General features: G+C 39.6%; 1 protein-coding gene across 1 annotated transcript; it reads left to right on the top strand.

The window, feature by feature from the left end:
- Nucleotides 1-138,101: 138,101 nt before the first annotated feature.
- Nucleotides 138,102-139,769, top strand: LOC107767771 (UPF0496 protein 1). Its single transcript, XM_016586865.2, has one exon. The coding sequence runs from the start codon at nt 138,259-138,261 to the stop codon at nt 139,459-139,461; it is 1,203 nt and encodes a 400-aa protein (XP_016442351.1). The 5' UTR covers nt 138,102-138,258; the 3' UTR covers nt 139,462-139,769.
- Nucleotides 139,770-144,179: the final 4,410 nt, after the last annotated feature.

Raw genomic sequence — 144,179 nt, 5'->3', positions numbered from 1 at the left:
GCAAACCATCCCAACAATCTGTGCGTTGTCATGTACCTATAGAGGATTATGTGTGACACTTGGGATATTACTGCCTTGGACCACAATTATTTCTTCTTGAATCATTCTTTCTATTTCCCTTTTCAAAGCACGAAAATCTTCAACACTGTGCCCCTAGGCATTGGAATGGTATTCACACCTTTTAGCAAGGTCAAACTTCTCGCACATGGGTCTATTTAATTTAGAGGAATAGGTGTAATTATGTCGCAATACTTTAATCTCTCACACAAGCTTGCATAGGACTCTCCTATTGGTGTAAAATTATCTTTTAGCCTTTGTTCCCTTCTACACCCTTGTCTTGAATGTGGGTTATATGGCACTTGAAAATTTTATGGAGGCTGGTGAAGCTTTTGTTGTGCTCGTGCTTGTCTTTTGGAGTTATCTACTGGTTGGACAGATGGCCGGACATTGTTCGGAGGATAATACTGGGGTGGATTATGTGGAGTTTGGGGATGTTCATAGGGTCGGTATTGAGGCAAAAAGCATTTAGCAGGAATGCCCACTGGATCCTGTCGTCGGTGGGGCTTAACAACATCTTTTCTATCCATAGGAAGATTGTCCCGAGCAACTTGTTCGTTCCATTTGAAGCTAAATTCCCTAAAACTTTCCTTGGGTTTCTTTTCTATCTTAGATAGGGAGGAGCTGTCTGGGAGAATGTCTATATTGTATTAAAAGTGTCGCACAAAATCTTGAGCCATGTAATCCCATGTGTGCCACTTACCGACATCTTGATGAGTATGCCATTCCAAAGCTGCCCCAGTCAGGCTCTCACTGAATTATGCCATCAGCAACTCATCTTTCCTGCCAACACTTCTCATTTCACTGCAATAACCCCTCAGGTGGGCTACTGGATCTCCCCGCCCATCATACAAATTAAACTTTGGCATCTTAAACCCTTTTAGCTTTCTGGATATCTCATCTTGCTCCACTATCTCAGTAGGCTTTACAGTCTCACCGGGAGGCTCAAAATGAGGAGCGTAAGAGTATGGACCTGAGACCTTGAAAATTGGTTCTAGAGCATTATGTTCGGCATTGGGATTTTGAACATAGTCTCTCTAGAGGATCGAGGAAAGGTAGCAGGTGCATGAGCTGCAAAAACATGAGTGGTCAAAGGAGCAGGATGTGAGGTGGTTTTGTCGAGTGGAGTGTGAAAAGGTTGTGGGGAGATATCAGCAGCAGCAGGAATCTGGATTTGTGAAAGTGGAGGAATGGTGAAAAGGCTTTCAGGGTAGCTAGTGGGAAATAATGGTGGAGGATGCCCACTAATCCAGGCTTGCTATATTTTGTCCATCTATCCTTTCAACCTTAAGACCTCTTCTTTCAACTCAGTTTCTGACGCAACCATCTCCTAAGACGGATCAGTAACACCCGTGTTCAACTCTTTGCCAGCCATGACTACCTTGCTCTTTGACCTTGTGTTGTATGGATGAGTTACCTTAAGAACCACAAACCAACAACCCTTCTGCTCAATGAAGTTAACAAACAGGAACAAAATGGGGTCATCCTGTTATCATTAAGGCATTTAACAGCTAAAAATATCACATTGCGTGCAATGCACCTTGCAACAATTAACGGTTCTAGAATGACTTCGAGGGTCACCAAGACACTTGGCATCATCCCAATTTGTTCCCTTCAATCTTCTCTTTTTGTTTCTTTGCTAGCACTTGCTTGCTCATTTTTCTTCCTTTTTTTCTAATTATCATTCTTTTCTTTCCTCTCATTTCTCACATCCCATAATTTCATCTTTTTTTTTTCTTTTTTTTCCTTTTAATAAAAAAATGATTCGATTAAAACCTATGAAGGTTGCCTACGTATCTTGACGCTGCATGAATCAAATCTTTGTGTAGTTCGGGAAGATCGAGAATAAAGTAAACAAACTAACATTCTCATTTTCTTTTTTTTATCTTAATGACTATTCTGATGAGAAAAGAAAAATAAAAGAAGCAAATATTTTTTTTTGGATTTTCTTAATGTTCTATAACCTATTCTAAACTCGATCTTAAACGAGCATATAATATATATATATATATATATATATATATATATATATATATTTTTTTTGAAATAGATATTCTATGAGAAATTATTAAGCAAAAAAAAACCCAAAAAGAGAAAAATATTTTTTGATTATTCTTTCTTTTTTAAGGAAGGAAATCTAAAGAATAAACGAAAGAAAAATATTTTGAATTTTCACTTGATATCCTTTAGAAATATTTCGAAACAAGCAATGAAAAAGGTAAAAAAAAATTTGGATTTAAGTTTTTGATTACCCAAGAGAGAAACTCTAAAGATAAACAAAAGACAAAGTATGTTTTTTCTTCTTATGTACAATATCCTAAAGCTCTAGTGAATATATATATATATATATATATATATATATATATATATATATATATATATATATATATATATATATATATGTATATGTATTTTTGAAATTAATATATTAAAGAAATTTTCTAAAGATGTATTAAAATTTTCTTTTTTTTTAAAAATTTTTAGTCTTAATATACTAAAGGAAACATAAAAGAAATTTTTATTTTGAGTTATAGATTTTAATTTCCTAAAGAAACCACCTTAAAAGATTTTTTTTCTATAATTAGTATTCTAAAGAAAACTTCTAACGAAAATATAAAAACACAAAATCTCTTTTTTGGATTTTTAATTTATAACACATTTTTTTCAAATACAAAATAGGAAGTACAATAATAAAAGACTCGACATTACTGTACAAAACTAGAAGGTAAAAAACAACATAAAAAAGAAAAATAGACTCGAAAAAAAATATCCTTAAGCAAACTCCTGAATGAGCGATCCTGACTGGATTGCCCTGTGGCGTCTGTCAGGATCAAACTTCGGTAAGTAGACCCACACCTGTGTGAGAAAATTAATATTAAACCTAGAACGCTATGTGAGACAATAATGCTTCCTATTGGACATATACAAGACATGATTGGGGCTATTTTTGCAAAATGGCTCATGTGGCCAAAAGGTGGCTAGAAGTGAAAAATTTGGCTAAGACACCGCAAAGCCGAGAACCTAAGATTCACTAGGAAGACTGGACCCTATGTGGGTTGCCTACGTATCACGCCCCAAAAAACGAGAATCAGGTATGCGTAGTTCGGGCAGATTGGATACGGGCGAGAATTAAAACACAACTAATTTAGAGAAAATATTTTTTTTTGAAAAATAATGAAACATGTAAACTATTTTAGGATTTTCTTTTTTCCCTTTTTTGATTTTTTTTGAAAAATGATAGGAAAGTGCAAAATCTTTTTGGATTTTTTATTTTAATTTTTTTTAGACTTTTCTTGAAAATTGTCAAAGAAAATTATAACTGGGCCCTACTTGCTTTATGTTTTATACTTCACCCTCTTTTTTCATTTATCCTCAACCCTCATTGGTCTTCCAAATAACCCCTTTTACCCTTGAAGATTGCAACATGTAGCACATAGAATGCATCTGGATGGTCTTTTATTTTTTTGGGTACACCTGTCCTAGACGGACCCAACCCCTGTGTTGAGTCCCCAAAGTCAACTGCACATGATGCAAACAAACGTTCCTACTATGGATCCGACATTAAGCAAAGTTATTCTAGGTTTAAAACCAGGGTGTATTTGTTCTAGACATGGCTTACCCGAGCTGACAGTCCGAGCCGGGGGGGGGAGGGGGGGGGAGAAGGGGAGGGCAGCGTACCTGGAATACAGAAGCTTCACCGGCTTTGCAACTTGTCCGAACCTCGTTCTAAAATTGGAATATGACTCTAACAAAAGAGAAGTCACACGGAGTATACACTTCCCAGATGATTTAGAAGACTCAGAGAGAGGAGGGTTTCATAACAATTTATATACAGTCCAAACAATATAAAAGCGTAAAAAGAGGCAATTAGCACATTAGGCTCAAACACATAAAAATCAGATAGTAAATAAAAGCCAAAGATAACAATTATTCTAAGCTCGAATTCTGAAACCCTGAACAAGAGGCTCTGGGTTCTTTTCCCCAGCAGAGTTGCCACAGCCGTTACACCTCCTTTTTCACACCTCCGGAAGGGTATAACGGAGTTTTTCAAATTTAAGTGACAATCGAAACGGGATTATTTTATTTAAAATACAGAATCGCCACTTGGAATAATTAATGGTGTCCCAAGTCACCGGTTTAAATCCCAAATCGAGGAAATATTGACTCTGTTTTATGGTCCGCAAACACAAAAATCGGGGTAAGGAATTCTATTAACCCGGGAGAAGGTGTTAGGCATTTCCGGGTTCCGTGGTTCTAGCACGGTCACTCAACTATTAACAATTGGCCTAATTATACGATTAATTACACATTTTAAACTTACGTGCATTTTTAACTTTCTAGATGATTTGTAATCTTTTTAGGTAAATTCATGATTGTTTTTTGAGGACACATCGTAAACCACACTACATGAAATGCACCCGCAATTCACGACACGTTTATTTTATTTAACATTATTGGAAATTGGAGTCGGGTCACATGAAATGTACACCCGAGATTTATAACATGTTTATTTTTATTATTATTATTCAAAATTATGGCAGGCACATATGAATTGCACACCCGAGCCCCTTTAATCTAATTTGACGTAGTTCAGTTGATGAATATAAACCCAATTTCTATACTGTGACAAAATCATGTTCAGCTATAACCAATTCAAGCAAACATACGAGCAGATAACTAAATGATAAATTCAAAACTATTAAATACAACTACACAAACAACGGGATCGTATCACCAAAACGAACATTTAACATTATGCCTTAATAAAACAGATAGAGGATGATAGAATTGGACCACAATATAGCCGAAAAATTGGTTATTTCAATGTTTAACACTCAACAATGTGGCGAACCACAGACGGAACCCGAATTAGCACCGGAAACTCAACCAAACACGGATTCAAACCCACACGTTAATCATTGTTCAGGCTAGAATCGAGCAACCGAAATAGTCTTTCAACTTTCCCAGTTCTCACATTTTGAAATTGGAGTTTATTTCAATCTCAAATACCAAATAATTCAAACCGACTCCATCTTTGAAATCGAAATCAACAGAAAAGACTAAAGTGTTTTTGGATTTTTGATTAAGAAATCTAATAGAACTGATTTTTATATCTAAATTAGGATACTAAATCGGAAAGAACAAATCAGAATCGAAACAAAACTATTCCCCTCGATTTCGTTCACTCTCTGTCACCTCTGTTTTTTTCTTTGTTGTTTTTCAGCTCTTTTCATGTTCTCTCCTTACTATGTGTGAGCGGATGTGAGTCGTTTATGGCATCTTCCGGCGGGCTGTTGTGAACGAGAAGAAGCAGAAGCAAAGATGGCTGAAGGGTGGTCGGCTGTCCGGCGTGAGGGGCGGTCTGTTGCTGGTTTTAGGAGTGATGGGTTTTTGGTTGTGAAGATGGAAGAAGAGAGCAGGGGTTGTTGGTGGCTTGAAGGTGGCTGAGGTTGCTGTTTTGGGTGTGTTGGTTGAAGATCAACCGAAGGTTGAAGATGAAGGGCAGGCCATTTTTTAGGTCTCTCTGTTCAAACGCTGAAGAAGAAGATGCAACACTAGGGGGGGTCGAAGAAGACGATCATCAGGGGGGGTCGAAAAAGACGATCATCAGGGGGGCTCTGATGTGTTCAGCCGCTGCAGCTTTTTGTCCCTAGGTCTATTTTTATGTATTTTTTTAGTCTTAGGTCTAGGGGTCTATTTGTGCTTAGGGATTTTTAGGGTTAAAAAAGAAAGATCTCATAGATCTAATGTATTTTTGGGATTTAAAATTGAAATTGGGTTGGGTCCATGTCTTATTGGGAATTAATTTTGGGCTAAGAAGACTAAAATATAAAAAAGTAAAACTTACTCATATTTAATTAGAACACACTACTAAAATAAAACTAGATATTAAAAGTGAAACTATTGTTTTGTAATTTTAAGATTATATAAAGATAAAAATAATGTACTATTTTTGTATTTTTTTTTATTTTATGAAAGGTACATAAAATAAAATATTTTTTTGTAATTTTCATTTTTGTGACGAAATAAAGTAAAATAGTCAAAATTAGTTGAAATAACGATATTAGACCTAAACTAATTATTTACATGCTAAAATATAAAAAATCTTGGTAAGGGTAAAAAATCACATGTCTTCACCTTAGTTAGGTGATTTGGAGGGGCCTAGTTCAAGGACCCCGAATTGACAAGGGATGGCCCCAACTAACCTTTCCAGTGCTGTGGTCGTGATTGATTCTCCTCAGGAAACGACCCTATCTTTTAAAGGAGTGCAGGATGCCCCGTGCGAAGAATCTCCTGGTGGGAGGATGCCTGCCAAAGCTAGAGATGTGCCCGAAAGGCCCCCAACCGGCTCCGAGGGAGTTCTTAAGGTCGATGTTTCCCTCATCTTTGGTAAAATGAGCAGGCTTTGCGAGCAGGTAATCTTCGCTTTCCCAGTCTGTTGCTCAGGTATCGGTCTCTATTACAAGCTGGTGGCTGCATTATCTAGGATCAAGGTAGAAGCCGAGATGCTTATATCCTTGCATGAAGAACATGTCGTTGTGACAAGTGCCCAAGATGGAGGGGCGCCCAAAGGGAACGAGCCGAGGTTCACGCGGGAAGTGGATATACATGTGGGTGATATCATTTCGCCTGCTAAGTTTGAGATAATGGAGACCTTGGAGAAAGGAGATGCTGCCTTGCTTGCTTTTGGGGGGGGAGGGCGCCGAGCAGTGGCTCAGGAGGTGACAAAAGAGAAGGCGGAGCCCCCGGAGGGGGGGAGGCCGTCGAAGAGAGGTCGCCGAAGGACCCGTAGTCTTCGGGATGCAATCTTTGGTGGAGACACTGGAGACCTCCCTTTCGATGGTAGATTAAGATTCTGTTTGGTTCTCTCTTTGTAAGCATTTTTTAGTCTTGTAAATATCCCCCTAGAGGTTATAAGGAGGGTTTTTATTTTTTGTTCCTCCCTTCCTTTTTGCTTTTCGGAAATGCTATGCGATGTTCTTTGACTTTCGAACCATGGTCCTGCCTTTGGGTTAGACCCCCGGGCTTCACTATCATCGATACTTGTGACAGTGACTCATACATAATAAGTCGATTTCTTCTTAGAGTAAGCTGGCATTTGAGCTCTTGCATTTTTGCTTTAAGAAGTTTTTTTTGGGTCGAGCTCAGTCTTCGAGTCAGATCTCGACTTGAGTTCGTCTGACCCTCAAGTTTTTAGGATTTCGAGCTAGCCCTTGGGCTTTTGCACGTTAGGTTGGAGCGACCTTATGTGCGGGTGGCCCTAGGGCTCATCAGTCTGACGACAATGGCTCTTACGCTTTGACCTTAGGCATATGCAGTTAACTATTTTGGGTTTAGTCTCCGAGTCGGGTTTCAACTCGAGCTCAATTGACCCTCAAGTTTTCGAATTTGCGTGGGCTGGCGACAGTGCCTCTTATTCCTTGGGTCGAAGCAACCTTTTATGTGTGCAGCCCTATGGCACATTAGGCTGGCGACAATTGCTCATACGCTTTGCCCTTAGGCATGTACAGTTAACTATTTTGGGTCCAGCCTCCGAATCGGGTTACGACTCGAGCTCATTTTGAACCTCAAGTTCTCAGATTTAAAGCTGGGGACTGTGGCTCTTGCGCTTTAGGTCGATGAAACCTTTTGTGTGTATGGCCCTGGGGCTTATTAGGCTGGCAACAATGGCTCTTACGTGCTTGGTCGATGCGACCATATATGTAGGCTTTATTTTCCTCTCATTAAGGACTTTTGAAGTAAATTTTGCTTGACTCGTCATCGGTTCGGTAAGAACCTCGATTTCGAGTAACTTGCGGCAATGTTCGAGCACCTTGGGAGGTTTGGCTTGGAGGTTGAGTAGCTCAAAGCTTGTGATTCGGAGCTGACGTGGTCGAACCTATTTTTCCTATGCCAAGGGTAGCCTATTTAACCGATTCTTTCCGAAGTAGATTCAGAGTAATTGAAGCCTGTGTGGGCTGGCGACAATGGCTCTTACGCCTTGTAGCAATGGTCGGGCATCCAGGAGTCGCGTTAGTTTAGCTGGTACAACAGTGTGATCGGAGTCACTGTGTTTGGCCGGAGCCTTTGAGTCCCGAGTGAAGTAGTTTCGGCATTTATATCGAGGATATGCCTTTTTAGGGGTCTTACAAGTTCGATATATAGCTGAAACTTTGGGACTGGGTCTATGCCTTTAGTGAGGTCTTACAAGTTTTACATGCCGTTGAGGTCTTATAGCTTTACACGTCGTTGAGGTCTTATAGTTTTGCATGTCGTTGAGGTCTTACAGTTTTTCATGTCGTTGAGGTCTTATAGTTTTACATGTCATTGAGGTCTTATAGTTTTACATGCTTTTGAGGTCTTATAGTTTTTCATGCCGCTTAGGTCTTTCAATTTTTCATGCCATTGAGTTCTATAGTTTTCATGCTGTTGAGGTCTTACGAGACCGAATTTGCACGCTCAAGGTCTTATGGCCTCGGGTTTTTATAAGTCAACGGAGGTGGCGCTTGACGGCAGTCCCCGAGTCATCAAGGGTTTCTTGACTCGGGAGCCGTTATTTGCAAACTTTATATTACCTTATTGAGGGCTTGTGATTTTGGAGATCGCAACCCTGGGGTCGTGCGATTTTGGAGATATCGGCGCCAGTCCCGAGTGTTCGGGGCGCTTTTGGCCTTGGAGATGTTTCTTGATTTTCATGTTGCCTCGTTGAGAGCTTATGAGTTTGGTGTTCCGACCCTGAGGTCGTGCGAATATCAAATTGTTGACGCTAGTCTCTGAGTATTCGGTACATCTTTGATAGAGGAATCGTTTTAGCGAAAATGCTAAGTTTCCTTTGGAGCATGAGATGCTTTCACAAAAGGCGTTCTTTGATTGCTTGACACAAGTATACATAGTTTCGTTGTAGGGGGACTGACTATATAGGCACGGTTCGTTCGACCGTTTGGCCCGATAAATCATTTTACCAATGGGACCATGGGGGGACGTCCTCCAGTATTCGGGGATGATTGCAAAAAGAAGCCTAGAATACTTGTTAAATCTCCCTTAGGCAGCATGCAAATGTTGCCTCGTTAAAATCCTTGCCGGTAAAACCCTTTTCAGGACAAAAGGTTGGTCGAAGGAAAAGAGTGCAACGGATGCTCGAGGATGTTCTCGAAATTTTCCACCAGATGCCGTAGAAATAATATCGTTTTAGCATAGATATGTTCTAGTTTCTTGGAAGTTGTTCGCCCTCCATGGTGTGGAGCTTGTAAGACCTTTTGCCGACTATTCCGAGGATGTGGTACGGTCCTTCCCAATTTTGGCCTAGCTTTCCTTCATTAGGGTTTCGGGTGTTGAGGGTGACTTTCCTTAGAACCAAGTCTCCAATTCCAAAATATCGGAGGTTTGTTCTCTTGTTATAATATCTTTCTATCCTTTGCTTTTGGGCGGCCATTCGGACCAGCGAGGCTTCCCGCCTTTCATCTAGCAATTCGAGGGCCGTTGTCATGCCATCGTTGTTCGAGCTCTCAGTGGCGTGTTGGAATCTGGCACTTGGGTCCTCGACCTCCACTGGTATCAAAGCCTCGGCATCGTATACTAGAGAGAAAGGTGTTTCCCCTGTGCTCAATTTTGAAGTTGTTCGGTGCGCAATATTTCTCCCCACTTTCCCTTGGCGCTCTCCAGTTTCTTCTTTAAGTTTTGGATGTTTGTTTTGTTTGTGGACTCGGCCTGGCCGTTCCCACATGGGTAGTAGGGCGTCGATAGGATCCGATTGATTTTGTGATCCTCAAGAAATTGGGTTACCTTACTCCCGATGAACTGTTTCCCGTTATCACACTCTATCTCAGAAGGAATCCTGAATCGGCACATGATGTGGTCCCGGTTGAAGCTGATGACTTCTTTTTTCCCTTATTTTTCCGAAGGCTTGCGCTTCCACCCATTTGGAGAAATAGTAAGTCATGAATAAAATAAATCTAGCCTTACCTGGAGTCGTTGGCAGGGGTTCGACGATGTCCATCCACCACTTCATGAACAACCATGGTGATAAGACCGAGTTCAGCCATTCACCAGCTTAGTGAATCATCGGGGCAAATCTCTGGCATTTTTCACACTTTCGGACGAATTCTTTGGTGTCCTTTTCCATGTTGTCTCAATAGTACCCTGCTCTGATTACTTTTTGGACCAAGGTATTGGCTCCGGAACGATTTTTGCAGATGCCCTTGTGAATTTCCCGGTGTACATAATCTATATCCCCCGGCCCCAAACATACGGCTAGGGGGCCATCAAAAGTTCTTCTATATAAAGTCTTATTTTCATCGAGAGAGAATCATGATGCTTTGGTTCGCAGGGCCCTCGATTCATTTAAGTCCTCGGGCAATTTTCCTTCTTTCAAATAATCAATGTATTTATTTCTCCAGTCCCGTGTGAATTGTATTTTGCTTCGATGGTCTCGGTTTCCATGCTTTTGGCCAGTTCTAAACCTGCAATAATAGCCTCATACTTGGACTCATTGTTAGTCAATTTTGCAGTTTTTATGGATTGCCTGATCACACCGCCCGTAGGTGGCTTTAGGACTATACCTAGTCCAGAACCTCTCACATTCGTGGAATAATCAGTGAACAGGGTCCATACCCCGGAAGACATGCCTGATTTTAGTAAAAGCTCCTTCACTACCTTAGGCACGAGGGAGGGCAAGAAATCGGCAACAAAGTCCGCCAAAATTTGGGACTTGATGGTTGTCCGAGGTTGATACTAGATATCATACCCCCCGAGCTCGATGGACCATTTGTCCAATCGACCCGATAGTTTAGGTTTGTGCAATATGCTTCGGAAGGGGTATGTCGTTAGAACACAAATGTGATGGCATTGGAAATAGGGTTTCAATTTTTGCGATGCACTTATTTACACGAGATCCAATTTTTCGAGATGAGGATACCTAGTTTCAGCATCCCCTAGGGTCCGGCTTACGTAATAAATAGTGAATTGCACACCTTGCTCTTCTCGAACTAGCACGGCGCTTACAACTATCTTGGATATGTCCAGGTATAGATATAGTGATTCATCTGCCTTTGGCGTGTGGAGCAGAGGAGGGCTAGTCAGATATCGCTTCAGCTCTTCTAATGCGCGTTGGCAGTCTGGAGTCCATTCGAAGTTGTTCTTTCGTTTGAGTAAGGAGAAGACATGATGCCTCATGTCGGATGACCTAGATATGAATCTGCCCAGGGCTTCTATCCGACCTGTTAGCCGTTGCACGGCCTTTACATTGTTTACCACCGTGATTTCTTCGATGTCCTTGATTTTATCGGGGTTAATCTTGATCCCCCTGTTTGATACCATGAAGCCTAGGAATTTGCCCGAACCTACTCTAAAGGCACATTTCTCGGGATTGAGCTTCATGTTGCAACTTCTAAGGATGTCGAATGTTTCTTGCAAATGAGTTAAATGGTCCTCTGCGCGCAAGGAATTAACTAGCATGTAGTCAATATTAACTTCCATGGACTTGCCTATTTGGCTCTCAAACATTTTTTTAACTAAATGCTGGTATGTAGCCCCTACATTTTTTAGACCGAAAGGCATTACATTGTAACAGTAGGTACCATACTTTGTGATGGACGAGGTCTTCTCCCTGTCTTCGGGGTTCATCTGAATTTGATTGTACCCCGAATAGGCATCGAGAAAGGTCAGGGTCTCGTGGCCGTTCGTAGTATCGATCAGACAATCGATGTTAGGCAACGGGAACGAATCCTAGGGACACGCCTTATTTAAGTCTTTATAGTCCACGTAGATCCTTAACTTATTTGCCTTTTTGGGTACCACTACTACCTTGGCCAACCACTCGCGGTACATCACCTCCCTAATGGACCCTATTTTAAGGAGTTTCATTACCTCATCCTTGATGAATGCGTGTTTTATCTCAGATTGGGGTCTTCTTTTTTGCTTCACCGGTTTAAACTAGGGTTCACGCTCAATCGGTGGGAGGTTATTTCCGGCGGGATACCTGTCATGTCTAACTGGGACCATACGAAATAGTCGATATTATCGATAAGAAATTGAATAACATTTTTCCTGAGTTCGGGGGTTAATCCCGTTCCCAGATATATCTTACGATCGGGGAGGTTCTCGATCAAGACAACTTGCTCCAGATCATTGACTATCGATTTCGTTGCATCCGACTTTTCGGGGGCAACGAAGGTTGGAGGAGTGAGGAAATCTTCTTCGTTATCCTCGGGGGTCTATATGTTCCCAGACTCGTCCGAGCTCGGGAGTACGGGGGTCGACTCCCCCTGGTAAAGAGCGAACAATTCTTTCAATGCACGTTGTTCTCCATATATGGTCGTTATGTCGTCCTTTGTCAAAAATTTAATCATCTAGTGCAGGGTTGACGGTACTGCCCTCATGCTGTGTATCCACGGCCGGCCAAGTAATGCATTATACCTTATGTCTCCATTTATGACTTGAAACTTTGTGTTCTGAACCGTGCCGGATGTGTCGACTAGGAGGGTGATTTCTCCTTTTGTTACTTCGTCGGTCATGTTGAAGTTGTGGAGGACCCGGGAAGCGGGTATGATCTAGTCGAATAACCCGAGATGATCCACTAAACCTGACCTAATCACTTTAGCCGAGTTGCCTGGATCCACGAGCACATGTTTAACTCGAACGCTATTTAGAAGAAAAGATATTACCAGCGCGTCATTGTGTGGTTTTGTCAAGGTCTCGAGATCTTGGTCACTGAACGCGAGGGTCTCTTTGTCCACGCGGTCTCGGATTTTCCCTTCTGTGACGGCGGATATTTTTGTTCGCTTGATCATGGGCCCTTGGGGAATGTTAGCCCCTCCAATAATCATATGAACGACGTGCTGAGGGGTCTCTTTTTGTGCCCAGGCTGGAACAGCCACAGTACTTTCTCCCCGGTCTCCCAGGTACTTGTTTTCACCTCTGTCTGATGAGTTAGGCATTTCAACCTGAAATTTGAAGATTTTGGACAAGGACGAGTGTGAAAGACAACTTGCGTTGTGTGATGAAACTAGCAAGAAAATAAACACTATTATTTCTAACCCCACGTGGCGCAAAACCGTTTATCGTGAAAATGGTAATAACAATTAAATTTGTTGATGGGACTCTAAAAATACGTGATCTATTTTATTCTAGTTTGTTAAGTAGTTGATGCTAAGTATATGAGATTTAGAAGCGAAATAGAATTAAAAAGAGAGCTACAATCAAACCGATAGGTCAGTTATTCGGGGCCTCAAGCTTGTCGATCCAGAGCCTCGAAGTCAATTCTGGGGCTCGAACTCGAGCTATCGTGGGTGAGCGGATTGGGGATCACAATTATGAGATGATTAAACAGAGATCATTATGGCCAATGATAATCAATAAATGATGAACGAATAAGGAGATAATAAATGAGAGCGATAATATCAAGAGAGTATATGAGAGAGCATATAGAGTGTTTTTCTATATTTTTTATGGAGAAGCTTAAGCAATAGAATTTTCAAGAATGGTAGGAGTGCCCCTTACATAGGAAGGGGATTTTAACATAGTACAAAATGCATTAACTACTCTGATACGGAGATGGGACAGCTAAATACGATGTCCTGACGCCCTACATTGGGTTTAGAATAGCCCGCTAGTCTCTGTTAGTCTTAGCCAAGTATCTTAGGAACTTCTTTCTTCTCTAATATAGCCGTTGGTATGTACTTCCCCGAGATCGGTCCCAGACGACCCTTGGTAGTAAGCCCCGACATTGGTCTCGAACCTCGAGAAGCACGTTCGCGGGGCACCATAATGACGAGAAAATTGGTCACCCTCGATTTTACCATACAAAATATCTACTAGCGTAAACAATATACAACATGCTATACATATGTCGCAATTGAATATTTAAGTCACATTTTTTGACCTGAAACAAGTTTAATTCACTTCTAATCTTGCTCACATTTTGTATATAGCCTCGTCTAGGCGTTTTCAACAAATTTCAATCACACCTACTCCTTCAATCAAAAAAAAAAAGAAGAAAAATAAAGTTGAACTTTATTTTTTCCTATTTTCTCTCTTAGTTTGTGCTTTTGATTTTCACTTATGTGTGATAAACCTAACCTTTTCAACCCACTAATTTTTGCGCACCATTGACATATCACGACCCAAACTGACGGGCCATGATGAGTGCCCGAGTCCTACCTGTCGAACACCCTTAAGCATGAGCCTAAGACATGTTTATGAATAACATCTGCTGAATTATAAGAATAACATACATGAGGGGAAACTATCCAAAAGACATATATACATACACGTGCGGAATACGTTGGGCGGGCGGGCGGCAAAGTTGCTATAGACAACTGTATATTCAAAACTGCAAGCTGACAGGGCCACATACTACCCAACTATACATGACTGTCTATTGACCTGTAACAGAATATACAACTGTACAAGGACGGGACTGGGCCCCGTCATACCCATATATGTATATAAACATATCGTACCAAAATTCAAAGCAGCTCCGATAAAGCCAGTTAGAAGAATACCAGCCTCATGAGAAGTCAGTATAGAAGGGGGATTGTTAGCTTGTTTACCTACACCTGTGGGTATGAACAGGCCCTGGGAAATAGAGCATCAGTACCAATAATGTGCTGAGTATGTAAGGCATGAAAATTAGTACATAAAAGACATAGATAAAACATGAAATAAAGAATTCCGCATGTAAGTCTAAATAGCTTTGTAAATCCTGAAACATTCATAATGTCATGCACATGCGTATAAATGTCGTGTCATGTATAGGTATAGGTGTTCATAACATCATCAAGCCTCTGAGGCAACCCATCATATCATCTCGGCCACTACGGGCCAAATCATCAACGTATACCAGCTGATCAGGTGGTGGTGCGTATACAACGCCGTAACCTTTTTCCATATCCCATATACATATAATATACATATATATGCGTATATAACGCCATCTGGTCATGGGTTAATGTAAATGAATGCAATGCATGAGAAGTACGTCAATAAAATCTTTTGGAGTGTCATAAGACCATTATGCCTCTGATTAATTTCATGAAGTAAACTTTATCAAATTACATATTTTTTAAGACCCATAAACAGATGATAGAATAATAAGACATATGGGGAATCAAGAACATCGACACCTCTAATGCTTCTATGAATAGAGTCATTCATGGAGGTTGTGCATTTGCTCTTTTCGCTTGTATAGTATAGATCATGCCGAAAGGAAATAAGGGATAGCCTTAACATACCTGAGCCGGTTCTTTGGATAATCTTTCTAACACACGACAATTGTGATAAAACTCATGACAGCAAGATCGAAGTAGGAAAATACGTATGTTATTCATAGGAAATATTACCGGGCTTCTTTAGAATTGCAAAAAAATATCACGCTACTAAGATGCTTAATGAATTTTTTCTTGAATTATTGAATTCGTGCTAAACCAAAGTGTTACGTTACTAGGTTGCCTAACGTTTTGATATAAGCACCTCTCTTTGAATTAGAGAGGTCTTATGCTTTAAATGGTGTGGGCCCCACATTCTAGGTGACTAAGCCCATAATCTACTTAAATGATGCACCTTTCATTCATAATTCAACAGTCATAACTTTGGGATGGTTGCCTGTCACCTGAGGATTATCCAAAGCCTTAATTAAGCATCCACTAATCCTTAATTAACTAGGTAATCTCCAATTACCCAACAGTTAACAAATTACCCATATAATTAAGAATTATTTAAACTTACTTAAAATACTACTTACTTTGAGATACCTTATACACCTTACTATCATGGTCATGTAGTACCTTGTATGGCACTAGTCCATAAATATAGGGTATTATGGCTCAGATCATCTTATATCTCAAATTGACAACCTTCAATGAAACTCATTTTATTTGATTCGTTTGCCTTTTAACTTTCCTGGCACTTACTTATAGCCTATTATGAATGGCATAAATTCTTATAACCTCAATGTAATGTCATCCCCGAGTCTACATTGATTAACTGAAGATGAAACTTTAATGTACGAAAACGCGAGACGTAACATCCTCCCCCCTTAGAAAAATTCATCCTCGGATGTTTAACTCCCCGGGATCTAAATAAACTTTGGCAGAGTTGCCTTTGTAATAGTACTACTGTCTGCCCTTGTTTGTATAAATCTCAAAAATTCAGCGCTACATAGGACCACAATCATCAATAACGATAATGGCCTCACACGAACAATGATAATAACTAACATAAGAATCCATACACGTACCTTAAGGCTATGATGTCTCAGTCGAATCCTTCTCTAGAAGAGGAAATAAGTGAGGATACCTAGACTTCATGTCTTCTTTGACTGTGCAAGTCATTTTTTTCACATTATTGTTTCTCCAAAGTACTTTCAGCGAAGCTACGTCTTTAGTCCTCAATCTCTAAACCTATTTGTCTAATATAGAAATGGGAGTTTCCACATAGGACATCTGCTTTGGGACCTGAATATCGTAAACTGACACGACCCTAGAAGGATCTCTGATACATTTATGAATCATAGACACATGAAAGACTAGATGTATAGACTCCAAGTCAGAAGGAATGTCTAACTCATATGCTACTTGGCCTACCTTGTGTATGATCTTATATGGTCAAATGTACCGATGGATAAGTTTTCCTTTGTTACCAAACCTAATAATGCCTTTCATCGGTGATAACTTTAGGATACCCAATCGTCAACCTGAAACTCTAAGTCTCATCATCGATTATCCGCATAAGACTTAAGATGGCTTAGAGCTACTAATAGCCTTTCCTGTATAAGCTTAATCTTCTCGATTGACGGTTGTACCAATTCTGGTCCTACTAACTTAGTGTCCCCAACATCGAACCATCCTATAGGCGACCTACACTTATGTCCATAAAATGCTTTGTATGGAGCCATCTGAATACTGGAATGACAACTATTATTATACGTGAACTCAATATGCGGTAGATGATCATCCCAACTACCCTTAAAGTCTATCACACAAGCTCATAATATATCCTCATGTGTCTGAATAGTACACTCAGCCTGTCCATCTATTTGGGGATGAAATGATGTACTAAGGCCTATCTAAGTCCCCTATCCTTTTTGGAAGGACCTCCAGAAATTAGCTGCAAACTGAGCTCCTCTATCCGAGATAATAGATACAGGGTGTTGGTACCCAATTTTTCCTTATATATTTTTTATATGCATAAATACCTTTGAAATAGCATATATATGCATATATAAGCATGCGCAAGATTTTTATAAGTTTTCCGTAATTTTAAGGATTTAAATTGATTTATTTCCTCCCTTTTTATTCATAAAATCCCAAAAATTATTTTCCAAATTATTGTTATGATGATTTATTCATTTAATTTCTATACATATACCAAAATATGATTAATATATATTTTTATGCATTTTTATAATTGCATTTGGTGTTTTTAAGCTAAATTGCATATAATTGCAATGTTAGCCCATTTAATGTATAATTACATTTTATATGTGTAAAATTGGTCCCTATATTTTTAAAATTATAATTAAATATTTTAAATCATTTTTGTATAGAAAATTATTTTTCAAAATTTTTTTATTACTTATTATAAATTAAATAGTGAAAAGTGACTATTTAAATTATAGCAGGATTTGGCATTTCAATTGCAGCCCAAATTGGACCCAACCTCAACCCAATTTCTTATTAAAATACCCAACCCAAACCTATATACACTTACCCAAACCCGGAACCCATCTATCCGATCAAATCCTGGCCGTTGATCTCCCAAATCATCGGTCCATACCCATTATTTCCTTTTTTAATCCCAATACCCCCTAACCATAGTTATTCTTTACAGTCTGTCGCCTTTGAATCCTCTCACCTCCTCTCTTCTCTCGACCTAACCCCAAGTTTTCAATGGCTCCTCCATTTCCTTGCTCATCCTCTCTGAGGCCTTCAAAGGCCCTGGGCCATGCCGACTTGTATCTAGGGTTGCTGTTTTGGATGTTCATGGCTTCTCCAGTGTGATTTTCGGCAAAGTCACACTATATTTGTTAAGATCTTTGAAGTTTTAAGTAGGTTCTTCCATCTCTATTTAGGTTTCTTTTGAAACCCTAATTTTCGTTTGTATCTTTTAGATCTGGGTCATTTTTTAATGATTCGAGTCTGTTCCTTCTATGTTTTACACTGTTCTCGAACCTCTTTTGAAAAATCATCGACTTCAAGTTGTTTTTACTTTCTTTAAAGTCAATGTTTCTTAGAGTTTCTTCTACACTTGTTTAAACTGACTTGTTTTATGTTTAGACCTCTATCCTTTGCATATCTCGACTGATTCTGTGTTTTTGCTCCTTTTTCAACTCGTCTTTGTTGAAAACCCAAGTTCTTGGTCTTAACCCTGGGTTCTGATTCTGTATTTGATGATTTGTTCGTTTAATCTATATGCTTACTTGTTTCTCATGAATCCCTGAGTTTTCTATGATTTTACCCTATTATTCTCATTGGGGTTTCTATTTTTTTTCCTTCTTCCGCCTATACTATGTCTATTATGTTAAACTCCTCTAATCAGTACTATGTTCCATGCGAATCCCTGATCTTGTGTGATTTTTACCCTACTGTGCCTTTAGGGTTTCTAATTTTTGCCTATTGTATTTTTATTCCGTTTGTTCATAAATATTTATGGTAATTCCCCCTTTAAATCAGTACTATTGTCCATCCGAATCCTTGATTCCCTGTGATTGATATCCTTTTAATCTCTTGTAATATTATCTACTGATTTTTAGCCTCTAAGTTATTTTCCTTGCCTTATTTTAAGGTAGACTATGTTGTCAACCGACTCTTATGTTATTTCCTTAATTGGGATATTATGTACTTAGCCTTAATTACATGTTCTATACTTGCACTATGCTTAAACTATTTCCTTGTGTGTTATATTCCAGTCTTATATGATCTCTTTCCTTATTTGTCTTCACCGTTCGAAATTAACTCCCTTAATTAAGGGAGTACTTCTACTAATTTTATACTAATTGATACCTAGTTCCATAATTACTGTTTGATTTTGATTCTTACCTTATTATTATACCTAGTTTCAAACTGTATATGCTCTCTCATTAACACACACAGACATGAACTCTTGGTTCAATTGCTCTCTCTCTCTCTCGATCTCTCTCTCTTTTGTGCTACTTGCTACTGCTCTAAGTTAGCCGGCTGCAAGCCAAGGCTAACCATTTGTGTTCTCTTGTTCTTTCATTCTGCTCACTATCCTTTTTACTGGTATATCCTAGTTTCAATTCAAGTTCCAACAAAAATATGATTCTCTTATTGTTTCAGTTCATCTTGTTTATAGTTTGCTGCTATTTGTGGTTTTGTTGTGAAACATGTAGTTGAGGGTTACATAATTAGCATGTTATCATGTCTTCCCCTCCCTTGAGATCAGTATATTTCCCCTTCTATTTGTTTCTGAGCATGTCTACACCAATCATCTCTTGTTATATGTTTACTACCATGAATTCCCCAAATCCCTATCCCCCTGCATGTGAGTTTGTTCTTTATGTCTAATTTTGTGACTATATCTAGTTAGCTACTTCTGGACATGACTATAATAATTCTTAGGTCTTTGCTTAATTTTTTGTCCTATGTATTCCCAAACCCCTTTATCCCTGCTTGTGACTACCAAACCTGTCTTGATGTTGTGACTCCTGGCTGTGTATGAACCTATCTTAAAGTGTTTGGACTTTGTTAACTACTCCAATCTCTTCTTCTTTTTTTCAAATAGTCTCTGTTGCTTTACTATGTTACTTTCAAAAAGTCTTTTGTTTTAATACAGTTTTTATTAAAACCTTCCAACTTGTGTGAATCACTTTCGATGTACTCTTAGTCAATAAGTTCTGCCCCCTCCAGTATGTGTACTGCCTTGGGATCCTCTTGAGAACCCTCTGAACATTGGCATACTGAGGCTAGTCATTCCACACTGCACTTGTTCAATTCTTGGTTATCAAGTCTATGTGTAAGCAGCACCTGGGATCCTTGAGATCCTAAGGGAACTTTGATGCACCTAGACTATGTCATTGTCTACGGAATTGAGGCATATGAGGTCATTAGAGGCTTTGGGGAATCTGGGCCAAATTGAAGGCTCCCTATAGAATAACTTCTTGATTTTTTATTTACTTGTGTAATTCATTCATTGGCCTGTAATAACTTGTAAACAGATATTGGGGTATTTAGTGAAAAGGGTGGGTAGATACATGCTTTATGGGGTAATACGGGTAGAAATCATGCTCCTAGGATCTTAATTTTAAATCTATTTGCTCTACTAAGTAGAAATCATGTTTATAAGGTTCTACATATTGTCACGTCTAGAAACCATACCTATAGGATTCGGATAACTTCGCAATAAGAATCATGCTTTTATGTCTAAAAAAGTCAGATTAACTTAGCCATGCCTATAGGACTTAATTCGGATTCTGGTGCAACAAGTGTTATGTATGTTTCCATGCCTGCAAATCGTTAAAATCAGTATTACACTTAGATATCATGCCTATAAGGAATCATATTTGAAATTCTGCATTTCAATCTAATTTAATCTAAATAAGTCAACTTGATCACACCTAGTTCTTCTGAATTGGTTTTATTAAGTATTAAGTATTTCCTGAAACAAGTTCTTTCAAACTGCCTCAATCTCATTATATATTATGCCTATAGGTATTAAAGGAGTCCGTTTCAAAACCTGCTTTATTTCTGATCCTAACAGGCTTTAAAAATCCATAGGCAATTGCTAGGGTTATAACTTCTGAGTCTAAAAGAGGTTATTTGTCTTCTGCATATTCACCTACATATCCTACTTTGGGATATTGTCTAATAAAATACCTTATTTGTGCTTGAGTCGTGCTGCTTATGTGTTTGTTTTAGGAGGAAACTCTAAGCCTTTAATTGCTCCCTTTATGTGTTGGAAGTCGTAAGTGTTTTTGATTGTCGCCTTAGAATTTTCGCCTTTTAAAACCTTAGGGGTACGTCTAGAACCCACTTAAGTAGAGGTCCGAACTCCCTCTAGGACCATTAAGAAGGGACATGTAGCAGCACGCAATAGAAATCGTTGGCCAAATACTCGCTTTGCATGACCAATAAGGGGATGGTAAGGGTAGATATGGGATATGATGACTACGTGCTAATGTCACGTGTAGCCCCTAATTGATGAGTGTTTACCGGACATGGTGTGGGGTGATCCTATAGGATAACCAACCTAGGACCCCTCTTCTCTGATACCAATTTTGTGTGTAGTCTGATGTTGTAAAAAGCGGAATTAACTTGATATATTCGTGGTTGGTCATTAATCTGAATATAAGTCTAGTTCATATAAATCTAAGATATATATTTCTTCTGATAAAATTAGTTCTGTATATCCTTGTTCCATTATGCTAATTATTTCAAAAGAAATTAAAATATCATAAATTTTTCTCCTAATGTCGTTATTAAGTTGGTTCAAGGTATATAACATGAGTATTTTGTAATCATTATTGTTATCTAGTAAATAAGTGGAGTTGTTCATAAGATATTATTATTTTTCCTTATTATTCTTATCATGTGTTTACTAAACATATTCCCTTTAGCCTCTTTGTTTATCATAGAGTTCATCATGTTTTAATAAGTTATACTGAACAATCTTTTCTGGTCACTACCATGTTTTTCTTGCTTCAATCATTTTCCCTAACAGCGCCTCAACTTTGTCTACTCCCCTAAACGGCTTCCATGCCTACCGGTTTCGACCTTAGGATGGCATAGTCTGGGCTTAACTACTCTCAGCATTATTAGACATGGCAAACTTTCTCAAGATGTTCTTTATAACAGTACTATAACATGATAAACAGTTATGATATTCAAGAGATTATTAGGAATATAAAAGTTTAGTTAGACATGACTGTGAATAAACTTACCTGATCTTGTAACTCGTTTGAATGTTCCATAGTTGTTTAAGAGACTTGTAAATAACTCAGATATTTCTTATAAGAGAGAGAAGATAAGAGAGAGAAGGTGAGGGTGTGTCCTCTCTTCCTCGGATTTACAAACTATATATAGAAAATTTAAACGACTCTTACTGTTTACAAATGGCTTTTCATGAACGACCTTTACTGTTCATGAATATGACTCGTACTATTTACTTTACGACTTTTTTACATGACTCTTACTATTCACAAACGACTCTTACTGTTTACAAATGACTTTTCATGAACGACCTTTACTGTTCATGAATATTACTCGTACTATTTACTTTATGACTTTACATTATTTGTTTTCAATAATAGCTATTTTCCTCATTTGTCTTCTTGCTGATATCTTCATTCCAGTTCTTCATTCCAGTTGTACTTCTGGTACATGGTTATCTTCTCCGTTGCATTTTGAACATATATGATCTGGGTATTTGTGTCCTACTAATTTGCAGTATCTTGTCAATAATTCATTGGAAATAAATCCTTTCTTTAGTGCTCTTGTAGTTGGTTGTATCTCTGGTTTTAGTAATGATAAAATCCATTTTTGGACTTTATCCATATCTCCTTGTCGTAGTTGTCTTGAATTTGCATATATCATTAGTTGGTCTCTTGAGTAGTAGCTCCAGATAGCATTTTCTTGTAAATAATTGTTGGCTAGCTCTTGGATAATAGTTGCTATCTCAATTATTCTTTTGTTGGCATAAAAACCTGGTATCTCGATTTTCGGTATTTCTGGTTCTTGTTCTATTTCTTCTGGTATTATCATATCTCGTGTCAATCCTATTTTTACAACTTGTATAATAGGTTTTATTTCATCGTATAGTATCTCAGCTGGTGCTGTATAGAATTTTATAAAAAATAAGTTTCCTTTTGTAATTCTTTTGAATGTAATAAATGCTTTATATAGATCTGGTATTCCACTTATCTCTTCCCCATCATAGGTATATATCGTGCTAAGTAATCCGTAATTGTAACATGTTTTTACTAAATTGGCTCTAGTTTTTGGCTATGCAATAAGCCTATTATATCCTTGGAGTTTTTGGGTTATATAGTCCTGTGTTGGATCTGTTGTAGTAGTTGCTTTGGGGTTCAGGTTTAGGAATGTTTGAATTTTGTATATATTCTCAATATAGGTCTGAGTAATATGATTGTATATTTTTTTATTTTGGTGTAGGCTGTTGGCATACGTTGAGGTTTGTGGTGTCATAACTATTGTTTCTTTTGGCCTTTTCGGAGTAATTGGTTTATCAAATATGTTGTTTAAATTGACATTGGTATGTGGCTTCTTGTTAACTTGTTTACTTGTACCTGCAGCTGTATATAAACAAACTGTGTTATGGGTTTCCCAACGTCTCCTTCTAACTCTGGAAGTTTTGAGTCTTCCGATTGACTTAGCTCCGCAACTTTATAGTCATGCTGCTGACTTGGCTGGCTTTTCTCTAGCTGTTGTAATCTTTTTCCCATACCATCCATCTGTAAAGGTAGCGTAGTAAGGATTGCAAATATATCTTTTGATTCTTGGCTTTCATCTGTTTGGGTACCTTTGTCTTGATAGGTAGTCTGCAATAACATTTTTGTCAGTCCTTATTACTTCAATTGTAAATGTAAAATTCTGTATATTTAATACAAGTCCTCTTATTTCCTTCGTAGTTACTGAATCTTGTACTTTTCCTGTTATCCACCATTTTACTTGTGTATTATCTGTTCTCACAATAAACTTGTTATATACGATGTATGGCTCAAATGCTAACAAACATTTATATAATCCAAATAGTTCTTTCCTATCTATCTCCCATTTTAATTGTGGTTCCGTGTATGATCCTGAATAATATCTACAATGTTGTTCAATCTTTTCATTATCATATTTATATTTTAGAACTCCTCCGTAGCTGTGATCACTAGAATCAGTTTCTACTATGTATGTGAACTGTCTTTTTTCATCTGGAAAATATAGTTTTGGTAATTATTTACACATATTTTTGATCTTCTTTATATGTATTTTATCTTTTTCGTCAAAATGGTATTCTACATCCTTTTTTAATTATCTCTGTAATGGTTTTAAGTTTTATGCTAATTTAGGGATATATTCTCTTACTTGGTTAACCAATCCTAAAAATGATTGTAACTTCTTTTTTGTATCAAGTGTTTCGTTTAAGTTAATTATTTTTTGTACTATATGAGTTTGCATTTTTATTCCATTTTTATCTATTTGTATACCTAAGAATTCTATTTGATTTTTCATTACTTCTGCTTTCTTTTTACTTAAACTAATTCCTCATATTTCTACAATGTGTATGAATTTTTCTAGTAGTTTTATATGTTCGTTCTCTGTTCTAGAATATAACAGTATATCATCTATATATATTATACAATTTTCTAATTGGTTAAAGTAGTTATCCATAAAATGTTGGTATCTACCTGGTGCATTTTTATATCCAAATGGTAATACGTTCCATTCGTAAAATCCTTGTGGTATTGTGAATGCTGTTAACTTTTTAGATTCGTCTTCTAGTTTTAAATGGTAAAATCCTGATTTATAGTCAAATTTACTAAAATAGTTATATCCTTGTATTTGTCTGATTTTTAGTATTTTATTTGGTATCGGATAATTATATATTTTTGTTTTTGCATTTAAATTTCTATAATCTACAACCATACGACTTTTCCCTCGTTTTTGTTCGCTATGCTTATTTACTATAAATGTTGGGCTAGTGTATTTATTATTACTTTCCTGTATGTACTTATTGTCTAATAATTCCTGTATGTGTATTTTAAATTCTGTTAGATCATTAAAATTGTATTTCAAAGGTTTTTTGTGTTATTATACTATTTTCATCTATTAGTTCAATTTTTATTTTTGTTTTATGTTATTCCCAACCTTGTAGTGAATTATCCTTATATAGTAATTCTAATTTATCTTGGAGTAGTTTTATCTTATTTATTGAGAAAATGATTATTTCTATATTATGGTTGCTTTGTGTCATATTTTCTAATTTCTGGGTAATTTTTTCACTTCCCTTAATCCAGGGTGTTATTTTTCTCAATTTATTATTTACTCTTTTTGCTCCTCTTCTTTGCTTACACGGAGTAGTAAACCACCAATGTTTTTTTGTTATAATGTGTGGGTATAACTTATCTAAAAATGGCATTCCCAATAATATATCCTTATTTGTGAATTCATAACTATATATCTCTTTTATGGTTAATATTTTATCCCATATTTGTATTTTAGATTCCTTGCTTTGTATGTTATCATACTTCCCTCATTGTTAAATCCTGTTACTACAATGGGGGTTTTTAGCTTTTCCCATTTACTTTCTGGTAGACAATTATGCCTACACATGATAGCTTCTGCTCCTGTATTCATCATAGGTGTATAATATCTATTATAATATCCTTCTATTATTATTTTGGCAAGTATATATATTTTTGGCATTATATTAAGGTTCTTTTTATTATTATTTTCTTATTTTCATAACTTATTGTTAATTGCCTATCTTCTAACTTGTATGGTTTGACTTTTTCTAACCATTTTATTCCTAGTGTAATGTTTTTATCTCCTTGATATATTTTAAAATTTATTAATATTGGTATTCCTCCAATAATTAATTCCTTTTCAGTTGTTTCTTCATTTTTTCTTAATGCCTTTGGTAGTTCTGAATTTTGCTGTTCTATTGTCACTATCTCTTGTTCTGGTATCAGTTCTCTTATAACATAATTCTCTTCTTGTCCTGTATTTATTAATATTAAATATTTTCTTTGGTCCATTATTCCTGTAATATAATAATGATGTGGGTTTATTTCTTCTATTTTTTGTTCTATTCATTTTTGTGGAGTTATGTAATCTATTCTTCTTGATGTACTTATTCTTGATGATGTCTCTGGTATTTCATTACTTGTTCGTTTTGACGTGCTTAATCTTTCATTTACTATTTCTAAATCTTCTTCTATATCCATTTCCTTATAACTATAATCATTGTTGTCTATAACTGATACTATTCTTTCGAATGAATTTTCTATTTTTATTTTATTTATTTTATTTTTAGCTGTTATCTTATGTTTTGTCGTTAAAACATATAGATTTTTACATCTTGCTGTGAATATCTTACTTCCTGGTGCTAGTTCTATTCCAGACATTTTCCAGTATAGCACTAATGATTTATCTATATTTTTATCATCTATTGCCACTGAATAGTTGGCACTTATTATGAATTTGAATTTTTGGTATATTAAGTTACCTCTTACTGCACTTATTATACTCTTTTCTATAGGTTGTACAATTCTATCGTCTGCCAAGTATATTTCTATAGGGGTATCTATTCCTTCTCTAAAACATGCTTTTATTAGTATCTTTGTTCCTCCTAAGTGTACGTATTTTATTGGATTTTTTGCTTTTATATCTTGTATTTATTTATTTAATAGTTTTTTATTTAAAATTGGTATTCTTGCTTTACCTTTAATGTATTTACAGTCTATTATATGTTCTCTTTGGCTTACTACATAATATTCTTCTTTTTGTCTTTTAAACCAATTCTTTATTGTTGGTACTTCTAATATTTTGTCTATGCTTAGATCCAATTCTTTTCCTTTTATTTGTTCAAATATAGTGGTGTCAAATATTATTTTCTGTTCTAAAGATTGTTCATCTTGGTGTTCTTCTTGTTGTATAATTTGTATATCTTTTTCAGTCATAATTATCTTCGTCTGATTCTTCTATTTCATTATTATTTATATCCTTTTCATTTTCTGAGAACTCGTTTTCTGATATCTCATATATTTTGTCTTCACTGCCTAATTCATAATCTATATACTCTATTTGTGTATATTTATCATTGTCTATCATTATTTCGGTAATTTATTTTTTCTTTGGGTTTTTTGGTAATCTGCAGTCTTTAGCTAAGTGTCCTAGCTTTCCACAATTGTAACAAGTACATTCGGTTAGTTTTTTCTTTTTTCTATATGGTTTTTTATGTTTGTAATTTTTTACATAATATCTTCCTCTTGGTTTCTTATACTTATATTTTGATTTATATCTTTTTCTCTTTCCTTCTTTTTTGTAATATTTATCTGTGCAGCCAAATTGGGGTGCGATTCTATTTTTGCAGCATGCCAAATTTTTTACTAATATTTTATCCATTTTGATATTTTCTTTATATTTTTCACATAACTCTATGAACCAGTTTTGTAGAAATTTTATTCGAGCTCCTAGAGTATCTGCTAGTTCTGCTTCATTCCAATTTTTTATTATTTTTGAGCTAAACGGTTCTGGTAATTTGGTAAAATATAATTTTCTTATTTCCTTACTTTCATCCGGACTATATGTTCCTTTATAATAATAGTTTCTAAATGCACAAGTATATTCGTCTATATAACACATATTACATATTGCTAATTTTGTCATTAAGTTTCTATTTGTAGTCTTTTCTTTATTTTGTTCTTCTACTTCTGTTGTCATACTACTAAATTCATTTCTTATTGCTATTTCATATTTATTCAATATATCTGTAACTGTTGTTGCAGCTGTACCATCAAGTTTTTTATTACTTCTTAATGTCTCTAAGCTTTCACTTGTTAAATTTTGGAACCATAGTTTTACCGTTCCTATAAGTGTTCTTTCTATATATCCTGGTGTTTCAGCTATTACTATTTTATTATCTATTAGTTATTTTGAGATATACCCTATCCATAATTGGATTGTTTTATTTATATCTGCTACACAATCTAGATCTAAAAAATTACATTGTTCAGTTATCTGTCTTGGTGTCCATTTCCTATTTAGCCTTTTATCCCATAATTTTTTGTTTCTATCATATGAATCATAACTTACTCTGTAATAGGTTGGGTTTAGTTGTCTTGGATTTTTTACTCCTGATGTGCTTGGTTTATCCTCGGCCATATCTCCTGTGTTTATTTCTGGATTTGTTTTTATCTTTTCTGTTTTTTCTATAAGTTCTGTGTACGTTTCACTTGTTTCTGAATAGTTTTCTCCTAGATCTTTGTCGTTATCACTTTGGTCATTTATCTCGTTTATGCTTATATTTGGTGGATTATCCTGTACCTCTTCTAACTGTAATTTAAATTTCTCTATCTCATTTGTCAGTCTTAGCTCTTGTTCTTCTTCTTTACGTTTTTCTTTTTCTTTTAGTTTATTAGTATATAGCTGTTTTAGCATTTCTAATTCTTTTTCTAATTCTGTTATTTTAGTGTTTTTTACTTCCTCTATCTGTTGTATTTTTTCTTTAGCTTGCTGTTGTATTTCTTTAATTTCTCGTTTTCTATCTATTTCTTCATTTTCTTTTGTTATTCTAACCATTGCGGTTAAACTATCCTCTAGTTTTACAGTTTCTTTTTCTAACATTAAGTTCAGGTTATTTCCTATTTTCTTGTATCTTCTTCCTAAGTTGGAAAATATTATTGTTATTTTTAATCCTTCTGGATTTTCATATGTTTTCTCTTCTAGTGCGAACTCTTCTTTATTCATCTTTTATTTTTAAGATAGCAAATATATTTATATTCTGTTTTAGATATTATATCTATTAATGCAGATAGTCTAACTTTGTTTATTTTCGTAATACTTAGGTATTCATATTCTAGGTATAGTTTCTTTAAATTCTTCCTAAAATAGAAAATCCATTCGAAAGAATAGTATCAGTTATAGACAACAATGATTATAGTTATAAGGAAATGGATATAGAAGAAGATTTAGAAATAGTAAAAGAAAGATTAAGCACGTCAAAACGAACAAGTAATGAAATACCAGAGACATCATCAAGAATAAGTACATCAAGAAGTAATAGATTACATAACTCCACAAAAATTAATAGAACAAAAAATAGAAGAAATAAACCCACATCATTATTATATAACAGGAATAATGGACCAAAGAAAATATTTAATATTAATAAATACAGGACAAGAAGAGAATTATGTTATAAGAGAACTGATACCAGAACAAGAGATAGTGACAATAGAACAGCAAAATTCAGAACTACATTTTACTTACTATATTGAGAGAGTTGAGTCAGTATCAGCAGGTAAGCATATCCTCAGATTATCTTTGACTCCCAGTCAGTTTCAATTATTATATTATCAGTTCAGTTCTAACCTTCAGTTATTATGTTGCCTTATGCACTTGGTACATTATTTCGTACTGATGTCCCTTTTGTCGGGGACGCTGCATTTCATGCCTGCAGGTCCTCATTGATAGTTGGATAGACCCTCCCAGCATACAGAGTCAAATAGTAGCTTGGTTGGTAAGTTCCACTTCCTTGGAGTTACCAGGTCTACACCTTGGAGTCCATTTTATATATACAGGTTTGATGGGTAGGTCTAGGCCCTATCCCAACAATGGTACAGTTCAGTTATCTCTAGAGGCTTGTAGACGAGTTTTGTATATTTTGTATATCATTAGGTGTTCATGGCGGCTTCATCATCCTGCATAGTTATATATATCAGCTTTTGGGTATGTTTACCCCATAGATGAGAGAGGCGTTATTTTCAGACAATTCGGAATATGACCTCATCGGCCTAAGTTGAGGGTTACCCCTCTAGATTTCATAGTTACGAAGTGGTACGCTCGGGCCAAGTATGGCACCAGGTGCTATCCACGCCTCTTTATGTTTGGGGCATGACACAATTGACCTAAAATTTTGCACACAAGTCAAAAATGACACCACATACCTACTCCAACTACCGGAACCCCATTCCGAGCTTAATAACCACAAATTCAACACTCGGTCAAACTTTCAAATTTTTAACTTTTGCCATTTCAAGTCTAGTTTTACTATGGACCTCCAAATCACAATTTCGACATGCTCCTAAGTCCAAAATCATCCAACGGATCTAGCGGAACCATCAAAACTCTATTTCGGAGTCGTTCACCCATAAGTCAACATCTGGTCAATATTTTCAACTTAAACTTCTAGCCTTGGGACTAAGTGTCTTAATTCATTTTGAAACCTCTCCGGACCTGAACCAACTACCCCGGCAAGTCACATAACAAATGTAAAGCATAAAATAAGTAGTAAATAGGGGAAAAGGGCTACAACTATCGAAATAACCAGCTAGGTCGTTGCATCGCATGCCTTGGAGTCACCCTCTATCTACTTTTATATTTTCCTTCTTCTAGTAGCATAGTTGTATAGGGATTACTATGATACCGTTCTAGAGCTTGTGAATCGATATCACCAGATTTTGAGGATATTATATATGTTGAGCAATGAAGTTTATTTTATATAGATGTTAGGATAATTAAGAGTTTATTTGTTATTTCAGTTATATATAGCCTCGTCTAGATGTTTTCAAGAAACTTCAATCACACCTACTCGTTCAATCCAAAAAAAGAGAAGAAAAACAAAGTTGAACTTTATTTATTCCTATTTTCTCTCTTAGTTTGTGCTTTTGATTTTCTCTTAGGTGTTATCAACCTTACCTTTTCAACCCACTAATTTTTGCGCACCGTTGACATATCACGACCCAAACCGACGGGCCATGATGAGTGCCCGAGTACTTCCTGTTGAACACCCTTAAGCATGAGTCTAAGATATATTTATGAATAATATCTACTGAATTACGAGAATAACATACATGAGGGAAAATTATCCAAATGTCATATATACATACACGTGCGGAATACATAGGGCGGGTGGCAAGGCTGCTAGAGACAACTATAAATTCAAAACTGGAAGCCGACAAGGCCACATACTACCCAACTATACATACTGACTATAGACCTCTAACAGAATATATAGCTATACAACGACGGGACTGGTCCCCGTCATACCTATATATGTATACAAACATACTGTACCAAAATTCGAAGCAGCTTCAGATCAAAGGGAGCACACCAACTCTCGTTGATCAAGGATCCTTAGATGGGGGATTGTCAGCTTGCCAACCTGCACCTGCGGACATGAACAGGCCCCGAGAAATAGGCCGTTAGTACAAATAATGTACAGAGAATATAAGGCATGAAAATTAGTACATAAAAGTCATATATAAAACATGGAATAAAGAATTCCGCATGTAAGTCTAAATAGCCCTGAAACATTTATAATGTCATGCATGTGCGTATAAATGGCGTGTCATGCATAGGTATAGGTGTTCATACCATCATCAATCCTCTAAGGGCATCCCATCATATCATCTCGGCTACTATGGGCAAAATCATCAACGTATACCAGCTGATCAGGTGGTGGTACGTATATAACACCGTAACCTTTTCCCATATCCCATATACATATATTTACATATATACATGTGAAAATAGATACATATATATATATATATATATATATATATATATATATATATATACATATATATATATATATATGCGTATATAACGATATTTGGTCATGGGACAATGTAAATGAATGTAATGCATGAGAATTACGTGAATAAAATCTTTCGGAGTGTCATAAGACCATTATGCCTCTGATTAATATCATGATGTACACTTTATCAACTTACGTACTTTCTGAGACCCAGAAATATACGATAGAATAATAAGACATATGGGGAATCAAGAACATCGACACCTCTAATACTACTATGAATAGAGTCATTATGAAAGTTATGCATTTGCTCGTTTCGTTTGTATCGTATAGATCATGCCAAAAGGAAATAAGGTATAGCCTTAACGTACCTGAGCCGGTTCTCTAGACAATCCTTCTAACACATGACAATTGCAATAAAACTCGTGATGGCAAGATCGGAGTAGGGAAAATCCATATGATATTCTTAAGAAAGATTATACCAGGCTTCTTTAGAATTGCAAAAAAAATTCACGTTGCTATGATGCTTAAGGAATTTTTTCTTGAATTCTTGGATTCTTGCTGAAGTAAAGTGTTACGTTACTAGGTTGCCTAACTTTTTTATATAAGTACCTCTCTTTGAATTAGAGAGGTCTTATGTTTTAAATGGTGTGGGTCCCCCATGCTAGGTGACTAAGCCCCATAATCTATTTAAATGATCCACCTTTCATTCATAATTTAAGAGTCATAACTATGGGATGGGGGGATGCCATGTTAAGGCTTATCCAGAGCCTTAATTAAGCATCCACTAATTCCTAATTAACTAGGTAATCTCCAATTACCCAACAATTAACCAATTAGTTATATAATTAAGAATAATCTTAACTTACTTAAAATACTACTCACTTTTAACATACCTTATACACCTTACTATCATGGTCATGTAGTACCTTGTATGGCACCAGTCCATAAATAGCGGGTATTATGGCTCAGATCGTATTATATCTCAAATTGACAACCTTCAACGAAACTCATTTTCTTTGATTCGTTTACCCTTTAACTTTTATGGAACTTATCGCCTATTATGAATAGTATAAATGCTTATAACCTCAAGATAATCTCATCTCCGAGTCTACGTTGATTAACTGAAGACGAAACTTTAACGTACGAAAATGCGAGATGTAACATCCTTACCCCCTTAGAAACATTCATCCTCGAATGTTTAACTCCCCGGGATCCAAATAAACTTTGGCAGAGCTGCCTTTGTAATAGTACTACTGTCAGTCCTTTCTATAGAAAACTCAATAATTCAGTGCTACATAGGACCACAATCATCAATAATGACAATGGCCTCACAAGAACAATGATAATAACTAACACAAGAATTCATATACATATCTTAAGGCTATGATGTCTCAGTCGGATCCTTCTTTGGAAGAGGAAATAAGTGAGGATACCTAGACTTCATGTCTTCTTCGGTTTCCCACTTCATTTCTTCCACATTATTGTTTCTCCAAAGTACTTTCACCGAAGCTACATCTTTAGTCCTCAATCTCTGAACCTATCCGTCTAATATAGCAATGGGAATTACCTCATATGATAGCTGCTTTGTAACAAAAATATCGTCAACTGACACGACCCTAGAAGGATCTTTGATATATTTACGAATCATAGACACATGAAAGACTGGATGTACAGACTCCAAGTAAGAAGGCAAATCTATCTCATATGTTACTTGGCCTACCTTGCGTATGATCTTATATGGTCAAATGTACTGAGGGCTAAGGTTTCCATTGTTACCAAACCTCATAACGCCTTTCTTGTATAAGCTTAATCTTCTGGATTGACTGTTGTACCAATTCTGGTCCTACTAACTTAGTTCCCCAACATCAAACCATCCTATAGCTGACCTACACTTCCGTCCATAAAAAGCTTCATATGGAGCCATCTGAATACTAGAATGATAGTTATTATTATACGCGAACTCAATAACTGGTAGATGATCATCCCAGCTACCCTTAAAGTCTATCACACAAGCTCGTAACATATCCTCAAGTGTCTTAATAGTACACTCAGCCTGTCCATCTGTTTGGGGATGAAATGATGTACTAAGACCTACCTGAGTCCCAAATCCTTTTTAGAAGGACCTCCAGAAATTAGCTGTAAACAGAGCTCCTCTATCCGAGTTAATAGATATAGGGACACCATGAATTCATAGTATCTCCTTAATGTAAGTCCTTGCATAATCCTCTGCGGAATATGTTGTCCTAACAGTCAGAAAATAGGCTGATTTTTTAAGTCTATCAACAATCACCAATAAAGAATCGAACTTACGCTGAGTACGAGGTAAGCCTACGATGGAATCCATATTGATTACTTTCCACTTCCAAGTCGGAATCTCTATAGTCTGCAATAATCCACAATGTTTTTGTTGTTCAATCTTAACCTGCTGGCTGTTAGGGCTCTAAGAAACAAACTCTGCTATATCCTTTTTCATTCTATCCCACCAATATATTTCCCTGATATCCTAATACATCTTTGTTGCACCTGGATAGATAGTATAACGAGAATAGTGAGTTTCTCCTATAATTTGTCGGCGCAGCCCTGCAACATTAGGGACACATAATTGCCATCGATATTTGAGGGCCCCAACTCCTGCAATTTCAAATTGTGTCTTTTCCTTCAGAGGGGTTGTATCTCTATAATTAACTAACACAAGATCCTCGTACTGGCGTTCCTTCACTTTAGTTACTAAAGAGGATGTCGTATCCTGAATACTAATTCCAATATCACCTGAGTCCAGTATCCAAACTCCAAGACTAGCTAGCTGATGAATGGCATGAGCTATCCCACTCTTTTCTCATTGCAAATATGACATGCTACCCATAGACCTGGGGCTGAGGGCGTCGGCTACTACGTTCGCCTTCCCCGGATGGTATAAAATATCAACGTCATTGTCTTTAAGTAGCTCCAACCATCTTTGTTGGCATAAATTCAATTCATTTTGCTTGAAGATATACTGAAGGCTCTTATGATCTGTATAGATATCAACATGAATACCATACAAGTAGTGCCTCCACATCTTTAGTGCATGAATCACCGCGGCTAACTCTAAATTGTGGATTGGGTAATTCTTCTCATGCTTTCTTAGTTGTCTACAAGCATAAGCTACAACCTTACCATGGTGCATCAGTAGAAAACCCAATGTAATGCCTGAAGCATCACAATAGATAGCATAACCATCAGTTCCCTCTATAAGTGTTAGAACTAGTACTGAAGTTAATTTGTCCTTCAGTGCTTGGAAACTCCATTCGCACGCATCAGTCCACTGAATGTTAGCTCCCTTATAAATCAACTTTGTCAATGGTGCTGAAAGAGAAGAAAATTCCTCTACAAAACTCCTATAATAACCTATTAAACCAAGAAAGCTACAAATCTCTGTCGATGTCATGGGTCTAGGCCAAGTCTATACTGCAACAATCTTTTATGTGTCAACTCGGATACACTCACCCAAAATAATATGCCCAAGGAAAGCTACAGAGTTCAACCAAAATTCACACTTAGAGAATTTTGCATACAACTTCCCTTTTTGTAAAACTCTTAGCATAGTACGCAAATTATCTACATGCTCAGCCTCTGAACGAGAATACACCAATATATCGTCAATAAATACAATTACGAACAGATCTAAAAACGGTATGTACACACGGTTCATCAAGTCCATGAATACTCTTGGGGAATTGGTCAGACCGAACAACATAATACGAAACTCAAAGTGCTCGTATCTGGTCATGAATGATATCTTAAGAATATCCTTCTCCTTAACCCTTACATGATGGTTCCCGGACCTCAAGTCTATCTTTGAGAAACACTTGGAACCTTGCAACTGATCAAATAAATCATCAATCCTCAGGAGCGGGTACTTATTCTTGATCGTCACCTTATTCAACTATCTATAATCAATAGACATCCGTAATGAACCATCTTTCTTCCTCAAAAATAATATAGGTGTTGCCTACGGTGATGTACTAGATCTGATAAAGCCTTTTTCAAGCAAGTTATTTAGTTGTTCCTTCAACTCTGCGATGGCCATTCTATAGGGAGGAATAGATATTGGTTAAGTATCTGGTAGTAGGTCAATAGAAAACTCAATTTTTCGCTCTTGCGGAAGACTTAGAAGCTCATCGGGAAACTCAGTAACCATAGGTATGTACTGAACTAAGTGATAAATATATCCCATTCTAATCATCTTCCTTGCCTAGAGAAAGGAAATAAATCTACCTCTCGGCGATGTCGTATTACCTTTCCACTCCAATATGGGCCCCCTTAGAAATTGGAATCGGACCATCTTCGATCTACAATCAATGTTGGCATGACAAGAAGCCAACCAATCCATACCCATTATAACATCAAATTCTACCATATCTAACTCGATTAGGTCAGCGAATGTAGATCGACTATGAACTACTATTATACCATATCTATATACCTGCCTAGCTATCATTGGGTCCCCAATAGATGCAGATACCTCAAAAAGTTTAACCAACTCAGGTTTATTCCAAACTTACTAGCAACAAACGGAGTAACATATGATAAGGTGGAACCTGCGACAATCAATGTATATAAATCATATGAGAAGACTGATAATATACTTGTAACAACATCAATTGATGACTCCGGATCATGTCATCCTACTAACGCATAAATGCGGTTCTGAGGACAGCTTGAGCTAGATGCTCCGCCTCTGCCTCTACCACGACCGATTGATGCTTGTGAACCTTGCCTAGGGGGGCATACTGATGATGATGAACCAGCTATAGCTCCTGCTGGCTGAGCTATACGTGCATCACCTCTCATCGGACAATCCTTTAGAGCGTGGCCTGGATAACCACAAGTATAACAAACACCAAACCACATACGGCATTGCTTGGCATGCTGCTAACCATATTGAGCACATCATGGCAAGAGTGACTTATTTGACTTGACTCGCCCTTATATTGAGAACTTGAGGCCCTGCAATTCTGACCAAGCCCTGAATATATGGAACATTTAAATCTTTTACCGAAAAACTGAGAGGGTGTGTTAGCCGATGGTTAGGCTGGATACCTCGGGTAATGTTGCCTCTGACCACCATAAAACTCACCTGAAGGACCTGAAGACCTCGCCCTCTTATTCTGGGCCACGTCATGCTCATGATATGACCTCTGCTTCTACTTACGCTCCTCTACACCCTTACCATATGCCGGAATACAAGAAATATCCATATCTGGCTGAAGTGAAACTGACATGAAATCGTTATACAAGTATGGCTCTAACCCCATCACGAACCGGTGAAACCAATCCTCCATATTAGATATAATAGTGGGAGCATACCTAGCCAACGAGTCAAATTGAAAATTGTACTCCCAAACACTCATGTTACCATGCGAAGGGTCAAGAACCTATTAACTTTGGCCCGTCTAAGCTCTAATGGAAGATAATGATGAAGGAAAGCTTCCGTAAACTCCTACCATACTGCTAGAGGGGCATCATCACCTCTGCACAATTCCCAAGACTCGTACCAATTAACTGCAACGTCTTGGGTTTTATAGGAAGCTAGATCAACTGACTCTGTTGTTGTGGCCTTTATTATCCATAAGGTCCTCTGCATTCTATCAATAAATACCTGAGGGTTCTCGTTTGGATCTGCTCCAGTGAATATCGGAGGGTCCAAATTAATGAAATCACGAACCCTCGCACTAGCAAGCCTATCTGCATGGCCAATACCTACCTCAAAACATCGAGCCTGTGTGGCTTCTAATCGAGTTAATATCCGAATAACATCTCTCATATCCTGACCCAATGTGTCTGGTTGAGGAGTTGGAAGTATAGGGGTCGGCGTTGTAGTTGGTTCCCCTCTGCGCTCTTCTAGAGAGGATGGGGTATGTTAAGTCTGAGATGGAACCTAACTATGAGACTCTCCCTGTGCCCTATTAAGTCGTGGCGCTCGACTAGTAGTCTCACCAGACACAAACTTGCCCTTCTGGGCGATTGTAGTTTTCGGAGGCATCGCTGAAAACATAACATATCGTTAGTAACATGAATTCTTAAATCATACTATCTAAGATGAGAAGAAAGGATAACAAATTATATGTCATGTAGCCTCATGTCTATAAGTGTGGTGCACAACATACCCATAAATAAGACTCTACTAGACACGATCTGTAAACAACCCTAGGACAGAGTTGCTCTGATACCACTATTGTTACGGCCCAAACCGATGGGCCATGACAAGTGCTCGAGTCCTACCCGTTGAACACCCTTAAGCATGCATGTAAGATATGTTTATGAATAACATCTACTGAATTATAAGCATAACATGCCTGAGGAAAAACTGTCCAATAGACATATATACATACACGTGCGAAATACGTAGGACGAGCCAACAAGGCTGCTATAGACACCTATATATCCAAAACTGGAAGCCGAGAAGGCCACATACTACCCAACTATACATGTTTGTCTATAGAACTCTAACAGATTATACAACTATACAAGGATGGGACTAGGCTCCGTCAGACTCATATATGTGTACAAACATATCATACCAAAATCCGAAGCAGTTCCAGATCAAATGGAGCACACCAACTCACGCTGATCATGGATCATAATAAATGGGACCGTCATCTTGTCTACCTACACCTGCGAGCATGAAACATAGGCCCTGAGAAATAGGGCATCAGTACGAATGATATACTGAGTATGTAAGGCATGAAAATCAGTACATAAAAGACATAGATGAAACATGGAATAAAGAATTCCGCATGTAAGTCTAAATAAATTTATAAATCCTGAAAAATTTATAATGTCTTGCACTTGAGTATAAATGTTGTGTCATGCATAGGTATAGGTATTCATAACATCATCAAGCCTTTGAGGGTATCTCATCATATCATCTCGGCCACTGTGGGCAAAATTATCAACATATACCAGCTGATTAGGTGGTGGTGCATATATAACGTTGTAACATTTTCCCATATCCCATATACATATATATATATATATATATATATATATATATATATATATATATATATATATATATGTGTGTGTGTGTGTGTGTGTGTGTGTGTGTGTGTGTGTGTGTGTGTGTGTGTGTGTGTGTGTGTGGTATGTGAATAAAAATTTTCGGAGTGTCATAAGACCATTATGCCTCTAATTAATATCATGAAGTAATCTTTATCAGCTTACATATTTTCTGAGACCTATTAACAGTTAATAGAATAATAAGACATATGGGGAATCAAGAACATAGGTACCTCTAATACATCTATGAATAGAGTCATTTATGAAAGTTGTGAATTTGCTCGTTTTGTTTGTATCGTATAGAACATGCCAAAAAGGAAAGAAGGGATAGCCTTAACATACCAGAGTCGGTTCTCTGGACAATCCTTCTAACATATGACAATTGCGACAAAACTCGTGACGGAAAGATCGGAGTAGGAAAAAATCAGTATGATATTCTTGAAAAAGATTATACCGGGCTTCTTTAGAATTATAAAAAAAATCACGTTGGTAAGATGCTTAAGTAATTTTTGCTTGAATTCTTGCTGAAGCAAAGTGTTATGTTACTAGGTTGCCTATCATTTTGATATAAGCATGTAATGACCTGGCTAGTCGTTTCATGAGTTTCAGCCTCGTTCTCCCCATTTCTACTTCCTTATGTGTTTTTCAGCTACATTTCAACGTATCATGTTTGTTGGTTTGGTTTTGGAGTAGTTTTGGAGTGATATGAGACACTTAGTCTCTTAAGTTGGCCATTTAGTTTGAAAAGTCAACCAGAAGTTGACTTGTGGATAAATGATCTCGGAATTTGGTTTTTATGGTTCGGATAGCTTTGTTAGGTAATTTGGGGCTTAGGAGCATGTTCGAAATGTAATTTGGAGGCCAGTGGTAGATTTAGGCTTGAAGTGGCGAAGTTGGAATTTTAGAGTTTCTGGTTGGTAGTGGAAACTTTGATATTGGGTTCGGAATGGAATTCTGAAAATTGTAGTAGGTCCGCTATGTCATTTGTGATGTGTGTGCAATATTTCAGGTCATTCAGACGAGGTTGCATAGGTTTTTGGATCGATTGCGGAATTCGGAAGTTTGGAAATTCTTAGGCTTGAATCTGAGGGTGATTTGGTGTTTCGATGTTGTGTTGAGTGTTCCGATGGTTGGTATGAGTTTGAATGATCATATGTGACTTGTTCATATTTTTGGTTGAGGTCCCGGGGCCCTCGGGATGAATTTGGAAGGTTGTCAGAAAGTTTGGAATTGAAGTTGAGCAGTTTTAGCTATTGTGTTCTATCATAACTGCACCTGCGGATTGGGAACCGCAGGTGCGAGCCGCAGAAGCGACATGGTCGCAGGAGCAGGAAGCAAGACCACATCTACGAGTCGCAGGTGCGAGACTTGGGTCACAGGTGCGGTGTCTGAGGATTTTTAATGAATACCGCAGATGTGGTTAAGATGACCACAGGTGCGGTCCGCAAGTGCAATATTTTATCCACAGGTGCGGAAATCGATGGGAAGAAAGCATATAAGTTCCATTTAGCCCATTCCACCTTTTTTGATGTCGGGATTGAACCTTTTGGAGGGTTTTGAAGAGGAAATCAAGGAGATTCTTGTTGAGGTAAGATTTTTTAACTTAATACTTGTATCTATTGTGAATTTCAGTGGATTAAACATGGAATTTATTAGATTAATGGTGAAAAATTGGGAAATTAGGGCTTGAAAGTGGAGAGGTAAAATTGGGGATTTGAGCGGCCATTTGAGGTCCGATTTTGATGTTCTTGGTATGTATGGACATGTGGGAGTGTAAGGATTCTATTGATGTGATTTTTATCATATTTCGAGATGTGGGCTGGGGGGTCGTGTTTGAACAATTTCGGGATTTTTGATGTAATTTGATTATTTTCGTGTAGGCTTTGTTCACTTAGCATATATTGATGTTGTGATTCTGATTTTGGATAGATTCGGGGCGAGTGGAGGCCGAGTCGAGAGGCAAGGGCATCGCGGAGTTAGATTTTATCCGGTTTGAGGTAAGTAACGATTGTAAATCTAGACTTGAGAGTATTAAACCTCGAAATTTCGTATTGTTTTGATAAATGAGGTGACACACATGCTAGGTGACGGGCGTGTGGGCGTGCACCCATGGGGATTGTGTCACGACCCCAGTTCACCCTCTGTGAACTATCGTGATGGCACCTTGTCTCTACGACTAGGTAAGACTAACAAATTGCGGAGCGAGAAATAATAAAATAAAACTAGCCAACAACTACAGAAATAACATAATGAAGCGTTTAAGATGCCGCTCGGCATATACAATACAACTCTCAAAACTGAAACTAAAATTCCCAAAACCCGTAATCTCATAAAATCACAAGCTATTGAATAACTACACGTGTCTAAACAAAATTAAATACATATGGGCTAATACTATAAGAGAGAATGGAAAGGGAATCCTCGATCTGCGGACGTGGCAGATATACTTCCAAGTCTCTGGAGAATTGCCTCACCTCAAGGGTAGTAGGGCTGAGTCGAAGTACCTGGACCTGCACATGAAAATTATGCGCAGAAAGGGCATGAGTACACCACAATGGTACTCAATAAGTTCCAAGTCTAACCTCATCGAGTAGTGACGAGGAAAGTCAGGGCCCTACTGATTATAGCAAAAAATGAGGTAAAACAGTATAGAATACGACAATATAATTAAATGATAACAGTATAAAGTATCACAATGTAATAAGAATTGTTGTTACCCAATTTTTCCTCATACATTTTTAATACATATATATACTTTCGAAATAGCGCACATGCAGTTATAACCGTGCATAAGTATTTTTATAATTTTTCTATAATTTTAAAAGCTCCAAATCAATTTATTTCTCCTATTTTTATTATATAGATATCCAATAATTATCCTTCAAATTACTTTTATGATTATTTAGCCATCCAAATTCAATATTTATGCCAACATAGTGTTTAAATATTTTTTGTGCATTTTTCGTAATTATATTTATATTTTTAAGCTAAATTGCACATCTTTGCAATAATAGCCCTTAATAATGTATAATTACATTATTTATGCATAAAATGGACTTTCATATTTTCAAAATATTAAATAAATATTTTAAATTATTTTAGTACACAAAATATTTTTGGTACTCATTTATTATTTTTATAAATCATTTAGTTATTAAAAGTGGCTATTTAAAATTTGGCCTATTTTTATTTCAATTTTGGTCCTAATTCAACCCAATATCCAACCCAATTTTATATCCAAAATATACCCAGTCCAATACCCATCTGCCCTAACCCAATACCCGAGCAAATCCTGGTCGTTGATCATTGTGATCAACGGTCCAGATTGACCCTTGCCTAAAATAAACCAAACCCCCCCCCCCCAAAGCCGTTTATTCCCACCGTCTGCCGCACTGAAATCCCTCTCCTCTCTCAAATTCTCTCAAACCTAACTCTAATCTACCCACATCGCCTGTTGTCCACTGCCTTTTATGGTGTTCCTCACCACCCCCCAAGCCTCTAGTAGCCTCTCTTGTACTGGTATCATCATCTTCAAGGTCCTCAAGTGACCAGGATTATATGCTTGCATCTATGGCCATTTATCGCCTGTTTCAGGCTATCTTGGTTTGATTCCGAGTGAGATATTCCTATATCTATGGGTTTCTAGGTTTGATTCTTTATCTTTGTGATTGTTCTTCTCGAAACCCTATTTTCTTTCTTCTGAACTTCTTAGATCTGTGTAGATCTGAGATGGTTTAGACCTATTTCATATGAGTTTTAAAAAAAGACTTCTGATTTTTACAAGGATCTTCTGATTTTCGAATGGTTTTTCATTTTTTTCTATACTAGGGTTTCCGGAAATTTCTTTTCCAAAATGTTTGATGATTTTTGAGTGTTTGATCTTCTACTTCTTATATGTTTTGATCGATTTTGTAAGTTTGCTACAACCTTAACTCATTTATACTAAAAGCCCTAATTTTTGACATTCTTTGTTTGTTTTCTTAGTACTGGTGTATTAACTGTGTTCTTGCCATGGTTCTTGTGATTTCTCCTTAGCCATTTGAATGTCTCATGGTTTTCTTATCCTAACATGTCTCTATTGAGTTTCTTAGTTCAACTCTTTTATTGATTCTATATGTTTGTGTTCATTCTGACTATTCATGTTAAGACCTATATCTTTCTCCTAATTGTTCAGTCCTAATTGTTTTGGTTGACGCTTGACTTTTCTCCATTAAATACCTTAGGATGGTCTAGAACTACCTAAATTAGAGGTCCTAAATACCTCCATGGCCACGAGGAAGGGAAGGGTAGTACACGCATAGGATATCTTTCAAGGTTGCTAGAACGCTTTAGGCTATGACCAAGGGGAGGGAATTGGATAGTAAGGAATATGATGACTGCACGTTAATGTCACTTGTAGCCCCTAGTTGAGGAGTATTTACCGGGCATTGCGTGGGTATGATCCTATAGGCTAACCAACCTAGGACCCCTCTTTCCCAACTCTCGTTGTTTAAATAATTACTTTCTTTATATATGTAACTTGTTTAAATATTTTCCTTGTTCCATTATTTGAATCATACATGTGCTTAGAATGTCAAAACATGTCTTTACTTGCAAATACGTGTTAAAACTGTTCATTTGCTAAAATGAATAATTCACATAGTTTATGTTCGGCCGGAACCCACCATTGTGGACCGCGAGGGATTCCTAACACCTTCCCCTTAAGGTTGTTTCGAGCCCTTACCCTAAATCTCTGGTAATGCAAACTAGTCCATGAATTAATCACTCTAAGGTGCCCTAACGCACCATAATCTGTTAGGTAGCGACTCTTCAAATACCCAATTCCAAGAAAGGAAACGAGTTATTCCCCCATGAATGTTGAAACCCGGACTTCCCCGTCAAAAAGGGAAAAAATGGGGCGCTACAAGAATAACAACAACTATAATAGAGACAAAATAATCAAAGAAGGAATACAGCTCAACACAGAGATAACAACTGGGGATCTCCTAGGATACCGTCCTGTAGCCCCAAATATAAATATCTAGTGCATCTCCCGTGTGTCGTGCCGTAGTCCAACTCATAATGTGCGGGGATCTCCTAGAATACCGATCCGTAGTCCCAAATGTAAATACTTAGTACCGGGGGAATCTACCGGGTACAGTCCCGTAGTTCCAATATAAAAGTGCAGGGGGGGTCTCCTGGAATACAAATCTGTAGTCCCAAAGTAAACATACAGGGGGATCTCCCGGGATACTGTCCCGTAGTCCCAAAGTAAACACACAATAGTAACACGAAAAATACTAAATTCAATTCAAATTTCATACCACAGTAAAAAGGTATTTCTAACCTAGCATGCTGCACATAATCCAAATAAGGCAGTTTGACCAAGTAAAGCAATTAAGTCAATTAGGCATGTTTCCCTAAGCTAACAGCATGCTTAAATTGCAAGTAGTACAAACAGGAAAGGAAACACAACTATAGTTACTTAATAAAAACAGGATCTTCAACAATTAGCACAAGTACACACTCGTCACCTCACGTACAAGGCATTTCAATTATCAACAATACCAAATCCTAAGGGGAGTTCCCCCACACAAGGTTAGGCAAATTCTACACTCTCACGAGTTCTAAATTCTCACACTCTCACGAGTTCAGTCATACCAAAAGTACCAAAATTCGACCCCAAATGGTCCCTCAAATCACCACTCAAAGCTCTCCAATTAACCAAGCCCTAACCCCCAATTTACCACTAATTTTCTTTCAAGTTGCATGCTTATAATGATAAAAATCACCATAATAACGAGCTTAAGGACCAAAGACCTTACCTCAATGAATCCCTCTGAAAATCTCCCTTGAAAATGCTCCCCAAAGCTTCTTCCCGTTTGAAAAGAGATAAAAAATAACTCAAATTCGCGAAGACATTTATTTATATGTTTTGCCCAGCAATACCACATCTGCGGTCCAATTCCCGCACATGCGGGACCGCTCCGGTGCAAAATCAACCATTTCTGTGGTTTTTTATTAATCGCCCTTATCCACACCTGCGCCCTAGGGTCCGCATCTGCGGGTTCGCAGGCGCGACCCAACCTACGCATCTGTAGCATCTACCTCTTTCGCCTTTGGCCGCATTTGTTGCTTGATTTCGCTTATGTGGTCATCGCACCTATGGCTCCCTAACTGCAGGTGCTGTTATGACAGTAGGATCAGTAGATGAAGTTGCTCCAACAATCTCCCAAACTCCTTGTTAACCATCTGAAATCATCCCGAGGCCCCCGGGACCTCAACCAAAAGCACGAACAAGTCATATACCACTATCCAAACTTATATCAGTCCTCAAAACACCTAAAACAACACTGACACGTCGAATTAACCACGGATTCAAGCCGAAAAACTTCTAAAACTTTTGAATTCTGCTTTCGATCAAAAAGTCTATCAAACCTCGTCTGAATGACCTAAAATTTGGCACACGCGTCCCAAATTACACAACGGACCTACACCAACTTCAAGAATTCCATTCCAACCCCGATATCAAAATCTCACTATCGAACAGGAAACTTTAAAAATTCAACTTTCGGCATTTCAAGCCTAAATAAGCTACGGACCTCCAAAATATAATCTGAATACACTCCTAAACCCGAAATCACCCAACGAAGCTAATGGGACCAACCAAATTCCATTCCGAGGTCATCTTCACACTGCTATGACTACGGTCCAAATTCTAAAACTTAAAATCTCATTTAGGGAGTAAGTGTCCCAAAACTCTCTGAAACTCCAAATAAATCCTCACGGCAACTCACAATAGCAGAAACAAACACGGGGAATGAAGTTAATAGGGGATCAGGGCGTTAATTCTTAAAATGACCGATCGGGTCGTTACATCCTCTTACAATTAAACATTCGTTCGTCCTCGAACGAGTATAGAGACATACCTAAAGTATTGAAAAGATGAGGGTAATGGCTGCGCATATCCTGCTCGGTCTCCCAGGTCGCCTCCTGGACCGGCTGACCCCGCCACTGAACCTTCATTGATACAATGTTCTTTAAAATCAGCTTTCGAACCTGTTGTCCAATATCGTTATTGGCTCCTCAACATAAGTTAGATCCTTGTCCAACAACTGAAATCCAACACGTGCGACGGATCACCGTGATACCTCCGGAGCATCAAAACATGAAATACCTGATGAACTCCTGCCTAGCTGGGAGGTAAGGCAAGCTCATAAGCAACCTCCCCAACATGCCGCAATATCTCAAAAGGACCAATAAACCTCAGACCCAACTTCCATTTCTTCCAAAATCTCATAACGCCCTTCATAGGCAAAACCATAAGAAGAACTTGCTCTCCAACCATATAAGAAATATCACGAACCATCCGGTTCGCATAACTCTTCTATTTGGACTGGGCTATACGGATTCTATCCCGAGTCACCTTAACCTTTTCCAAAGCATCCTGAACCAAGTCTGTGCCCAATAATCTAGCTTTTCCCGGCTCAAACCAACCTATCGGGGATCTACACCACCTACCATATAGAGCCTCGTATGATGCCATCTGAATGTTGGACTGATAGCTGTTGTTGTAGGCAAACTCCGCTAGCGGCAAGAACTTATCCCAAGACCCTCCAAACTCAATAACACACACACGGAGCATATCCTCAAGAATCTGAATAGTGCACTCGGACTGTCTGTCCGTTTGAGGGTGAAATGTTGTACTCAACTCCACCCGAGTACCCAACTAATGCTGTATGGCCCTCTAGAACCGTGATGTGAACTGAGTACCTCTATCTGAAATGATGGAAACTGGAATACCATACAGATGAACAATCTCTCGGATATAAATCTCCACCAGTCACTCCGAAGAATAGGTATTACACACAGGAATGAAGTATGCGGACTTGGTCAGCCGATCCACAATCACCCAAATGGAATCGAACTTTCTCAAAGTCCGTGGGAGTCCAACTACGAAGTCCATGGTGATCCTATCCCAATTCCACTCCAGAATCTCAATCTGCTGAAGCAACCCACCCGGTCTCTGGTGCTCATACTTCACTCGCTGACAATTGGCACTGAGCGACAAACCCAACTATATCTTTCTTCATTCGCCTCAACAAATAGTGCTGCCTCAAATCCTGGTGCATCTTCACGGCACCCAAATGAATGGAATACCACAAACTATGGGCCTCCTCTAGAATCAACTCCCGAATCCCATCAACATTGGGCACATATACCCAACCCTGCATCCTCAATACCCCATCATCACCAATAGTCACATCTCTGGCATTGCCATGCAGAACCTTGTCCTTGAGGACAAGCAAATGAGGGTCATCAAACCAACGCTCCCGCATACGATCAAACAAGGAAGACTAAGAAACCACGCAAGCTAGAACCCGACTAGGCTCCGAAAGATCAAATCTCACAAACTGGTTGGCTAAGCCCTGAACACCCATCGCCATGGGCCTCTCTGGTGCTGGTAAATAAGCCAAACTCTTCAAACTCTCTGCCTGGCAACTCAAAGCATCGGCCACCATATTGGTCTTGCCCGGCTGATATAAGATAGTGATATCATAGTCCCTCAGCAACTCTAACCACTTCCTCTTATGCAAATTAAGATCCTTCTGCTTGAACAGATTCTACTAACTCCGGTGATCAGTATAAATCTCACAAGGCACACTGTACAAATAATGATGCCAGATCTTTAAGGCGTGAACAATAGTCGCTAATTCGAGATTATGGGCAGGATAATTCTTCTCAGGTACCATCAACTGTCTGGACGCGTAGGAAATCGCCATACCCTCCTACATCAATACCTCCCCAAGGCCAATCCTAATAAGTATACCGAGTCCTGAAAGCAGTCATCTGGATATCTAGCTCCCGAATCTTCAACTGATGGTAACCTAAATGCAAGTCAATAAACACTCCTGCACCTTATAGCCGGTCAAACAAATCATCAATACGAGGCTAAGGATAATGGTTCTTCATTGTAACTTTGTTCAATTGGCGATAACCAATTCACATACGCATAGAACCATCCTTTTTCTTCACAAACAAGACAGAAGCACCCCAAGGTGATACACTGGGTAAAATGAAACACTTATCAAGAAATTGCTGTAACTGATCCTTCAACTCCCTCAACTTAGGAGGGGCCATAGGTTACAAAGGAATAGAAATAGGCTGAGTGCACGGCAATTGGTCAATGCCAAAATCAATATCTCTATCGGGCGGCATGCCCGAAAGATCAGCTAGAAATACATCAGAGAAATCACGTACTACTAGGACCGAATCAACTGTAGGGGTATCAATACTGACATCTCTCACATAAGCTAGATACGTGTCACACCCCTTCTCAACCATACACTAAGCCTTAAGGAATGAAATAACTCTACTGGAAGTATGATCTAAGGTACCCCTCCACTTTACTTGCGGTACACCTGGCATAGCCCGCGTTACAGTTTTGGCATGACAATCAAGAATAGCATAATGGGGCGACAACTAGTCCATGCCCAAGATAGCATCAAAATCTACCATGCTGAGCAATAATAAATCGGCTATGGTCTCAAAACCAATAAAAGCAACCACACATGACCGATAAACGCGGTCCACAACAAGAGAATCTCCCATAGGAGTACAAACATAAATGAGGGAACTAAAAGAATCCCGAGATACATCCAAATGCAGGGCAAAATAAGAAGATACATAAGAATAGGTGGAGCCTGAATCGATTAAAACCGGTTCATCTCTATGACAAACCAGGACAATACCTATGATGATAGAATCGGACACGACAGCCTCAGTACGGGCAGGAAGAGCATAATATATGGCCTGGCCTCCCCCTCTAGGGCGAACTCTACCTCCCCAACCTCCACTTGTAGCTGGATGAGAAAGTGGGGTAGCAACTGGTGCTGTAACCATACTCTGAGAACTCTGCAGGGCACACTATGGCTGAGAAGTCATTGGAGGTGCACCCCTCCTAAGTCTGGGGCAATCCCTCACCATATGGCGTATGTTACCACACTCAAAAAAAGCTCTGGGAGGATATGGAGGTTGTGATTGGCTCAAGCTAGGTCTGCTGGACTTACCACTGAAAGCACCCCGTGCAAGAGGCTCACTAGATACTGAAGGTGCATAATAAGGCTCCTGAGGCCTAGGAGGAGCTGGAATACCACTAGCTGCTGGAAGAGCTAAATGAACGGGGTGACTTATATAACCCCTACCATGACGAACTGCAGCTGGAGCACGAGCACCAGAATAATGGCCCGACTCTAGAGACCTCTTGGCCTCCCTCTCCTCTCTATCCCTAGCATGCATACCCTCCACAATGCTCACCACCTGCTGATAAGAAATATCCATCTCCAACTCACGAGACAGGCTAGACATGATGTTGGGAATAAGCCCCTCAATAAACCGGCAAATCCTCTCAAGAACAGTAGAAACCAAGGTTGGTGTATGTCTGGCCAAGCTAGTGTAACAAATAGCATACTCCGAGACAGTCAGAGTACCCTGGAGCAAATGCTCAAACTCTGCGCGCCATGTGTCCCTGAGGCTCTGAGGAACATTCTCTCTCAGGAATTGTATGCGGCTAAATCAGAGGATCTAATTTCTTGCTATTAAGTCACTTCAGAAGTATGCCTCGATGCCTCAAGGACGTGAAGATGTGACCAATTTCCCTCCCTCGAAGCTCGCCAAGGATCGACCTAAAGAGAATATTGATCGATGCTAGAGTAAAATAGGGGATTCCTAAGGAAATGGCTAAGTCTGACAAAGTCGGCTTGTCTGGAGCCTGTATCAAGGTGTCGCATCTAGCCGTCCCATCTCCATACCTTTATAATTAATGCATTTTGTACTATGTTAGATTTCCCCTCCTATGTAAAGGGGATCCTTACCACTTTGTAGAGGGCGGCTGTTACTCCAACTATTCTACACAAAATATACAAGAACATTTTCTTCTCTCTCTAACATATTCTCTCGATACTATTGCTCTTATTTATTATCTTCATACTTCTTTCTTCATTTATTGCTTGTCATCGGCCATAGAGAGCCTCCATTAATTATATCCTAACTGTTAGCCCCTTCCCGATTATCCCCGATAGCTCAAGCCTGAGCCCAGGCATCGACCTCGAGGCCTCTCATCGGTCAGTCTGAAGCCCGAACAGCTAACCCCTCAGTTTGATTATAACTCTATTTTAGCCCGCATTTCATCTTTTATCTTCACATATCTAGCATCAACTGCTTTAACAACTAGCACAAAAATAGATCACGTATTTTTAGAGTCTCATCAACAAATTTAATTGTTATTACCATTTTTACGGTAAACAGTTTGGCGCCCACCGTGGGGTAAAATTAATAGTGATTATTTTCTTGCTGGTTTTGTTACATAAAGTAAGTTATCTTTCACACTTTTTCTTGTCCAAGATCTTCGATTTCAGGTCAAAATGTCTGGCTCAGTGAACGGAGTTGAGAACGAAACCTTGAAAACCATAGAGAAAACGGTGTAGTTGTTCCAATTTTTGGCGCGCCACCACAAAGCCCCGATAACGCACCCGGACCGATTATTGCAGACGCGGGTTTGCAAGACGCACAGCAGGTCGACGAAATCTCACACACTGACAGGAGCATACAACATGGAGACCAATAGAAAGCCCAAAAAAACCAGTAGTACCGGAAGCTACTCCCCCGACTGAACAGGTACCAGAGAGGTCGAGCAACAACGAATCGATAGCCGACCTTGCCATCGTGAAAATGCTTGATAACCTCACCAAAAGGATCGAATCGGGTGAGAAAATGATAGCAGCTAATGATAAGAAGGTCGAGACGTACAACTCCAGGACCGACCAGATCCTGGGCGCACCCCCGGTCCTGAAGGGCGTGGATTCGAAGAAGTTCATACAAAGGTCGTTCCTCGAAGAAGAAGCCTAGAAACCCATTCCAAAAAAGTTCAGAATGCGGGACTCCCAAAATATAACGAGACCTCAGACCCCAATGAACACACTACTGCCTACACTTGCGCGGTAAAGGGCAATGATATAAAGAACGATGAGATCGAGTCTGTATTGCTGAAAAAGTTCGGGGAAACACTCTCGAAGGGGGCCATAATATGGTATCACAACTTGGCTTCAACCTCCATAGATTCATTCGCCATGCTAGCAGACTCCTTTGTAAAGGCACATGTCGGTGCCATCAAATTAGCAACGAGGAAGTTCTATGTTTTCAAAATTAAGCAAAGGGAGAACGAGATGCTACAGGAATTCGTGTCTCACTTTCAAATGGAACGGATGGAGCTACCGCCAGTCTCCGACGACTAGGCAGTGCAGGCTTTCACTTAAGATCTGAACAAATGAAGCTCGGTAGCTTCAAAACATTTGAAATAGAATTTGATCGAGTACCAGCTGTGACTTGGTCGGACGTCCACAACTGGTACCAGTCGAACATTAGGGTCGAGGATGACTAGTTGGGAGCCTCCTCGGGCTCAGTATACCCAAGCAAGCTCCTGGCAAAGGAACCAAAACCGACCAAAGAAAGATATCAACCGTATATCGAAGATAGGAGGAATGCCCCGAGGCGCAACCTACCTCGCAGCGATCAGAGAATGGATCAAGGATCGGATCCTCGAGGACTCATCAACAGAGACAGATTCGACGGGGACACAGAGCCAATAGGGGCACCTCACCTATCAGAATACAACTTCAACGTCAAAGTATCAGACATCTTGCTCACCATTAGCAAAACCCAGCACACCAAATGGCTCAGACCTATTCAGTCGGATCCTTCCCATATAAATCATAACTTAGTATGAGAACTTCATAATACGCACGGCCATAGGACCAAAAGTTGCCACCAACTCCGAAAGGAAATAGCCAGGCTACTCAATAAAAGTCACTGTAGAGAATTTTAGAGTGATCGGGCTAAAATTCAGTTCCGGGAAATAAAGGTGGCCAAGAAGAATGAAGCAAATGAGCCATGACATGTTATACGCACAATATTGGAAGGGCGTCGACACTCCCTAGGAACTTGTGACGAGGAGGACAAAAGTGTCCATCACTAGAGAAAAATGAACCCGGGGATATGTACCCGAAGATGCCCTCACATTCAGAAAAGAAGGCTCTGAAACCTCGCCCCAACCTCATAACAACGCACTGGTAAACTCTTTCTTCATTCATTCATTTCGAATAAAACATGCGCTTGTGAATCCAGGTAGCTCGACCAACACTATCAGGTCAAGAGTAATAGAGGAGCTCGGACTGCTAGACCAAATTGTGCCCGCCTCTTGAATCCTTAACGGATTCAACGCGGCAAACGAAATAACAAAAAGAGAGACCACTCTCCCAGATAGCGTGGTTGGCATGGCCCAAAATGCCAAATTCCATGTCACCGAAGGAGACATGAGGTATAACGCCTTATTCGGACGGCCGTGGATACACTGCATGAGAGCGGTACCATCCACTCTTCACCAAATGATGAAATTTCTAGCAAAGGACAGAATTAAAACCGTCTACGGGGAACAACACGCGACAAGGGAAGTGTTCGCGGGACGTAACGTAGAGCCGATACCAATATCTCCACTCTCGAAAGAGCTAAAGGATAATCGAACTACATCTTCGGCTAAGCCGATTAAACACAGCGGAGGACCGTACCGAGTCCTCGCTCCCAACAATAGGGACACATCAAACCTCCCTCTTTCATTATTTTACACTAACCTATATGCAGGCACCCGATTAGGGCAGTCGAAAGTGCTAACCCAACCTAAAGATCTCAAGGCCTTAACGGCATCCATTGAACTCTTTTCCTTCGATCGAACTTTTGTCCCGAAGAGGGTTTCACCGGCAATATTTTTAACGAGGCAACGTCCACGCGCTACCTAAGGAGGATCCAACAAGCTTACAAGGCTCCTTTTGCAATTAAACCCGAACACTGGAGGCATCTCCTTGAGAGGTCATCCACTCGGAAGAACCAGGGAACGACAAATAAGGTTCCAATAGGAAATGATGTACCGGGCCAAACGGTCAAATAAACCGTGTCCGCATAAGCCGGGCTCAAGGAAACAAAACAACATGTACTTATGCGAAACAATCAAAGAATATCTTTCGCCAAAGCATCTCTTACTCCAAAGAAAATTCAGCATTTTCGTAACAAGGATCCCTCACCCGAGAATGCCCCGAAATACTCGGAGACCAGCGTCAATAGATTGGCACCCATATGGCCTCAGGGTAGGAACTCCATACTCATGAGACCTCAACAAGGTAGCACGGAAATCATGAAACATCTCCAAAAAGGGGAGAATGTCCCGAACACTCCGAGAGTGGCATCGCGAACTTAGAAAGCATATGACCCCAGGGTCGGAATCTCCAAGATCATAAGCCCTCAATGAGGCAATTCCGATCTCACGAGTAACGGCCCCCGATCCTAAGCAAACTCGATGACTCGGAGACTGTTGCCAATCGCCATTCATTTAAAAGCCCGAAGCCATAAGACCCCGAGCGGGCAGACTCGGTCTAGCAAGACCTCAAGAAAGGCATGAATCATACTTGTACCAAGTATCAACAAAACTGTAAGACCTCAAGCAAGGCATGAATCATACTTGTACGAAGTATCAACAAAACTGTAAGACCTCAAAAGGCATGAAAATTTTGTAAGACCTTACTACAGGCATATACTCAATACCGAAGTTTAGGCTATATGTCGCATTTGTAAGACTCCCGAAAGGGCATACCCTTAATATAGATGCCTAAACTACTACACTCGAGATCAAAAATGGCTCCGTCCAAACATAAATGTCTACGGTCATACGGCTGTACCAACCGAATTAATGTGACTCGGGGACGCCCGACCATCGCTGCAAAATCATGGGCCATTACTTCGAATCTACTTCGAAAAGAACCGATTAAACAGGCTACCCTCGATAGGCAAAAGAGCTTCGACCATGTCAGCTCAAAATCACAAGGCTTTGAGCTACTCAGCTTACGAGCTAAACCTTCCGAGGTGCTCGAACATCGCTGCAAACAACTTGAAATCGAGGTTCTTCCGGAACCGATGACGGGTCAGGAAAAATCATTTCAAAATGTCTTTAAGGATAGGAAAACAAAGCCTAAATATGCCTAAGGGAAAAACGTAAGAGCCATTGTCGGCAGCATAACGAGCCTCAAGGACACATACTAAAAGGCCGCAATGACCAAAAGCGTAAGAGCCATTGTCGCCAGCTTAAAATTTGAAAGCTTGAGGGTCAAAATGAGCTCGAGTCATAACCCAATTCGGAAACCGGACCCAAAATAGTTAACTATACATTCCTAAGGGCAAAGCGTAAGAGCTATTGTCTCTAGCATAACGAGCCTCAAGGCCACACACTAAAAGGTCGCAACAACCAAAAGCGTAAGAGCCACTATTGCCAACTAAAAATTTGAAAGCTTGAGGGTCAAAATGAGCTCGAGTCATAACCCGATTCGGAGACCGGACCCAAAATAGTTAACTATACATGCCTAGGGCAAAGCGTAAGAGTTGTTGTCGCCAGCTTAACAAGCCTCAAGGCCGTACATATAAAATGTCGCTTCGACCCAAGGCGTAAGAGCCGTTGTCGCCAGCCCACGCAAATATAGAACTTGAGGGCCAATTGTGCTCAAGTCAAAACCCGACTCAGAGACTGAACCCAAAATAGTTAAAATACAAATGCACAAGGGCAAGGCGTAAGAGCCATTGTCGCCCGCCCATGGAGACACAAAAGCTTGAAGGTCGAATGAGCTCGAGTCGAAGCCCGACTTGGAGACTAAACCCAAAACAATTGAGCAAAAGTGTAAGATCTCTAACACAAGCTTACACTAATGGTTGCATTGACCAAACGCGTAAGAGCCCCGGGCCTACCTAATGAGCCCAAGAAGCCATGTCACGAACCTAAGGATTCTCACCAACTCTGAAACCATCCCACCTGGTCAGAAGAGAAGCAGAAAGGGGTATAGAAGAAATAAAGCCTCAAGTTTTCTTTTATTTAAATACGTGAAAAAGTGCATTCTCCATCTACAAACACGCTCTGAAGGTATCGTATACAAAATGACAAAGTCTACGTCCCGCCCCTAAGGGATATGACCTACTAGCCTCATCTTCACTCTCCTAGGCATTGGACAGGAATGACCGAGCATCACGCTCGTCTGCCCTCACTCACGCCAGCTCTTCTAGGAGAACAAAACCACTGGCACCGATTTCCTCGAGAACCCTTCTTCAGAATCGCAACGAGCGTACTCTTTGATCTTCTCTTATTGATCGAGGACCCTCTTCAACTCGGCTTGGGTATCAGTAGCATCCTTCAAATAAATTAACATCTCCTGATCAGCCTTAGTATGGCTCAGTGCTGCTTCAGTCCGAGCATCAACGATCTCAACCCTAACGTTCAAAAGTTTGGATTCGAGCTTCTTGATCATATCCGCTTGAACTGGAGCACTATCACGAGCTAAGCGGATTTGGATCTCAAAGGCAGGAACTTTAGCCAAGGCACCTTTCTCCTCAGAAGCTTAAGCCTGCACTTGAACTCTTAGATCGCCACAGTCATTCCTGACTCGTTCGGCTTCACCCCTAAGGTGATCTAGGGCCTCCGTCTTTTTCTACTTATAGGATAGACAAAAATTTAACCTGAGAAGTTAAAAAGCAAAATGCATACTCGCCCGGGACGGGAAGTTACCTGATCCATCAAATAGCTCTCGTAATTCGAGCTTTGGTACGCCTCGTATCGCTAGTGTGCCAACTCAACTTCCTTCTCCTTACAAAGGAGCCCAAGGGACCTACCCTCATCCGGAGCTTTTCGGAGCCTAGCCCCATGATGGAGCAGCTCAGACCAAAGCTTGTCAAAGGCCTACAAAAGAAAATTTGATAAGGAAGGGAAGATGCGAGATTCGGAAGGCATGTACCAAGGCTCACCGCAAAGTGAAATCGGCGGACTCCCTCGAAGACCGAGCATACCTCTATTATTCTAGTCCCCTCAGCCCTATAAGAATCAACCCCGGTCAAAGCACAATCGCTCGGAGGAACCACCTCTCCAGAACCAGAAACTTTGGGTGCAACAGGCTCGGGTGATGTTTCCTGCTCAAAGACTTGGCCTCGTTTCACCCTGATGTGAGCACCATCCCACTACAAATGCATATACCATTTATCATTGCCATCCGTTAGCTCGGAAGCTGGCAACCCCTCCCCTCTCCGGAGGAGAATAACCTCGCCCTTGGAGACCCTCCAATACCTACGACGACAAGATTAATACATGAAAAAGAGAAAATGTCTTCCAAAATGTACGGGGGACATGGAAAAAGTAGTACACACACATACCATGATGTTTTGCTTCCCATCTGCCCCGGGATACAGCTCGCCACCTGTGCTTGTCACAAGTCGAATGGGTTGCCAGCTTTCGGACCCAACCAGGCAGATCAGGAACTTCGCCCGGTGCCTATGAAATTGCTGCAGAGAAGGGAGAAACACGATTAATAAGTTGGTTTCCACCATGAGCAAATCTGAGAAAGCACGAGACGCTCTACTCACACGTATAATTCCATTCCTCTAGGATTGGTATAAGTTCCAAGGGGATGACTTCAGCCGTCTGAACCCGTACAAACTGACTAATACACCCTCAATCTCCATCCTCCTCATCATTAATAACAAAGGGCGTGGACAAATGACACCACAAGGTTAGCAGACCCCGATGATGAAAGGGCCGGTATAGCCTGACAAGATGACTGAGCGTGAATTCAAGCCATGCCTTCTCCATAAAAAAACTCATCATCAACACTATTCGCTAAAACGACAGATGTATCTGCACCAAAGTAACCCGATACTTTAAACAAAAATCGAGCACGACCCTATCAAGGGGGCCTAGTGCGAAAGGGTACAAGTACGCGTTCATGAATCCATCGGCAAAGTCCGTGATACCCTCATCCAGGGGAAGCACCTACAACGCTACCGCCTCTCCCTATTCGCAATCTCTCCTCACTAGCTCAAGGTGATCCTCTCTTATCGATGACACAGTATTCAAAGTGAACTCCCGTGGATCCTAAGCACTGGGAGTGGAATTCTCCCCTCTCTATCTGGTAGACCCTGAAGTAGCAGTCACGGCTATGGAGGAACTAGCAAACTGAAGCGGGAATCTACACAAATGCTTCGGTGCTAAGGTAACGAAGGACTCGATGCCAAAACAGAAGGATAGCTATCTAAAATAATGGGATCTCGCAAGAAGCGAGAGCAACCCCGTATATATGTGGGGAAACAACAACGGTCCGCCTACCCAATGTCTTCAATACAAGTTTTGAGATGGTACCCGACCTCGAGGATCTCCATCAAAGAATGTTAGGTTTCAAGAGACCAACAACATCATCTCAAGTCCCGAGGTGGTACCCGACCTCGAGGACCTCCATCGAAAGAAAGTTAGGCTTCAAGAGGCCAAAAACAACATCTCCAGTCCTGAGGTGGTACCCGACCTCGAGGACCTCCATTAAAAGGAAGTTAGGCTTTAAAAGGCCAACAACATCATCTCTAGTTCAGAGGTGGTATCCGACCCCGAGGGTTCATCTCAAGAAAAAAAGTAAGCACTTTGAGCCCCGTCCATGAGGGCTCGACCTCAGGACATTGCCTAAATATAGGTAACCCCTCCTCAGGTACCTACCTACAATGCCTTAAAAGGTTATGTAGATGAAGTTCAAAGTAAGTCTCCAGGTTCCTGAAGCTGACCTTCACTCAAAGACCACTCTCAAAAATTTCAAGGTTCGATGCGCTATCTTCATGTGACTCGAGAGCCCTAATGACGCAAGTCTATCGGACCATTTCAGGCTTGGTCAGATGAACAACGGTGTGCTCGAAAAGTAGCCATTTCTATCAACCAAAGACCAGAAGGAATATGCACATCCGAGTTCGATAGTGACAATCATCAGCAGAAGCATACATTTAGAATTCCCATAAATATAAATGAATATGATAAGAATCAAAGGTAGAAGTTAAGAAAATAATTTCACATTTATATTCATAAACATTTGCTTACAACGGCCCTCGAGGGGTCCTTACATATGATTACAAAAGCCCACAAGGGGTCCTTATAAGGAAATAAAGAAGCAAAGTGCACACCCATGGTAAAAGCCTAAGGACCCAGTCTACCCTCGAAGGTCCATCTCCTGTAGCAGTATCTACGAGCGCCACCTCCTCGAACTCGCATCCTCGAAGGAAACTCCTTCAATCTCCACCTCCTCTAGGTTCCCAGCTTGATCCCACGGAATAACATCGCCGAGGGAGAGGATGTAAAAGAGGCATAAAAAATAGACATAACCCGCCGAAGCCAAAGGTTGAAGATTCGGCGGGCCCCAACCTCAATGGCCGGCCTTGCCATTTTATCCCTTGGGAGAAAAAACCCATGGGATGAAGTGCCACACCAGGTTAGGGTAGGAGAGTGAGCAGCGGTGTATAGTTTGAATACTCTCTCAAGTAGCAGTGTAGAGTCCAAACACACTTTTCGATCGGAGGACGCCAGTCTCCCCTGTATCATCATCTCGAGCCAATAAGGATAGTAGTAGCAGGTGTAACAACAACAACAATGACAAGATGGTATGATCTCGCTTGGTAAGGGAAAAATCAAGCAGGAGGCCACCGCACAGCCGATGGGAATGCTGCCAAACAACCTTAAAGTCGTGAACTCCAAACATGGTGATTAGTAATAAAGAAAGATAGCGGGAAGAAAGGAATGAATGAATGAAGGGAGGCACTTGGATAGATAGATAATGCCACAATACCCCCATTTATAGGAAATAATGACATGGCCATCAATGCCTTTGGAAGACTGACCAGTAGGTACAATTAATGCGTTCTTGAAGAACCAAATCGACGGTGATACTATCACTTTGAAGAACACGAATCGACAGCACATTGAATGGCATCGAAAAGACAAGTCCATGGGATGTCCCGGTTATCGTGAAAACCCACAACATAGGTTGCATCATCGGCGTGACGTCATCACGGGAAGCTCGGGGAGTCAGGTATCAAAATCGTTTCCCATTGCTTTGTTCTAGGAAACACGAAGACTATCTGTATGCGGCAAAATTAGAGGATCTACTTTCTTGCTATTAAGTCACTTCAGAAGAACGCCTCGAGACCTCGAGGACGCGAAGCTCTAACCGAGTTCCCTCCCTCGAAGCTCGTCGAGGCCCGACCTAAAGCTAATATTGATCGAGGCTAGAGTAAAATAGGGGATTCCCAAGGCACACAGCTAAGTCTAACAAACCCGGCCTGTCCGGAGCCTGTATCAAGGTGTTGCATCTAGCCGTCTCATCTCCATACCTTTACAATTAATGAATTTTGTACTATGTAGGATTTTCCCTCCAATATAAAGGGGATCCTTACCACTTTGTAGAGGACGGTTATTACTTCAACTATTCTACACGAAATATACAAGAACTATTTCTTCTCTCTCTAGCATATTCTCTTGATATTATTGCTCTTTGTTTATTATATTCATACTTGTTCTTCATTTATTGCTTGTAATCGTCTATAGAGAGCCTCCCTTAATTATATCCTAACTGTTAGCCCCTTTCCGATTATCACCGATAGCTCGAGCCCGAACCCAGGCATCGACCTCGATGCCCCTCATCGGTCAGTCTGAGGCTTGAACAGCTAACCCCTCTGTTTGATTATAACTCTATTTTAGCCCGCATTTCATCTTTTATCTTCACATATCTAGCATCAACTTCTTTAACAACTAGCATAAAAATAGAACACGTATTTTTAGAGTCCCATCTACCAATTTTATTGTTATTACCATTTTCACGGTAAACAGGAATATATATGAAAACTGAGCCCAAGTCAGGGAAGCTGCCTCATCCGGAGTGTCTAACTCATAAGTACGCCACCACTCATAGGTGGCTCCTCGAAGCTGGAAAGTTGTGAAGGAAACCCCACTCGATCTTGATATACTCATGGTACGGAGAATATGGTAGCACTCGTCTAGAAATTCCAGAGCATCTAGACCACTGAATACAGGAGGCTTATACTTCTTCAACCTCTCAAGACTCCAATGCTAATTCTCGGAAGCTGCTACCCTATCCTTGGGCTGATCTGGGGCTACAGGCTATAGAGGAATAATCTCTAGGACCTGATCAACATGCACTCACTACTCACGAGTGCGGGTGGCGGGAGTCTGTGCTCCTCCCTCGGCCTGAGATATAGCTGCAGTAAGGGGAAGCAACCCTGCCTGAGCTAGAGTGGTGTACATGCTCATGAACTGCGCAAGAGTCTCCTGGAGAGCTGAAGTAGTAGTAGAAGTAGGCGTATCAAATGCCTGGACTTCGGTTGGAACTGCTGGTGGCACCTCGTTTGGGTGTTCTGGTTGCACCACATGCACGTCCTCGGCCTATACCCCGACCCCGACCTCTGACTACTCCAGTAGGGGGCGCAGGTGCCTAATCATCTCTGGTAGCACGTGTCCTCACCATCTATGAGAGAATAGAAGACAGAAGTTTAGAATTGTGATATCAAAAATCTCGCATGACAACGAAATCAAATGAAGTGGAATTTTCCTAACAGTTACATAGCCTCTCGTAGATAAGTACAGACGTCTCCGTACCGATCTGCGAGACTCTAATAAACCAGCTTGTGATTCATGACTCCTATGAACCTAGAGCTCTGATACCAACTTGTCATGACCCCAGTTTGCCATCCGTGAACTATCATGACGGCATCTAGTCTCTACGACTAGGTAAGCCTAACAAATTGCGGAACGCGAAATAATAGAATAAAACTAGCCAACAACTACAGAAATAACATAATGAAGTGTTTAAGATGCCGCTCGGCATATACCATACAACTCTCAAAACTGAAACTAAAATTCCCAAAACCCGGAATCTCATGAAATCACAAGCTATTGAATAACTACAAGTGTCTAACTCCAGAATTGTCTAAACAAAAGAAAATACAGAAGGGCTAATACTATAAGAGAGAATGGAAAGGGACTCCTCGGTCTGCGGATGCGGCAGATATACCTTGAAGTCTCTGGAGAATCGCCTCGCCTCAAGGGTAGTAGGGCTGAGTCGAAGTACCTGGACCAGCACATGAAAAACATGCGCAGAAAGGGCATGAGTACACCACAGCGGTACTCAATAAGTGCCAAGCCTAACCTAGGTTGAGTAGTGACGAGGAAGTCAGGGCCCTACTGATTATAGCTGAAAACGAGGTAAAACAGTATAGAATACGACAATATAATTAAATACTAACAGTATGAAGTAACACATGGTAATAACAATAACAACAAATATAACAGAGACAAAATAATCACAGAAGGAATAAGGCTCAACACAGAGATAACAACAGGGGATCTCCCAGGATACCGTCCTGTAGCCCCAAATATAAATATCAAGTGGATCTCCCGGGTGACGTTCCGTAGTCCAACTCATAGTGCGTGGGGATCTCCCGGAATACCGATCTGTAGTCCCAAATGTAAATACCCAGTACCAGGGGAATCTACCGGGTGCAGTCCCATAGTTCCAATATAAAAGTGCAGGGGGATCTCCCAGAATACAAATCTGTAGTCCCAAAGTAAACATGCAGGGGGATCTCAAAGGATACCGTCTCGTAGTCCCAAAGTAAACACACAACAGCAACACGAAGAATACTCGATTCAATTCCAATGTCATACCAAGGTAAAATAGGAATTTCTAACCTAACATGCTGCACATAATCCAAATAAGGCAGTTTGAGCAAGTAAAGCAATTAAGTCAATTAGAGATGCTTCCCTAAGCTAACAGTAGGCTTAAATTGCAAGTAGTGTAAATAGGAAAGGAAACACAATTATAGTTACTTAATGAAAATAGGATTTTCAACAATTAGAATAAGTACACACTCGTCACCTCACGCACAAGCCATTTTAATTATCAACAATACCAAATCCTAAGGGAAGTTCCCCCACACAAGGTTAGGCAAACCAATTACCTCGAACCAGCTCAAAATCAACCCGAAACCACACTCTTGCCACGAGTACTCGACTACAAATGGCCCAAATCTATTCAGATCAATTGCATAATGTAAATATAACTTCAAGTAACTGATTCCACTAATTAATTCTAAGCTAATACGCGAAATTAGAAAAAATAACAAAAATTCCCCCCGGGCCCACCTCTTTGAATTGGGTAAAATTTAAAAATTCGGAATCCTCACACTCTCACGAGTTCAGTCATACCAAAAGTACTAATATCGGACCCCAAATAGTCCCTCAAATCACCACTCAAAGCTCTCTAATTAACCAAGCCCTAACCCTCAATTTACCACTGATTTTCCTTCAAATTTCATGCTTACAATGATAGAAATCACCATAATAACGAGCTTATGGACCAAAGACCTTACCTCAATGAATCCCTCTGAAAATCTCCCTTAAAAATGCTCCCCAAAGCTTCTTCCCATTTGAAAAGAGATGAAAAATAACTCAAATTCTCGAAAGCATCTCTTTATATGTTCTGTCCAGCAATACCTCATCTGGAATCCAATTCCCGCACCTATGGAACCGCTCATGCACAAAATCAACCGCTTCTGCAATGTTTCATTAATCCCCCTTATCCGCACCAGCGACCCAGGCTCCGCATCTGCGGGCTCGCAGGTGTGACCCAACCTACGCATATGTGGCTTCTAAATCCTTCGCCTTTGGCCACATCTGCGGCTTGATCTTGCCTCTGTGGTCATCGCACCTACGTCTCCCTAACCGCATGTGCGGTTATGACAGTAGGATCAGCAGTTGAAGCTGCTCCTACAATCTCCCAACCTCCTCGTTAACCATCCGAAATCATCTCGAGGCCCCCGAGACCTCAACCAAAAGCACGAACAAGTCATATACCACTATCCAAGCTTATGTCAATCCTCAAAACACCTAAGACAACATCGAAACATCGAATTAACCATGGAGTCAAGTGTAAAAACTCCTAAGACCTCCGAATTCTGCATTCGATCAAAAAGTCTATCAAACCTCATCCGAATAACCTGAAATTTTGCACACACGTCCCAAATTACACAAAGGACCTACTCCAGCTTCCGAAATTTCACTCCGACCCCGATATCAAAATCTCACTAGCGAACCGGAAACTTCAAAATTCAACTTTTCCCATTTCAAGCCTAAATAAGCTACGAATCTCCAAAATACAATCCGAACATGCTTCTAACCTCGAAATCACCCAACGGAGCTAACGGGACCAACGGAATTCTATTCCGAGGCCATCTTCACACTACTCCGACTACGGTCCAAATTCTAAAACTTAAACTCTCATTTAGGGACTAAGTGTCTCAAAACTCTCCGAAACACCAAATAAATCCTCTCGGCAACTCACAATATCAGAAACAAACATAGAGAATGTAGTTAATAGGGGATCGGGGTGTTAATTCTTAAAATGACCGGCCGGGTCGTTACAGATTGTGACGTGGTTTGTCACGTGGCAACTGTAGAGTTGCATATTTTGATGAACTTTATATGATATCCATGTATTTTAGAAATGAATTTTTTAACTTGGGCTGAATGCCATGTGTGGGGCCTTGTGCCGAACTGTTTGAACCCTTTGGGATATTTTACTACTTTCCTCACACTATTTTGATTTGAAAGCATATCCTCGGTCATGATTTTTACCTTTATACTGTTTTATTCAGTTTCATCATTCTACTTTCAAATATATGAATAATGTTTGGGCTGAGTTCCCTGATTTCCACTGAAATGTCCGAGTGGCTGCGAGGTTAATGATTGAGGGAGAGGTCGAGGACCTGATGGTGAGGATTATATATATTTACGGATCGTGCTGCAAGTCTTAGCGATATGTTAGATCGGGCTGCAAGCTGCAGCGATATAGCACTTGGGTTGTAGGAGCCCCTCCGGAGCTTGCACACCCCCATAAACGCAGTCAACTATATATATTACGGATCAGGTTGCATGCCGCAAAGGTTATTATTATGAGATATCTATTAAGCGGGAGTGCTGAGTGTGAGTACTAATTGACGAGAGTTGAGTCACGAGTGACTGAGAGGCTTGCCCGATGGGCTATACTTATAAGTGAAACTTCGCCCGGGGGCTTGTTTATGAAATTTCTGTTTTCACTCTTCTATTATACTGAGCCTCTATTTAAAAATATTGAACAAATGCTTTAAAGGATTTTCATTGAAACTGGAATTTTTAGGAAATATTTGGTTATTGAATTACAGATTTTGACTGTGATATTCTTGTAGAGATTCTTGATAAAGTATGTATATGATTTTAAATGCTCGTCACTGCACTCAGTCTTTATTTACTTTGGTTACTTACTGAATTGGCGTACTCACGTTACTCCCTGCACCTTGTATGCAGATCCAGGAGCTAGAGCTTCAAAGTGAGAGCTTTCAGCATCTTCTGAGTATTTTCAGAGATTGCAAGGTAGCTGCACGACGTTCGCAGCCCTGCCTTTCTCCTTCCTATCCTTAGTATTTTTATTTCAGACTTATCTTGTATTAAGCAGACAGTGTTGAGTTGTATTTAGTGGCTCATGACTAGTGACACCAAGATCGGGATGGGTTAATGTACTTACGTATCTGTCCTTTTCCGCATATTTGATATATATATATTAAAAAATGAAAGATGGGAGATATTATCTGATTAGAAAAAAGAATTTACAAATGACCTTTATATTGTTCGTGTTGTTTCGGCTGGCCTAGTAGTGTGATAGGCGCCATCACGACCGGGGTATTTGGGATCGTGACAAAGCACCTCTCTTTGAATTAGAGAGGTCTTACTCTTTAAATAGTGTGGGCCCCACATGCTAGGTGACTAAGCCTCCTAATCTACTTAAATGAGCCACCTTTCATTCATAATTCAAGAGTCATAACTTTGGGATGGTGGGTTGCCATGTTAAGGCTTATCCAAACCCTTAATTAAGCACCCACTAATCCGTAATTAACTAGGTAACCTCCAATTACCCAACAATTAACCAATTATCTACATAATTAAGAATTATCTCAACTTACTTAAAATACTATTCACTTTTAACATACCTTATACACCTTACTATCATTGTCATGTAGTATCTTGTATGGCACTAGTCCCTCAATTTCGGGTATTATGGCTCAGATCGTATTATATCTCAAATTGACAACCTTCAACAAAACTAATTTTCTTTGATTTGTTTACCCTTTAAATTTCACGGTACTTACTTATCGCCTGTTATGAATAACATAAATGCTTATAACCTCAAGATAATCTCATCACCAAGTCTACGTCAATTAACTGAAGATGAAACTTTAACGTACGAAAACGCGAGATGTAACATGACAACCATTAAAAAGTTTTGAGGCTTTAAATTCAAATTTGGATTTTCAAAAACCATTATTTGTTTGGATTGGGTTGCAAACAATTGGGAGTATTATTTGGTATTTATATCTCAATCATGAGGTTATTTTGATGAAGATTATAGTTAATTTTGGCTGAATTTCAGATTGAAACTGGAAGATGATGATGAAGAAGAAGACATGACATACAATATACTTACGAAATTATAGTAAATGTGTAGTATAATTATATGTAAATTGTATTCTGGTAGTTATATATATATTTTTTTATTTGAATGTTGTATGAAAGTTGAAAAATAGTTGTATAACGTATGAATCATTGTATAAAATTTGTATTTAATTTATTAATACAATCTTTTTACATAAAGTTATTGATATGTATTAAAATTGTATTAAGAGACAGTTTTGATTGGAAATTAAAAATATATACAAATCAGATACAATATATACAAAAAGACATATTGTATAAAATTAGTATGAAAATTATATTTAAGTTGTATGATATTGTAGATGTATTTTAACTGAGTAAAAATAATATATGAAAGTTATAGATAAGTTGTAAATAAGTGTATACTATATAATTGTTAAGCATAGTTGCTTACATATTTATCTATATCCCTAGGACAAAGAAGTATGCTTCTTTTCTGGCCGGTAGTTCTTGGGGTGTACTTTTATGCCTTACATGTGTTTACTCTCAAAAACAAATAACAATTGAATTTGTATATGGTTTTAAGAATATGCAGATTAATTCAATACAAATGACTAATGGCGTTAAATTAAACAAATAAAAGACGTAATAAGTTGCCAAAAAACCAATAATAAGAGTGATCCCGGACTCGGTGAATGACTTAATGAAGAGCCTGTCGTCGAAACCGAGATTATCCTTATGAAGTATTGATGAACAAAAATAAGAACTTTAAATAACGGAGAGAATAAGAGTATATTGCATTGATGTGCGCGTTACAAAGTATCCCATGAATAACAATCTTTCTCCTTTATATAGTAGGAAAATTTTACCCCAAATACAATTCTAAAAAAAGGTAAAAATTATTTATACATGTATGCTCTAGTTTTGATAGCAATGTACAATGTTTGATAGCAAGATACATTCCGCTGATAGAGAAAATCAAGCTTAAATCACGAAAGGGCCTCATGATCGCGACACTCTCTCGTTTCCTGTTGATCCCTTGTTTCTACTTCACTGCAAAGTGTGGTGATCAAGGCTGGATGATATTTCTTCTATCCTTCTTGGGACTCACAAATGGATATCTCACTGTTTGTGTCATGACAGTTGCTCCTCAAGTATACAGGGTTGGTAAAATTTTACTGTTGCGGAATACATAGAACTGTCATTCTTTAATCATTTCTTAAATTTTCACACTTGCTGGAAATTTGATATTTGTAGGGACCTTAGCAAAATGCATTGGATAACATACTATCATACATAACTTTTAGTTTTGATACATATCAATAACTCTATATAAAAAGATAGTATTGATAACTTAAATACAAATTTTATACAATGATTCATACATTATACAACTATTTTTTTAATTTTCATATAACATTCAAATAAAAAATGTAATACTACAATACAATTTAAATACAATTATACTACAACTTTACTACAATTTTGTAAGTATAAGGTATGTCATGTGCTATTCTTCTTCTTCGAGTTTCAATCTAAAATTCAGCAAAAATCAAGTCTAAACTTCATCAATAACCCTCAAAATTGAGATATAAACTCCAAACAATATTCTCAATTGTTTGCAACAACAGCCAATCCAAAAAAATAATGATTTTTGAAAACCTGAATTCGATTTTAAAGCTTCAAAGTTTTTTAATGGCTGGCAATGGTGGAGAGTCAAACACATGAATACTAAAAAAAATCTTTAACGCTCATCGACGAGGATGATTTTCATCCAGCTCATTTCATCCAACTTTGAACATTAGTACAATGCTTCAACAGAACCATTCAATGGAAAAGCTAATCACCTTCAAAAAGTTCAATACCAAATTTAATTTGTGACTGGTTCAAACATTTTATGGCCAAGGTTTATCGTTTCGAAGCTCATAAAACACTTGATGTTCAACCCAATCTTGCAAATCAGTCAAGCTATTCCAACAACTCAGCACGATCTAGGATTGTATACTTCGGGCCTACACTTTTCCGATGATGGGAGCTGCTATTGTGTGATGACCCGATAGGTCATCTTATGTTTTAGAACTAATTCTGTGTTTTGAAGCCTTAAATACCTCATTTAAGTCTTTCCCGATTTGTATGCACGGTCCGGGTGTTTTTCTCGAAGGCTTATATGTTAAAAACTTATAAAAATAAGAATTTTGCCTTAAAAATTTATTTGAGTTCACTTCGGTCAATGTTTGGAGTAAATAGACCCGAATACATGTTATAACAGTCTTGATGGACCCATATCATAATTTGGGACCTGGGCGTATGCCAGGAATCGAATTCGGAAGTTCCTAGCTCGGGGTATTAATTTTTGTTGAAAATTAAAAGTTTGAAAGTTTAATAATTTTAAGAATTAACTAATGTTGGACTTGTTGATACCGGCTCCATATTTTGGTTTTGGAGCCCAGTACAGGTCCATTTTGATATTTATGACTTGTCTGTCAAATTTGGTGAGAATCTGAATTGGTTTGACGTGATTCGGACGTCCGGTTGTGAAAATAGAAGTTTTAAAGTTTTCTTGAAAATTTCATTTGATTTGGTGTCTGATTCATAGTTCTACTCGTTATTTTGGTGGCTTGATCGTGGAGCGAGTTCGTATGAGGTTTTTGGACTTGTGGGCCTAATTGGTTTGAAGCCCCAAGGACTCGGATGAATTTCGGATAGACTACGAATGGTTTAAGATTTAGAAAAAGAAAAATGCATAAGTACCCTCTTGACCTATACTCGGATTTCCAACTACACACTTTATCTTTGGGGGAATCCTATTATCCCCCACCCCACCCCCCTCCTAAACGTTTTTCAAATGGAATAAATACCACCCTAAAACTAGACAACTAAACTTTTGGCAAGTGGTGAACTGCACGCGCTGCCACATGTATATTTAGTACTTTTTTTATTCTTTCTTCTTTTTCTTATCCTTTTTCCTTATTTCTTATTATTCTCATTTTTTATTTTATTCTCTTTATTTTTATTTTGATCACCGGCGGCATAAAATGGTGGTCGTCAAAATTTCAAGGACACCATTTTTTCTGGCAAAATAATATTTTTCGGTGACAGATTTTTATCTCGAACTGGGTGTGTTATAAAATATTTTTTGAAAGTGTAATTTATGTGAGGGAGGAAGAGCAAAAGAAAGAAAAATGAATATAAGCTAAAAATGGTGGTCGGAATTTCAAAGACTCCATTTTTTTCGGTGCAAATATTTTTCCGATGACGGATCAAAAAATAGTGAGCTCCTCGAAAACTTTCTGGCAATCAACAATAACCAACCAAATTCTTCTTCATTGTTCTCTTGGTGTCTGATTCATAGTTCTACTCGTTATTTTGGTGGCTTGATCGTGGAGCGAGTTCGTATGAGGTTTTTGGACTTGTGGGCCTAATTGGTTTGAAGCCCCAAGGACTCGGATGAATTTCGGATAGACTACGAATGGTTTAATATTTAGAAAAAGGAAAATGCATAAGTACCCTCTTGACCTATACTCGGATTTCCAACTACACACTTTATCTTTGGGGGAATCCTATTATCCCCCACCCCACCCCCCTCCTAAACGTTTTTCAAATGGAATAAATACCACCCTAAAACTAGACAACTAAACTTTTGGCAAGTGGTGAACTGCACGCGCTGCCACATGTATATTTAGTACTTTTTTTATTCTTTCTTCTTTTTCTTATCCTTTTTCCTTATTTCTTATTATTCTCATTTTTTATTTTATTCTCTTTATTTTTATTTTGATCACCGGCGGCATAAAATGGTGGTCGTCAAAATTTCAAGGACACCATTTTTTCTGGCAAAAAAATATTTTTCGGTGACAGATTTTTATCTCGAACTGGGTGTGTTATACAAATATTTTTTGAAAGTGTAATTTATGTGAGGGAGGAAGAGCAAAAGAAAGAAAAATGAATATAAGCTAAAAATGGTGGTCGGAATTTCAAAGACTCCATTTTTTTCGGTGCAAATTTTTTTCCGATGACGGATCAAAAAATAGTGAGCTCCTCGAAAACTTTCTGGCAATCAACAATAACCAACCAAATTCTTCTTCATTGTTCTCTTGAAAATTATGATTCAACAAATAAAACATAAAGAATAAAGTCTGCACTCGATCTCGCCGAAGAATATGGAGAATGCCGGAGCTAATTTCCGGCCAAGTCTATAAGTAAAGAAACTGGATGAAAGAAAAGAAAAAGAGAAAGAAAACCAAGAGAAAAGAAAAATAGGAAAATAGTATTTTATAAAAAATGTTATAAAAATAAAATTTCAACTTTCTTTGTCTTTCTTACTGTCCCAAAGAGAGTGACATACACTATCTTCTGCCACGTCAGCTCTAGGCTATACTAATTTCATTTAAAAAAAAGTTTAGGTGGGTAATAGGATTCCCGCAAAGATAAAGTGTGTAGTTAAAAATCCGAGTATAAGTCAGGGGTTACTTATGCGTTTTCCCTTTAGAAAATCAGGTTTTTCCTCAGCTTCAGGTGTCTTCTAGTTTCCTTCTTCTCGTTCGCAAAGGTACTATCGAGAACCGAAGAGTGAACTGGGGCTGGGTGGATTTTTTTCATCTCAAATGTGATAGATGGGTAACGAACGTGGAGCAATGAGGGCATTACCCTTCGCGAACGCAACCAGCATCTCGCAAACGCATAGCGTTAGGGACCTGGTGGAGGGGATTGTCGTTCTTCTCCGTGAACGCGAGAATTGGCTCGCGTGCGAAGGCCAGGAGGGAGCAGCCTTCGCAAGCACGAAGAGGAACTCGCGAACGCGTAGGCTTTTTGGGTTGCTGCATTTCACGAATGCGGAAGGCCCTTCGCGAACGCAAAGAAGACCTGACGCCCTGACCTTAAAATATTTCAAAAACGGAATTTCTCCCATTTTTCATAACCCTTCCACTAGAGCTCGGTCTAGGTGCAATTTTGAAGAGAAAATTCAATATCAATTCATAGGTTTGCATACTTTAACTCATTTTCTTCAATTTCTAACGTCACCCATTAATTCCTAACCCTAATCTTTGTTCCTCCATGGTAGAAAACTAGGGATTTAGGAAGAATTGGGGGGGTTTGCAAATTGGGGATTTAGACCTCAATTTAAGGTTGGATTTCGAAACTAATTACATAATCGGGCTTGAAGGTAAATGGATAAATGGATTTTGGTCCGAACCTCTGGTTTTGAAAAAGCGGGCCCGTGGTCAAAAGTTTTGACATTTTTGGAGAATAGTTTGAAAATTCTAAATTTATGCATTGTAATTAATTCCTTTAGCAATATTTGATATTATTGAGTCAATTGTGATTAGATAAAAGTGGTTTGGAGGCGAATTCTAGGGGAAAGGCCCCAGTAGAGCTCTGAATTAACTGTGGAGTGAGGTAAGTATTGTGTCTAACCTTAACTTGAGGGAATTAGGAACCCTCGGATTATGTGCTATGTGAATCTCATGTGAGCAATGTATATGCGAGGTAAGAGTTCTTATACGCCATCGAATTATCTGTTTTACCTAATTTTTTGCTTTTCCTTAATTATTTCCTTCATTGTCTTAACTGTTATATGCTCTAAATGTTTTCCATGCTTAACTGCTACCTGTTAAACAATATCTTCTCCTGTTAATGATGTTAGCTCTTTTCATAGTTTCATGATTCCCAGCTATTTGCTTAAAATGACTTACTTGCACCTTCTAATTGTCAATTACTATATTGGTCTTGCTGTGTAGTATTACTTGTACAAGGTTCCCTTTGGTTTAGTTTGGTATTTATTGATCGTAAAGGTTTTCGTGGTTTGAATTGTTAATTTGACTGTGCACATTGAGTATTGCATACTGATATGTTAGGATCGGGTTGCACGCTGCAACAGGTGGTATAAAGGTGGACTGATATGGTGGAATAAGGGTGAACTTGTACTGTACGGTGGGATCAGGTTGCACGCTGCAACAAGTGGTGGATTGATATGACAAAATAAGGGTGAATTATGATACTGATATTGATATATGGTGGGATAGGGTTGCGCTTGTTATACCTCATATTTTTTTACGTGAAAGTACGTCATAAGATAATTGATGTAAGCTCAGAAATGAACTCGTCTTTGAAATTATATAAAGTGTTTTAATGTTATTATACCCCGTACTTCAGACATCACTTTCATTATAGGATTATCTAATCTAAACTCAAAAGGGAAACGAAATCCTTCTATAAGGATAAGAAAGGTTTATCGAAGTCTTAAGTAAGTTAAGATGAATATGACACTTGTTAATCATTATTTAAATGATATTAAAGTCATGATATGACTATATATGATGTTTGTATATGAAATATAAAGTTTGGGAAAAATCGGATTTAAGTTGCGGAAAAACTGACTAAGGATTTGCCTTGTAATAAAGTGTTTTGAGCAATACATTTCATGTGTTATATGAGGTCTTTTGGGACATATTATATATCAAAATGAAGTTCTTGGAACCTAGTTTCCAAAGGTCCAAACCATTTATTCATACGACATCGGGGTAGAGAAATTTGGATTTTAAAGTAGGGTCGCCAAGTCACATCGCTACACTTCGGAGAAAGTGGCAGGTTTATAGGCCAGGTTGCAGTGCAATTTTCTCCCAATCTATTGAGAATTATAGGGAGATATTTATATGTAATTAAATCCCCAGCTCAAAACCGTTTCTCAATATGATATCGGAGTAGAGAGATATAAGTGTCCGAAGTTGCACTGCTCAAGCTGCCAAGCAGGCAGCTTACCCAGCTGCTTGGAGAATTGAGGTCGTGGGCTTATAAGTGGTCTTATCCCCTTATATCTCGTCAAAAATACAGAGATTACTTACACCAAAACACTATCAAGCTCTCCAAAACCCTCCCTAACATATCCCAAGATCCCAAAAACCAAACTCAAGGAAAATCAACTCAAATCATCATCAAAGTTGTTAAAGACTACAAGAGAATGCTTCTATGTTGTTGTGGTTTTATTGAGGGCTATTGTGAGATAGGTTGAGATAGGGCCTCGAATTGTAGCTGTTATCCAAGGTATGTATAGCATCTTATTGGTTGTTCCTAAGGTTAATCTTGTGTTGGTTGTGTTGTTTGAGTGAAAAACCATAAGATAACAGTTGAAGGAATGTGGGATATGGTTGTCTTTTTGGTTGGACTATTTTGTGGCTAAATAAATGGTTTGTAGTGGCTAAAAATTGTGAGAAATGATTTGATAATGTTTTGGCTGCATTTTTTAAGATTTTCTAGGTGTTAATTAAGTTGATTGAAGAAGAAAAGATGAAAAACAAGTGATTGACGATAAAAATTAAGGTGCTAGACATATGAGGCTGTTTTGGAAGGCATTTTGTGGATGTTTTGAACCAGAAATGATATAGTACATATAAGTATGATATTTTAATGTTTGTAAACTAATTTATGGATAATAGATGCATTCAATTTATATCTTGTTATGAGTAAAAACGAGTTTGCCGCTCAATATGATTGTTAAGATTATCGGAGAAACTCATATTGGATTATATTATTGTTGTTGCTATTGTTGGTTGTAGTTGTTGTTGTTTAGTTGTTGATGACACTTATTGGTATTTGGGATATATTAAAATAGGGTAAATTTTGTCCGTTTTATTTTAGAATCGAGTTATCATTTGAGATATGTGATATACTAGCGTCATCTAAGTTGTACATGTATTTCTTTGTTATTAGGTTAGCGCGCTAGTTGTCATAAGCTTGTTGTTGAGTTGCATTGATAACTTGAGGTATGTTAAGGCTATCCCTTCTTTCCTTTTTTCATGATTCATATGATACAACGAAATGAGCAAGCACGCAAGTTTCACAAATGATTCTATTCTTAGAAGTACTAGGGTTGCCTATGTTCTTGATTCCCCATATCTCCTACTATCATATCATCTATTCATGGGTCTTATGACATTTCAAGATATCTTATTGACTTACTTCATTATGCATTGCATTCATTTATACATGTATATTGACCCATGACCATAAAGCGTTATATACGCGCAAAGTATATGTATATGGGGTATGGGGAAAGGTTATGATGTTATATACACACCACCACCTGATCAGTTGGTATACGTTGATGATTTTGCCTATAGAGGCCGAGATGATATGACGGGATGCCCTCAAAGGCTTGATGATGTTATGAACGCATATACCTATGCATGATATAACATTTACATGCACATGCCTGACATTATAAACATTTTATGATTCACAGAGCCATTCAGACTTACAGGTTGAGTACTTTACTCCATATTTCTATTATGTCTTTTATATACTGTCGTGCCCCATTTTTCCCCTCCCCTTTTTGACTGGGAAGAGGTCCGGATTTCGACATTCACGGGATGTAATGACTCATTTCCTTTTCGGAAATTGGGTATTTGAAGAGTCGCCACCTCACGGATTATGGTGCGTTAGGGCACCTAGAGCGATTAACTCTTGGGTTGGTTTGCATTACCAGAGATTAGGGTAAGGGCTCAAAGTAACCTCGAGGGGAAGGTGTTAGGCACCCCTCTTGGTCCACAACCGTGGGTCCGTCCAAACTTATATTCACAAATTAGTCCATTACAAGTAAGCAATTGAATCAAATAGGTTGCAAGTAAATCACGTTAGAATAACTCAAGTAGTAAGATAAAGGTTTGAACAAGTTGTAAACAAAGGTTTAAATAAAGAAAGGATTTAGTAAAGAGGGGTCCTAGTTTGGTTATCCTATATGATCACCCCACGCAATGTCCGGTAAACACTCCTCAATGAGGGGCTACACGTGACATTAACACGTAGTCATCATATCCCATGTCTACCCTTCCCATCCCCTTATTGGTCATGCAAAGCGAGTGTTTGGTCAACGATTCCTATTGCGTGCTACTACTTGTCCCTCCTTAATAGTCCTGGAGGGATTTAGGACCTCTACCTATAGGTGGTTTTATACGCACCCCTAAGGTTTTAAAAGGCGAAAATTCTAAGGCGACAGTAAAAAGCATTTAGGAATTTCACACATAATGGGAGCAATTAAGAGGCTTAGAGTTTCCTCCTCAGACAAACACATAAGCAGCACGAATCAAGCACAGTTAAGGTCTTTTATTAGACAATGTCTTAAAGCAGGATATTTAAGTGAATATGCAGAAACTGACAAGCCCTTTTTTAGACTCAGAAGCTACACCCTAGTAGTTGCCTAGGGACGCCTTTTAAAGCATGTTAGGATCAGAAAATGTTAAGCGATGGAGATAGTTTTAGAGAATGCAGTTTTGAAAACTCCCTAAAAACTTGCCTATACGCAGAATACTATTGTCTATATTAATACAAAAACAAAGCAGGTTTTGAAATAGATTCCCTTAATACATAGAAACATGATATCTAATGGAGACAGTTTAAAGGAACTTATTTCAGGAAATACTTAATACTTAAGAAAACCAATTTAGAAATGAACTAGGCGTGATTAAGTTGATTTATTTTTGACTAAATTGGATTAATAAACATAATTGCGAGTAGAGCTCCCTATAGGCATGATATCTAGGCGTATTACTAATTTTAATCGATTTGCAGGCCTGGAAACATACAGAAATGTTTTATAACTAAATCTGAATTACGTCTTATAGGCATGGTTTCTATTATTAAACTGATTTTAAGACACGATTGTTTAGGACCTATAAGCATGGTTTCTAAATGTGACAGAATGTAAAATCTTATAGACATGGTTTCTACTTGATGAGAAAACAAACTTAAAATTAAAGCCATATGGACATGATTTCTATTAGGCAAAGCGAACAGATTAAAGAGTAAAGTCCTATGAGCATGTTTTCTATTTAGGAAAGCAATCAGAATTTAAAAGTAAGGTCCTAAAAGCAAAATTTCTACCCGTATTACCCCATAAAGTATGCATTACTCAATATCTGTTGATAAATTTATTACAGGCCAATGAATGAATTACATAAGTAAAATAGAAAATTAAGAAGCTTTTCTATAGGGAGCCTTCAATTAGGCCCAGGTTTCCCTAAGCCTCCAATAGCCTCATATGCCTCAGTTCCATATACAAATCAGTGTCTAGGTGCATCAAAGTTCCCTAAGGATCTCAAGGATCCTGGGTAGTGCTTACACCTAGACATAATAACCAAAGATTGAACAAGTGCAGTGTGGAAAGGCCAGCCTCAGTATGCCAGAGTTCAGAGGGTTCTCAAAAGGATCCGAAGGCAGTACACATACTAGAGGGGGCAAAACATATTGACTAAGAGTAGAGTGCGAAGTGATGGACACAGGTTGAAAAGGTTTTAGTAAGAAACTGTATTTGACCAAAGTCATTGTTCCTTTGAAAATAATGTAGTAAAACAACAGAGACTTGTTTGAAGAGATGAACATAACTCAAAACACCTTAGGATAGGTTTACACATAACTAGTTCACAGAACCATGTAAATTCAGTAGTCACACACAAGGGTCAAGGGGTTTGGGATACATATAACATTAGACTGCAAACACATAATCCAGCAAAGGTCTAGGACTGGTTTAGACATGCTCGGAAATAGCTGACACTGGCATAGTCACAAAACCAGTCATAAAGAATACAACCACGCAGAGGGATGATAGAGATTTGGGGATTCATGGGATATAGGATGGTAAGTACACAGTAAGTAAGAGATTATTGGTATGACATGCTCAGAAACACACATACAGGGAATATACTGATCTAAAGGAAAGTGAAGGCATAATAACATGTTGATAATGTAAATCTTAACTACAAGTTTCACAATAGAACCACAAATAGAAGCAAACTAGAAATAAGAGAAACTGAACAATCAGAGAAGCATGTTGTTGTTGGAACTTTGAATTGAAACTAGGACATACCGGTGAAGAGGAGAGTAAGCAGAATGAAAATAATAAGAGAGCACAAATGGTTAGCCTTGGCTTGCAGTCGACTAACTTAGACAGTAGAAAATAGCACAAGAGAGAGAACAGATATTTTTTATTATGAGAGATAGTATTGAACCCAAGTGTTCGTGTGTCTGTGTTAATGAAAGACTAGAGTATTTATAGTTTGAAAACAGGTAGTAAATAAGGTAAGAATCATAGTAGCATGGTAATTAAGGAACTCAGAATCAGTCAGTCAGAAAATCAAGGCAAGTACTCCCTTAAGTTAAGAGAATCAATTCAAACAGTAAGAACCAGTATCATATAAGGCAAGAAAAATCAGTACGTGACTAATAAGGAAAAAATAAAGGTTCAGTAAGCATAGGGTAGCCAATTAGGACTAAGTTCAGAAAACTCCAACTAAGGAAATGACTCAGTAAAAATTAAAGTACCACAGCAAATAAGGTAGGGGATCAGTCAATTTAAACAGACGAGGCAGAATTTTAGGGTTTTAAAAGAAAAATCTTTCAATCAAACCGTCAAATAAGTAAATTAGAATCAATTAAGAGGGAGTTATGAACATATAAATGGAGAAAAACAAACAGACGTAGCAAACAGGCAAGGTCAGCAATATCGATAGAAAGAGGCAAGAGATGAACAATCAAGATGAATACAATCACATAGAGGTGACATAAGTAGGTTAAGGACTCATAAAACCCATTCGAATCATGGTAACCACAGAAATTAACAAGAATCGAGTAGTCCTGCTGACACACAGAACCAAGACAAAGAAGATCTAAAAATTAGGGTTTAACAGAGGCAAGTTGAAAAAGCAGTAAGAATATAGAATCAGTCACCATATGCAAGGATAGGAGTTTCAAACATAAAGAATCAGTTTAAACAAAGTGTAGAAGAAGTTCCGAAAAAACCCTAATTTTTAAAAAGAGAGTAAAACAACTTAAAGTTGATGATTTTTCAAAAAAGGTTTGAGAATACGGTAGAACATAAAAGAAACAGGCTTGAAGCGTTTAAAAATGGCCCAGATCTAAGAAATACAAACGAAAAATTAGGGTTTCAAAGGAAACCCAGGTAGAGATAGAAGAACCTGCTTAGAACTTCATAGATCGTAACAAATATGGTGTAATTTTGCCCAAAATTACATTGGAGAAGCCATGAACAACCAAAACAGCAACCCTAGATACAAGTCGGCATGGCCTAGGACCCTTGAAGGCCTCAGAGATGATGAGCAAAACGATGGAGGAATCATTGGAGGCTTGGGGTTGAAAACTGGTCGCTGGAGATGACCGGAGAGGGAGGCGGTGGTTGAAGAAGGCTAGGGTTAGGTTGAGAGAAGAGAGATGACCAGAGGATTCAAAGGCGGCGGGTTTAGAAAATGATTTAGGGTTGGGGGATTGTTTAAAGTTCAAAAAGGTAAGAACGGACAAGGGCCGTTGATATTTTAGATCAACGGCCAGGATTTAATATGGCCTTGGGTCGAGTAGAGGTAATTGGGGACTGGGTCGGGTAATCTGATTAGGAATTGGGCTGGGATTGGGTTCAATTTGGCTAAAATTGAAATCCAAATCTGTCTATAAATTAAATAGCCAATTTTTTTTTATTTTAGTTTATAATAAATAGTAAGTAATTTCTGGAAAATAATTTAATGTGCCAACATGATTTAAAAATATAGGGACCAATTTCACGCCTATAAAATATAATTATACATTTAAATGGGCTAACATTGCAATTATATGCAATTTAGCTTAAAAGTACTAAATATAATCATAAAAATGCATGAAAAATATATTAGCCATATTTTGGCATAAGCATAGAAATTAAAATAATAAATCATCATAATGATAATTTTGAAAATAAAAGGGGGAGAAAATAAATCAATTTAAACCCTTAAAAATATGTAAACAAATATAAAAACCTTGTGCATGCTTATATATGCATATATATATGTTGTTTTAAGGTATTTATGCATATTTAAAAATATATAGGGAAAAATTGGGTGTCCACAGCTGCCCCTCTTTACACGGGGAGGATGAAAGAGTTTTCGGGTAAAAAAATGATGGCCAATTTTGACCGGATGGGATGTTTTGAAAGACAGAGGCCGAACTCTGATTTTCAAGTTTCCTACATATACCTGGTTTTATAGGAATCAGACAATGTGCAGTTCTGGATTCACCTGCGGAGTATGCCGATGAAATTATTGCAAGAACGAACACGAGATGTGGAAGCGGCTATGATGAGAAGTTAAGGCTCGGACGGCTGGAGGGAACTGGAGCGAGATCGTTCCTGTTGGGATAGCGGTTGCTTATTGGTTACCTGTAGATAAAAAGATGCTACAAACGTATTTGCGAAAATTTAAACATGATGCAAATTCCCTTTGGACCATAATGGATGTCTTCGGACGGTTAAAGATGACGTCCTTGGACCATGACGTCCTGGGCTATGAATTGTTTAGTGAGGGATTCACAGGCCATGAAATGGTGTCCTTGGGGCATGAGGATGGTGCCTCTAGAGTATGACGCCTTTGAATAATGATGTGCAGTTCGAGAGATCCTCAGGCCATAGTATGGTGTCTTCCGGCTATGAGAATGGTGCCTTTAGACTATGATGCCTTTTGGACAGATTGGCGATATTTCAGCCCATGAGATGCAATAATATGATGTAACAAGACAAGGCTTAGTCTCGCGAAATGGAGGGCAGAGCTTAGCCCGACTGAAAAGCAAGTAGATAGTAGTAGAAAATAGAGCGTGCAAAGAGGGACAGTACTTAGCCAGGGCTTAGCCTCATGTAGAGAGAAGGCAGTACTTAGCCTTACGCAAATTTGAAGGTAGAGCTTAACCTCTTGCAAAATTCAGGATAGGGCTTAGTCCCATGCAAACGGAAGGCAATGCTTAGCCTTATGCAGATATGGAGTCCAGGATTAGACTCATGCAGGATTGAAGACAAAGCTTAGTCTCATAAAAATGTGGAGTCAGAGATTAGACTCATGCAAATATGGAGTCAAGGATTAGACTCATGTAAATGTGGAGTCAGAGATTAGACTTATGCAACGAGAGAATAGTAGATAAGGGTAGGGTATGTCTTAGCTGGAGGTATATTTAGTGTCTGAAGGCCGGATGGATGGTGAATTTGCTTTGCGTATGAATGCTACCGTTACGTCAAATGTGTCTGCGTGCAAAGAAAGATCGTACGTTTTATGAGGAGAGGTTGGTTCTTGCTTCGTCTGCGGCCTTGCTCTTCTCTGCTCTGGAAGCCCCCTTCGAGTTCCCTAGGTAGCACCTGACCGTTATGAAAAATAGAATTTTCAAAAAATATGCATTCATTGATAAAAATAGAATCATTTTGGAAGTGTATTGATATATCAATTAATTGTTTATGAACTAGCGACTGTGACACATTTTAAAGGCATTGGGCTTTCTTATGTTGGAATTTTGAGGGTCCTCCTCAAAATTATTCCCCAGTTTGGTAGATGATTTTTTTTACGGATGACGGACCCTGTTGAATCTTCTTTAGAATTTTGAGAAGGATTCTCAAAATTCTGCCCCATTTCTTGACTGATTACTGACTTCTTGGCATGTGATGGCGCTGGCTGGACTTGCTCCAGAATTTTGAGGACCCTCCTCAAAATTCTGCCCCATTTTTTGATTTTGGGGAAAATGTAAATTTTATTATGATGTGACTGAACCCATAAGGCTTCCTACGTATCCCCTCATAAATGGGAATCAGGTCAAGCATAGTTCAATTATATCAGAAAAAAAACGTGAGATAATCTAGGCATAGTATCTCTTGACTGCATCTGAATTGATTGGTTTTGGCCAGATCTCTCCATCCATCTCTGCGAGTATGAGTGCTCCTCCTGTTAGCACTCTGTGAACCATATACGGACCTTTCCAGTTGGGAGAGAATTTCTCTTCGGCTTCATCTTGGTGTGGGAAGATCTTCTTCAATACCAGCTGCCCTGGTGCGAACTCTCTTGGTTTGACCCTTTTGTTGAAAGCTCTGGACATTCTTTTTTGATAAAGCTGGCCGTGACATATTGCGTTCATTCTCTTTCCATCGATAAGGGCCAATTGTTCATAGCGTCTCCTTATCCATTCCCCATCGCTGAGTTTAGATTCATGTATGACTCTTAAAGAAGGAATCTCTACCTCGGCTGGGATGACAGCCTCAGTACCATAAACCAACATGTAGGGGGTTGCCCCGATTGGCGTGAACTATGGTGCGGTACCCTAACAAAGCAAAGGGTAACTTCTCGTGCCACTACTTATGATTTTCTACCATTTTCCTTAGTATCTTCTTAATGTTTTTGTTGGCGGCTTCTACGGCTCCATTTATTTGAGATCTGTAGGCGGTGTAATTCTTGTGCTTGATTTTGAAAGTTCCACATATAGCTTTCATCAGATCACTGTTGAGGTTGGCGACATTGTCAGTAATAATGGACTTAGGAACCCCGAATCAGTAGACAATACAATCCTTGACAAAATCTGCAACGACTTTCTTGGTTAGAGCTTTATAATATGCACCTTCTACCCATTTTGTGAAGTAATCAATGGCTACCAGAATAAATCGGTGTTCGTTCGACGCAGTGGGCTCAATTGGACCGATAACATCCATTCCCCATGCGGCGAATGGCCAAGGTGAGCTTGTTGCATTGAGCTCGTTCGACGGCACTTTTATAATGTCGGCATGCACTTGACATTGAAAGAATTTGCAAACATACTGAATACACTCCATCTCCATGGTCATCCAAAAGTACCCTGCCCTGGGTATTTTCTTGGCCAAGACGAAAACATTCATGTGCGGACCACATGTCCCAGCATGCACATCCTCAAGTAGCTTAGAAGCTTCCTTTGCGTCGACATACCTTAGTAAACCCAAATCTGAGGTTCTTCTGTACAAGTTTCCTCCATTGTGGAAGAAGTGATTTGACAATCTCCGGAGTGTGCGTTTCTGAATGTGATTTGCATGCTCAGGGTATTCTCCTTTTGATAAGTACTCCTTTATGTCATGGAACCAAGGCTTTCCATCTGTTTCTTCCTCTACATGAGCACAATATGCCGGCTGATTATGGATCCTCACTGGAATAGGATCAATATAGTTCTTATATGGATGTTGTATCATGGATGACAAAGTGGCTAATGCATCGGCAAACTCATTCTGAATTCTGGGCACATATCGAAATTCTATCTTTGTGATCCTCTTTCTCATTTCATGCACATGGTGCAAATATGGCAATATCTTAGAATTCTTGGTGGCCCACTCTCCTTATACCTGGTGCAAAAGGATATTTGAGTTACCGATCACCAACAACTCCTGAACGTTCATGTCGATTGCCATGTTGAGACCTAGTATACAGGCTTCGTACTCTGCCATGTTGTTGGTGCAGGGAAATCTGAGTTTAGCAGATATGGGATAATGATGACCCGTTTCTGACAACAAAACTGCTCCAATGCCTCCTCTTTTGAAATTTGCGGCTCTATCAAAGAACATCCTCCAACTATCGTATGCTTCAGTAATGTCTTCTCCTACGAATGATACTTCTTCATTAGGAAAATATATTTTCAAGGGTTTGTATTCTCCTCCTACCGGATTTTCAGCGAGGTGATATGTCAAAGTTTGTCCCTTGACTGCCTTTTGAGTTGCATAGACTATGTCGAACTCACTCAGTAGTATCTGCCATTTAGCCAACTTCCTAGTAGGCATGGGCTTCTGAAATATGTACTTCAGGGGATCCATCCTGGATATGAGGCATGTAGTGTAGGCACAAAAATAATGCCTCAATTTCTGGGTTGTCCAGGACAGAGCACAGAAAGTACGTTCAAGTAGAGAATACTGTGCTTCATAAGATGTGAATTTCTTACTCAGGTAATATATGGCTTGCTGCTTTCTTCCTGTCTCATCATGTTGTCCTAAAACACATCCAAAGGCTCCATCTAACATGGATAGATAAAGTAACAAAGGTCGTCCTGGTTCTGGCAGGACCAGAACTAGCGGTGTGGACAGGTATTCCTTGATCTTGTCAAAAGCTTTCTGACAATCCTTGGTCCAACTTGTCTTGGCATTCTTCCTCGGCATCTTGAAGATGGGTTCACATATTACTGTGGACTGTGCTATGAATCGACTGATGTAGTTGATCCATCCGAGGAAGCTCATCACGTCCTTTTTGCCTTTAGGTGGTGGTAACTCCTGAATAGCTCTGACTTTAGTCGGATCTAGCTTGATCCCTCGACGACTGACAATGAATCCCAATAACTTTCCTACGGGAACCTCAAATGCACACTTCGCAGGGTTCAACTTCAAATTGTACCTCCTGATCCTATCGAAGAATTTCCTTAAATTTGCTATGTGATTTGCGGCCCTCTTGGATTTGATAATGACGTCGTCCACATACACCTCTATTTCTTTGTGTATCATATCATGGAAAATGGTTGTCATGGCTCTTATGTAAGTGGCCCCAGCATTCTTCAGACCGAATGGCATCATCTGGTAACAGTATACACCCCAAGGCGTAATAAAAGTTGTCTTCTCGGCATCTTCTTCATCCATCCAGATCTGGTGATAACTTGCAAAGCAATCTACAAAGGATTGGAGTTCATGCTTTGCATAGTTATAGATCAGGATGTGTATATTTGGCAGTGGAAAATCATCCTTGGGACTTGCTCTGTTTAAATCCCGATAATAAACACATACCCTAACCTTCCCGTCTTTCTTCAGAACTGGCACAATATTAGCTAACCATGGTGGGTACTCAACCACCCTGAGAACCTTGGCTTTGATCTACTTGGTAACTTCCTCCTTGATTTTCAAACTAATGTTTGGTTTGAATTTTTTGAGTTTCTGCTTGACTAGCGGGCACATGGGATTGGTAGGCAACTTTTGAGCTACTATAGATGTGCTCAAACCAGTCATATCATCATACGACCATGCGAAGATATCCTCATATTCCTTTGGAAAACGGATGTACTATTCCTTCTCTGTTGGCAACAAGTGAATGTTGATACGGGTCTTTTTGACGGTCTCGCCATCTCCCAAATTTACTGCTTCTGTTTCATCCAAGTTGGATTTGGGTTTGTTCTCAAAATTGTCAACTTCTCTGACAATTTCCTCGGGTATCTCATCTTCTTCCTCTGAGTTACTATTCTTATGTTGCGTTGCCTCATTACATGTCACGGTCACTGGTTCATCAGGAAAAGTAATAATAACACTGTAAAAGGGAAAAGTATAAAAATAGTAATAAATAATGATAAAGGACAAATGCATTTGATTAAAACTGAGAAAATTGTTCAAACAAAGCTTGACTCGGTGGATCGAGCATTTATTTTGAAAGAAAGAAATCTTAAAACAAAATTGCTTGAAATTTGAAATTCCTAGAACGGCTATAAAATCTACCCAGGGACTCGGCGGGCTCGGGATAATGTAGAGGTCCTATTTTTGAGAACAACTCCCTCTGCCGCAGTCTGAATGGTGAGGCCTTCTTCCTCCTCCTCCTCAATTATGGCACTGTAGTCCATATCCTTATCTTCCAAGAAAAACTCCTTTAGTCCAGCTAGTGCTTCTTCTTCTGCAGTTCCCCATATTGTGTCTACCTAATGAAAAGCTTGTTTCAAACGTAGTACCGGTTGCTCAAGAGGGTAATACGGTCCACGCCATGGAGGCGACCGCTCCATGTTTTCTTGCCATGTATACTGGTATCCGAGCCCAAAGGTGGTACCATGATTTTTAGTCGTATCGGCCTGGTGATACCCTGGAGGTTCTTTCCCAACCATTTGTCGGGTTCATATTCGGACCATGCTAGTATTCTTTCTATTTTGTTACTCCACCACTTATCCTTCTTGATGGCATTGACTTGTTGAATGTGATGATAGGTTTTCCCTCCTAACCTCCTTCTATGTCCAATGGCCGGGATGATTTGACTAGTGTAGATGGGGTTACTCCCATCTCCATGAATGATTACCTTCTGACGGTTCCATTCAAATTTTACGGCTTGATGTAGTGTGGAGGGCACGGCTCCAGCAGCATGGATCCATGGGCGGCCCAACAAAAGATTATATGAGGCTGGTATGTCAAGCACTTGGAATTCAACATTGAACTAAGTTGGTCCCATTTACATGTAATGGTTGATTTCCCCGATTGTGGCCCTCTAGGACCCATCGAAAGCCTTCACATTCATGCTTCTGGTCTATATTTCATGGAAGCCTTTGTCCAATCTTTTCAGGGTATCCAGTGGACAAATATTAAGACTCGAACCTCCATCAACCAGGACCCTAGCAATGAATTTGTCTTCAAAATGTACTGTGATATGCAATGATCGATTATGATTTAAACTTTCGGACGGTAGCTCATCTTCGTGGAAGATAATCTTGTGGCTCTCCAGCACCTGACCAACCATGTTTGCCATTTCTCCTCCAGTGATATTATTGGGTACATAAGTCTCGCTCAGTACTTTCATCAAGGAGTTCTTGTGTGCCTCTGAATTCTGTAGTAGCGACAGGATAGATATTTGAGCAAGGACTTTGTTCAGATGGTCAACAATAGAATACTCTTTTGCCTATACTTTCTACCATAGATCATTCGGCCCGGTCTCAATGACAGGCTGCCTAACAGTGGCATCCTTACTTGAACCTCACAGGTGTTCATGTGTGAAGACTCTTCCGGTTCTAGTCATTCCTTGTGCGGTGTCAGATTCCTCTATCATAGTCTTTCGCCGAGCCTCGACAACATAATCCCAGGGTATTGCTTTTGAGTTGAATGGGGGTGTGGTTGACACCATCACAGTAAAAGGTGTGACCACTTCTACTTCAAATGGAACGGAGGTGGCTGCGGGCGGAGCTACTTTTACCTCGAATGGAATTGATGCAGTTACCTCAACATCAATGGGTGCCTGAGTCTGAACCACGATAGGAGTAAGTATAACTGCAACCTTAAAGTCATCGCCTTCTCGGATAAGCTTGATTGACCCCACAGGGTCCCATTCCTCATTTGTTTCTATAACATGCACACCGTCACCTTTATGATGAAGGAGGGGATTGTTGTGGACATTACGTGTGGCTTCCTTCGCTTGTATGACCTTGTTGTCAATGAGTGTCTGGATCTTATCCTTCAATGTTCGGCACTCAGCAGTGGTGTGCCCTTTCATATCGGAGTGGTATGCACAGGTTTTGTTCGCATTGACCCATTGGGATGGATTTTCTAGTGCCACAACGGGAACATGGGTGTTGTAACTTGTGGCCTTTAACCTTTCATACAATTGATTAATGGGCTCAGCAATGGCAGTTTATTGTCTGGGCAGCTTGCGGTCGAAGTTGGTTCTTGGTCTTGGATAATTTTGGTGAGTTGGTGGTGATTAGAAGTGGGATGGTTGGGAATTATAGGAGTGATGGACAGTGGCTGGTTGAGAATATCTGGGAGATGAAGGTTGATATGTAGGTGGTGATGCTTGGTATGTAGGTGGAGATGCTTGGTATGTAGGTGGAGGTGTTTTATATGTGGGTGGAGGTGAGTATGTGAGTGGAGGTGTTTGATATGTGGGTGGAGGTGTTTGATATACAAATGGAGATTTTAGGCAGTGAGCCACCATTACTGTTCCAACCCCTTTCTTCTTTGGTATGTCACCTGATTGGAGTGCCTTATTCATGGCTTGCAGTGCCTCGAAATTTGTTACCATCTCGCTCTTGATTCCTTCCTCGATCCTTTACCCGAGCTTGATGATATCAGAGAATTTGTGATTTTCGATGACCATCAGTCTCTCATATTATTGTGGATCTTGTGCCTTGACGAAGAATATATTCATCTGTTCTTCGTCCAAAGCGGGCCTGACTTTGGCGGCTTCCGGCCTCCAACAAGTAGCATATTCACAAAAAGTCTCAGCAGGTTTCTTCTTGAGATTCTGAATGTAGAAGACATCCGGTGCATTCTCCGTGTGGAACCCAAATCGGTCCATGAAATCCGATGTAATGCTTACCCAATTGGACCATTTCTTGGGATTCTGGCTGATATACCAATACAAAGCGTCCCTAATAAGGCTCCGCATAAATATCTTCATCCAAATTTTTTCATCTTTTCCAACCCCGATAAGTTTGTTATAGTAGGTCCTTAGGTGAACCCTAGGATCACCTGTACCATCGAACATTTCGAACTTGGGAGGTTTGTACCCCTCTGGAAATTCCACATCGGGTTGTATGCATAGATCTTCATAGTTCAAACCTTCTATTGCTATATCTTCTTGAACTCGGCTTGTTAACTTCTTGAGTTCTTCGGCCATGTTCTTAATGAGCAGGTCATTTTCGGAGGGTTCTGGTGCCCAAGAGATTGGTTGGGTAGAATATGGTATAGTTTCCACGTACATGGGGTTGCTCTGATGGGTGCCAGGAACTTGGGTATAGTGGTGGTCATTTGTAGAGTTTTGTAGATCGGGAATGAGTGGTGGTATATTTTGGGGAGTGTGGTAAGTAGTGGTTGGTAGGTACGGAATTGGTTGATGATGATGTCGTTGTGGATTTGGTATTGGCAATGGATTGATATTTTGGGGTGGAGTTGCATATTGATTTGGTGCGGTAGGATTTTGTGGTTGTTGGTTTTGTGTGTTCTGAGGATGTTTGGGTTCTTTGCGTTCTATTAGTGGATATCAGGGATATTGAAGGTGAATGATAAATTTTCCAAATTGCGGACCTTCTCAAGTTCTCCTTGCAGTTCTAGTATCTTTTGTTCCAATCTCAAAACTAGGTCATTTGATGTCGGGGTACTGCTGCGGTCGGATGTCTCTGTGTTCTCACTGTTTTCCTTTCGAATTCCACTTAAATCGTCCATCTTTGCTTTCCCTCTGCTTTTTGTGTTGCTTGGAGGAGGAGGAGGTGGAGGGCCTCTAGATCTGGTATGATATGCTAATGAGGCCAGTATGGATGAACCAACCTATGGGGATGGGAATAATAATAAAAATAAACAAAAACAAAAATGTAACAAGTTAGTGAAGATTCCGAAATGCTTGCAGTATTTAAACATATATTGCGAAATATAAACTCATATCCTAATTTGGGAGCCTCATTGTGCCCGAGGTAGGCCTGGCGACAAATAAATTTGGAGAACTTCAAATTCCAATAAATGCTTCATTTCATAATATAAAAGTAGACGAATCCAAAAACGACACTAACATAATAATAAAACAATTCGCTACTGGCACTTGGCCTTATTACATTTTAAGAAAAGCAAGTAAATCTAATCTATTTGGTCCCAGAAGGATCTTCCCCAGATTCGATCTTCCGGACTCCATCAAACAGATTTCCCAGCTCGTGCAGTCCTAGCAGTAAGTAGGCTCGAGCCAGATGTCCTCCCTCAGCATTCTGGCAGTTTTCGATACTCTTTATGACTTTGCCCTCCAGCTCCACTATTCCTCGCTCTAGATATTATTGTTTCCTGTTAAAAGTGACTGCCATCTCTTTCCATTCTTTGATCAACCTCACGTTCTGCTCATGTATTTCCCGATGCTCATCTTAGAGTCGTGGACCCTCTTGCGCAGCCTATTATATTTTACTTGGGCTTCAGCTTCCTCGTCTATGATTTTGTTCCCTCGACCAGTCCCGGTGTTACCATTCCTTTCAGATTGTCCTCCAACCATGCCGGGTAGAGAGGCTTGCATCCCGTATGATATCTGTCTAGTTCAATAGTTTTTTTCCCCATAATGATTTTGCAGTGCCACATGTTCTTAGCGTAACACTTGTAAGGTATGTCGTCGTCTTTGAAATCCTCCCTGAAATGACTCATCTTGACGACCCTTGGTACAACCTGTTTTCTGCCTGCTTGACTCATAACTCTCATATGGACATATCAATATATCCCTCTCAACCCGATCAACACCAAGTGTGGAGCATCCCTGGACCTGATAATAAACTCGTTTGTTGGGAACTATTAAACCATCCACTGCACCTGTCCCTCGGTTAGATTGTCGAAGAACTCTACCCATTCGCTGGCACTTTCCGGCTGAGCAAATCTGTCCGGAATATAGGCCATATGCTTAGGGTGATGGAAGGTAATGTGATCGTTCCAAGCCCTTCACGGAAATTCTTGATGATAGCGACCCTTTTGGAAATGCTCGAACAACCATAACTGTAGCAATAAATTACAACCCTCGAAATGCTTGACCCTTCTTTGATAGCGCTCCAGGGCCCTGTGGATGTCAGCTATGATCATGGGGACTATGGTATATGTCTGTCCATTAATCCCTTCCATCAGAGTTTTGATGACCATGGCCAACCTAGTGTGGATTCTTCCCTTTTTCATTGGGAATACTATCAGCCCTAGAAAGCACACAATGAACACGAACACTCTGCGGTTGATGTGACCTAGTGAAGTGAGGGCAATCTCATCATAGTAATTGCGGAAAGACTTGCTATGGACGTACCTCTCGTAGAGATATTCGAAAGGTATGTAGGAGTCTTTCAAGCACACTAGGTCGACATTGTTTTTTAGTCCATCATCTTCAAAAATCCCCTGCTCGTACGGTTTTCTGGCACCAAAAGCCCATGACTATCCCTAGTCAACCCTGCAAGTCCTCATATTTCCTATAGAAGAGGTGTCATCTCTATGTCACTGAAATGGAACACAACTCTTTCACTATCCAGAATAGGGTGGCAGCCTCGATCAATTTGTTGTTTGGTTCAATATCTAGCAGGGAAGGCAAGTTACCCAGGTACTTTTTCACATGATTCTTGTCACTTGAGGAAAGATCCTCCCACCAATCTAGCAACAATGGAAGGATGTTGCTAACCATACCGAATCTGGGGACCTCGTGCCTCATTTTCTACAAAACAAAAGGGTTAGGCCTTACCCCCACCGGACTCGGCTATTTATACATTTATGATCAGCATATAGGCATTTAGTTCTCCAAATTAATACATAGAACGTGGTTGCATCCATTGGGATTATGAAAAACCCGATGGACTTTGGATAAGGCTTATCATAAAGGATCATTATGAGGACAACATAACTGATCCGACTACGTTTGACCATGATGCATGCACAATTTAAATAGAGTAAGGTTTCTATGGGGTTTTAGACTAATACTTTCAAGCGGACAACTCGAGAGGGAAGGCACGGAACCGTCGACTGCATCGCTGATCGACTGGTTTTACCGCAAATAAGTCTTTCCGAATTTAAGGGTAGTAAATAGGAAGAGCGCAACTACTCATTAAAGCGTTGCTATAGGATTTGGCACGCATGAGTGGAATATGATGTGGAGCATGATATATGCAGCATCTAATAATAGGCAGTCAAGTATTTTCACGTAGGAAAAATAAATACAGCATTTAAATGATTGAAAGACAGTTACAGGAAAAAGGAAATAAGGAGACAAGTCAGTTTCAAGGCAATAAAGAAATTATAAATGCTTAAAAAATAGGCAGTTGAATCCAAATAAGGGATCAGGGTACGGGATAAGCATGCTTGGACTAATTTGTAAAATATAAGTTCGTTATGGTAAGAGCTTAAAAATATCCCCAGAAGAGTCGCCATCATGTCGCGTCGCCTTTTTTCCCTTCCCTTTTTGACAGGGAAGAAGTCCGGGTTTCAACATTCACGGGGTGTAATGACTCATTTCCTTTTCGGGAATTGGGTATTTGAAGAGTCGCCACCTAACGGATTATGGTGCGTTAGGGAACCTAGAGCGATTAACTCTTGGGTTGGTTTGCATTACCAGAGATTAGGGTAAAGGCTCGAAGTAACCTCGAGGTGAAGGTGTTAGGCACCCCTCTTGGTCCACAACTATGGGTCCCGGCCGAAATTATATTCACAAATTAGACCATTACAAGTAAGCAGTTGAATCAAATAGGTTGCAAGTAAAACACGTTAGAATAACTCAAGTATTAAGATAAAGGTTTGAAAAAGTTGTAAACAAAGGTTTAAATAAAGAAAGGATTTAGTAAAGAGGGGTCCTAGGTTGGTTATCCTATAGAATCACCCCACGCGATGTCTGGTAAACACTCCTCAATGAGGGGCTACACATGACATTAACGCCTAGTCATCATATCCCATGTCTACCCTTCCCGTCCTCTTATTGGTCATGCAAAGCGAGTGTTTGGTCAATGATTCCTATTGTGTGTTGCTACCCGTCCCTCCTTAATGGTCTTGGAGGGAGTTAGGACCTCTACATATAGGCGGTTCTATACGCACCCCTAAGGTTTTAAAAGGCAAAAATTCTAAGGCAACAGTCAAAAGCATTTAGGACTTTCACGCATAATGGGAGCAATTATGAGGCTCAGAGTTTCCTCCTCAAACAAACACCTAAGCAGCACGACTCAAGAACAGTTAAGGTCTTTTATTAAAGAATATCCTAAAGAAGGATATCTAAGTGAATATGCAGAAACTAACAAACCTTTTTTCAGACTTAGAAGTTACATCCTAGTAGTTGCCTAGGGACTCTATTTAAAGCCTGTTAGGATCAGAAAATGTTAAGCAATAGAGATAGTTTCAGAGAATGCAATTTTGAAAACTCCCTAAAGGCTTGCCTATACGCAGAATACTGATTGCCTATATTAATACAGAAACAAAGCAGGTTTTGAAATGGATTCCCTTAATACCTATAAACATTATATCTAATGGAGACAGTTTGAAGGAACTTGTTTATAGGCCAATGATTGAATTACATAAGTAAAATAGAAAATCAAGAAGCTATTCTATAGGGAGCCTTCAATTAGGCCCAGGTTTCCCAAAGCCTCCAATGGCCTCATATGCCTCAGTTCCATAGACAAATCAGAGTCTAGGTGCATCAAAGTTCCCTAAGGATCTCAAGGATCCTGGGCAGTGCTTATACCTAGACTTAGTAACCAAAGATTAAACAAGTGCGGTGTGTAAAGGCCAACCTCAGTATGCCAGAGTTCAGAGGGTTCTCAAAAGGATCCCAAGGCAGTACACATACTATAGGGGGCAAAACTTATTGACTAAGAGTAGAGTGAGAACTGATGGACACAGGTTGAAAAGGTTTTAGTAAGAAACTATATTTAACCAAAGTTTTTTTTCCTTTGAAAATAATGTAGTAAAACAATAGAGACTTGTTTGAAGAGATGAACATAAGTCAAAACAACTTAGAACATGTTTACACATAGCTAATTCACAGAGCCAAGTAAATTCAGTAGTCACACACGGGGGTCAAGGGGTTTGGGATACATAGAACATTTGACTGCAAACACATAATCCAGCAAAGGTCTAGGACTGGTTTAGACATGCTCAAAAACAGCTGACATTGGCATAGTCACAAAACCAGTCATGAAGAACACAACCACACAGAGGGGTGATAGGGATTTGGGGATTCATGGGATATAGAATGGTAAGTACACAACAAGTAAGAGATTATTGGTAAGACATGCTCAGAAACACATATACAGGGAATACACTGACATAAAGGAAGAGGAAGGCATAATAACATGTTAATAATGTAAATCCTAACTACAAGTTTCACAACAGAACCACAAATAGAAGCAAACTAGAAATAAGAGAAACTGAAACAATAAGAGAAGCATGTTGTTGTTAGAACTTTGCATTGAAACTAAGACATACCAGTAAAGAGGAGAGTAAGCAGAATGAAAAGAATAAGAGAGCACAAATGGTTAGCCTTGGCTTGCAGTCGGCTAACTTAGACAACAGCAAATAGCACAAGAGTGAGAGCAGAGATTTTTTAATATGAGAGGTAGTTTTGAACCCAAGTGTTCGTGTGTCTGTGTCAATGAAAGACTAGAGTATTTATAGTTTGAAAATAGGAAGTAAATAAGGTAAGAATCATAGCAGCATGGTAATTGAGGAACCTAGAATTAGATAGTCAGAAATCAAGGCAACTCCCTTAAGTTAAGGGAATCAATTCAAACGGTAAGAACCAGTATCATATAAGGCAAGAAAAATCAATGCGTGACTAATAAGGAAAGAATCAAGGTTCAGTAAGCATAGGTAGCCAATTAGGACTAAGTTCAGAAAACTCCAACTAAGGAAATGACTCAGTAAAAATTAATGTACCACAGCAAATAAGGTAGGGGATCAGTCAATTGAAACAGACGAGGCAGAATTTTAGGGTTTTAAAAGAAAAATCTTTCAATCAAACAATCAAATAAGGAAATCAGAATTGATAAAGAGGGAGTTATGAACATATAAATAGATAAGAACAAACTGACGTAGCAAAATAGGCAAGGTCAGCATTATCGACAGAAAGAGGCAAGAGATGAACAGTCAAGATGAATCAATCACATAGAGGTGATATAAGTACGCTAAGGACTCAGTAAAACCCATTCAAAGCATGGTAACTACAGAACTTAACAAGATTCAAGTAGTCATGCTAACACACAGAACCAAAACAAAGAAGATCTAAAAATTAGGACTTTAAACAGAGGCGAGTTGAAAAAGCAGTAAGAAGATAGAATTAGTCAAGATATGCAAGGATAGGAGTTTCAAACATAAAGAATCAGTTTAAACAAAGTGTAGAAGAAGTTCCGAAAAAACCCTAATTTTTAAAAAAAGAGTAAAACAGCTTAAAGTTGATGATTTTTCAAAAGAGGTTTGAGAATAGGGTAGAACATAAAAGAAACAGGCTTGAAGCATTTAAAAATGGCCTAGATCTAAGAAATGCAAACGAAAAATTAGGGTTTCAAAGGAAACCCAGGTAGAGATAGAAGAACCTGCTTAGAACTTCATAGATCGTAACAAATATGGTGTGATTTTGCCCAAAATCACACCGGAGAAGCCATTAACAACCGAAACAGCAACCCTAGATACAAGTCGGCATGGCTCAGGGCCCTTGAAGGCCTCAAAGATGATGAGCAAGGCGATGGAGGAATCATTGGAGGCTTGGGGTTGAAAGCTGGTCGCCGGAGATGACCGGAGAGGGAGGCAGTGGTTGACGAAGGCTAGGGTTAGGTTGAGAGAAGAGAGATGACCAGAGGATTCAAATGTGGCGGGTTTAGAAAATGATTTAGGGTTGGGGGTTTGTTTAAAGTTAAAAAAAAGGTAAGAACGGACGAAGGCATTGATCTTTTAGATCAACGGGTATGATTTAATATGGCCTTGGTTCGAGTAGAGGTAATTGGGGACTGGGTCGGGTAATCTGATTAGGAATTGGGATGGGATTGGGTTCAATTTGGCTAAAATTGAAAGCCAAATCTGTCTATAAATTAAATAGCCAATTTTTCCTATTTTAATTTATAATAAATAGTAAGTAATTTCTGGAAAATAATTTAATGTGCCAAAATGATTTAAAATATATAACTATCACTTTTAAAAATATATGGACCAATTTCACGCCTATAAAATATGATTATACATTTAAATGGGCTAACATTGCAATTATATGCAATTTAGCTTAAAAGTACTAAATATAATAATAAAAATGCATGAAAAATATATTATCCATATTTTGGCATAAGTATAAAAATTAAATGAATAAATCATCATAATGATAATTTTGGAAATAATTATTGGGGATTTTATGAATAAAAGGGGAGAAAATAAATCAATTTAAACCTTTAAAATTATGGGAAAAATAATAAAACTCTTGGCATGCTTATATATGCATATATATGCTATTTGAAGGTATTTATGCATATTTAAAAATATATAGGAAAAAATTAGGTATCAAATTATACTACTTTTCATTCCTTACATACTCGGTACTTTATTTTTAATAACGTCCATTTTGCCTGGGGACGTTTCTTTTCTTGCCCATAGGTCATGAAACATAGGTTGACAGTCCTCCTAGTAGGCTATCAGCTCAGCGAAAGGTAGTAGTGCACTCCACTTGCTCCGGAGTTGCCTATTTGGTTAGTATGATTTGGACATGTGTTGACTGGTATGGCGGGGCCCTGTCCCAACCTTTATGATGTTTATGTACTCTTAGAGGCTTGTAGACAGATGTCAGGTATATCGATACATGTATGGCCTTGTCATCCTATGTTTTGAGTTTACAAATGATCATGTCGGCCTTATAGGCCCATATGTTACATGTATAAGTTTCTATATCATGTTGGGTCGTCCTATGTCCAGTATTACCTTATGTTTTACTCTGATTATCTCATAACGACCCTTTTACCAATGATAGTATGATAAAAAAGATATGTTATGTTGGTACTCGGTTGAGTAAGGTACCGGGTGCCCGTCGTGGCCCTTCAGTTGCCGCAACATTTATATACTATCTCTTTTGTTGATGTTATTACGGTGAAATAAGAGAGGATTTGGTATTGTACGGTAGGATTAGGTTGCACACAGAAATAACCTATGTGTTTCTATTTCTTGAGTTGTGTTGGTTTTCGGTATTCTCATTTGAAATGCTAAGGATTGGTAATTCTGGACAATATTGGTTTATTTCTTGAGATTGTAGTTATTATTCATAGTTGACTGTTCTATCTTGTTCCGTATTTCCATTTTCTGTCATTATTGTATACTGCGTACAAGTTGTAGTGTAAGTGACTCGCCTTAGCCTCGTCGCTACTTTATCGAGGTTAGGCTCGGCACTTATAGAGTACATGGGGTCGGTTGAACTCATACTACTCTCTGCACTTCTTGTGTAGATTATGGAGTCAGTTCCAGCAGCGTTTATCAGTGAGCTCGGATTGGACAGCATACGGAGACTTGAGGTATAGTTGCTCAGCGCCCGCAGCTCCTAGAGTCCCTTCTCTTCCTTTTATTTAGATGTGTATTTTAATCTAGACAACTTTATATTTATTTCACAGCCTTGTATGTATTATTCTAGTAGCTCGTGCACTTATGACACCGGGTTCATGGATTTGTAGCAGATGTTTAGAAGTTTAGCTTCCGCATTTATACTTTAGATTATTACAATTATTTCGGTTCTTTCTCATTATTTAATTCAAACTGTTAAAATGGATAAAATGTTCTAATGTTGGCTTGCCTAGCAAGTGAAATGTTTGGTGCCATAACGGTCCCGATGATGGGAATTTCGGGTCGTGACAAGTTGGTATCAAAGCACAAGGTTACATAGGTCTCACGAGTTACCATTAAACATAGTAGAGTCTAGAGGATCGGTATGGAGACGTCTGTTTATCTTCCAAAGGCTATGGAGTTAGGAAAAGTTTTACTTTTATTCTTCTCTGTCGTGCAATTTTATTCTATCATTGTTGATTGAACCCATCTATTCTTATTCTCTTGCAGATGGCGAGAATAGGCACCAGATCTTCGGCTGGACAGCAGCCTGAGCCCCTAGCATCAGCTCTTACGAAGGGCAGAGGTCAAGGCCAATATCACGCCAAAGGCCGATGTAGAGTTAGAGCCCAGCCTATAGCTCGAGTGACAGCACTAGCAGAGGAGGCTCAAGTGGAGTTTGATGAGGAGGTTCCAGCCCAGACTATGCCTGTCGGACCAGCTCAGGTCCCGGAGGGGTTCACCGACACCCCAGTGCTTAAGGATGCTTTGGTCCGTTTGGTGGGCCTTATAGAGAGTGTGGCCCATGCCGGTATATTTCTTATGGAACCAGACGTCTCTTCGGCTAGAGGAGGAGCATAGACTCCTGCTACTCACACTCAAGAACATATGGCTCTCCAGTATCAGACTCTAGCAATCCTGCCAGTTGGGGTAGTTCAGCCAGTTGTTGCGGCATTGGCTGGTGATGGGTATGCCATGTCTTCTGAGGGCTTATTGATATTGGATAAGTTTATCAAGCTCTTCCCAGATCACTTCAGTGGAGCACCTTCTGAGGACCCATAGGATTATCTTAACCACTGCCATGAGGTACTGCAGAACATGGGTAAAGTTGAGACCAATAGGGTCGATTTCGCTGTGTTTCAGATGACGGGTTCTGCCAGGATATGGTGGAAGGATTATGTATCTACTAGACTAGTTGGGTTTCCTACTCTTACTTGGGACCAGTTTTCTCAGCTATTTCTTGAGAAGTTCCTTCCTATCATACTGAGAGAGAGTTACCGCAGGCAGTTCGAGCGTCTCTAATAAGACAGTATGATAGTCACTGAGTATGAGACCTTCTTTGTGGATCTGGACCACTATGCTATTCTTCTGCTTCCTACCAAGAGAGAGAGAGAGAGAGGGTAGGGAGATTTATTGAGGGGCTCACTCATCCTATCAAGTTACATATTGCCAAGAAGAATGGGGGTGAGATTTCTTTTCAGACAGCTTCTAATGTCGCTATGAGGATCTAGGATGATCTTTACAGGAGAGAGTGAAGGGGTCTGATAAGCGGCCTCATCATTTCGGAGGTTTTAGTGGTACCTCATCTAGGGGCAGGGGTACATTTGGTAGGGGCCATCCTCCCAGGCCATATCAGTCAGCAGTTCAGGCATCCTATAGTGCTTTAGGGAGTCGTGGTCCTTATATTCCTCATTCTGGGCAACCAGCCTACAGTGCACCGCCAGCTGCTATTAGTGCACCTCCTATTCAGAGTTGCTACCGTGATTATCCGGACCGTTCGGGATAGTCTCAATTTCAGTAGCCACAGCACCAGGATGGATGTTATGAGTGTGGTGGATTTGGGCATATCAGGAGGACTTGTCCGAGATTATTGGGCGGCATGCCACAATAGAGTTCTTGTGCCATGATTCTAGCACCGATTGCACTATCGCCCGCTCAGCTAGCTAGAGGTAGGGGTTAGGCAGCCATCGGTAGAGGATAGGCTATTAGAGGTGGAGGTCAGGACGCTAGAGGTTTAGGCCAGCCAACAGGAGGTTGTCCTAAAGATGTAGCTCAAAGTGGTGGGGCCCATGCCTGATGTTATACTTTCCCAGCTAGGTTTGAGGCTGAGTCATTTGACATTGTAATCATAGGTACTGTTTTAGTTTGCCATAGAGATGCTTCAGTTCTATTTGATTCGGGCTCTACTTATTCCTATGTGTCATCCTATTTTTCTTCATATCTGGTTGTGCCTCGTGATTCTTTGAGTACTCATGTATATGTGTCCACCCTTGTGGGAGATTCTACTATTGTAGATCGTGTCTATTATTTGTGTGTGGCTATCATTGGGGGTCTTGAGACTAGCGTAGATATTCTACTTTTTGATATGGTTGATTTTGATGTCATTTTGGGTATGGATTGGCTGTCACCTTATCATGCTATATTGGATTGTCATGCTAAGACGATGACATTAGCCTTGCCAGCGCTGCCTCGGTTAGAGTGAGGAGGGACTCCCGACAATTCTACCAGCAGGGTTATCTCTTATGTGAAGGCTCGGCATATGGCCAAGAAGGGGTGTCTAGCTTATTTGGCTTATGTCTGTGGTTCCTTGAATGGATTCAGTACCAGTTGTTCGTGAGTTTCTATAGGTGTTTCTTGCAAATCTGCCGGGGATGCCACCCAACAAAGATATTGAATTCTATATTGATTTGGCTCCGGGCACTCAGCATATTTCTATTCCGCCATACCATATGACCCCGTCAGAGTTGAAAGAATTAAAGGAGCGGTTGCAAGATTTACTTGATAAGAGATTTATTAGACCTACTATTTCGCCCTAGGGTTCGCCTACGTTATTCGTGAAGAAGAAGGACGGATTGATGAGGATGTGCATAGATTATCGGCAGTTGAACAAAGTCACCATAAAGAACATGTATCCATTGCCGAGGATTGATGACTTATTCGATCAGCTTCAAATTGCCAAGGTGTTTTCAAAAATTGATTTGAGGTCTCGCTACCATCAGTTGAGGATTAGGGCATCTTATGTCCCTAAGACAGCTTTTCCGACTCGGTATGGGCATTATGAGTTTCTAGTGATGTCATTTGTGTTGACAAATGCCCTAGAAACATTCATGGATTTGGTGAAGTAGGTGTTCAAGCCTTATCTTTATTCCTTGGTGATTTTGTTTATTGATGTTATCTTGATCTACTCCCCCAGTCGAGAAGAGCATGAGCAGCATTTTCGGATCATACTTCAGACTCTAAGAGATAGCCAGTTATATGCTAAGTTTCAAAATGCGAGTTTTGGTTGATCTTAGTCGCTTTCTTGGGGCACGTTGTATCAGTAGAGGGCATTCAAGTGGATCCTAAGGGAATTAAGGCGGTTCAAAACTGGCCTAGACCCACATCAGCTACGGAGATCTGAAGTTTCTTGGGTTTGGGGGTTAATACCATCAGTTCAAAGAGGGGTTTTAATTTATAAGCAGCCTTGTTGACTAAATTGACCCATAAGGGTTCCCCGTTTAGGTTGTCAAACGAGTGTGAGGCAAGCTTTCAGAAGCTCAAGACTGTTTTGACTATGGCACCGGTGTTGGTGTTGCTCACAAGTTCAGGATCTTATACAGTATATTGTGATGCATCTAATATTAGACCTGGTGCAGTATTGATGCAGGATGGCAAGGTGATTGCATATGCGTCGTGGCAGCTAAACATTCACGAGAAGAATTACCCTGTTCATGACTTAGAGTTGCCAGCCATTGTTCATACATAGAAGATTTGGAGGCACTCTTTACGGCGTGTCGTGTGAGGTATTCGTGTATCATCGGAGTTTGCAGTATTTGTTCAAACAAAAGGAGCTCAATTTGAGGTAGAGGAGGTGGTTAGATATTGAAAGAGTATTATATCACCATCTTGTATCATCTTAGGAAGGCTAATGTGGTGGTCGATGCCTCGAGTAGAAAGTCAATGAGTATGGGCAGCCTTGTGTACATACCAGTCAATGAGAAACCGTTTGTATAATATGTTTGGGCTTTAGCCAATCAGTTCGTGAAGTTGGATGTTTCGGAGACCAGTCGCTAGGTCTTCCTTGTTCAAGCGTATCAGGGAGTGGCAGTATGATGACTCTCATTTGCTTGTCCTTAGGGACACAGTGCAGCACGGTGACTCCAACCAAGTTACTGTAGGAAATGATAGAGTTTTAAGGATGCAATCTCATGTTTGTGTACCTAATGTAGATAAACTTCGTGAGTGATTCTTGGTAGGCCTACAATTCTCGGTACTCTATTCATTCGGGTGGCGCCAAGATGTATCAGAACTTGTGACAGCATTATTGGTGGAGGAATATGAAGAAGGATATAATTGCATATGTAGCTCGGTGTCTAAATTGTTAGCAAGTAAAGTATGAGCATCAGAGACCTGGTGGTTTGTTTCAAAAGATAGAGATTCCTAAGAGGATGTGGGAGCGTATCACTATGGATTTCGTTGTTGGACTTCCTCGGACTTGAAGGAAGTTCGGTGCAGTTTGGGTCATTGTGGATAGGCTGACCAAGTTAGCACATTTCATTCCTGTGGCAGTTACCTATTTTTCAGAGTAGTTGGCAGAGGTTTATATCCACGAGATTGTTCGTTTTCACAGTATGCCTGTGTCTATCATTTTTGATCGAGGTATGCAGGTTGAGTTGAGCACAGCATTCCATCTTTAGATGGATGGATAGTCCAAGCGCACTATTCAGATATTGGAGGATATGTTTTGCGCTTGTGTTATAGACTTCAGAGGCTCTTGGGATTAGTTCTTGCCGCTTGTGGAGTTTGCCTACAATAACAACTACTAGTCGAGCATTTAGATGGCTCCCTATCAAGCATTATATGATGGTGCCGATCGCCAGTTGGATGGTTCGAGCTGGGGAGGCTCGGTATTGGGTACAGATTTGGTATAAGATGCCTTGGATAAGGTCAAGATTATTAAGGATAGATTTTGCACATCTCATTCCAGGGAGAAGAGTTATGCTGACCATAGAGTTCGTGATGTTGCATTCATGGTCGGTGAGAGAGTATTGCTCCGGGTATCACCCATGAAGGGTGTAATGAGGTTTGGAGATAAGGGCAAGTTGAGGCCTAGGTATATCGGACCTTTGGAGATTCTTTGGAGAGTGGGTGAGGTGGCTTACAAGCTTGCATTGCCACCTAGCTTGTCAGCAGTTCATCCAGTATTCCATGTGTCCATGCTCCGAAAGTATTACGGTGATCCATCCCATGTATTAGATTTTAGCTCTGTTTAGTTGGATAAGGATTTTACTTATAGGAGGAGTCGATGGCTATACCAACCCGGCAGGTTCGTCAGTTGAGGTCAAAGAGTTATCCTTTAGTTCAAGTGCATTGGAGAGGTCAGCCCATCAAGGCAGCTATTTGGGAGTCCGAGTCGGACAAGCGGAGTAGATATCCACACCTTTTCACTAGCCCAGATACTTTTGTATGTCCGTTCGAGGACGGACGGTCATTTTAGAGGTAGATAATGTGATGACTCGATATGTCATCTTATATTTTAGAACCTAATTCTATGTTTCGAAGCCTTAAATACCTCATTTTAGCCTTCCTCGATTTGCATGTGCGATCCGGGTGTTTTTCGGAAGGCTTATATGTTAAAAACTGATAAAAATAAGAATTTTGCCTTAAAATTTACTTGAGTTGTCTTCGGTCAGCATTTTGAGTAAATGGACCCGGATTTATGTTATGATGGTCCTAGAGGGTCCGTATCATAATTTGGGACCTGGGCGTATGCCCGAAATCGAATTCGGATGTCTCTAGCTCGGGATATTAATTTTTGTTGAAAATTGAAAGTTTGAAAGTTTAATAATTTTTAAGAATTGACTTATGTTTGGACTTGTTGATACCGGGTCCATATTTTTGTTTCGAAGCCCAGTACATGTCCATTTTTATTTTTATGACTTGTCTGTCAAATTTGGTGAGAAACGGAGTTGGTTTGACGTGATTCGGATGTCCAGTTGTGAAAATAGAAGTTTTAAAGTTTTCTTGAAAATTTCATTTAATTTGGTGTCCGATTCGTAGTTCAAGGTGATATTTTGGTGTTTTGATTGTGCGAGCGAGTTCTTATGAGGTTATTGCACTTGTGTGCATCATTGTTTTGGAGCACCAAGGGCTCGGGTGAATTTCTCATAGGCTACGGATGGTTTAGGATTTAGAAAATCTGGTTTTTCATTAGCTTCAGATGTCTTCTGGTTTCCTTCTTCGCGTTCACGAAGGTACTATCGCGAACGCAAAGAGTGAACTAGGGTTGGGTGGATTTTCTTCATCGCGAACTGGATAGCTGGGTCGCGAACGCGGAGCAATAGGGTTTTACCCTTCCCGAACGCGACCATCATCTCGCGAACGCATAGCGTTAGGGACCTAGGGGATGGGACAGTCTTTATTCTACGCGAACGCAAGCACTGGCTCGCAAACGCGAAAGCCAAGGGGGAGTAGCCTTCGCTAACACGAAGAGGAACTCGTGAATGCGTAGGCTTTTGGGCCGCTGCCTGTCGCGAACGCGGCAGGCCCCTCGCGAATGCAAGAAAGCCTGATGCCCAGACCTTAAAATATTTCAAATACGGGATTTCTCTCAATTTTCCTAACCCTTCCATTAGATCTCAGCCTAGGTGCGATTTTGAAGAAAAAACATGTCACGACCCAAGTTCTCCCTCCATTAACCATCGTAACGGCACCTAGTCTCTACAACTAGGTAAGACTAATATATGCGGAATAAAAAATGATAACATAATTTTAACAAATAACTGTAACAGAACAACATAACTGAATACCATACCGCTTGGCATGTACAATAACCAATTACTCAGAAATACACAATATTCCCAAAACCCGGAACAATCATGAGTCATAAACTAGAGAAAGAAAATAGTATCTCTATACTCCAGAGTCTAACAAAAGGAAAAACAGGAAGTGTTTGACATGAGTAAGAGTAGAAAGGGACTCTGAGGTCTGCGGATAAGGCAGATATACCTTGAAGTCTCTACAATTGGCTCGCCTCATTGATAATGCGGCTGATATGCGGTACCTGGATCTGCACACGGAAAACATGTGCAGGGAAGAGCATGAGTACACCACAACGGTACCCAGTAAGTGCCAAGCTTAACCTCGATCGAGTAATGACGAGATTAGGTCAAGGCCCTATAATAAGTCAAAATGAAATATCACAGTATAGATAAATACTATAATTTAACAAGAATGAAATCACAGAAAACAATAACCCAGTACACAGATATAACAACAGGGGATCTCCCATGATACCGTCCCGTAGTCCCAAATGTAAATGTGCAGGGGGGATCAACCGGAATAGCATTCCGTAGTCCCAAAGTAAATATGCAGAACAGGGGGATCTACCGGAATACCGTTCCGTAGTCCCAAAGTAAATATGCAGAACAGGAGGATCTGCCCCCAAAGTAAATATGCAGTACAAACAATGGAAATAACAGCTACAACATGGAAACCGTACAATTTCGACTAAGTACCAGTAAAGGAAAAATAAAAATTTCACTAAACATGATTTACAGAGTTTAGATAAGCAATTAAGGCAAGTAAACAGGCTATTCGAAGCTAACAGAATACTACACATGCTAATATAACTTAAATAAGAAGAAGAACAGGTTATTACTCAGTGAAAATCGAGTTTTTACAACAACTAGCCCGTGTACGTACTCATCACCTCACGTACACGGTGCTCACATAGCACAATAGTTCCAAATCTTAAGGGGATTTCCCCCACACGAAGTCAGGCAAGCCACTTACCTCGAACCAAGCTCAATTAATCAGTCACAATGCCTTTTTCACGAATATCCGGCTCCGAATGGCCCAAATCTAGCCAAAAGCAATTACATATCATAAATATAGCTACAAGAAACTAATCTAGCTAACAAAATCAAAGCTAAGGCGAGAAATTAGAAAAACGCACAAAAAGCATCCCCAGACCCACGTCTCGGAATCGGGTAAAAGTTACCAAATATAAACTCCCATTCACTCACGAGTTCACTCATGCCAAAATTATCTAAATACGATGTCAAAATCCCACTCAAAACTCAAAAATTCGATTGGGGAACCTTTCCCCCATTTTTTCAACCTTCTCACTCAAATTCCTTAATTAAATGAAGAAAACAACAATAGATTAACGAAATATAACCAAATTCGAGTTAGGAATCATTACCCCAAAGATCTCTCTGAAAATCCCTCGAAAATTCGCCAATCACTGAGCTCCCAAGTCAAAAAATGGAGAAATAAATAATACCCTCGATTTAGCCCCTTCTTTTTGCCAGTCAAACCGCATCTGCGGACCACCTTTCGCACCTACGGCGCTGCATCTGTGGTAAATACTCAACTTCAACGAAAATCACTTACTCAGTTTACCTACGCTTCTGCGGCCACTGACCACCTCTGTGCATGTCGCATGTGCGGAAATTACATCGCACATGCGGAACCAAACTCCCACCTCTGCCCAACTCTCCGCATCTACGACTATCGCAGGTGTGGGAAAACCTTTCGCACCTGCGGACATTGCTCCGCTCACCCCAAGTCGCTTGTACGGTACAAGTCCCGCTTTTGTAAGCTCGTACCTGCGATGACCACTACGCAGGTGTGTTTATACCAGCACCAGAAATCTTCAGCAATTGCATAAGTCCAAATTTCAACTCGTTAAGCATCCGAAACACACCTAAGGCCCCCAGTACCTCAACCAAATCCTAAAACACCATACGAACTTAGTCGATCCCTCAAACCACATCAAACAATGCTAAAACCACAAATCACCCTCTAATCCAAACTTAATAAACTTGAAACTTCAAATTTGCACAACCGATGCTGAAACCTACCAAACCACGCCCGATTGACCTCAAATTTTGCACACAAGTCATATTCCACACTACGGACCTACTCCAACTTCAGAAATTGGATTCCGACCCCGATATCAAAAATTCCACTACTGGCCCAAAACTCAAAAAATTCGACTTTTGCCATTGCAAGCCAAAATGAGCTACGGACCTCAAAAACACAATCCGGACATGCCGCTAAGCCCATAGTCACCCAACAAAGCTAACGGAATTGACGGAACTCCATTCCGGACTCGTCTTTACATAGTTCGGACTTCAGTCCAAATTCTAAGTCTTAAGCCTCCGTTTTTAGGACTAAGTGTCCCAAACACTTCCAAAAACAAAGACGAAACCTCCCGGAAAGTTACAATAGCAGAAATAGATATGCGAGAAGCAATTAATAAGGGATCGGGGCTCTAACTCTCAAAACGATCGGCCGGGTCATTATATCCTCCCCCTCTTAAACAATAGTTCGTCTTTGAACGAGCATAGAAACATACATGGAGTGGTGAAAAGATGAGGATAACAGCTGCGCTTATCCTGTTCGGTCTCCCAAGTCGCCTCCTCGATCGGCTGACCCTGCCACTGAACCTTTACTGATGCAATGTTCTTTGACCTCAGCTTTCGAACTTGCCTGTCCAAAATAGCCACTACCTCCTCAACATAAGATAGATCCTTGTCCAACTGGACTGAACTAAAATCCAACGCATGAGATGGATCACCGTGATATCTCTGGAGCATCGAAACATGAAATATCGGATGAACTCCTGCTAGGCTGGGAGGTAAGGCAAGCTCATAAGCAACCTCCCCTACTCGCTGCAACACCTCAAAAGGACAAATAAACCTTAGACTCAACTTGCCTCTCTTTCTAAACCTCATTATGCCCTTCATAGGCGAAACCTGAAGCAAGATCCGTTCTCCAACCATAAATGAAACATTGCGAACCTTTCGGTCCACATTACTCTTCTGTTTGGACTGGGCTGCAAGAAGTCTATCCTCAATCACCTTAACATTCTCCAAGGCGTCCTGAACCAAGTCTGTGCCCAATAATCAAGCCTCGCTCGGCTCGAACCAACCCACTAGGGACCGACACCGCCTACTGTAAACATGTAATTTTTGACCCTCCTCGAGATTTTATACATTTTAACGTTAAATATTTAGTTTAGGTCTAATATCGCTATTTTAACTAGTTTTAACTCTTTTTTACTTTATTTTATCACAAAAATGAAAATTACAAAAATATTTTCTCATATTTAGCTAATTGATATTTTATTTAGTTACTTTTAGTTTATCTACCTTTCATAAAATAAAAAAAAAATACAAAAATTAGTTTCACTTTTAGTATTTAGTTTTATTTTAGTAGTTTATTTTAATTAAGAGTGAAATCTATATTTTATAAATACATTATACTTTTTAGAATAAGATTTGGGAATTAAGCTAAAAGAGTTTGAATAACCCCAAAACTAGTCTCATTTTTAAATTTTCTTAAGAAATTTTGGACCAGCCTAATTACCCTTAGCCCAAATAACCTTAACCCATTACCCCATCCTTAACCTACACCCTAGAGAACATACACTAGCAGACCCCTTCCTCTTCTAACACAAAAAAACGTTAACAGCCGACCTTTCTTGAAAGAGAAAAAACGGAAAAGCTTAAGAGGAGGAACGAACAGAATGGAGGGGAAGAGAACTGACACGAGAAAAATGGGTTAAATAGTACGAAGAAAGATTGTATATACTTTGTCATTGTTTACCAAATTCAAATGCCATTTTAGGTTGGTATACACTAATGTTTTGAAAATTGCTTTCAAACTTAGGAAAAGTTGAGGTGAGAAAGAAGGAAAGTTAGGACATTGTAGACAATTTATTGAAATAATCTAATAGTTGTTCTTTAATGGAATCCAAGACTACAGTGAGATTCACTAATAATCTTCGCCTCTGTTTTCCTCTTCATCAGCATTATGGCCTCTATGTGATTGCTGCACTCTTCCTTTGAAATGTTTGATTGAGGTCGTTTTAGTTTGAGCTTTCCGGTGTCGATTCGAGGTTCCGGTTCACAATTTTGGTGTTTTAGTCCACGGATTGTTGCTTTGTTTAGCCCGATTGATTTGCAATTTTCAGCTTTGTTCATCAATAAAAGGTCCATTTCTCAATTTTCATTCTCATTTCATTTTGTTATGATAGCTTGATGCACGTGTTGGTTGATTTATGATTCTATGTTGTTTGAGTAACGTGTCTTAGTTTTTATTTAAATTGTTTTAATTAGTTTTATTTCGATTGTGATGTATGTAGTCTAGGTTCTTGAATAAATGCTTTTAATTGGGTAGATGGAAAATTGGAGTTGTTTATTTCTTGGCATGGAATATGAATGGGCCATAAAGTGGGTCTTGAACCATAAGGAATCCGGCCAAGTAATAGATCATGTTAACTAGACTATTTGCTCCCCAATAATATCTTGTCCATAAATTTGGCATCACAACAATCTCAAAGATTAGGAAAATAATTCAAATGCGCTAGTTGTTTTAGGCATGATTAATAATAACCATCGTGACTATGGGTACGGTTCCTGTGGCATGATCACGATACATAATCCCCAATTCGGGTGTGCATTTCATGTGACCCGACCTCAACTTTAAATAATAATAAAATAAACATGTCGTAAATTGCGGGTGCATTTCATGTAGCGCAAATTGCAACGTGTACCAAAAACGACAAGTGTATGACAATCGTGGCTTGTTACAGAAATAAATTTATAAATAAACAAAAGCGGTTATAAAGATAAAAATGCACAATAGGTTTGAAATATGTAATAAATCAGGTAATTAGGCCAATTATTAATAGTTGAGCGACCATGCTAAAACCGCAGAACCCGAGAATGCCTAACACCTTCTCCCGAGTTAACAAAATTCTTTACCCGAAATGTTGTGTTTTGCGGACTATAAAACGGAGTCAAAACTTCCTCGATTTTGGATTTAAAATAAACTAGTGACTTAGGACACCTTAAATATCCTAAGTGGTGACTTTAAATAAACAAATAATCTCATTTCGATTAATGTCACTTAAATTGGAAAAACTCCATATTCCTCATCGTGAAATTGGAGGTGTGACAGCTCTGTCGACTTTGCTGGGGAGAAGAACCCAGAACTTCTGGTTCAGGGTTTAGAATTCGAGCTTAGATAATTGTTATACTTGACATTTATTTGTTATCTTATTTTTACATATTTGAGCCTAATGTGCTAAATTCTATTTTTTATCGCTTTGATTTTGCTTGAACTATATATAAATTGTTACGAAACCCTTCTTCTCTCAGAGTCTTCTAAATCTTCTAGGATGCGTGCGCTTCATATGGCTTCTTTTCTGTTAGAGTCATATCCCAATTTTAGAACAAGGTTCGAACGAGTTGCAAAACCGGTGAAGCTTCTGTATTCCCAGTACGTTGCCCTCCTCGGCTCGAGCTGTCTGCTCGGGTAAGCCAGGTCTAGAAAAATACACCCCAGGATTCAAACCTAGAATGACATAACCTCATGCTGAATCCCTAGTAGATACGTTTGTTTTCATCACATGCATTTGACTTTGGGGGCTCAACACAGGGGTTGTGTCCGTCTTGGATAGGTGTACCCAAATTAAAAAGATCATTCTGATGCATCTTACGTGCTACTTTTACATTTATTTGCTTCGGCTTGCATGATGAGCGGCTTCTAGAATAGGGAAAGAAAATAAAAAAAAACAAGAGTGAGGTAAGTATTTGAAAATCTTGAAACTCTACCGAAATTCAGGAAAAAAAAAGAGAAAGAAAATAAGCCAAAGTATTCAAAAGTCATATTTTCCTGTTCCGTCAAAACTGGCCGAACTAAGCATCGAATGTGAGATACGTAGACAAACCTCATCGGCTCCGAACTCCAATTTTCAAAATTTCAAAAATATTTTCCTTTACTTCTTTCTTTAGAAAAGTCTTTCTTTGAGACCACAATTTTCAAAAAAATCCAAAAATATTTTTCTTTACTTCCTTTATATAAGTCTTTCTTTGAGACCCCAATTTAAAAATCTAAAAATATTTTCTTCCTGCTTTAAAAGCCTTCATTTGAAAATTTCCGAAAATAAAAGTCCAAAAATCCAAAAAAAAATTCCTTTCTTCTTTAGATGTTTTTCTTTTGAAATTCCAAGAAAAAATAAAATTCAAAAAAAAATATTTTCTTTCAAAAGAAGTCTTTCTTTTCAAAAATTCTCCAAAAATAAATAAATCAAAATCCAAAATATTTTCTTTATTCTTTATAAATTCTCTTTTGGAAATTAAAAAAAAAGAGCTAGTTTATTTACTTTATTCTTGATTTTCCTGAACTACGCAAAGATCTAATTCATGCGGTGTCATGATACGTAGGCAACCCACATGAGGTTCAATCGACCATTTAAATAAATCAAAAATATGAAAATGAAAAATGAATAAAAATGATGATTATAATAATAAGGACCGATTGAGTCCGTTCTAACATGTCTCTTGGTTTGAATTGTGAAAAGGTTTGAGGTGGTCGGTTTGTGGTAAGCGGACAACACAATATCCAAGGAAAAATGATGACTGATATAGAAGCTGTTACGAGTGGTCAAGAGACTAAGGGTCGGGGGGTTCAACAAGAGTCTACCGTGGTTGAGTAAAATACTGTATTGAAGCAGCAAATGACTGAAATGTGTCAAGCATGGGCCAATGACCAAGGATCGCCTTTTTCTATTCATGGTTTCCTAGAGTTCACATCCATCTCGACTACTACCATTTCAGTCTCATTGTCTGATCAATTCTATCCACCTGGGTTCAGTTTTTATCCCAAATGCACGATTACAGATGAAACTTCTATTGTGCACTCCCAAAGTGTGCCATTAACAACCAATCAGACAACCTCTGCTGCTATTCATGTCTTCACTGTCCCACAGTCAGCCGTGGTACAAAAGAAAAGTCATGAGTCACAATTTGCTACCCAACAAGAATAGTACCACTCGTACCTATTTGATCTTCCTGCAAAGATTGAGAAGCCTGCCCGAAAGATGGCACATGAAGAAATGATCCAAGAATAAAAATTTTAGAACAACAGTTGAAAAACATGCAAGGGTTGGCAGGTCAGAAGAGTATTGCCTTCAAGGTTCTATGTATGTTCCCCGATGTTCATTTGCCACTTGGTTTCAAGACTCTCAAATTTAAAAAGTATGTTGGATATGGAGACCCCATAGCCCACCTGAAAAGGTATTGCAATCAACTAAAAGGTGTGGGAGGAAAGGAAGAATTAGTGATGGCTTATTTTGGGGAAAACCTTACGGGTGTAGCCTCCGAATGGTTTGTGGGTCAAGACACATCTTGATGGTATGTCTAGGATGACATGGCCTAGGCCTTTATGAGACAGTTCCAATACAACATTGACATCGCTCCAGACCGCAATTCCCTTTCAAACCTGAAGAAGAAACCAACTGAAAGTTTCAAGGAATATTCCATTAAATGGAGAGAGAAAGCGGCTAAAGTTATGCCACCCATGGATGACCACGAGCTAATCATTGTCTTCCTTCAGGCTCAAGAGCCAGATTTATTTCAAAACATGACGTCCGCAGTGGGCAAATCCTTCTCGGAAGAAATTAAGATTGGGGAAATGGTTGAGAACGACCTCAAGACAGGCAGAATTATAAGTCAAGCATTTCTCAAAGCCGCAACTCAGGTTGTCTTGATAATTTTAGTAACACGAATGAGAAGGATGAAGAAACCATGATGACATCAGGGTCGAGAAGAGGTCCCATGAGAATATCTCAAAGGTATGAGCAACCTCATCAGGTTTCCGATGATTCCTCAGAGCACTACTATTCACCTCAGAACCTACAATACTCTATTGCTCCATCTCAGTATAATGTTCAGCCACCAAAACACCCCAGAAGATGAGCATGAGCATCACAAAACCTCCACCAGCCTCCACAAAATTCTCAAGTGCCTTATAACTCACATCCAAGCCGGGGGTATAGAGGGGAACAAAGGTTGAAAGATAATTTTCCACCAATAGGAGAGTCTTATGCAAGCTTGTTTGAGAAGTTAAAGCATTATGACATGATTATACCTATTCCTCCTAATCATGTGGACCCATGTGCAAGAATCGTTGACCCTTCTAAAAGGTGTGAATACCATTCTAATGCCCAGGAGCACAATATTGAAAGTTATCGCGATTTGAAAAGAGAAATAGAAAGGATGATCTAGAAAAAACTAATTGTGATCCAAGACAGTGACAGCCAGAATATCACGCAGAATCCTTTACCTGCACATGATGATGCACACTTTGTGGGGATGATGCGTGGTGACATGGGGTATGAGAATCCTTTCAGAACTTGCCGACTGAAATTGGAGAAGGCCATAGTGATTCTAATGAGCAAATTTGTGGCTAAATGTCAAGCTTGGCAATTGAAAAGTCATTTCTTCCTCACTAAGAAGGAATCTTGGTAGCTTGTTTTGATGTTTTTTCTATTATCTGGGTTATTTCAGGGTTGTGATCTAGATTTTATTTATTTTATTGAGTCAAACCCTTCTATCCCTCTATTTTGTTTGTATGGGTTATGTCTGTCTGTTTTGTTGCTGTTTTTATTATCCGGGTTATTTTAGGGTTGTAACTCAGATTTTAGGTTATTTGTTTTGTTCTTAAACCTTTACATCTTACTGTCATTATATTCCTAGTTCTTTCGCCGCCAGCTCTAGTGACATGACATGCATGTGGAATTTTCGGCCAGATCTTAGAAAATTGGTTTTGGTCTTGAATTGGATAACTGAGAACAAGACACTTTTAAGGATGAAAAAGATTTGAAATACTTTGAGATTAAGCTCGAATAAAATTCATATGGAACTAGAATAGTCATACCCGTGGAGATTAATGATCTTTACCTTCAAATCATTGTGAAGGTCAGGCTTGAGGAAAAATCAATTGAAGTTTATTGGAAAGTTTGACATTAATGGATGAAAAGTGTCTTTCGACCACGACACACCAAATAGACATGTTCATAAATGTTGTGATCCCGAAAGGATACTATGTTTGGCATTCTCAAGGCTGGGAGACCCTTTTTCTACTACCCAAACACTTTATACCCTTTGTTACTCCTTTTGAGCCTGTGTTATTTTCTTTGACCACCTTCTTTTGGAATCAAGTTTAGAGTTAAAAGTCTAATAAAAATGAAAATGAAAAAATGATGAAAAAAAAGTTCATGCCCAAAAAGTACAAATCGGGGGCAACTCTTAGAAAGTTCAAGTGAAAAAAAAAAGAAAAAAAAGGAAAAGATCAATCAGAGGTCCATGACCCCAGAAAATAAAAGCTAGGGCAACATGAACAAAAGAAAAAAAAAGAGAAAAGAAAAGAAAATGAAGAACAAGAAAGAGAGTTGAAAACTTAATAGTTAGGTCAGATATTTGAATTACGTTAGACATGATTCCTTTAAAAAGGATACGTAGGAAGCCTTACACAGTTCGGTCCAACCAAATAAGAATTCAAAAATATTCCAAAAATCTCTAGTATCTGAAATTGGGGCAAAGATTTTATTTCAGTTTTGAGAGAGTCGATTCCAAGAGTCGTAAGTATACGACTCCTCATTTTGAGTCTACTTTCAGCCTTCATGCCGACCCTTATTTCCAACCCTATCCAAAAACCTTCCAAATAAAGACCTCCTGATCAGTCTTCAATAATGCCAAGAGAAGCATGCAATGAGCAACGGTTGTCAAGTGACATAGAACACCTTCAAGTTGCTCACAAATGGAAAAAAGAAAGAAAAAGAAAAAGAAAAAAATGAGAGAGTCTTCCTAGTGAAAACCTTCACGGGCACTATAAGGCAATGGTAAGCAGAGATGAATAAATGAGAGAGACTTGTTGGTGAAAACTCCTCGGGGCACCACCACCAGTCGAAAGTGAGTCGTGAAGCTGATGCAAAGAATCGTCACGAACAAGCCCGATTTCAAAAGTCATAAGAATGGTAAAAGGAAAAATTGGAGCAGTTTGATAGATCAGGCCGTTAAGTCCAAAATGCATGTCATGATCATTAAGACTAGTTGTTAAAAAAACCTTCCTTATATCTTTCTCGACTAGGGTATTTCTTGGTAATATTGTTTCTTTGCATCATTGTGTCCTTCCCTCTTATTCAGTCCTTGTCAAAACAAGCAAGAAAAGATATCAAAATCTGATACCAGTCTTTTAGTTGCACAAAGTCAATTTGGCCAGCACACTCAGTTTTATAGTCAACATGTATTGAGGATTCATGTAAAGGCATTCCCCCAAAAGACTCTTGTCAGCCTATTCGGTTAAAGCAAGAAAAGATAACCTCAATGACTATGAAGTGTGCACATCATGCAAAAGGCTCTTATGAGTTGTGATTCTCTCTGACAGACAAATTACTCCAAAAGCAAAACCATTCAAGATACCAGAAAAGGTTATCCAAGAAAAGAAATATCTTTTTTGAGATAACGCTGACTGAGCCACATATACAAATGATACTGGGTGTGAAACAATCAGAGTTGGTAGAGAACAAAAGTCTTTTGGGACCGACTCAAGCTGATTGAGCAAAAGCCAAGCTACTCAAGACTCAAGGCCACAAACCGACCACCACTTTCAAAGCTGACAAAATTTTCTTTGCTTGAACAGGACAAAGCAGTGCAAGGAAAGTCGTTCCAAAAATTTAAAAAAAAAAAGAAGAAAAAAAAGATTGAAAAAGAAAAGGAAAAAAAGGAGAGCCGCCAAAGGGATGTTTCTCAAATCTTTGCCTTTATTTGTCTTGTTAATATGCATAAAATCATGCCATTGCTCTTTACACTTTCCTCCTAGGGTAATACATCCTATTCTAAAAAGAAAACCTAGTCTGATGAATCTTTCTTCTAGGATAAACATCCGTCACGATCGCAAATGCCTGGTCGTGATGGCGCCTATCACATTACTAGGCAAGCCAAACTAACCATATAACCACAACAAATTTCCTTTCGTAAAATCATTTTTCTAACATGGGTTTGAATACCAATTCTCATAATAAGTGTTTAAAATAACTACAATATGCTGAAGTCAATAAAACATAAGACAACACAACCCAAACATCTAGTGTCACGAGTCTAGAGCCTCTAATACACAGCCAACTATCTAATACATCATAAGTCTAAAAATGCGAAAAAGTACAAGATAGGACGGAGAAAAGCAGGGTTGTGGATGCCATGCAGCTACCTTGCAAGCTCCAGCAAACTCTGGGTAAGTTGAGGACCCTCACTCTGCCGCTCGGGCACCTGGATTTGCACACAAGGTGCAAGGAGTAACGTGAGTACGCGAACTCAGTGAGTAACTAAACTAAATAAGGTCTGAAAGCAGTGACTAGCAGTTAAAAAGCATATAAGGAATAAACAACAGAATAATAGATCAAGCTTCATAGGAAAAAACTAGTTTCGTCATAAAATCTTCAATTTCAGTTGGAATACTTGAAATCATTTAATTAGCAATTTTTAAAAGAGGCTTATTTTAAAAAAATAGTGAAATCAGTGAAAATATCATAAATGGGCCCCTCGGGCAAGGTATCACTCAGTCTAAGGCCTCTCGGGCAGCCTCTCAGTCACTCGTGACTCAACTCTCGTCACGCAGGCTCATTAATATCTGATAATAATAAAAATCATAGTAACCGCTGCGGCGTGCAGCCCGATCCATAATTTATAGTCGACTACGCTCATTGGGGGTGTACAGACTCCGAAAGGGCTCCTACAGCCCAAGCGTCATACCACTGCGGTACGCAGCCCGATCCAATATATATATCGCTGCGGCGTGCAACCCAATCCATAATTCATACATATATAAATATCCTCACCATTAGGTTTTCAACTTCTCTCAGTCATTAACCTCATAGCCTCTCCGGCACAACAGTAGAAATTAGGGAACTCAGTCCTCACATTTAAAAAGTAGAGTGATAAAACCAGATTTAAATAATAAACAGGTAAAACATGATTGAGGATATGCTTTCAAATAAGTAGTGTGAGGAAAAACAGTAAAAATGTCCCTAAGGGTCTCAACAGGTCGGCACAAGGCTCCAAACATGGCATACAGCCCATAATACAGTATAATGACTAAAGTACGGAATATCATAAGGTTTCAAATCAAATACGCGGCTTAATAGTCGCTACGGAATGGACCAAGTCACAATCCCTACTGGTGCACACCCACACGCTCGTCACCTAGCATGTGCGTCACCGCATTTATCAAAACAATTCAAATACCAAAGATTTATACCCTACCTCAAACCGGTGGAAATACTACTCCGCGACGCCTTTGCCTCTCGCCTCGGCCTTAACTCGTGCCGAATCTACCCAAAATTAGAATCATAACATTAGAATAGGCTAAAGGGACGAAGCCTATGCGAAATAAATCAAATTATACCAGAATTTCCGAAATTGGTCAAACCCGACTCCCAGGCCCATATCTCGAAACTTGGTAAAAAAAATCACATCAACGGAATCCTTATCCTTCCACGAGTCCATACATACCAAGAACACTGAAATCGGAGTCCAAATAGCCCCTCAAATTCCCATTTTAAAGTCTCTTAATCTCAAGCCCTAATCCCCAATTTTCTTCCTTAATCTCCACTAATACCATGATTAAACAATGGAAAAATGATCATACACCCAATTAATGAAGCTTAAGGGACTTGCCCCACTGATTCCCTTTGATCTTCCCTTGAAATCACAGCCCTAACTCGCTTCCCGTCTTCAAAAATGGAGAGCTTAGCAAAATTTCGCGAAGGAAACAATATATACCTTCTGTCCCAGGGATTCTGCACCTGCGGCCTAGATACCGATTCTGCGGTACCACATTTGCGGTCAATGAGCCGCTTCTACGGCTTTCACTTAAAAGTCCAAAATCGCATCTGCGACTAAGTAGCCGCACCTACGCCATCGTAGGTGCATTCAGCCAACCGCATATGCGGCTTCTGCCTTTCTCCTCCTTGACCTCTTCTGCATTCCTTTCCTCGCATATGCGGCATCGCACCTACAGTCCCCAATCCACAAGTGCGGAAATACCCAAAGCAGAAAATCTGCAGCTTTTACCAAACATCTCAAACTCTCCGTCAACCATCCGAAATCACCCCAAGGCCCCCGGGACCACAACCAAAAGCACCAACATATCCCAAATCCTTCTTCAAACTTATACCAATCTTCAAAACACCTCAAACAACACAGAATCAACCAAAACACATCGAATTCAAGCCTAAGTTTCCAAAATCTTCTAAATTATGCTTTTGATCAAAAATCCAACCAAACAACGTCCGCATGAGCTAAAATTTTACACACACATCCCAAATGACACAACGGAACTGCTGCAACTCTAGGAATTCCATTCCGACCCCTATATCAAAATCTCACCTATCAACCGGAAATCGCCAAAAATCCAATTTTGCCAATTTAAGCCTAAATCTACTCTAGACTTCCAAACTCATTCTAATCACGCTCCTAAGTCCCAAATCACCTCCCCGAAGCTAACCGAATCATCGGAACTCACGTCCGATCCCTCTAACACATAAGTCAACATCTGGTTGACTTTTCCAACTTAAGCTTCCTCAAAAGAGACTAAGTGTCTCAACCTTACCAAATCCTCTCCGAACCCAAACCAATCACCCCGATCATATATAGAACCAATAGACAAAGTAATGAGAAGCAAAAATGGGGGAAACATGGTGGTAACTCATGAGACGACTGGACAGGTTGTCACATCCTCCCCAACTTAAACAAACTTTCGTCCTCGAACGAGTCAAGAAACATACCTTAAGCCTCAAACAGGTGAGGATATTTGTTCTGCATCTTCCACTCGGTCTCCCAGGTATCCTCCTCCATGGGCCAACCTCTCCACTGCACTTTCACTAAAGCTATATCCTTTGGCCTCAACTTTCGAACCTGACAAACCAAAATAGCTACTGGCTCCACATCATACGTCAAATCATCATCCAGTTGAACCGTGCTAAAGTCTAGAACATGAGATGGATCCCCAATATACTTCCGGAGCATAGAAACATGAAATACCGGATGCACACTCGACAAGCTAGGTGGAAAAGCAAGCTCATAAGCCACCTCCCCAATCCTCCGAAGTACATCAAACGGCCCAATGAACCGAGGACTCAATTTACCTTTCTTCCCAAATCTCATAACACCCTTCATGGGCGAAACCTTCAATAGAACCTTCTCGCCAACCATGTAGGACACATCTCAAACCATCCTGTCAGCATAACTCTTTTGCCTTGACTGTATTGCATGAAGTCTCTCCTGAATTACCTTCACATTTTCCAAGGCATCCTGCATCAAGTCTATCCCTAATAGCCTAGCCTCACCCAGCTCGAACCAATCAACTGGAGATCTACACTGCCTCCCATACAAAGCCTCGTATGGAGCCATTTGAATACTCGACTGGTAGCTATTATTATAAGCAAACTCTGCAAGCGGTAAAAACTGATCCCATGACTCTCCGAAATCAATGACACAAGCAAGTAACATGTCCTCCAATATCTGAATAGTGCACTCGGACTGCCCATCCGTCTGAGGGTGAAAAGTTGTGCTCAACTCAACCTGAGTACCCAACTCTCGCTACACAGACCTCTAAAACTACAAAGTAAACTGAAGGCCCCTATCTGAAATGATGGAAACTGGGACACCATGCAAACGAACAATCTCCCGGATATAGATCTCTGCCACCGCTCTGAAGAATAGGTAGTACACACAGGAATAAAGTGCGCGGACTTGGTCAGCTGATCCACAATCACCCAAATAGCATCGAACTTCTTCAAAGTCCATGGAAGTCCAACTAGAAAGTCCATAGTGATCCTCTCCTACTTCAATTTTAGAATATCCATCTGCTGAAGCAAGCCACCTGGTCTCTGATGCTCATATATTACCTGCTGACAATTGAGACACCGAGCTACAAATAACACAATTTCTTTCTTCATTCTCCTCCACCAATAATGCTGCCTCAAATCCTGAAACATATTCGTGGCACCCGGATGGATGGAATACCGCGAGTTGTGGGCCTCCTCCAGAATCAACTCCCGAAGTCTATCTACATTGGGCACACAAATCCGGCCATGCATCCTCAACACCCCATCATCATCAATAGTCACATCTCGGGCATCATCATGATGAACTCTGTCCTTAAGGACAAGCAAATGCGGATCATCATACTGGAGCTCTCTGATGCGATCATATAAGGAAGACCGAGAAACCACGGAAGCCAATACCCGACTAGTCTCCGAAACATCTAACCTCACGAACCGATTGGCCAAGGACTGAACATCAACTGTAAGAGGTCTCTCCCCAACTGGAATATATGCCAAACTCCCCATACTTACCACCTTTTGGCTCAAAGCATCGGCTACCACATTGTCCTTCCCCGGATGGTACAATATAGTGATATCATAATCCTTAAGCAACTCCAACCACCTTCGCTGCCTCAAATTGAGATCCTTCTGTTTAAACAAATGCTGGAGGCTACAATGATCAGTAAACACCTCACAAGACACACTATACAAGTAATGCCTCCAAATCTTCAACGAGTGAACAATGGCAGCCAACTCCAAATAATGAATGGGGTAGTTCTTCTCATGGGGCTTCAACTGACGAGAAGCATAAGTAATAACTCTACCCCTTGCATCAATACACAACCAATACCAACTCTCAAAGAATCACAATACACGATATATGAACATGAAGTTGATGGCAAAACTAACACTGGAGTTGTGGTCAAGGCTGTCTTGAGCTTCGGAAAGCTCTCCTCACACTCATCTAACCATACAAATGAAGCACCCTTCTGAGTCAACTTGGTCAAGGGAAACGCGATAGATGAGAATCCCTGAACAAACCGGTGATAATAGCCTGTTAAACCAAGAAAGCTGCGAATCTCTATGGCTGAGAACGGTTTGGGCCAACTCTAAACTACCGCTATCTTCTTTAGATTAACCTGAATACCCTCGCTGGACACCACGTGCCCCAAGAAAGCCACTAAACTGAGATAGAACTCACACTTAGAGAATTTTGCATAAAGCTTCTCATCCCTCAATCTCTGTAACATAACTCTCAAATGCTTTGCGTGCTCCTCCTGACTACGCGAATACACCAGAATATCATCAATAAAGACTATGATAATCATGTCGAGATAAGGCCGGAACACGCTATTCATCAAATGCATGAATGTTACTGGGGCATTGTTCAGCCCAAAAGACATCACCAAGAACTCATAATGACCATATCAGGTCCTGAAAGTTGTCTTAAGAATATCCGAGTCCCTAATCTTCAACCGGTGATAACCCGAACGGAGGTCAATCTTGGAGAACACTCTCGCTCCCTGAAACTAGTCGAATAAATCATCAATGGGGGGCAAATGATACTTGTTCTTAATTATTACCTTGCTAAATTGCCTATAATCAATGCACATCCTCATAGTGTCATCCTTCTTCTTCACAAATAGAACCGGCGCACCCCAAGGTGACACACTAGGCCGAATGAACCCCTTATCAAGGAGTTCCCAAAGTTGCTCCTTTAACTCCTTCAACTCCGTTGGTGCCATACGATATGGCAGAATAGAAATGGGCTGAGTGCCCGGCGCCAGGTCAATACCAAAAACAATATCCCTGTCTGATGGCATGCTCGGTAGGTCAGCAGGAAACACATCGGGAAAATCCCTCACAACTGGAACAGAATCAATATTGGGAGACTCAACACCGACATCCCTCACAAAGGCTAGATACGAAAGACAACCCTTCCCAACCATACGTTGGGCCTTCAAGAATATGATCACTTTATTGGGAACATAATCAGTCACACATCGCCACACAATATGTGGCACACCCGGTATAACCAATGTGACTGTCTTTGCATGACAGTCCAGAATAGCACGACACGGAGATAGCCAATCCATGCCCAGAATGATATCAAAATCCACCATACACAATAATAAAAGATCTACTCAGGTCTCCAGACCCCCAATAGTCATCATACACGACCGGTACACACGGTCTACCACAATAGTATTGCCCACCGGAGTAGATACATGAATAGGTAAAATAAGAGACTCACGAGGTGTATCCAAATAACAGGCAAAGTATGATGACACGTGGAACCGGGATCAAATAATATAGAGGCATCTCTGTGGCAGACTGAAACAATACCTGAAATCATGGCATCTGAAGCAGCAACATCTAGTCTATCTGGAAGGGCATAGAAATGAGCCTGACCACCACCTAATCGACCTCCCCCTCTAGGGTAACCCCTACTTGACTGACCTTCACCCCTAGCTGGCTGGGTGGGTGGTAAAGTAACTGGAGCTGAAGTCAAGGGCTAACCCCTCTGCTGAGATGGACCATCATGAAGACGAGGACACTGCCTCTGTATATGCCCAAACTCTCCACACTCATAACAACTCCATGATGCTGGAGATGGTAACTGAAGGGAACCCCTGGCACCGAAATGATCAGTAAAAGGACCTGGCATGGAAGAACCCTGAACTGATGGAGCACGAGACGAACTCTAGGCTGGAAGGGCACTGAGTGATGAATGGCCCTGATGAGAACTGTGAGAACCATGACCCGATAATGCCCCACGATAACCTAGGCGAACTAGCTGAGCCTGTCTGAATAGATGGCCTTTACCCTGCTGGAACTGACCCCTCGAATGAGCACTACTAAAGCTACCAGATCCCCGAGGAATCTTGGCCTCCATCTCCTCTCGCTCCTGGCGACGAACTGACTCAATCTCACGGGCGATGTCAACAACCTCCTCGAAAGTAGCACCTGTCATCCTCTCCCTAGTCATGAGAATACGAAGCTAATATGTGAGGCCATCAACAAACCTCCTGATCCTCTCTCGATCTGTGGGAACCAACAAGACTACATGACGAGTTAACTCAGAGAATCACATCTCATACTACGTCATAGTCATCTCTCCCTGATGCAATTGCTCAAACTGCCTGTGCAGCTCCTCTCGACAAGAATATGGCACATACTTCTCCAGAAAGAGAATAGAGAACTATTGCCAAGTAAGGGGCGCTGCACCAACGGGCCTACGCCTCTCATAAACCTCCCACCAAGTAAAGGCAGCTCCAGAAAATTGAAAGGTAGTAAAAGCTACACCATTGGTCTCTAGAATACCTGTTGTACGAAGTATCCTCTGGCACTTATCCAAGAAACTCTAGGCATCCTTGCCCTCTGCACCACTGAAGGTCGGAGGCTGAAGTCTACCAAACCTCTCTAGTTGATGCTGCTCGTCATCCGGCATTAGTGGTACCACAAACTCCTGTGCTGGTACAACCTGCTGGCCTGGAGGTGCCCCCGGTGTCTGGAGCCCTACACAACTTGCTCAGGCATGCGATCAATGGGAGTCTGGGTGCCTCCCCCAGCCTGAGAAGTAACTGCGGCCGTAGTAACTGAGACCGCCTGAACCAAACCGGTACACACTGATAAAATCTGAGCTAAAGCCTCCTGAAGGCCTAGAATCACAATAGGTACAGCTGGTTCCTGAGGTGGTGATGCTGTAGCATCCACAACTAGGACCTGATCCTGAACTGGGACAACCGGTGGATTTGCAGGTGTTGCCCTAGATGCTTTGCCCCTACCACGGACTCAACCGTGTCCTCGGCCTCTATTGGCCCTAGCTGGTGGTATTGGTGGTCATCCATCCTGCCCGGTAGCACGTGTCCTCACCATCTGTGAGAGAATAGAATAATAGAAGTTTATTACTCGGATCAACAGATTCGCACGACAAGAATTTCAAGAATGTGAAGTTTTTCCTAAAGGTTCTGCAGCCTTCCGAGGATAAACACATACGTCTTCGTACAAATCCGCGAGACTATACTAAACTGGCTCAGGACTCGCGAGACCTATATAACCTAGGCTCTTATACCAACTTGTCACGACCCCAAATGCCCGATCCTGATGGCGCCTATCACATTACTAGTCAAGACAACCTAACCATATAACCACAACAAATTTCCTTTTTTAAAATCATTTTGCTAACACGGGTTTGAATACCAATTTTCATAATAAGTGTTTAAAACAACTACAATATGCGGAAGTCAATAAAACATACGACAACATAGCCCAAACATCTGGTGTCACGAGTCTAGAGCCTCTAATACACAACCAACTTTCAAATACATCATAAGTCTAAAAATGCGGAAAAGAATAATATAGGAAGGAGAAAAGCAGGGCTGCGGATGCCATTCAGCTACCTTGCAATCTCCGGCAAACTCTAGGTAAGTTGAGGACCCTCACTCTACCGCCCGAGCACCTGGATCTGCACACAAGGTGCAGGGAGTAACGTGAGTACACCAACTCAGTAAGTAACTAAAGTAAATACGGTCTGAAAGCAGTGACGAGCAGTTGAAAATCATACAAGGAATAAACAACAGAATAACAGATGAAGCTTCACAGTTTAAAACCAGTTTCGTCATAAAATCTTCAGTTTCAGTTGGAATACTTGAAATCATATACTTTGAAATTTCAATAGAGGCATATTTTAAAAGAAGAGTGAAATTAGTAAAAATATCATAAATGAGAATAACAGATCAGTCACTCAAGCTCAACTCTCGAGCAGCCTCTCAGTCACTCGTGACTCAACTCTCGTCACTCATGCTCATTAATATCTCATAATAATAATCATCAAAGTAACCGCTGCGGCATGCAGCCCGATCCACAATTTATAGTCGACTACACTCATTTGGGGTGTACAGACTCTGAAAGGGCTCCTACATCCCAAGCATCATACCGCTACGGCGCGCAGCCCGATATATATATATATATATATATCCAGTTTCAAACAATAAATAGGTAAAACATGACTGAAGATATGCTTTCAAACAAGTAGAGTGAGGAAAAATAGTAAAAATGCCCCTAAGGGTCTCAACAGGTCGGCACAAGGCCTCAAACATGGCATACAGCCCATAATACAATATAATGACTAAAGTACGAAATATCATAAGGTTTCAAATTAAATACGTGGCTTAATAGTCGATACGAGATGGACCAAGTCGCAATCCCTATCGGTGCACACCCACACGCTCGTCACCTAGCATGTGCATCACCGCATTTATCAAAACAATTCAAATACCGGGATTTTGTACCCTCAGTTCCAGATTTACAATGGTTATTTACTTCAAACCGGTGGAAATACTACACCGCGGCGCCTTTGCCTCTTGTCTTGGCCTCAAGTCATGCCGAATCTACCCAAAATTAGAATCATAACATTAGAATAGGCTAAAGGGACGAAGCCTATGCGAAATAAATCAAATTATACCAAAATTCCCGAAATTGGCCAAACCCGACCCCCGGGACCATATCTCGAAACTCAATATAAATCTCATCAACGGAATCCTTATCCTTCCACGAGTCCATACATACCAAGAACACTGAAATCGGAGTCCAAATGACCCCTCAAATTCCCATTTTAAAGTCTCTTAATCTCAAGCCCTAATCCCCAATTTTCTTCCTTAATCTCCACTAATACCATGATTAAAAAATGGAAACATGATCATAAATCCAATTAATGAAGCTTATGGAACCTACCCAACTGATTCCCTTCGATCTTCCCTTGAAATCACTGCCCTAGCTCGCATCCCATTTTCAAAAATGGAGAACTTAGCAAAATTTCGTGAAGGAAATAATATATACCTTCTGGCCCAGAGATTCCGCACCTGCCCCCCAGATACCACTTCTATGGTACCGCATTTACGGTCAATGAGCTGCTTCTGCAGCTTTCACTTAAAAGTCCAAAATCGCATCTGCGACCAAGTAGCCGCACCTGCGCCATCGCAGGTACGTTCAGCCAACTACATCTGCGACTCCTGCCCTTATCCTCCTTGACAGCTTTCGCGGTCCTTTCCTCGCATATGCGGCATTGCACCTGCGGTCCCCAATTAGCAGGTGCAGAAATATCAGAAGCAGAAAATCTGCAGCTTCAACAAAATCTCAAACTCCCTGTCAACCATCTGAAATCACCCCGAGGCCCCCCGGGACCTCAACCAAAAGTACCAACATATCCCAAAACCTTATTCAAACTTACACCAATCTTCAAAACACCTCAAACAACACCGAATCAACCAAAACACATCGGATTCAAGCCTAAGTTTCCAAAATCTTCTAAATTACGCTTTTGATCAAAAACCCAAGCAAACCACATCCGAATGACCTGAAATTTTACACACACATCCAAAATGACACAACAGAACTACTGCAACTCTCAGAATTCCATTCCGACCCTTATATCAAAATCTAACCTATCAACCGGAAATCGCCAAAAATCCAATTTTGCCAATTCAAGCCTAAATCTACTCCGGACCCCCAAACTCATTCCGATCACGCTCCTAAGTACCTCTCGAAGCTAACCGAACCATCAAAATTCACATCCGAGCTTTCTAACATATAATTCAACATCCAGTTGACTTTTCCAACTTAAGCTTCCTCAAAAGAGACTAAGTGTATCAAACCTTACCAGATCCTTTTCGAACCCGGACCAATCACCCCGATACTCGCCGGGTCGTCACAACTTCTTATTTTAATGAATCTTTCTCCTAAGATAACCAAACAAAGACCTAGTCTAATGAATTTTCTCCTAGGATTGAAGTCTTAGTCTGATGAATTTTTCTCCTAAGATAGAAGACCTAGTCTGATGAACTTTCTCCTAGGATAGAAATCTTAGTCTGATGAATCTTTCTCCTACGATAACCAAACAAAAAGGACCTAGTCTGATGAATTTTCTCCTAGGATCAAAATCTTAGTCTGATGAATCTTTCTCCTAAGATACCAAAAAAGAAGAAGAAAAGAGACCTAGTCTGATGAACTTTCTCCTAGGATCAAAATCTTAGTCTTGATGAATTTTTCTCCTAAGATAAGAAAACCTCGTCTAATGAATTTTCTCCTAGGATAGAAATCTTTGTCTGATGAATCTTACTCCTAAGATAACAAATAAAACCCTAGTCTGATGAATCTTTCTCCTAGGATAAATGTCTTAGTCTGATGAATTTTTCTCCTAAGATAGAAGACCTAGTTTGATGAACATTCTCCTAGGATAGAAATCTTAGTCTGATGAATCTTTCTCCTAAGATACCAAAAAAAAGAAGAAAAGAGACCTAGTCTGATGATCTTTCTCCTAGGATCAAAATCTTAGTTTTATAAATCTTTCTCCTAAGATAGAAAACCTAGTCTGATGAATTTTCTCCTAGGATCAAAATTTAGTCTGGTGAATTTTTCTCCTAAGATAGAAGACCTAGTCTGATGAACTTTCTCCTAGGATAGAAATCTTATTCTGATGAATCTTTCTCCTAAGATAACCAAAAAAAAACCTAGTCTGATGAATTTTATCCTAGGAAATTAAAAAAAAGAAACAAAAGAGGATGTCTCAATTAAAAAAAAGTCATTTGTTCATGCCTTTAAAAAAACGTTAGGGCAATTTGTTTAAAAGAATGATTTTCTCAAAAGAAAAAAAATTCCTTCTTCGTTCGTTTTTGCATAGGGTACGCAATTCCCTAGTCTCCTTTTCCAACATAGGGTCACCACCCCTTAGTTGATGCCAACATAGGGTCTTCACTCCCTAGTTGATGCTAGCATAACCTGATGCCAACATAGGGTCACCACTCCCTAGTTGATGCCAATGTAGGGTCACCACTCCCTAGTTGATAATTTTCCAACAATAGGGTCTCCAATCTCTAGTTGATTTTATATTAGATATAGGGTCTCCACTCCATAATATCTTTTTCCCAAGGATACACAATCCTGACTTTTATTGCTTTCAATAAAGAAGTAGTTTAGAATTTTGTTACAATAACTCACGAAATTTCCCTACTGAAAACTGGGGCAGCAAAATTTCGTTCATTTGTTTGTTTTGGTGTCTGAGCAGGTTTTACCTCGAGAACAGGGTTTGAGACGACCAAAAGAATGAGTCTCAATCCAGAATAAAAGAAAAAAGAAGAAAAAGAAAAAAAAAGTGAACTCAAAGAGTAGAAGTGGAGAAAAGATGTGGACTGCTCAAGACGTAATTGAAGTCACAAGCTTTGCATGTCCCTCCTTGATCCGAGAAGTTGAAAAAGGAAAGAACCAGCACCTACAGCTAACAAGCATCAAGATTCAGATCAGAGTCCACATGAAGAACCAACCATGACTCAAGATCAAGTTTCAGAAGACTCATAGATAGGAATCTTGTAATTCATAGCTGATAGGTTTGTTTAGTTCTTTTAGATTTTGATTCTGATGTAATAACGGGACCACGGACCGGAACCTAGACGGTACCTCAATCGGCTCTCCACCTCGGTATACTCCATCACTCTTCCTAATTCTGAACTACACCTGACCTGATTCCTTTATAGCCAAGGATATGTAGGCAGCTCAGATACCAGGGCTTGGTCACATTCTCTTTTCTTTTAGTTTTTGGTCTCTCTAAATAAGGATCGGGTCAAAAAAACTTGTCTCGTCGTTCTTTGTCTAAAAACTCTTCGTGTTTTCAGTCAAAGACGGGCAGCTGTAGACATGTAATTTTTTACCGCACCGAGATTTTATACATTTTAGCGTTAAATATGTAGCATAGGTCTAACATCACTATTTTGACTAGTTTTGATTCTTTTACTTTATTTTATCACAAAAATGAAAATTACAAAAATATTTTCTCTTATTTAGCTAATTGATATTTTATTTAGTCACTTTTAGTTTATCTACCTTTCATAAAATTAAAAATATACAAAATATAGTTTCACTTTTAGTATTTAGTTTTATTTTAGTAGATTATTTTAATTAAGAGTGATTTCTATATTTTATAAATACATTATACTTTTTTAGAATAAGATTTGAAATTTTAGCTAAAAGAGTTTGAATAATCTCAAAACTAGTCTCATTTTTTAACTTTCTTAAATAATTTTGGACCAACCCAATTACCCTTAGCCCATTACCTCATCCTTAACCTAGACCCTAGAGAACACACACCAGTTGAACTCTTCCTCTTCTAACCCAAAAAAACGGTAACAGCCGACCTTTCTTGAAAGAGAAAAAACGGAAAAGCTTAAGAGGAGGAACATACAGAATGGAGAGGAAGAGAACTGACACGAGAAAAATGGTTTAAATAGTACGAAGAAAGATTGTCTGTACTTCAGCCCTTGTTTACCAAATTCAAATGCCATTTTAGGTTGGTATACACTAAAGTCTTGAAAATTGCTATCAAACTTAGGAAAAATTGAGGTGAGAAAGAAGGAAAGTTAGGACTTTGTAGACATTTTATTGAAATAATCTGCTAGTTGTTCTTTAATGGCATCCAAGACTACAGTGAGATCTTCACTAATAATCTTCGTCTCTGTTTTCCTCTTCATCGGCGTTATGGCCTCTATGTGATTTCTGCACTCTTCCTTTGAAATGTTTGATTGAGGTCGTTTTAGTTTGAGCTTTCCGGTGTCTATTCGAGGTTCCGGTTCGTAATTTTGGTGTTTTAGTCCAAGGATTGTTGATTTGTTTAGCCCGATTGATTTGCAATTTTCAGCTTTGTTCATTAATAAAAGGTCCATTTCTCAATTTTCATTCTCATTTCATTTTGTTATGATAGCTTGGTGCGCGTGTTGGTTGATTTGTACTTCTATGTTGTTTGAGTAGCGTGTCTTAGTTTTCATTTAAATTGTTTTAATTAGTTTTATTTCGATTGTGATGTATGTAGTATTGGTTCTTGAATAAATGCTTTTAATTAGGTATATGGAAAATTGGAGTTGTTTCTTTCTTGGCAAGGAATAAGAATGGGCCATAAGGTGGTTCTTGAACCATAAGGAATCTGGCCAAGTAATAGATCATGTTAACTAGCCTATTTGCTCCCTAAAAATATCTTGTCCATAAATTTGTCATCACAATAATCTCAAAGATTAGGAAAATAATTCAAATGGCTAGTTGCTTTAGGCACGATTAATAATAACCATCGTGACTATGGGTACAGTTCTTGTGGCATGGTCACGATAAATAATCCCCAATTCGGGTGTGCATTTCATGTGACCCGACCTCAACTTCGAATAATAATAAAATAAATAAGTCATAAATCGCGGGTGCATTTCATGTAGCGCAGTTTGCAATGTGTACCACAAACGACAAGTGTACGACAATCGTGGCTTGTTCCAGAAATAAATTCATAACTAAACAAAAGCAGTTATAAAGTTAAAATGCACAACAGGTTTGAAATATGTAATAAATCAGGTAATTAGGCCAATTATTAATAGTTGAGCGACCGTGCTAAAATCACAGAACCCGGGAATGCCTAACACCTTCTCCCGGGTTAATAGAATTCCTTACCCAAATTTTTCTGTTTCGCGGACTGTAAAACGGAGTCAAAACTTCCTCGATTTGAGATTTCAAATAAACTGGTGACTTAGGACACCATAAATATCCTAAGTGGCGACTCTGAATAAATAAATAATCCCATTTCGATTAATGACACTTAAATTGGAAAAACTCCCTAATCCCCATCGGTAAAAAAAGAGGTGTGACACCTACCATACAGAGCCTCATATGGTGCCATCTGAATACTGGACTGATAACTGTTGTTATAGGAAAACTCCGCAAGTGGCAAGAACTGATCCCGAGAACCTCTAAACTCCATCACACATGCACAGAGCATATCCTTAAGAATCTGAATAGTGCGCTCGAACTGCCCGTCCGTCTGAGGGTGAAATGTTGTGCTCAACTCCACCTGAGTACCCAACTCATACTGTGCGGTTCTCCCGAACTATGATGTAAATTGCGTACCTCAGTCAGAGATGATAGATAGAGGCACACGATGAAGTTTGACAATCTCCCGGATATAAACTCGAGCCAGCTGCTCGGAAGAATAGGTAGTCATCACAGGAAGGAAATGAGCTGAGTTGGTCAGTTTATCCACAATCACCCAGACGAAAACTTCCTCTGAGTCCGTGGGAGTCCAACAATGAATTCTATAGTGATTTGCTACCATTTCCACTCCAGAATCTCTAACTTCTGAAGCAACCCACCCAGTCGCTGATGCTCATATTTCACCTACTGGCAATTTAGGCACCGCGCAACATACTCCACTATATCTTTCTTCATCCTCCTCACCATTAATGATGCCTCAAGTCCTTATACATTTACGTGGCACCCAGATGAATAGAGTGTTGCGAGATATGAACCTCCTGAAGAATCAACTAACACAACCCGTCCACATTAGGCACACATAGCTTGCGCTACATCCTCAAAGCACCAGCATCCCTAATAGTGACCTCCTTGGCATCACCGTGCTAGACCATGTCCCTAAGGACAAGAAGATGGGGGTCATCATACTGACTCTCCCTGATACAATCATAAAGAGAAGACCGAGAGACCATACAAGCCAGTACTCGGCTAGGCTCAGAAATATCCAATCTCATAAACTGGCTGACTAAGGCCTGAACATCCAATGCCATGAGCCTTTCTGCTACAAGTAGATAAGCTAAACTCCCTAAACTTTATGTCTAGTGACTCAAAGCATCAGCCACCATATTGGCCTTCCCTGGGTGGTACAAAATGGTGATATCATAATATTTAAGTAGCTCTAACCACCTCCTCTGACGCAAATTAAGATCATTCTGCTTGAACAGATGCTACAAACTCTAGTGATCAGTATAGATCTCATAAGGGATACCATAGAAGTAGTGCCTCCAAATCTTTAAGGCATGAACAATAGCTGCTAGCTCAAGGTCGTGGACATGATAGTTCTTTTCATGCACCTTCAGCTATCTAGAAGCGTAGGCAATCACCTTACGGTCCTGCATCGGCACCTCATCGAGGCCAACTCGTGGCGCATCACAATAAACTGTATAAGACCCTTAACCTGAAGGTAATACTAATATCGGGGATGTAGTCAAAGCTGTCTTGAGCTTTTGAAAGCTCTCCTCACACTCTTCCGTCCACCTGAACGGAGCACCCTTCTAGGTCAGCCTAGTCATGGGTGCTGCAATAGATGAAAATCCCTCAACAAATCGATGGTAATACCCCCCTAACCAAGGAAGCTCTGGATCTCTGTAGCTGAGGACGGTCTGGTCCAACTCTGCACTACTTCCACCTTCTTTGGATCCACCTTGATCCCTTCACTCGACACTACGTAGCCCAAAAAAGCCACTAAATCCAACTAGAACTCACATTTTGAGAACTTTGCATATAATTTCTTCTCTTTCAAAGTCTGAAGCATTGTCCTCAGGTGCTACTCATGATCCTCCGACTCCGGGAGTATACCAGAATATCATCAATAAGGACAATGGGGAATGAGTCAAGATAAGGCTGAAATACATTATGCATCAAATGCATAAATGTTGTTGGGGCATTGGTTAGCCCATATGACATAACAAGTAACTCGTAATGACCATACGGAGTCCTGAAAGTAGTCTTCGGGATATCTGGCTCCTGAATCTTCAACTGATGATAACCCGAACACAAATCAATCTTGGAAAACACTCGGGCACCCTGTAACTAATCAAATAGGTCATCAATACGAGGCAAAGGATACCTTTTCTTCACTGTAACATTGTTCAACTAGCGATAATCAATGCACATATGCATAGAACCATCCTTTTTTTTCTTCACAAACAAGATAGGAGCACCCAAGGTGACACACTGGGCCGAATGAAGCCCTTATCAAGCAATTCCTGCAATTGTTCCTTCAACTCCTTCAACTTTGGAGGGGCCATACGATAAGGACGAATAGAGATGGACTGAGTGCTTGACAACAAATCAATTCCAAAATCAATGTCTTTGTGGGGCGACATGCCTGGAAGATCAACTGGAAACACATCAGGAAAACCCCTCACTATTGGGACTGACTCAACTGTAGGGGTATCAATACTAACATCTCTCACATAGGCTAGATATGTGTCACACCCCTTCTCAACCATTCGTTGAGCTTTAAGAAAAGAAATAACTCTGTTGGGAGTGTAATCTAAGGTACCCCTCCACTCTAATCGCGGTAAACCTGGCATGGCCAGCATCACAGTCTTGGCGTGACAAGCAAGAATAGAATAATGGGGTGACAAATAGTCTATGCCCAAGATAACATCAAAATCTACCATGATGAGCAATAATAAATTGGCTCCGTCTCAAAATCACTAAGACAAATCAAACACGACCGGTAAATGCAGTCCACAACAAGATAATCTCCCATAGGAGTACACACATAACCAAGGGAACTCAAAGAATCTCGAGATACACCCAAATGTGGGGGAAAATAAGATGACACATAAAAGTAAGTGGATCTTGGATCGAATAGAACTGATGCATCTCTATGACAAGCCGGAACAATACTTGTAATGAAAGAATTGGAAGCAACAGCCTCTGTACGAGCAGGAAGCTCATAGTATCTGGCCTGGCCTCCCCCTATAGGGCGACCTCTACCTCCCCGACCTCTACCTCGAGCTGGCTGAGCAAGTGGGGTGGCAGCTGGGTGCATTAATCATAGCCTGAGAAGTCTATGGACCACGATGTGCCTGAGAAGTTTGTGACACACCTGTCTGGAGTCTATGACAATCTCTCACCCTGTGGCTGGTATCTCCACACTCGAAGCAACCTATCTACTGACGTGGTTGTGGGAATTGTGCGGTACGGGTACTCTGAGACCCATGAGCACCTGAAACACTGTGCGAAGCCTGAAGTACAAACTGAATTGGCTGACCCACAAAACCTCTACCATGTCGTACCCTGCCTCCAAAATAAGGACCAGTGGATCTCTCCAGTCTACGTGGTCTCTTTTCCTCCCTGTAGTCTCTTTCCTGACCTTGTCTATCCTCTCTCTCCTAGATCCACCTGTTCTCTACTCGGCAAGCGATCCTTACCACCTGCTGAAATGGGACTACAGGTTGTGTCGCCATGACACCTGGAACCTGAACAACATGAACTCGCTGCTCTGGAGTGTGGGCGGCGGGAGTCTAGGTTCCTCCCCCGGTCTGTGAAGTAGTTGGTACAACAAAAATTAGCCCCGCCTGAACCATCGTACTAAACATGCTCATGAATTGTGCTAAGGTCTCCTAAAGTGCTTGAGTAGTAGTAGACATATCAAGTGCCTGTACTCCGACTGGAGCTTCTGGCGGCTCCTTAACTGTTGCTCTGATAGGTGCTCCAGCTGAGTTGCGCACTACTCGTCGGCCTCTACCTATTTCTCTGTCTCTGCCTCTAGCGACACCTGCTCTAGGAACAACATCATCGATAACTACAGTTCGTGTCCACACCATCTACGAGAGAATGGAATGATAAGAGTTGAAACTCATAGATCAATAAGCTCGCACGATAGGAATGAAATGAAGTGGAGTTTTCCTAACAGTTCCATAACCTCCAAAAGATAGGTACAGACGTCTCTGTACCGATCCGCGAGACTCTAATAAATTGGTTTGTGACTCAAGACTCCTATGAACCTAGAGCTCTGATACCAACTTGTCACGACCCAAGTTCTCCCTCCGTGAACCGTCGTGACGGCACCTAGTCTCTACAACTAGGTAAGCCTAACATATGCGGAATAAAAAATGATAACATAATTTTAACAACTAACTATAACAGAACAACATAACTGAAAACCATACCATTTGGCATGTACAATAACTAATTACTCAGAAATACACAATATGTTGAAAATCCGGAACATCATGAGTCACAAACTACAAAAAGAAAATAGTATCTCTATACTCCGGAGCCTAACAAAAGGAAACACAGGAAGTGTTTGACATGGGGAAGAGTAGAAAGGGACTCTGAGGTCTGCGAACGCGGCAAATATACCTTGAAGTCTCTATAACTGGCTCGCCTCATTGATAATGCGGCTGATAAGAGGTACCTGGATCTGCACACGAAAAACATGTGTAGGGAAGGGCATAAGTACACCACAACGAGCCTAACCTCGGTCGAGTAGTGACAAGATCAGGTCAGGGCCCTACTGGTGTGTATATATATAATAAGACAAAATGGATTATCGTAGTAAGGATAAATACTAAAATTTAACAAAAATGAAATCACAGAAAACAACAACCCAGTACACAGAGAAAACAACAGGGGATCTCGCAGGATACCGTCTGATAGTCCCAAACGTAAATGTGCAAGTGACATCTACCAGAATACCATTCCGTAGTCCCAACGGAAATATGCAGAATAGGGGGATCTGCTGACATACCGTTTTGTAGTCACAAAGTAAATATGCAGCTCAAACAATGGAAATAATAGCTACAACAAGTAAAACCAACATTTCGAATAAGTATCAGTCAAGGAAAAATAGAAATTTCACTAAACATGCTGCACAGAGTTCAGATAAGCAATTAAGGCAAGCAAACAGGCTAATGTAAGCTAATAGGATACTACACATGCTGATATAACTCAAATAAGAAGAAGAACATGTAATTACTCGGTGAAAATCGGATTTTTACAACAATTAACCGATGTACGTACTCGTTACCTCACGTACACGACGCTCACATATTAAAACAGTACCAAATCTTAAGGGGAGTTCCCCCACACAAGGTTAGGAAAGCCACTTACCTCGAATCAAGCTCAATTAATCAGTCACAATGCCTTTCCCATGAATATCCATCTCTGAGTGGCCCAAACCTTGCCAAATAAATTACATAACTTAAATATAGCTACAAGAAATTAATCTAGCTAACGAAATCAAAGCTAAGGCGAGAAATTAGAAAATAGCCAAAAAACCTCCCCAGGCCCACGTCTCGGAATCGCGTAAAACTACCAAATATGAATACCCATTCACTCACGAGTTCACTCGTACTAAAATTATCCAAATTTGATGTCAAAATCCCACTCAAAACTCATAAATTTGATAGGGGAAGCTTTTCCCCATTTCCCAACCTTCTCACTCAAATTCCTTAATTAAATGAAGAAACAACAATAGATTAATGAAATATAACCAAATTCAAGTTAGGAATCATTACCCCAAAGCTCTCTCCAAAAATTCCTCAAAAATTCGCAAATCCCCGAGCTCGCAAGTCCAAAAATAGAGAAATGAATCAAACCCTCGATTTAGCCCCTTTTTCTGCCAGTCAAACCGCATCTGTGGAACTTCCTTCACACCTGCGGCGCCGCATCTGCGGTAAATCCTCCACTTCTGCGGAAATCACTTAATCAGCCTACCTCCGCTTTTGCAACCACTGACGAAATTATATCGCACCTGTGGAACCAAGCTCGTACCTGCGCCAACTCTCCGCATTTGCGACCATCGTAGGTGCGGGAAAACCCTTCGCACCTGCGGACTTTTCTCCACTCACCCCAGGTCTCTTCTGCGATCCAAGTCCTGATTCTGCTGGCTCTCACCTGCAGTGACCACTCCGTAGGTGCGATTACACCAGTACCAGAAATCTTCAGCAATTGCATAGGTCCAAATTTCAACCAGTTGAGCATCCAAAACAGACCCGAGGCCCTCGTGACCTCAACCAAACATACCAACCAAATCCTAAAACATCATACGAACTTAGTTGAGCCCTCAAACCACATCAAACTATGCTAAAAACACAAATCACCCTCCAATCCAAACTTAATAAACTTGAAACTTCAAATTTTCATAATCGATGCCGAAACCGACCAAACCACATCCGATTGATCTCAAATTTTGCACACAAGTCATATTCAACACTACAGACCTAGTCCAACTTCCGAAATTGGATTTCGACCCCGATATCAAAAATTCCACTACCGGCCCAAAACTCCAAAAATTCGACTTTCGCCATTTCAAGGAAAAATGATCTACGGATGTCAAAAACAAAATCCGGGCACGCCCCTAAGCCCATAATCACCCAACAAAGCTAAAAAAATTGACGGAACTCCATTCCGGAGTCATCTTCACATAGTTCCGACTTCGGTCCAAATTCTAAGTCTTAACCCTCAATTTTAGGGACTAAGTGTCCAAAACACTTTCAAAAACCAAAACGAAACCTCCTGGCAAGTTACAATAGCAGAAATAGATACGGGGGAAGAAGTTAATAGGGGATCAGGGCTCTAACTCTCAAAATGACCAGCCTGGTCATTACAAAATTCAACATCAATTCATAGGTTTGTATACTTTAACTCATTTTCTTTCATTTCTAATATCACCTAGTAATTCCTAGCCCTAATCTTTGTTCTTCCATGGTAGAAAACTAGGGATTTATGAAGAATTGGGGAGGGGAGTTTACAAATTGGGGATTTAGACCTCAATTTGAGGTCGGATTTTCTAAACTAATTACATAACCGAGCTCAGAGGTGAATGGGTAAATAAATTTGGTCCGAACCTCAGGTTTTGACCAAGCGGGGCCGGGATCAATTTTTGACTTATTTGGGGAAAAGTTTGGAAATTCTAAATTTATGCAATGTAATTGATTCCTTTAGCAATATTTGATATTATTAAGTCAATTATGACTAGATAGGCGGATTCTAGGGGAAAGGCCCTGTAGAGCTCTAAATTGACTATGGAGTGAGGTAAGTGTTGTGTCAAACCTTGACTTGAGAGAATTAGGAACCCTCGGATTATGTTATATGAATCTCATGTGAGTGGCTGTCATGACCCAAAACTAACCCAGTCGTGATAGCGCCTATCATGTAAGTAGGCCAGCCGACACAAAATCAAAACCAATCAATATTTTTATTTTTAGGATAAAATCAAGCTATTTAACAATAAACCTTTAAAAAGTATTTAAAACAAAATAACAGTGCGGAAAGAAAGCCTGACATCAGGGTGTCACTAGTCATGATCATTTACTACCACTGTCTGACAACATTAAGACCAACATGGCCGGGAAAATCACTGAATACAACATGGAAAGCAGGGGAGGAAAGCAGGATTGCGATTGTCAGGCAGCTACCTTGCTAACTCCACTGAACCTGCCACTGAGTAATCAACACCCGCCACCTAGTTCAAAAATACCTGAATCTGCACACAAGGTGCAGAGAGTAATGTGAGTACGCCAACTCAGTAAGTAATAAAAGTAAATAGAGACTGAGCAGTAAGAAAACACATAATCCACATTATAACACCACAATAAGTACAATATGTTTCCAAAACAGTATATAAATCAAATCATCTCGTTAAAATTTCCAATTTCAGTAAAAATCCTTTGAAAATGTTTTTCAATAATTTTTAAAACAAAGTGATAAAATAGTGAGTAAAAATAGTGAAACCATAATCAGCCCCTCAGGAAAAACTCACTCGTGTACATCCCCTCGGGCAATATAAATCACAAACAGCCCCTCGGGCAAGACATGTATCATAAACCGCCCCTCGAGCATAACATCGATCAGAACCAGCCCCTCAGGCTACCTTACAGTCACTCATAGTCAGCTCCTCGGGCACAACATGAATCAAGATTAGCCCCTCGGGAAACATCATATCACTCATTCTAGGTACCCGCGCTCACTGGGGGTGTTCAGACTCCTAAGGGGCTCCTACAACCCAAGCACTATAACAAGCCATCTCTTGGCATAATCAGTCAAGCCCTCAGCCTCATAACATCAAGCCACCTCGTGCCATAAATCAATCAGTCCCTCGGCCTCACAATATTATGAATCAGTAACAACCTACTACAGCGTGTAGCCCGATCCTATAATATCCTCACAACACAGGCCCTCGGCCTTACTTAGTCAGAAACCTCTCAAACCACCCGGGCTAACAGTAAAACAGGGTGTTCAGCCCAAAATATCTTTTATAGTATCAAAATAGATATTAAATCAAAACAGTGAGGAATAGTAGTAAAATGCCCCTAAGGGTCCAAATAGCTTGGCACGAGGCCCAAATATGGCATTCAACCCAAAACATAGTAATACTTTCTAAAGCACAGTAGTATCAAATAGTTTCAGTCAAATATATGAATTAATAGTCGTACGGGACGGACCAAGCCACAATCCCCAATGGTGCGCTCCCCCACCCTCTTCATCTAGCGTGTGCATCACCTTAAAGTAGTGAAACGATGTAAAATCCGAGGTTTCATACCCTCAGGACAAGATTTACAGTCATTACTTACCTCAAACCGGACGAAGATTTACTCCGAAATGCTCTTGCCTCTCGACTCGGCCTCAAATCGCCCCGAATCTATCCGTAATCAAAATCATATCATCAATACATGCCAAAGGAACAAAACCCACACGAAAATTATCAAATTAGATCCAAAATCCCGAACTTTCGCAAACCCGACCTCCGGGCCCACGTCTCGGAATCCAACAAAATTGCAAAACTAAAACCTCCTTTCACTCCCGAGTCTATACATACCAAAAATCATCAAACTCGGACCTCAAATGGCCCTTCAAATCCCCAATTTAAACTCTCGAATTTCAAGCCCTAATCTCCAAATTTCTTCTCAAATTTTCCCACTAATATCATGATTAAGCAAGGGAATAATTGCCATAAACACAAGATATAAGGTCCAAGTAGCTTACCTCACTGAAAACACTTGATTCCCCCTTGAAATCACTGCTTGGAGCTCCAAAATTGACCAAAAATGGTGGAAGAATGAGCAAGATTCGCGAAGGGGAGCTTATATACTTTCTTCCCTATGGATTCCACACCTGCGATCCCCTAAGCGCACCTACGCTTCCACTTCTGCGGAAAATATCCGCTTCTGCGAATTTCACTTAACATCACAGCCCTCGCATCTGCAGTTGGCTTACCGCTCCTACGGCATCGCAGATGTGGTTTACCAAGCTGCACCTTCTAATTGTCAATTACTGGATTGATCTCGTTGTGTAGTATTACTTATGTAGATTCTTATGTTATACAAGGTTTTCCTCTCTGGTTCAATTTGGTATTTATTGATCGTAAAGGTGTTCGTGGTTTGAATTGTTAATTTTACTATGCACATTGAATATTTGGTACTGATATGGTAGGATCGAGTTGCACGCTGCATTAATGGAATAAGAGTGGATTGATAAGGTGGAATAAGGGTGGATTGATATGGTAGAATAAGGGTAAACTTGTATTGTACAGTAGGATCGGGTTGCACGCCGCAACAGGTGGAATAAGGGTAGATTGATATGGTGAAATAAGGGTGAATTAAAATACTGATATTGATACATGGTAGGATCGGGTTGGGCACCGCAATATTTATATATTATCTCTATTGTTGATGTAGACAAATGTCAGGTATATGGATACTTATATGGCCTTGTCGGCCTATGTCTTGAGTTTACAAATGATCATGTCGGCCTTATAGGCCCGCATGTTACATGTAAAAGTTTCTATATCATGTTGGGTCATTCTATGTCTAGTATTCCCTTATGTTTTACTCTGATTATCTCATGACGACCCTTTTACCAATGATAGTACGATAAGAAAGATATGTTACGTTGGTACTCGGTTGAGTAAAGTATCGGGTTCCCGTCGTGGCCCTTCGGTTGCCGCAACATTTATATATTATCTCTGTTGTTGATGTTATTATGGTAAAATAAGGGAGGATTCTGTGTTGTACGGTAGGATCAAGTTGCACGTCGCAACAACCTATGTGTTTCCATTTCTTGAGTTGTGTTGGTTTTCAGTATTCTCATTTGAAATGCTAAGGATTGGTAATTCTAGACAATACTGGTTTATTTCTTGAGGCTGTAGTTATTATTCTAAGTTGACTGTTCTATCCCGTTCCGTATTTTCGTTTTCTGTCATTATTATATACTGCGTACAAGTTGTAGTGTAGGGGACCCGCCTTAGCCTTGTCACTACTTCGTCGATATTAGGCTCGGCACTTACAAATTACATGGGGTTGGTTGTGCTCATACTACACTCTGCAAAGAATTTAGAGTCGGTCCCAGTAGCGGTTATCAGTGAGCTCGGATTGGACAACGTACACAGACTTGAGGTACAGCTGCTCAGCGCCCGCGACTCCTAGAGTCCCCTACTCTTCCTTTTATTTAGATGTGTATTTTCATTCTAATAGCTTTGTATTTATTTCAGACCCTTGTATGTATTATTTTAGTAGCACGTGCACTTGTGACACCGGGTTCAGGAATTTGTAGCAGATGTTTGGTAGTTTTAGCTTCCGCATTTATACTTTAAATTATTTCAGTTATTTCAGTTCTTTCTCATTATTTAATTTAAATTGTTAAAAATGGATAAAATGTTCTAACGTTGGCTTGCCTAGCAAGTGAAATGTTAGGCGTCATCACCATCCCGACAATGGAAATTCCGGGTCGTGACATATTGCCACCATCAGATACTCAAACGTGGTTAACACCATTATTCCCTTTAGTTATGCTATTTTCCAAGCAAAGAACCCCCTAATTTAAGTCATTAATAATGGATTGGGAGCCTTTTAAGGTGAAATATGTATAATTTGTAAATAATCTTTGTTTAGGGCGGGTAATATACAAAATTAGGACAATTTTAATAAATAAGTTTCAAATAATGTATAGAAAGGAAATAATCCCATTAATAATTAGGGGAAAGAGACCAATGTCTTTTTTTTTTAAAGTTCTTTTTTTAGTTATTATTTGTACTTACTATTTTTCCCTCTTGGAAAATTAAAGAAGATTAATTTTTATGTTTTGCAAAGAAATAAAGAAGTGGGCGTGCAAATCACACAATAAAAAATAAAATAACATGGCGCAGATCACAAAAAAGGCGTACGTTAGAGATGCAAAACGCAACAGAAGCCGAAATATGATGATTGTTGCATTTAAGAAATTCTTTTTTCCTTTCTCTTCTTTTAAAATATATATTTGTATCTTTTTCTATTAACTACCGTTTTTTGGGTGCTTTAGATATATCACTCAGATTTTAAAAATGTAAAATAGTATTTTCCTTAAAGTTGACCAGCCACCTTATTATCTTCTGAAAATTTAAAATTCCAAAACGTTTTGTTGCCGTAAACCTCAATGCACAAGGTACAACATTTCCAAAGCACACACTACAATAATTTAGACAATAAAATCTACTTTGTCTCATCAAACTCTGTTAGTGTATCCTTGTCATATATCTACCATGTCTTTTTCAGACAATAAAAAGAAGATTCTACATTTGAAAATTCCAAATTCCAATTAGGCAAAACAATCCTCTTTTTTCTCATTTTTCCCCTCCCCTTGACTTTGTCAACTTCCCTCCTCCTTCTCCCCCTCCCCCCCCCCCCCCTCATTGTGTTTGTCATCATCCCCTTCCTCATGTTACTTCCTAGCAGTTACCCCCTCCACTCCACTCTCTCACGCACGAATCTTAAACTCACTTTTTAGGACCCCTAAAACCTCATATTTACAAGCTCATTTTGTTGTGTGTGAAATTTTTGCAAGAAAATGGGTAATCAGTGTGCTAGACCCCAAAACAAGACCCCACCATCTTCTCCTCCGGCGCCGGCAGGTTTACCGGCGACACGACCAGAAACAAGCTCAAATTCTGATATTTCACCAGATCTAAGCTCATACCAATCAGCATGTGAAGAAGATCCAGAACTTCAACGGTTTGATTCAGCTCTTCAAGCAAGGACATCGTTAGCACTCAATTCCATAGCTGTTAACATGGACCCTAGGTCCCTTTCTCTTGACTCTTTACGTGAGGTTACTTTATGCTTCTTAGATATGAACCAAGGGGTTGTCAATTTCATTCTTGAAAGCAAAAAAGACATTTGGAAAGACCCTGATTTATTTGATCTTGTTAAGGATTATCTTGAAAGCAGTATTCACATTATGAACTTCTGTTCTTCACTTGATGACTCTCTTGAACGTGCACGTACTAGTCAGTCTATAATTCTTGTTGCATTGACTAAGTTTGAGAATGAGAGCAGTGGAAATGAAGGGGATTCAAAGCTTCTGTTTTCGGAAACTTTGGAACAGTTGAAGAGTTTTAAAGCTGCTGGTGACCCTTTTACTGCGAGGTTCTTTTCATCATTTCACTCAGTTTATTTGCAGCAAGAAGCTTTGTTGATGAAATTGAAGTCGAAAAAGAATAAACTTGATAAGAAATTGAGCAGAGTAAAGACATGGAAGAGAGTTTCTAATATAATTTTTGCTACTGTGTTTGTTTCTGCTATCATTTGCTCAATTGTTGCTGCAGCAGTCACAGCGCCGCCAATTGTGACGGCGTTAGCAGCTGCAGCCTCAGTGCCATTGGGGACAGTGGGGAAATGGATCAATTCAATGTGGAAGAAGTATGAGGATGAGTTGAAGAGGGAGAGGGAGATATTGACTTCGATGGAGGCTGGCAGTTTTGTTGTGATTCAAGACTTGGAGCATATTCGGGTTTTGGCTGATAAATTGCAGATAATTGTTGAGGGGTTGTTGCATAGTGCTGATTTTGCAATTAGGGGAACTGATGCAGTCGCAAGTGCAATGGAAGAGGTCAAGAAGAATGTAAATGGCTTTTCAGAGACCATTGAGGTTTTGAGTCAGCACGCCAAGAAATGTAACCAGGATATTAGGATGGCACGAGCAGTGATCTTGCGGAAGATTGTCAGTCAACCCAGTAGCTCGAATCAGGGCATTGGTATGTTCTTTGAATGACAGTAGCTGTCTTGCTGATTTTCTTTTCGTTCATATACCATGTATGTTTGTAAAAAGTTGGTCCAACTATGTTTTGTTGGGTCTGTTGATTTGAGATTTCTCACCCCTGCAGAAAATTAAGTTATAGTCCTCATTTTGTTAGTGTATCTCCTTTGACTTACTGTTTTTAATTGAGTTACTATACATTGTTGATAACAAATGACATTGATTCAATTTGAATCCAAACAAGTGGGGTGGACTTGGGAAGTTTCTGTAAAAGAAGAATCTTCGGTGTCATTAAGAAATGCAGCACGTTTTCTAGTTGATAATGAGCTGATATTGGCTACTTGATAGGTAAATGTGATGCTTTGTCTCTACTTTTCTTCATCTTTTTCTCTTATTTCAAGATTGTAAAAGTTGGTACTAACTGGCCAAGTGGTGTTTGTGCGGATTCATTTAAAAGATTGTTAATCTAATTACAACAACGACGACAACCACACAGTGGATTCCCACAAGATTGTTAGTCTAAGAAGTTGAAGTTCAGATTAAGAATATTCTTTGTGGTTCTTTATCAATATAGGTTGAAGTCATCACTTCATATCAGAAGAAAGCCCTCATTTATAGTATGCGGTGATTCGAGTTGAACAAGCTTTTGAAGGATTCTTTTGTTTCTTTCTGATTTCTCCGCTCATCTCTGTTCTTACGACCCGTATGGGTGGAGTTCATCTTGTTTGAAGTTTATCTTCAAAAAGAGCAGATGGGGAAGTAGAAATGATGCACGGATTGTGATGAATGCTCAATCTTGCTTGAGCTGATAATTATGAAAGAGAAAACAAACCAAGAAAATCGCTTAAATTTCCAGGTTATGAGAAGTCCTATTTGTTATGACTTCTTAGTTTTGGAAGCTCTACCCTCTCTCCCATTATTCTCTTGCACAAATGACTCCTTTCGTATCATTCGTTGAAACAACTCAAGGATTTGGTGCAACCTCAAGATTCCTTGATACAGTAGAAACTTTGGCCGCATAAATGTACGAGTAAAAGTTGGCACTCTTTGCATTCTTGTAAGGATGATAATTTTTTTTGAAGTTTTATTGAATAACATCTTGACGTTGGCAAGGGTTTAACTTATTTTTGATTTATTAAACCAATGGCTATTTCCAAAGAGAAGTCGATTAACTGTTGGACAGATGACAACTATACAGAAAGATTTGAGATTAACGAACCTCAGGTCATGTGTGTTCTCAAATTTGTGCACGGCATAGCTGCTGCCACAGCCCTTTCTTCATCTTTAACAGTATTTATTAAACTGGTGGTGCTTCCATAGAGAAATATTTGAAAGTTGATTAATTGTTGGACGAATTACAACTTAAATCTCAAAATGATTAGGATTAAGCCCGCAAACATCAGGTCGTATGTGCTCTCAACTTTGTGCAGGGGCATGTGTTGCTGCCAAAACAGGTGTATTTTATAACACTAGAAATCATGGACTCACCAGGTGCATCCTTATATGCTACTCATTTCAGCTGTAACTATATCCATTCATGCATAGCCATCTTAGTTTTCTTTTCTCTTGTTTCTTATGTTTTAATCTTTTTTTTTAAAATACTTTTCTTTGGATGGTCTGTTGGTGGAGGGAGGTGATATCATAGGAACAATGGTCTAGCGGAGTTAATTATTTTCACCTCAATTTGCTTGCCTGCTTGTTTGTCTTGGTTTTGGATATTTGTCAAACTGCAGGACATCAAACACCTAATTCTGACCTATATCCTTCCAATAACTGGGACATGCCTAATTATTACCTAAAACTGAGACATGAAAGGCCTAAATTTTCTTTTATGGCTAAATTGCTATTAGTCGCCCTTCTTGGACGAAATTTCCTAGTATGCTTGTCTACTACTGAGTACTGAGTAGTGTTATTTGCTGCATAATGCAATTTTATAAGACTGCAAAGGATCCATTCTGACAATTTGGAAAAATGCATCACTACAATCCAAAATTATGTGTTTGATGCATCACTACAATTTGGAAAAATGCATCATTCTGCCAAGTTTGCAAGCATGAGCTTCTGTTATTCAGCTTGCTCACTTTTTTTTGGTGGGGGTGGTAGGTATCTGCGTTTATTAGAATCTATTTGCAGGAATTTTGTGTTACCTTATTTGTTTTGAGTTTTTGTCACGACCCAAAAATCATTAGTCATGATGGCACCTATAACGACCCGCTAGGTAAGCCAATTAACAGTCACTACAATCCAAATGACATTATAGGAAAACAATGAAGAATTATCTGAACATTTATATATGTTAACCCAAGGACTGATAGTACGAATCATGAGCTTCTAAGACTTGGAATTTACAAAGCTGATACAAATAATCACACGATCTGTTTGAAAGTTACATAAACAAATTAGCAAAAAAAAAGATCTAAGGCTACCAAGGACAAGTGACAGCTATATCCGGAATGTACGAACATCTTTAGAGTCAGCTCCCGGCTTCATAAGCAGCTTCGCTCCAAAAATCTGCACGCAAGGCGCAGAAGTGTAGTATGAGTACAACCGACCCCATGTACCTAGTAAGTATCTTGTTTAACCTCGTCGAAGTAGTGACGAGGATTTTTAGTTTAAAAGATGCTTACTGTTATAACCTGTACAGTAGACTAATAGTATAGACAGTTTAAGAACACAACAGATAAGAGTATCGTAAACAACTATGCGAGGCAGTAAACGATTACTAGGAGAAATCACAGTAGTAAATTCATAATCTTTCCTGGTGTGAGAAGTATATTCAAGATATCAAATCAAATGGCACGGTAACACCCTTCGTGCTTTTATCTCTTCCTCGCTATATATATATATATATATATATATATATATATATATATGTGTGTGTGTGTGTGTGTGTGTGTGTGTGTGTGTCGAATCAATTAGCACGACAACACTCGTTGTGCGTTTATCTCATCCTTGCCAAATATGCATATAGCAATACCAACCAGGTAGAATAATTTCTAATAATAATGTTCAAAAAGTAGAGAGTACCCAAAAAGTAACAAATAAGAAGTCGAAAGCATATAGAAAATAGAAATAGACGAGATAGAGGGCACAAAAGTAATGACGGCAAGTATGATAGAAGAACATAAATTTCAGTAATTAACATGGTAGAAGGTTTAGATGTAAATATAACTAACAAGAAGGAAAAAGCATGATTTTTATAAGTTAACAAGTATAGGCATGAATGACTAACATGGTAGAAGACTTGTACTAAAGTGTAACAAAATAGACACGACATATATATATATATATATATATATATATATATATATATATATATATATATATATATATATAAAACAAAAGGAAATAGGCATGGTATTTGCAAGTTACGCAAGTAGAAGGTATGGGCGACACCACAACAATTGAGATACGGAACAAGACAGAATAATAACGACAAGTCACATAAGAACCATAAGTACGACAATAACAGCTCAAGGTAAAGACATTAACGTATATACAAGGAAAAGATATCACAACATAATGCATGTCCCTCGTCCTCACCTGCACGAAAACTGACTTCGTGCCATGAACTCGTGATAATATAAAGTCATGATAATATAAATGCAACGACACAGCATCACCCTTCGTGCTTTTACTCTCAAATGAAATGGCACGGCATCACCCTTCGCACTTTACACTCACATGACATGGCACGACATCACCCTTCGTACTTTACACTCAAATAAAATGACATGGCATCACCCTTCGTGCTTTACACTATTTCCTCTCATGATAAATATATGAAATGGCACGGCATCACCCTTCGTGCTTTACACTCTTCCTCACCAAGCATACATATATTAATGACAAGCGAAGTAGGAAGCATAATTAACATCAAGGAGAGTGGTTAAACAAATATTCCAAGTGAAACTCAATCACCACTTTCAAGTCAACAATAGTTCAATAAACCCTCAAGAACCTTATTGTGCAGGTATTTCAACAAATCTCAAAATGATCTACAACTCAAGTATATAATCTAATATCCCAAAAATAATGGTCGTAGCAATGTATTTGTGATTAAGCATAATGATGACCGAATTAGACATCTAAGTGTTTTCCCACATCCCATCAAATTTAATCAAGTTATAATAAACTAAATCTTAGTTTCTAACATTTAATTCCATATTTTAGTGATCTAGAAGTCAAGTAAGACCTGAAGCAAGAAGGTTACGTAGTTCTACAAGACACAATTTACAACATAATCTATCACCGAGCATAATTAACTCTGGAACATACATATATGTTCGTCACCTCATATATGTATGACCCCCGCAGGTAGCAAATAATGTCAAATAGTAGGAAAAATTCCCTCAACAAAGTTAGGCAAGACACTTATCTCAAACAAGCCAAATCGATACACTAGAAGTGCCATCCCACTCATATCATCCCCTGAATGGCTCGAAACTAGCCAAAAGAACACATCAAATAATGCCATAGGAATCAAACCAAATTGATAAAGGTCGAATCTTTACACATTTACTCAACTCAACCAAAAAAGTCAAACCTGAGACTACACCTCGGAACCCCACAAAACTCACAAAATCCGACGACCCATTCACTTATGAGTCCAAACATACTAATTCACTCAAATTCGACTCTGAATCGATGTTCAAAACTCAACAATTCACTTTAGGAAAGTTTAGAAAAAAACCCCAATTTCTCTTTTGAAACCTTCAATCAAATGCCAAAAA

This window comes from Nicotiana tabacum, chromosome 6, assembly GCF_000715075.1.
Source record: "Nicotiana tabacum cultivar K326 chromosome 6, ASM71507v2, whole genome shotgun sequence".
In the NCBI taxonomy this organism is placed as follows: domain Eukaryota; kingdom Viridiplantae; phylum Streptophyta; class Magnoliopsida; order Solanales; family Solanaceae; genus Nicotiana; species Nicotiana tabacum.
Note: the sequence above shows the minus strand (reverse complement) of the source record. Positions and strands in the feature narration are given on the sequence as shown.

What these genes read in the sequence shown, in the direction of transcription:
- LOC107767771 (XM_016586865.2), top strand. Translation starts at nt 138,259, where the DNA reads ATGGGTAATCAGTGTGCTAGACCCCAAAACAAGACCCCACCATCTTCT.